Below are 121,896 nucleotides of genomic sequence, written 5' to 3' on the forward strand. Positions count from 1 at the left end.
CCTATTATCCTCAAATTTCTTCTTTTCATGGTGTCCTTAATTTCTTGGATGTTTTGTGTCAGGAGTTTTCCAGATTTGGCATTTTCTTTAATGGTTGCTTCAAGATCTGTGATTGTATCTTCTAGACCTGAGATTCGTTCTTCCATCTCTTGGATTCTGTTAGAAAAACTCACCTCTGTGTTGCTTGCCTTCTTCTCTGAGGTCTCACATTCTCGTTTTTCTTCTGCCTGTGTGTTTATCATTGACTCCATTTTCATTTTCAGATCTTGACATGATTCTTTTATTTATTTCATCTGATTGTTTGTGTATTCCTGAGTTTCTTCCATTGCCTCCTTATAGGTCTTCAAAGCTTGAACCGTTTTATTCATTTCTTTCATCTGGTTGTTTGCATTTTCCTGAAATTTTTCCAGTTCCACTCTATGCGCTTCTTTTATGTCTCTCACCTGTTTGGCTGTGTCTTCCTGCATTTGATTACGAATTTGATTTGTTTCCTCCATTAATATCCTCATTACTAAGGATTTGAGGTCAATTTCTTGTATTTCCGTTGTATTTGAGTTCTCTGGGTTGGTTTCTTTGGGATAGCTGGAAACTGGAGACGCCATGTTGTTTTGGGGGTTTTTTGAGTAAGCTTTTACGCTGTCCTTTAGACATCTTGGTGCCTTTGTTTTTGTTGGGTAGCTTCCAGAGTTGGATGGAGGGAGTCTGATGATAGATTCACTTGTTTTCTCACAATTTCCATATGCTGGAAGCTCTGAGACTTCACTGGTGTGGATGGCAGGAGGTTAGCCCTGTCCTTTTGGTCTCTCACAGCCAGTGATCCTCAGCTCCCCTGTGCTGTGGGTCCTGCAATCGTTCTGGGTCTCTGAATGAGCGCTGGGTCGGGCCAAGGTATCCACAGCCTTCTGGGTTCCCTGCCAAGTCTAGCCAGGGACACTGGGCCCGAACCACACGCCGAGCTCAGTTAGATTCTCAGGTCCTGAACTGTCTGCCAAGCTCAGCTAGGGATTCTGGGCACAAAATGCACACAGGGTCCAGCCAGAATTTTGGGGGCCTGGGACTACGCACCAAGCTCAGCTAGGGGCTTTTGGCCCAAAGTGTGTGCTGTGGTCAGTTATTGACTCAGGGCCTGAACTGTCCACCAAGATCAGCCAGGAATTCTGGATTCAAACTGCACACTGTGTCCAACCAGAGTCTTAGAGCTGGGACTGTGCCTAAAGCTCAGCTAGAGTCACTGGGCCCAATCTGTCTTCCAAGCACAGTTAGGGTCTCTGGTCCCTAACTGCACGCCAAGCTCCACCCAAGTCTCCAGGGGGGAATTGTGGACCAAGCTCAGCCAGGGACTCTGTACTCACACTGCGTGCTGAGTTCAGCCTGGGACTCTGGGTCTAAACTGTGTGGGTAGTCCAGCCAGAGTCTTAGGGCCACCGAGCCTGTGTGCACAGCTCAGCTAGAGTCTCTGGGCCCAATATGTCCGGTAAGTCCAGCTAGGGCCTCTGGGCTGAATCTACATGCTGACCTCAGTCTGTCAGCGCCCCAGAACTGCCCGCCAAGGTGAGCTAGTGTCTTGGGCAGAACTGCTTGCTGAGCCGAGCAAGCACCTCCGGTGGAACCGAGCACTCTGCCCAGCCTGAGTCACAGCAGAAGAATTGCGGCTGCACTGAGCTAGCACCTCTGGTGGAGCTGAGCGCTCCACTCAGCCTGCATCACAGCAGGGGAGCTGTGGCTGCGCTGAGCTAATGCCTCGGTCAGAATTGCTTGCTGAGCTGAGCCAGCATCTCCATGGCACTGTGCACTGAGCTGAACCCTGGGACTCTGGGGCTGAACTGTCCACTGAGTCCAGTCTGGGTCCTAAGGCACCACGTGACCCAAATCCTGCCCAGAGTCCCCTCTCCCGCAGCAACTCCCACTGGCCACCACACCAATTGCCTCTACCAGAAGGCTCTGAGATGCAAACCTTAGCCACCGCCACTGCTGCTGCTGGTGCTGCTGCTGCTGCTGCTGCCTCTGCTGCTGCTGCTCCGATCTGAGAAAATCTGCACTCCTCCTGTGTGCAGGGGCACGCAGGTCCTCCGCACCCTGGTCCCTCCGAACCATGGAGCACTCCTGCTGCCCTGGTGTGGGGACCTCAGTGTTCCTGCCTCATAAATCTGTACAATTCCCTGAATTGTTTACTGGAGCCTCCAAACATGGTCCACACTGCTCGACGCCCTCTTGAATCTCATGATTGTGTTCTTATGCTGGCTATTAGCCACCTGGTTGCCCCTGGCATTGGCTGGTTGCTCCAGGAGCCCACTTGGTTTCTCAGGCATGGGAGAGGGGAGGCCTGGGTTGTGGGCCGAGGACTGGATCTCCTCAAAAAGCCTATATGTCTTCTTTGCTGGTTGTGTCCCAGTTGGACCTATGGGCAGGGAATTAGGGTGTGGGTGTCTAATCTGTGTGATCCTAAAGTCTGGCAGGTCTCCTCAAGATGTCTATAGAGTCATCCTCAGGATGGTGGGAATAGCCAGGAGGTCTGAGGGTGGTACTGTGGGTATCTGGATGCTGGTGTTTAGAATCTGCATCAGAGTTGCTTGTTTGCTCTGCAGTCACTACACTCCTAGTACTCAGACTCAGCTGGGTGCCACCATCTTGGGAAAGCACCATGTGTGCTTCTATTGTCCAGCTCATCTCCACAGGTGGCTTGGTAGAACCCTGGTAGACTGGAGGTTAGGACTGTGTCCCTGGGGTCCTGAGCTGTCCATGAGAAGATGGAAGGAGTCTGGATGCTGGAGCTATGTGTCCCTGGAACTCGGGAGTCATGATCCAGTAGGCAGAAGGTGCCAAATGCCAGGTTCCAGGAGCCTAGGATCCAGAGGCATCCACAGGGGACCTGGAATTATGTGTTCCTAGCTCCCAGGATGCCTCCTCTCCTCCAGGAAACACAGATGTTGGTGTTTTGAAATCCACAGCTAGGTCACTGGCTTCATCCACGGTCTCTAATCTTCTCCTTCTCAGATGCCATGTGAACTGGATGCCATCATCTTGGATCTCCCTGTGCCATTTTTTCTGTCTCTGATGCTTGAAGGTTTTAAGGATTCTAAAACTGGAGACTTAGTACCTCTGTTCAGTGTTTCTTTCAGCTAACATCACATAAAGATTCTCATATGCTCAGTTTTCTGCCTTTATGAGACTCCAGTTATACCTGTTGAACTTGCTTAGCATCCTGTGTGTGTGTGTGTGTGTGTGTGTGTGTGTGTGTGTGTGGTGTGTATTATGTATCAATGTGCTTCACAATAAAAATCTTTACTTTGATAAAATTTTCTATTTCACAATGCTCTCCTATGTCTACTCTTTTGTAAGCCCTTTTGATTAAATTCTTTATTAGCATTACTCTATTTACTGAGGATGACAGAAAGGGAAACACTTCCTACTGTAAGCCAGGCATGTGTTGGAATCATGGACTCTATCATCTGGAGGCCCAGTGTACCCCCAAAGTTCATTGCCATCACCACATGAGGAAGCTAAAATTTTTTATTAAAAAAATTATTCACTTGTTATTGTGTGTATATAGGATATATTAGAAGGCATATTTGTCACTGAGCACGTGCTATGGCATGCTTGTGGGGGTTGGAAGGCAACTTTATGGAGTCTGCTCTGTCCTTCCATCTTTACATCTATTCCAGGGATTAAAGGCAGATCATTAGGCTTCATGGCAAACTTTGTTACCTGATGAACCATTTCTTCATCCTCAAAGTTCTTATTTTTAGTTTCCTTTTTGTTTTAGCCCTAATATTCTACTTGGTTGTTTAAAAACATAGGATATAGGTTTTTAGTGTAAGTTTCCATTTGAAAAATTTAGTTTTGACCAGGCATGGTGGCACATACTTTTAGTCCCAACACTGAGGGAGGCAGAGGCAGGCAGATCACTGTGAGTTTGAAGCCAGTCTGGTCTAAAAACTGAGTCCAGGACAGCCAAGGCTACACAAAAAACCCTGCCTTAAAAAAACAAAACAAAACAAAACCTAATTTCACGTCTATTTTTGTTCATGGCCAATAACTTTCCCTGTAGTCTGCTTTTTCTCTCAATGCTCAGTCACTTGCTTCTGTCCTCTGGCAAGATAGCAATGTTGAGCTGAAAGCATCACAGCAAGTATTCTGAATGGGCTGATTACTTTTATTATCTTCCAGACATTACTGAATTTTCTCCTGGCAAGAAGCTGGCACACAGGCAGATTACCAAACTCCAAGCCTGGACTGGAGAGAATTATTGACAGACTGGCTTGGTGAGTTAGGGTACAGGAGTCCCAGTGTGTCACAGCGAGCATAGCTTATCATGACAACATATAATGCTGACTCTGTTTGCAGACTTGTGCTGCTGGTCATTCCGTATATAATCCTGGAGAGTCACTCTCAGCCATAACTCTCATGGCTATGTTGTTGAGAAAACAGCCACTCTTTATCCCAAAACTCTGGGATTCAAGAGGCATAAAGTAGAAAATGCAGGTGTGACCTTGGAGGCCCCTAATCAGAGTGGCATTTGAGAATTGACTGAACCCTTGCTAGGGGGCCTCTGATGTGGTACCCAAGGATGGACTCACGGTGCTTGGCTTTGGGATAGGACAGAGGGCAGCCTTATCTTTTGAAGTGAGCTCAGGGGCACCTGAGACTTCCACAACCTCCGGGGTGATGAATGAACAAAGAAGAGCCTCATGGGACTAGAGAAGGAGGGAGATCAATAGAGTGGCAAATTTTCCTTGTCTTTAAGTTGCTGGTAATTTTTTCCCCCGAGATGAAGCTTTGATAAAGGAAACAAACAAAAGAAGACGAGAGACTAGGATACAGTAAGGGAAACTGAAGGCATTTGAGGTCAGATTTCCCTATTTTACAGCGTTCTTGGGAAGGCTGAGGAACAGCAGCTGCCTTTGAAAGACTGGAGGTCTCCTGTTGGTAGCCTATGGAGCATTGCTTCTTTGTGACTGCTCAGCAGGGACTCTGGAAAACACCACAGAGCCCATATTGCCCTCTCCGTCATCCATAAAGCAGCATTTTGCTTTGATTTTGACCACGTGTTAATTATGTCAGTATCTCTGAAGAGATCCCACGAACTTCTTTGAATGTCAGTAAGAAGAGGAGGGATGGTTGTTGATTGTAGACCTATTATTGCTTTTTCCTTTGCTAAGAAACTTCATAAGTTGTTTGCAAGCTTCCACCCTGAACAATGAAGAAGGAACGATTTTGCTTCTCAGTGTATGACTAAGGATGCTTACCAAGCCAGTGTCCAACAGAAACTTTGTCACTTAAAAAGCAAACGTTTCCGTAGATGATGTACTAGGAAGTCACATACACAGACTCCGCAGTCAGGAGCGCCACCTACATTTCCTTGCTCTGCAGTCTCCAGCCTTGGGCTGCTTGTCTTTGCTTCCATGCTGAACCATTTACAGAGATTCTGACAGGAAACACTGGCTTCGGTTCCTTCTTCTGTCTTGAGCATTTGAGGTCCAACTGGAAATGCACTTTAGCCTGTCATGGTGTCAGAATGGAGCTAACCTCCCTTTCTGGGCTGGCTGCTTTCTGAGTATTTCAAGGGTGTTAATGAGCACACGGTATTCTCTGTGTCTGGCCAGTGCCAGTGGCATCCGATGAGGCGCTGTGATGGCATCTCTGCTCCCCGAGGTCACCATCCCTGCCAGAGTGACAAGCTGACCCAACCACCTCCTGAATCATTCCTTGGCTGCAAGAGCCTGAATGAACATTTTCACCTGTTGCCTGCTGCGGGAATTTGATCCTAGATGAGGCTGTTAGTGAAGGAAGCGACAGAAAGTTCTGTCCCTGTAAGACCAAGTTAGCAGAGAAGGGCAAGATGTCTTCTAAGTCAGCGTCTAGAAGCTTCGAGGGCTCTAGGATTTTTGCTGTGATTATTTTCAGATACTGAGAGGGAAGTTCAAGGACCTCTGGGCCAACCTTCGACGGAGCGCCATCTGGTGGACCTGCTCTTAAATACAAGTGCTTTGAGGCTGGCTGGGGAGACCTTTGGTGCTTGGACCTCTCCGGCCTCTGACTTTTGGGCAATAAATCAACAAGATGAGTGAGCATTTCCTAAAGCCGAGGATACTGGCCATAGAGAGGATACTGGTCACAGGCTGCAAGACACTGCATGCTAATTGAGCAAGGGTATTTCTAAATTCAGGAACTTAGTGCTCATAATTTTTTTTTTTTTTTTTTTTTTTTTTTTTTTTGCGCATAGGATATTTGAGCAACTTTATTCAAAATAACCCGAAGTTGTTAACAGCTTAGTGGCTCATCACAGGGGCCTGAACAGGCACACCTGCGTTATTAATAGAAGAAGACACAGATCAACAATTGAGAATAGTACCTTATTGATACAGGGGGGAAACAGGCGAATCTCAAATTTATCGGGCTGAGAGACAGTTTTTTCAACAGAAAATGTTGCTGTCACCCGAAATGTTTCTCTTACATTTCTCCTAAGAGGCTAGGTTCTAGGCAACCCCACTCTTGCCCTTCATGCTCCCAGCAGAGGCAGCCAGAGTTCTGACTCCTTTCTCATGGAATCTAGCATGGCTTGTAACAAAACTCCACATAAATGCTCATACTCTTCAAAGAAGGTGCATGGGGAAAGAGGGAGGGCAAGAGAGGGAGGGGGAGAGAGAGAAAGAGAGACAGAGATACAGACAGACACACACAGAGTGAGACTGAAGGTGCAGAGTCTAACCCAGTTACACTGCAGGATCCCACCTTTCCAGGTGTATGGACCTCTGTGAAGGACGGCCACACCAGAGACAAATCACAGTGTCTCACTCTGTTGCTTTGATGGGAGTAGAACCATAGATGTGCATAATTTATTTTTACTTTAAATTACATGTATATGTGCATGCCAGTGTGTGGGAACGTGCACATATGAGTGCAGGTGCCCACTGGGTCCAGAAGAGGGTGTCACGGTCCCTGTAGTTGCAGTTTCAGGGCAGTTGTGAGCTGCCTGACATGACGGCTAGGAACTGAACTCAGAGCAAGAGCAGCATGTTCCTTTAACCACCGAGACACCTCTCCAGTCCCTCAGAAAGATTATGTTTTTCCTCAGAAAGGCTGTCAGGGCCTGTTAGTTGTTTGGAATACCCTTACGTTTATATATGACTAAAGTTTTACCTGTTGTGTTTAGCAGGCATAGAGGTAACAGCTATGACCTGTTTCTCCTGATACAGAGACCACTAGAAATGCGTGTGCTTTCCTCGGACACACACGTATCTGTTCAACAGAGTGCTCAGCAGAAGCCGTTCTAAAGTGTGTACTCTCCCGATCCCTGATGCACTGCGTAGTTCTGTCATCTTGCTGCTGAAGACTTAAGCCTGTGCAGAACAGCAAGAGCTTTCTATGGAGACAATGCACTCCTCCCTGCAAGTAGCAGCGCCGGCGTCTCCTGTTACTTGCTGTATGCATTATTTTGTTTAATCCTTGAAATAAACATTATGTAATCCTTATTCTTATTTTACACAGGACTTGGGTGACATACTCTGTTAGTAACAGAGCTGGGATTTAACTTTTTTTTTTTTCTGAGACAGGGTTTCTCTGTAGCCTTGGCTGTCCTGGACTGTCTTTGTAGATCGGGCTGGCCTTGAACTCACAGCAATCTGCCTGCCTCTGGCTCCCTGAGTGCTGAGAATAAAGGTGTGTGCCACCATGCCCATCTCAGAGCTGGGATTTAAAATCACATATCTAATTATAAAACTCATAAGACGTATCTACTATTTGACTTCCACAGTGACCCTGACCAATTTTGTGAGCTCTCTCTCCCTCCCCCACCCTGTGTGTGTATGCGTGTGTGTGTGTGTGTGTGTGTGTGTGTTGTAGTGTATCGCACATGCATATGTATGCAGTGTATTCTCTTGAAGCCCAGTGTCTCACTGAGCATGTATCTGGGTTTGAGGCAGGCAGGCATAGAAGATAGTTGAGGCTTGGGACCCCATTGCTCTTCTTCTTGTATTAATGCGCTTGACAGCCTGGTTCCTTCACCTACGGGCACTATACAAGCACATACCTTCCAAGTAACACACCTAGCAACCTCAAGACTCCCTCAAACCCCTACCTGAGTCAGGCTACATGTACTCCCATATGTGACTCACCTTGCCCCTGGCAACTGTCTAAGTGTAACGGTTTCTGTATGAGTACATTCCCAGTGTGTGTGGGTGTTAACAATAGAGGACCAGTCCAGCCTGAACTGCCTGTGGGGGTGTGCTCTACTCAACCTCTATTTGCTCTCTTACGCCTATGTATAATTGGGCATGCCTATGATTAAAATCAGAGGCATTCTGGAAAAAGGCATATGCAGTAGGTAAATGAATATATGATCTAATCTATAAATCAAAAACAGAGAACCATCCAATCTATGTCCCTAAGTAACCAAACTCCTCTTGAGCCCTCCAGAAGAAAGCCCTAAACAGAAATAGACCATGGGTACTCTCACTCACGGGGCCCATTATCAGTCTCCTCTCTGTACTATCAATTTGCTCCAAAGAAAACCATCTTGCTTCTTTTGCAAATGTGTGTGAGCTCTTTTTTTTTTTTTTTTTTTTTTTTCCTTCAGTTGGAAAAGCAGCTAAAACCGTAGAAATACCTGGCTTAGGCCCTCACCAGTGTTAACAAGCTGACAACTGGCAAGCCCAACAATTTTCCTGTCTCCAGCCTCTATAAGCCCCGCAACTGCTCTGGAGTTCCTGCTAAACCCAGATGTTTAACTGGGAGCTGGGGATTTGAACTCAGGTCCTCATGCTTGCACAGCAAGCACCTCACCCACCGAGCCAGTTGGAGCTCCCTACGTTTCCCTGCACCCATAAACCTCTGGCCTACAAGGAAAGCACCCCCAAGTTTATGTGCATAAGGACAATGTAATAGTCTTTCTGTTGCTGCAATGGAACACCGAGACTAAAAGCAACCGGGGAGGAAAGAGTTTATTTACTCACAGTTCTGCCAACAGTTCATTTTCAAAAGCAGTTAGAGCAGAAACGCAAACAGGGCAGGAACCTGGAGGCAAGAGCAGCGCAGAGGCCCCGGAGGAGTGATGTTCATGGCCTTGCTCCTCATGATGGTTTCCTTACCCTGCTTTCTTAGAACACCCAGGACCAGCCGCCCAGGAGAGGCCCCGCCTACTATAGTCTGGGGCCTCCCATATCCCTACTGAAGAAAATTCCCCACTGCCAAATCTCACGGAGGCAATTTCTCACTTGAGGTTCCCTCACTTCGGATAAGTATAGCTTGTGTCAAGTTGTGAAATTAGCCAACAGATGATCCAAACCCATTTCAATCGTCCCATGTTTTACTGTTGACCACTAGATGGCGCTAGGCCAATTTTTCTCTCCAAAAGAGCTTGAACCCTTCAAAAATACATTCATGAACTCTTAGTCTCGCTTGGGCCTTCTAAAGTCCAAATAGACCACAGAAATAGAACCTAAGTGAGACCAAGCAAACACAGCTGGATCTGTGCACTACCCCATTCAGCGTTTCTCTAGGATTTATGAACGATAAAACAACTCCATAGAGACTGTAGATGATATTGAACCAGTCATCTGCTGATATACAATAATACAGTCTTGGAGCTGTGCAAATGCATTTTAACTCATAAAGAACCATGCAAACGCTATCATCAGGGCCATCACAAGCTAGTGTGTTACTCACCTTCATCCAGGGGAAGCTATGGTAGCTTTTGTAAGACACTGTCTATCATCTACAGACTTTGTGCCTGTACAGTCAACGTTGTTGGACTTTCAGTGATTCGTTCCTTACCAAACATGCATTACTGGTGGCATGGTGTTAGTCCATGCCTGTCCTGCGTTAGGCCTGGTGTATGTACCAGTGAACCAAAGGTCAAGGTCTCCTGCTGGCACCATGTAAGTATTTCATGAACACGTGATATCAGGGGTGGGTGTGTGTGTGTGTGTGTGTGTGTGTGTGTGTGTGTGTGTGCGCGCGCGCGCGCGCGTGTGTGCACGCGCATGAGCACATGAGTGTGCAACCAGTTTCCCTTACTTGCAAATTCCCTACTAGTGTATTTTTAAAAAATGACGTCATGGTCTCAAAATCGCCACTTGTGGCTCTTCTGTATCATCTGAGCCATCAGAATGGCTCAACTTTGAATCACCCAGCATATCCAATTCTGTGTTCTTAGTCCAGTTTTCCTATCCCAGATGATTTTTCTCTCTACTTAGTACCATCACTTTACAGTTTCTGTGCTGAGTCTGCTGTTTTGGTGCTAAGTGCTGCCTCATCAGTCAAAGTCCAGGATGCTGAGGAGCGTGTCACAAGAAGGTATGTGTGCCAGAGGAGGTTGGCTGGGCAGGAGCTACATAGTGCCGATTGTCCTGGTTCTATGCTAGTGGATTAACAATGGGAATTAAATAAGGAGCCTTTAGATTGAAAATACACACAAAGCAGAGCTGTGCGCTGACTGTGCATGAAGGAAGCATAACCAAAGGATCCTAGAAGTCCAGCCTGTGCTTCCCTGTGGGCAATGATGGGACATTCGCCAATTCTAGTCTTCATGGCGACTTCATGCCCACTGTGAGTAGTGTGTGCGTGAGTGCGCCTGTATGAATCATATCACAGCTGACCCTGAATAGGACGGCCATGGACATATACCCTTGTAGCTTCTGGGTGAGCTTTTGAATGAGTCATATGCACACAGGGAGGAGGAGGCTTGTGGAGTAAAAGGGAATTAGACTTGGAAGAAAGAAGTTACTGGATTTGAAAGGGTATTTCTGACTAGTAGTCCAAAGGCATCTTTCCTCTAAGGCGGGAAGACACAGGGAGGAGTGAAGAGAGGCAAGAAGGTCCTATCTCCCTGCACCACAAGCACCCACAGACCTGGGGGGACACTGTCCAACTCTAGGGTACATGAAAGATGGCAGAGTCAAGTTCATCACAACAGGATTTAGGACTGAACTTTTAGAGATAGCAAAGATCCTAAAAATAATTTCTGCATGATTTTTAAGCCACTGCCTATTTTCCTGCCCTAACCAGAACTACATTGTTTTGATGACTACAAAAAAAATATTTCTCATCATATTTAGAGATGGAGTGGAGAAACTGGCATATCTGGCTGGCTTCTTTTCTGCAGAACCCAATTGGAAGAAAAAAGATTGGAAGAAAGTGGGGTAACCACAAACAGACAGCAGTTAGAGATTTCCTAGAGCTCGCCAAAGAGAAACAGGGGACTCCTTTAGGATCTAGTAATGATCCCCAGATGCACAGTGTTCAGAAAGGGGGACTGGGCCCCTAAGAACCACTGGAGGAAGCCCCCTTCGCCAGGACTGGTGAGAAATGTTGGGAGCAACATAAAAGACTCTATTTTCCCACCGGAGTCAGGAACCAGGAAGTCGTCTCATAGGCTACAGGGAAGTGGCGTGTAAACACCTAACACGCAGCCACTCAGAAGTGCTCAATGGTGCTTTTGTTCTCTATCAGAAAAATGATCTCCTTACTGAGAAAGGTATAATAAGAAGAAGCTTAGAGATGGGAAAGCAGGGAGGAAGCCCTGCAGCTTTAACACTCTGATAAATGCAAATGCGGAGAGAGTGAAAGCCGGCTGCCCTGAGCTCAGTGTGTGCGGGCTGGGAGCCAGCACGGTGGAAGAACCAGGAACTGCAGTGGAAGAACCAGAAACCGGGACAGGACGGAAGAGGAACTTTTCCAAACGGTGCGATGTGTGAAAGTCAGGGTCAGGCAGAACCTGAGGAAGCTACGCAAGCTGGTGTTTGTTCCTGGCTAAATATTGGCGCCTATTGTTAAGCAATTGTACGCATAAACCTTAAGAGCAATTGGTACTCGGTTAAACGCATTTTCTCTTTTTGTGTGACTGCTACTGGAGGGAAGGTTCCAGAACATCGCGTATGTGGTGGGGAAACAGGAATTGGATGACTTCATGTTATAGCCGTGTGTTGGGCAATAGCTGACTTGGATCACAACTGACAGCACTGGGCCTCCCCAGTTTCTAAACACAGGAAAACTGATGCTGTGTCAGTCGTTCCAAACAAGAGGCTGACAACTACAAACATTCTGCTGCTGGGCTTGCTTCACTGGTGGGCATACAAATATATGCCTACAAACGCCAACAAGCGACAGCCAGGAGCTCCAGCCAGTCTGCTCAACGTGGGTGCAGGTGTGTTTACAGTAGCGTTCCTCTCACAGCCACACAAGAGGAGCAGGGGCTGGGCAAAGTGCTTATCACACAAGTGTGAGGACCTCACTTTGGGTCTGCAGAGCCACAGGAAAGGCCATGCACCCCCCCAGGAATGGTAGGGAGAGGGAGGAGACTGGGACAGGCAGATCTCCAGTTGGTGAACTCCAGCTTTAGCGACACTGCCAGTAGGGAAGCAGCTCAGCAGTTAAGATCACTTCCTGCTCTGTCAGAGGACAAGAGTTTGCATTCCGGCACCCATGCTCAGCAGCTCACAAAATCACCTGTCACTCCAGCCCCAATATAAAATCCATCTTCTAACCTCTATGTGTACCTGTACTCACATGTGCACGTACACATGTATACATGCACACACACACACACACACACACACACACAATCTTTTAAAAGAATTTAAAAATATAAGGTAGAGAGCAATAGAAGACCACACTTGGTATTGATCGCCAACCCCCACATGTGTGCACACAAGTAAATATACACCCATGTGTATATGCACTCACACACCATACATGTGCATACACATATCACCCAGACACACACACACAGACACACACACAGAGAAAAGGCTCAAGTGTTCGATGTGTAAATGAGTAAACAAAACGTGGTGTAGTCACATTTTGAAATCAAATATACATTTTACCATATGTAAATGTCACCTAATGAAAAAAATGAAGAGAAATTGTGCTATATCCATATAATGGAATTTAATTGCTTTTGCAATTAAGAAAAGGAAATGCTCTTGTGCTCTAAAACACTGATCGGTTTTCAGAATGGTTTTCACTGAGAGAAGAAAGTCATGGGAGACTGAAAAGTTTGCCATTTCAGTTCTTTATATAAAGCACTCAGAACATACCTACTTAGGGAGAACAGAAGGATTTGCAGTGGCTGAGGTAGGTTGAGGGGGTGGGACATACTCTAGTGGATGCATGCTGCCTTCTTTGGGCGTGATGAGTGGTTCTAGGGTTGAAGGCAACTGATGGTTGTACACCTATGTGAACATATAACCCAGGACTGCATTGCACTTTAAATGTGTGAGTGGTATGGTGTGTAGACTTTGAGGCAGGTGGACCTGTGGAAACGTACTGAACAATTACTCTATGCTGTCTCTGCTCCCATGGAGGAGTTCTGCTAGTGTGTTATGTGTTCTTACCGGCCTGTGACCGGCCCGTGAAGGACAGAACCCTGAGTTATCACCTTTGTCCTTCCAGCCACTGGTGTGGTGCTGAGCCCAGAAGATCAAGAAACAAATCCTAAGTGACTGCCTTTTGTGAAAGATGACATCGGATGCTTCAGTAAAGGTGACTGCTCACACACAAAACCCCACAGCTGGGCTGGCAGGGTGGCTAGTGTGTAAAAGGAACTTTCTGTCAAACTTAACAACCCGTGTCTGATGCCGAGGACCTAAATGCTAAAGGACACACACAAGTTGTTCTCTGAACTCCACACAGCAACCTGAAACATACATGAGCATGTGTGTGCACGCGTACACATAGACAAATAAAATATAATTGTAAAACAATTTTAAGACTCACTCTATAATGTTAAAATGCCAAATTGGATCAAAATTAAACAAAAGAATGGACAGAGTTTCATTTTTCCAACCATTTTTTTCATTGTTGAAATACAAAAAGATTATGCAATCAGTGGACAACCCTTCTGTGTGGGCCAGGAGGGACAGGACTGTTCAAAGTCAACTTGACCAAAGTTAAGATGTCCTTTTTTGATTCATCTTTTGCTCCCAAGCACTGGAGTTTCATGGTTTCATCCTGGGCCTCCGAGTCCAGAATTAGAGTCAGTTTTCCTAAAGAATGTCCGCTGGCTACTTGACGGGTCCTTGCAGCTCCTGGTGCTCAATAAAGCGTGCAGCTTATGGTGGCTCGTTGAAGCATCTTGCTTTGTGGACAGTGGCTATTCCGTTTTCATAAACGCAAACTTCTCAGCTGCTCTAAATGAAGACTTAACCATTCAAGTCCATCTGTAAGGAAAAGAAAAAGTCCCTTGCACAATACGTAGTGTAGCCTGGGAAAGCGTTATCTTCTTTCACAATCCAACTGCAGTACCATCCAAAGGAATCTTTTCTTAGCATATGGCTTACAGTATGTGTGTGTTTGTGTGTGTGTGTGTGTGTGTGTGTGTGTGTGTGTGTGTGTGCGTGTGTGTGTGTAGAGGGGAATTAAATCTTCACTGAAATGCTATTTTTCACTTTTCAGAGAGGCAAAACCCAAAAGTAGAACAACATACTCTTTGCTGGTGGGATGCTATGCAGTGCAAGCCTTAGGGAGTTTGGAAATAGCTAGCAAAATCACATGCATTTCCGTCTGGTTCAGCAGTCTCACTACTAAGAATCACTTTGAAAAATCATACTCTCAAAAATAAGAAAAGCACACACACACTATGACTTTTTCGGTGACGTGGGGAGTACCCAAGGCCAGGGACAGCCCAGAGTCTCCTCAGCAGGGAGCTGGCTGAATGGAGCAGAGCACATTGCACACAAGGTGTGAGCAGCTCGGTGTGCAGCACTCTGAGTGAGCGCCCTTTGGAAGTGCAGCTCAAGTACAGAAAGTGTTGTGTATAATGGGTTATCCTTCCTCTAGAATAAAATGTGTGCACACACATGTCTATTTGCTTTGTAAAAAAAATGAAACATTACTGTAGGGAGAAAATTACAACAAGCTGACAGATCACAGACAGACTTTTCTGAAGTCACCCTGTCTAGCAGTGATCCCTATGTATTGTGTGAGTGTAAGTACTTTAAAACACAATTAAATAAAAGTATTTTTAAAACACACATGCATACATACACACATGTACAAGTGAATATAGACACACAAAAGAAGCAAAAAAATCCATAGTCTTAATTTAACTATAAATATCAATATGAACTCATAAAATATCATTTTAACTATTTCTTAGTTTTCTTTACTAAGAAGATCTGAAAATAATGATTGTGAGTGGCCAACTCATGAAGAATATCCACAGGTCCTAGATGTTTTTTTTGTTTTTTTTTTGTTTTTTTTGTTTTTTTTTTTTTTTGACATTGCTTGTAATTCTTTTTTTTTTTTTTTTTTTTTTTTATTAATTTATTCTTGTTACATCTCAATGTTTATCCCATCCCTTGTATCCTCCCATTCCTCCCCTGCCCCATTTTCCCATTATTCCCCTCCCCTATGACTGTTCCTGAGGGGGATTACGTCCCCCTATATATTCTCATAGGGTATCAAGTCTCTTCTTGGCTACTTGCTGTCCTTCCTCTGAGTGCCACCAGGTCTCCCCCTCCAGGGGACATGGTCAAATGTGAGGCACCAGAGTACGTGAGAAAGTCGTATCACACTCTCCACTCAACTGTGGAGAATATTCTGACCATTGGCTAGATCTGGGAAGGGGTTTAAAGTTTACCTCCTGTATTGTCCTTGGCTGGTGCCTTAGTTTGAGCGGGACCCCTGGGCCCAAATCTGCCTATCATATTGTTCTACTTGTAGATTTCTAGGACCCTCTGGATCCTTTTATTTTGCTGTTCTCCCATGCGTCTCTCATTTAGAGTCCCAATAGGATGCCTTCCCCTCTGTCCCAGTTTCCTGGTAAGTGAAGGCTTTTGTGGGACATGCCTCTTGGGCTAGTATGCAGATATAAGTGAGTATATACCATTTGATTCTTTCTGCTTCTGGGTTAACTCACTCATTATGATCATTTCTAGCTCAATCCATTTATCCACAAATTTCGGGAATTCCTTGTTTTTAATAGCTGAGTAGTATTCCATAGTGTATATGTACCACAGTTTCTTTATCCACTCTTCTACTGAGGGACACTTAGGCTGTTTCCATGTTCTGGCTATTATGAATAAGGCTGCTATGAACATGGTTGAGCAAAGTTTCTTGTTGTGTGCTGGAGCATCTTCTGGGTATATTCCAAGGAGTGGAATAGCTGGGTCTTGAGGAAGCCCTATTCCCATTTTTCTGAGATAGCACCAGATAGATTTCCAAAGTGGCTGTACTAGCTTGCATTCCCACCAGCAATGAAGGAGTGTTCCTCTCTCCCCACATCCTCGCCAGCATGTGGTGTCGCTTGAATTTTTGATCTTAGCCATTCTGATGGGTGTAAGATGGAATCTCAGAGTTGTTTTGATTTGCATTTCCCTGATGACTAAGGAGGTTGAGCATTTCTTTAAGTGTTTCTCAGCCATTTGAAACTCCTCTGTTGAGAATTCTCTGTTTAGTTCCAAGCCCCATTTCTCAATTGAGTTATTTAGGTTGGTGGTGTTTAATTTCTTGAGTTCTTTATATATTTTGGATATTAGACCTTTGTCAGATGTAGGGTTGGTGAAGATTTTTTCCCAGTCTGTAGGCTGTCGCTTTGTTCTGTTGACAGTGTCTCCTGCCTTACAGAAGCTTCTCAGCCTCATGAGGTCCCATTTATTAATGGTTGACATTAAGGCCTGGGCCGTTGGTGTTCTGTTCAGGAAGTTGTCTCCTGTGCCAATATGTTCCAGGCTCTTTCCCACTTTTTCTTCTAAGTGGCTTAGTGTCTCTGGTTTTATGTTGAGGTCTTTAATCCACTTGGATTTGAGTTTTGTGCAAGGTGACAAATATGGGTCCAGTTGCATTTTTTTACACATAGACCTCCAGTTAGACCAGCACCATTTGTTGAAGATGCTATCCTTTTTCCATTGAATGGATTTGGCTTCTTTGTCAAAAATCAAGTGACCATATGCATGTGGATTCATATCTGGGTCTTCGATTAGATTCCACTGATCAACCAGCCTGTTGCTGTGCCAGTACCATGCTGTTTTAAGTACTATTGCTTTATAGTACAGTTTGAGATCAGGTATGGAGATTCCACCGGAGCACCTTTTATTGTACAAGATTGTTTTAGCTATTCTGGGTTTTTTGTTTTTCCATATGAAGTTCAGAATTGAACTTTCAATGTCTTTAAAAAATTGTGTAGTTATTTTGATAGGGATTGCATTGAATCTGTAGATTGCTTTTGGTAGGATGGCCATTTTTACTATGTTAATTCTCCCGATCCATGAGCAAGGAAGATCATGCCATTTTCTCAGGTCATCTTCAATCTCTTTCTTCAGAGTTTTGAAATTTTTTTCATACAAATCCTTCACTTGCTTAGTTAGGGTAACTCCTAGATATTTTATATTGGTTGTGGCTAATGTGAAGGGTGTGGTTTTCCTAATTTCTTCCTCTGCAAGCTTGTCATTTGTGTATAGGAAGGCTACAGACTTTTTTGAGTTAATTTTGTATCCAGCCAATTTGCTGAAGGTATTTATCAGCTTTAGGAGTTCTCTGGTGGAGTTTTGAGGGTCACTTATGTACACTATCATATCATCTGCAAAGAGGGATAATTTGAGTTCCTCCTTTCCCATTTGGATACCCTTGATCTCCTTTTGTTGTCTTATTGCTCTGGCTAGAACTTCGAGTACTATATTGAAGAGATATGGAGAGAGTGGGCAGCCTTGCCTTGTTCCCGATTTTAGAGGAATTTCCTTGAGTATCTCACCATTTACTTTGATTTTGGCTATTGGCTTGCTGTATATAGCCTTTATTATGTTGAGGAAAGTGCCTTGTATCCCCGATCTCTCTAAAACTTTAAATATGAATGGGTGTTGAATTTTATCAAATGCTTTCTCTGCATCCAAGGAGATGATCATGTGGTTTTTTATTTTCAGTTTGTTTATATGGTGGATTACATTGATGGATTTCCATATATTAAACCATCCCTGCATGCCTGGAATGAAGCCTACTTGGTCATGATGAATGATATCTTTGATGTGCTCCTGTATTCACTTTGCAAGTATTTTATTTAGTATTTTTGCATCTATGTTCATAAGAGAAATTGGTCTGAAATTCTTTCTTTGTTGAGTCTTTGTGAGGTTTAGGTATCAATGAGACTATGGCCTCATAGAATGAATTTGGTAATTTTCCATCCATTTCTATCTTTTGGAGTAGCTTGAAGAGTATCGGTATTAGCTCGCCCTTAAAGGTCTGGTAGAATTCTGCACTGAAACCATCTGGCCCTGGGCTTTTTTTGGTTGGGAGACCATCGATGATTGCTTCTATTTCTGTAGGGGAAATGGGACTATTTAGCTTGTTTATCTGTTCTTCATTCAACTTTGGCAAGTGAATTTGTTCAAGAAAATCGTCCATTTCCCTTAGATTTTCAAATTTTGTGGCATATATGCCTTCAAAGTAGGATCTTATGATTCTTTGAATTTCTTCAGTGTCTGTTGTTATGTCTCCCTTTTCATTTCTGATTTTGTTGATTTCAATACTGTCTCTCTGCCTTTTAGTTAGTTTGGCTAATGGTCTGTCTATCTTGTTGATTTTCTCAAAGAACCAGCTCTTGGTTTTGTTGATTCTTTGGACTGTTTTCTTAGTTTCTAATTTGTTAATTTCAGCCCTGAGTTTGATTATTTCCAGGCGTCTACTCCTCTTGGGTGTTTCTGCTTCTTTTTTTCTAGGGCTTCCAGTTGTGTTGTTAAGATGCTTATGTGCGATGTTTCCAATTTCTTTTTAAAGGCACTTAGTGCTATGAATTTTCCTCTTAGCACTGCTTTCAGTGTATCCCACAAATTTGGGTATGCTGTTTCTTCATTTTCATTGAATTTCAGAAACTCCTTAATTTCTTTCTTTATTTCTTCCCTGACCCAGGTGTCATTTAGCAGAGAGTTGTTTAGTTTCCACGTACGTGTAGGCTTTTTGTTATTTCTGTTGTTGTTGAATTGCAGCCTAAGAGCATGGTGATCTGATAGGATACAAGGTATTATTTCAATCCTCTTGTATCTGTTGAGGCTTGCTTTGTGACCTACGATGTGATCAATTTTGGAGAAGGTTCCATGGGGTGCAGAGAAGAAGGTGTATTCTTTCTTGTTTGGGTGAAAGGTTCTATAGATATCTGTTAGATCCATTTGACCCATGGCATTGGTTAATGATGTTATTTCTCGGCTTAGTTTCTGTTTCAATGACTTATCCTTCAGTGAGAGTGGGGTGTTGAAGTCTCCCACTATTATTGTGTGGGGATCGATGTGTGGTTTAAGCTTTTTTAGGAGATCTTTTACATATGTGAGTGCCCTTGTATTGGGAGCATAGATGTTCAGAATTGTGATGTCATCTTGGTTGACTTTACCTTTGATGAGTATGAAGTGTCCTTCCTCATCCCTTTTGATTAATTTTGGTTGAAAGTCTATTTTGTTCGATACTAAAATGGCTACACCTGCTTGCTTCTTGTGACCATTTGCTTGGAATATTTTTTTCCAACCTTTTACCCTAAGGTAATGCCTTTCATTATGGGTGAGATGTGTTTCTTGGATGCAGAAGAATGTTGGATCTTGTTTATGTACCCATTCAGTTAGTCTGTGTCTTTTTATTGGAGAATTGAGGCCATTGATGTTGAGAGATATTAATGACCAGTGACTGTTAAGAGTCTTAATTTTGATATTGTTTCCAGTCGAGCGTTTGTGTAGTTGCGTTTTTGCCATGGGATAGTTATCTATTTCCTGGGTAGTTTTGGTTGTAGCTTGACCCTTTGGGATGGAGTTTTCCTTCTAGTACCTTCTGTAAAGCTGGGTTTGTGGATAGGTACTGTTTGAATTTGTTTTTGTCATGGAATATTTTGTTTTCTCCATCAATGGTTATTGATAATTTTGCTGGGTAAAGTAGTCTGGCCTGGCATCTGTGGTCTCTTAGGGTTTGCAGGATCTCTGTCCAGGCCCTTCTGGCTTTTATGGTCTCTGCTGAGAAGTCAGGTGTAATTCTGATAGGTTTACCATTAAATGTTATTTGGCCCTTTTCCCTTGCAGCTTTTAATATTTTTTCTTTGTTCTGCATGTTTTGTGTTTTGATTATTATGTGATGGGCAGTTTTTCTTTTCTGGTCAATTCTATTTGGTGTTCTATAGGCCTCTTGTATGTTTATAGGCATCTCTTTCTTTAGATTGGGGAAATTTTCTTCTATGATTTTGTTGAGAATAGTTTCTGGGCCCTGGAGTCTGATGTCTTCTCTTTCTTCAATGCCTATTATCCTCAGATTTCTTCTTTTCATGGTGTCCTTAATTTCTTGGATGTTTTGTGTCAGGAGTTTTCCAGATTTGGCATTTTCTTTAATGGTTGATTCAATATCTGTGATTGTATCTTCTAGCCCTGAGATTCGTTCTTCCATCTCTTGGATTCTGTTAGAAAAGCTCACCTCTGTGTTGCTCGCCTTCTTCTCTGAGGTCTCACGTTCTCGTTTTTCTTCTGTCTGTGTGTTTATCATTGAATCCATTTTCATTTTCAGATCTTGAACTGATTTTTTGATTTCTTTCATCTGATTTTTTGTATATTCCTGAGTTTCTTCCATTGCCTCTTTATAAGTCTTCAGAGCTTGAACCGTTTTATTTATTTCTTTCATCTGGTTGTTTGCATTTTCCTGCATTTTTTCCAGTTCCACTCTATGTGCTTCTTTTATGTCTCTCACCTGTTTGTCTGCGTCTTCCTGCATTTGATTACGAATTTTATTTGTTTCCTCCATTATCATCCTCATTACTAAGGATTTGAGGTCATTTTCTTGTATTTCCGTTGTATTTGAGTTCTCTGGGTGGTTTTCTTTGGGATAGCTGGAAACTGGAGACGCCATGTTGTTTTGGGGTTTTTTGCGTATGCTTTTTCATTGTCCTTTAGACATCTTGCCGTCTTTGTTTTTGTTGGGTAGCTTCCAGAGTTGAATGGAGGGTGTCTGACGATAAATTCACTTGTTTTCTTACGATTTCCCTAGGCTGCGAGCTCAAAGCTTCACTGGTGTGGATGTTAGGAGGTTAGCCCTGTTGTTCTGGTCTCTCACAGCCAGTGATCATCAGTTCCCCTCTGCTGTGGATCCTGCAATTGTTCTGGGTCTCTGAATGAGCGTTGGGTCACGCCAAGGTATCCACAGCCTTCTGTGTTCCCTGCCAAGTCCAGCCAGGAGCACTGGGACCGAACCACGGGCTGAACTCAGCTAGATTCTCAGGGCCTGAACCATCTGCCAAGCTCAGCTAGGGATTTGGGGCCCAAAATGCACACAGGGTCCAGCCAGAATTTTTGGGCTGGGACTACGCACCAAGCTCCACTAGGGCCTTTTGGCCCAAAGTGCGTGCTGTGGTCAGTTATTGACTCAGGGCCTGAACTGACCACCAATCTCAGCCAGGAATTCTGGATTCAAACTGCACACTGTGTCCAACCAGAGTCTTAGAGCTGGTGGAACCGAGAGCTCTGTCCAGCCTGTGCCACAGCAGGAGAACTGCGGCTGCTCTGAGTTAGTGCCAGTGGTGGAACAAGTGCTCCGCCCGGACTGTGTCACCGCAGGCGAGCTGCCGCTGAGCTGAGGTGGTGCCTAGGATGGAACTGAGCACGTCACTAAGCCTGTGCCACAGCAGGAGAACTGCGGCTGCTCTGAGTTAGCGCCAGTGGTGGAACAAGTGCTCTGCCCAGACTGTGTCACTGCAGGGGAGCTGCCGCTGAGCTGAGGTGGTGCCTAGGATGGAACTGAGCACGTCACCAAGCCTGCGCCACAGCAGGAGAACTGAGGCTGCTCTGAGTTAGCGCCAGTGGTGGAACAAGTGCTCCGCCCGGACTGTGTCACCACAGGGGAGCTGCCGCTGAGCTGAGGTGGTGCCTAGGATGGAACTGAGCACGTCACCAAGCCTGCGCCACAGCAGGAGAACTGCAGCTGCTCTGAGTTAGCGCCTGTGGTGAAACCAAGTGCTCCGCCCAGACTGTGTCACCGAAGGGGAGCTGCCGCTGAGCTGAGGTGGTGCCTAGTGTGGAGCTGCGTGCTCAACTAAGCCTGTGCCACAGCAGGGGAGCTATGGCCATGCTGAGTTAGTGCCTCAGGCAGAATTGCTTGCTGGGCCGGGCCAATACCCGGGACTCTGGGGCCGAACTGTCCGCCGAGTCCAGTCTGGGTCCGAAGGCTCCACGCGACCCAAATCCTGCCCCGAGTCCCCTCTCCCGCAGCAACTCCCACCAGCCACCACACCAATCGCCTCCACCGGAAGGCTATGAGCTGCAAACCTCAGCCGCCGCTGCTGGTGCCGCTGGTGCTGCTGCCTCTGCCGCTGCCGCTCCGATCAGAGAAAAACCACGCTCCTCCCGTGTGCAGGGGCACGCAGGTCCTCCGCACCCTGGTCCCTCCGAACCGTGGAGCACTCCCGCTGCCGTGATGTTCGGACCTCGGTGTTCCTGGCTCAGAAATCTGTGCAATTCCCTGAATTGTTCACTGGAGCCTCCAAACGCGGTCCACACTGCTCGCCGCCATCTTGGATCTCCGGTCCTAGATGTTTAAACTCTGTTCCACAATGCTTGGAAAGGAATGAAAACTTCTGAGGAACTGATTTCTCTTCAAAGACAGAGATGTACAAAGTGAACCCATGTTCTCAGCCCAATAGGCTAAGAAGAGACTATTTAAATACTGGGAGGAGGAGGAGGAGGAGAGGGAAGAGGCAGGAGTGACAGCAAAGGTGGCTGAACAGTTGGCTTAGTGGTCAAGAGCACTTGCTGCTCTTGCAGAAGACCCAGGTTCAGTTCCCAGCTCCTGCATCAGGTGTAACCCCAGTTCCAGGAGATTTGACAGCCCTTCTGGTTTCTGTTGGCAACTGTATGTATGTGGTACACATACATGCATCCAGACACATATATGTGCATAAAATAAAAATTAAATATTTAAAAAGAAATTTTCATAAAATGTAATGAATTGAAACACAATTTATGTTAAAATCCATGTGTTCATTAAAAAGCTTCGTTATCTTAGGAGGTGGCTAGGCCCAGTACATTTCATTATTCTAAAAACTGGCCAATAAGAGTAAGAGTCAAAGGGTTGGGCATGGTAGCAAATACCTTTAATCCCAGCACTCAGGAGGCAGAGGCAAGTGGATCGCTGTGAGTTCGAAGCCAGCGTGGTCTACAAAGTAAGTCCAGGACAACCAAGGTTACACAGAGAGACTCTGTCTTGTACTCCTCCTCCCCTCACAAAAAAAGAGTAAGAGTCAAATATTTGCCCTACCTTCTCTGTATAAATGGCACCTCAAGGACACAAAATAATTGGGAATGGTTGGTCTTTATAGGAGAATATCTGTTAAGATTTATAGGAGTAACAAGCCTCATAGAAAATAGAAGACCAAGAAATAGGCTCAATGACAATGACTGGTAGTCTCTCTAGACCTGAGGGGAAATGAACCGGACTGAAAGCCTGGAGTCATTATCTATATTTGCTGTTTATGAGTTGTACAAAGTGATGGTTTCCATTATTACGGTCCCATGCATGCATGCATGCAATGATCTTTGATCATATTCACCCTCCTGTGCTCTCATCTCTCTCCATCTTCTTCTCCATTTCTGTTTCCACATTAACAGTCTCCTTTTCCTTTCATGTTGGTTCTGTCTATCCACTCTGTATATGGAAAGAAAAAAAAAGCATGCAGCACTTGTCTTTGTGAGTCTGGCTTACTTCACTGAACATAATCTCCAGTTCCAAACATATAACATGATTTGTTCTTTATGGCTGAATAGAACCCTGTTCTATTTTCTTTATCCATCTATCTGTAGTAGGGCACCTAAAATGATATTCATCATTCATTCATTTATATATTTATTCTCTCTCTCTGTCTCTGTGTGTGTTCTGTGTCTGTGTCTGCGTGTGTGTGCATGCGCACATGTGCATTTCCTTTAAAGTGATCCATTAGTGCTTGGAGAGATGGCTCAGCACTTAGGGGTTTGGATAGCTCTTGTGGAGGACATTAATTTGGTTTTCAGTACCCATAGAGGAGGTGTTTACAACCATCTGTGATTCCAGCTCCAGTGGATCACACGCCCTCTTATGCGCTTCTGCACACCATCACATGTATGCACACACAAGGAAAGTCTTTTTTTTTTTCATAAGGAAAGTCTTAAAATGACACATTAGTCATGAAGAGAAGTGGCTGAAGTACAGAGCAAATGAGGAGTGAACAGCTGAGCTTGGCTGATATCGCCAGAAGGGCTATATGTTATTTTACGCCTTTTGTAAGTCTGAAGGTTTCTGAAGGAAGCAAACACTTGTGATGAGCCCGAGCTTTTCTTCATCATGATTCCCAATAATCTTCCTGGCATATTATTTAATGCTTCTGAGACAATGCTTGCCTCTGAACTGCTATAATAACCAATCAACCTGGGACCAAGCCATCTTTCGTTCCTGATTCTGAACTATTTCATGTCTGTTGAAAACATGTTTCATTTCCTAACCTAGGTACAAAATAATTTGTTCACTGCTATGGGACGCCACTAACTATTGTCTTAGTAGTTAAAGGCGAAACCACAGCTGATCAGAGCAGTTTGAACCTGGAGTCTTCTTCATGCAAACCCATGAGAGACTCTCCTTGCTGTGCAGAAACACAAATCTTGTTAGCTGCTCAAGAAACTTGTCAGCATGGCTCCCGAACATAGTCAGCTGAACCTTGGTCCATTCACTTGGCACTGACATCAGACAGTTCTTGAACCAGACTGTGGGGGCTGGAGTCTAAGGGTGCTGTGTGGGAAGGATTATAATGCTGAGCACTCTACATTACTGAGTGTGCTTGATACAAGGACCCAAATCAAGCTGACCCTTGTCCTAATCTCCTTTCTGTTGTTGTGATAAAACATCCAGACAAAAAGTAGCTTCAGGAGAAAGGGTTTCTGTGTGCTCTCGCTGTGAACAAGTCTCAGCACAGGGAGCATGGCACAGCTGGCAACATGACATTCAAGAGAATTAGAAATAAATGCATTCATGCTCACTTGGTTGCTTGGACTCATATCGGTTTCCCCACTCGTTAAGTCTCCAGAAGCTGTGATATAACCTCCATTTACACAGATCTTGCTGTAGTCAGCTTCCTGTCAGTAACAAATACCTGAAATAATCTGTGTACAAAGAGACAATTTGTTTTGGCTTATAGCTTTAGAGATCTCAGTCCATTGTTGGCAGCCCTGTTACTTTGAGCCTGTGGGGCACACGATGGCTGTGAAAAGACTAACAAACCTAATTCCATCTTAAGCTTGTCCTCCATCTGACACACATAGGCCTTCAGTTCTGGGCGAACAAAGGGACCATCTATTAACCAAGGACAGACAGATGTTCTCAGTCCCAAGATAGATTGCTGTTGCTGAGTCCACACACTGCTGATGCCCTAGTCCTCATCACGACCTGCTGATCAGATTCCTGCCTTGTAGAAAATTATGAGTCCTCTGGTACTGACCAGTCCAGAGAAGACTGCCCTCCCCCTTCCTATGCATGCTTTTCTGATTATAATATTTAGTTTTAAAAAGACTGTAACAACTTTGCTGTTGGTCATGGTTTCACTCCTTTTTGTTCCACTACAGGGTGCCCTTGGTGTTTTGTTTGCATGATTTCAGACCCAACTTTTGGGGGGCTTGTCTGGGATTGCACTTATGACCAGGAGACCCCTACAGAACCCAGTCTTTGCTGGGCCAATCGGTAAGTTTCTCTGTTTTCTTTTCCCAGTGTCTAGACAATCTGCAATCTGGGGCGCACTGGAGATCAAGCAGACGCACTAGTGACTCCAGGACTGGGGATCTCTGGGGGACACCCCAGGGCCTTCTCTGGCTGCTGGGCTGTACAACTAGGACCCTTTGGAAGAACTGGTTTGGACTCATCTCCCTTCTGCTTTTTCTCCTGGATCTTTCAGCTTCTCCCTGCTGTCTTCACAGGTTTCTCACAGTTTTGACTACTGAGTTAGTCTTCGCCATGAGCCAATCTGCTTCTACTCCTCAGCCCACCTCAGTATTTGTTCTCTTTCACTTACTTCAAGGATACAGCTGCCATCTCAGCGGCCCACCTCAAACCTGTACAATTGAATACTTGCTGTTCCTCCGAGTGGCCTTTGTTCCAGGTTGGATGGCCTAAAGCAGGAAGCTTCAACCTAGAACTCATCCTTTCGGTCCAAGATGTGATCTTTAGCCACCCTGAGCACCCTGAGCAGGTTCCATACATTGTTGCCTGCCATTATTTACTCCTTGACTCTCCCACTTGGTTAAAATGTTTTCTTGCAGGGAATGGGGCTGCTATCCTGACTGTTCAGCTACAGGGCCCCAGGAACAACATGAGCTGTCCTGCTGCACCATCTGTCCTACCTCCCTTCAACCCGGACTTGGAGGACCTCCACCTCCCTGCAACCCACGGCCTCATCAGCCAGCAGAGCCCGTCACACATTTTACCCCTCCTACGCCCTCTGCTTCATCTCCCTAGCCTTCTGCTCAGTCTAGAAGGTACTCTCATCCCCATTCCTTGGTATCCCAAGCCCTCCACCCAATCTCCGAGGTATTCTCCTTCTCCCTCCCCCTCCTGCCATTCTCCGCAGGGAACAAGCCTCAAGCCTGCTTCATACTCCGTCAGGGAAGCCAGCAGTTGCTGCCTCTATTGTCCTCCCACTTTGAGCAGTTGGACAACCTGATGAAAGGGGAAACCCTCCCCTTACTTACTTCCCCCTTTCCATCAGTAGTTTGTACAACTGGGAATTACAAAACCCATCTTTTACTGAGAAGGCACAGGTGCTCATTGGTCTGCTCAACACCATCCTGTTCACCCGCCCAGCCAATGGCCAGCAGCGTCTCCAGGTCCTGTTCACTACAGAGGGAAGGGATAGGTTCTGACGGGAATGTCAGAAGCTGGTTCCGGAGATGATGGTTGCCCAACTGACAATGATACGACCACAAATGAGGCATTTCCCTTGCCCCTACCCTTGCAGGATGGGATTTCAACTTCGCAGAAGGTGGGGAGAGACCGAAAGTCTCTCACCAGATTGCTATTGCTGAGGAGGGGGTTCATGCAACCTCCAGAAGCCCCACCTATTTGTCTAATGTAAGCCAGGTAGTACAGTGCCTTTCTAGAGAGCCTGATGGATGCTTACCATACCTACACCCCCTCTGGACCCTGAGGCATTGGAGCATCAATGGCAGTCAATATGGCTTTTGTCAACCAGGTGGCCCCAGACATCAAGGGAAAACACCAATTTTTAGATGGGTTTGGAGGTCAAAATTTATCTGAATTGATAGCCAGAGCCACAAAGGTCTATAACAACCTGGAGACAGACAAAATCGATGTTTAGCTGAAGTGCTACTGGCTGCTGACAGAGGTAAAGGGTCCTCAGAATCCAGGCACTGGCAGCTGACTAAATTGGCTAATGGATGGGAAATAGTGGGCACCCAGAGCACCCCTGCCTCAAAAAAGACCAGTGTGCCTCCTGTAAAGAAATGGGGCATTGGAAAAATGAGTGTCGACAAAAGAGAAGCAAGAGGCCCCTGGGAACAGCCAAAAGGTCCTCAAATTGGCAGCACTAGATGACTGAAGAGCACAGGGCTCAAAACCCCTCCTCAAGCCCTGGGTAACTATGCAAGTGGAGGGGAAACCTGTGGACATCTCGGTAGATACAAGAGCTCACCACTCAGTCCTAAAGTCCCCATTACAGCCTTTGTGAGGGAGGGAGACATGGATTCAGGGGTCCACAGGAGCAGCCCTGTATCCATGGACCACTGGATGGACCTGGGAGTCAAAAAGGTATCACACTCTTTCACAGTAATTCTTGACTTCGTCTACCCACTCCTGGGAAGAGACTTGCTGACAAAAATGAATGCTCAAATTCATTTCATTGGGAGGCGGGTGATGACCTCCCATGGCCCTAACTCTCTGTTCTGATTATGGACATGGAGGAAAAACACTGACTTTAACCTCCCCTCAGGCTCATGGGGAACATCCATCCCAGGGGTCTGGGCAGAGACCAAACCACCTGGACTGGCTTCACTGCAACATCCAGTTGTGGTTACTGTCAAGGCCTCAGCCCTACCAGTCCAGGTGAGGCAACACCCGATGACCCTGGAAGCCTGGATGGCGATCACTCAACACATCAACTAGCTAAGGGAAGATTGGATCCTGGTCCCATGCCAGTCCCCATAGAACACATCCTTATTGCCTGTAAAAAATATCCAGGGACTGGTGGCTATCATCTGGTATAGGACCTCGGGTAGTTAACAAATAGGTTGAAGACATACACCCAACCATCCTCAACCCATACACTCTCCTGAGTTCTCTAGACCAGAATTTGCAAATTTATACTGTCTTGGACCTCAAAGATGCCTTCTTCAGCCTGGCCCTGGAGGCCAAATCCAGCCCATCTTTGCCCTTGAATGGCAAGATCAGAACCAAGGATTTGGTGGCCTACTCACATGGACCAGGTTTCCTCAAGGGTTTAAAGACTGCCCCACCATCTTTGACAAGGCTCTCCATCAGGATCTACAGGACTATCGAGCCTCGCACCCTGAGGTAAGCCTTCTCCAATATGTAAATGGTCACTTGATCACTGCCAAGGATGCTGATTCTTGCTTACAAGCAACCAGGGATTTGCTTCAGACCCTGAACTCCATTGGATACAAGGTTCATGCCTAGAAGGCCCAGGTTTGTGTGCCAGAAGTCACTTATCTGGGATATGCCATTAGAGGAGATAAAAGATGGCTATCTCCAAGCTGGAAATTAACCATCTTAAGTGTACCCACCCCTGAGACTAGGAGACAACTCAAAGAGCTTTTCAGGTCAGCAGGCTTCTGTAGGTTTTGGATACCTGGGTTTGCAGAAATAGCCAAGCCCCTCTATGAGACAATCAGAGAGGGATGGGGAGTCTTTCTCTTGGATTGACCACAAGCTAAGGCCCTCAAATCTATCAAAGAAGTCCTCCTAAAGGCCCTAAAGGCCCTGGCACTGGTACTGCCTAATATTAACAGTTATTCACAGATGAAAAGGCTGGGGTAGTTAAGGGGGTCCTCACTCAACGGTTGGGGCCATGGAAGCACCTGGTAGCTTATTTGTCTAAGCAGCTGGACCCCATAGCCTCTGCATAGCCTGGATGCCTCCACATTATTGGAGCTACAGCCCTCATGGTCAAGGATTCAGACAAATTGGCTTTGGGACAGTCTCTAATTATCACCAGCCCCGACTCAGTGGAAGGGGTGTTTTAAAATCCTCTGATCAATGGATGACAAACACCCAGCTAACCCATTACCAGGCTTTGCTTCTTAACCTCCGTTGCATCATATTCCTTCCTCAATCTGGCCACCCTTTTGCCCAACACAGATCCAGTTTTTCACAACTGCACTGAAATCCTACAACAGGTACATGGGATCCAGCCAGATCTGATGGTCACACTCTGGTCGGAACCTGATGAAGTTTACTTTATTGATGGCAGCAGCTTCATGAGGGAAGGAGTCAGGTATGCAGGCGTGGTGGTGGTCACATCATAGAGATCATCTGTACTTCAGCCTTACCACCTGAGACTTCTGCCCAGAAAGCCAAGCTAGTAGCACCAACAAAGACTCTCCAATTAGGAAAAAGCAAAACTGTTAGCATACACACTTATAGCCTGTATGCTTTTGCAACTGTCCTTATGTATGTGGCTATTTATCAGGAGAGAGGACTCATAGCGGCTGAGGGAAAGACTACTAAAAAATAAACAAGAGACAGGGCTGGAGAGATGGCTCAGCGATTAAGAGCACTGACTGCTCTTCCAGAGGTCATGAGTTCAACTCCCAGCATCCACATGGTGGCTCATAGCCACCTATAATGTGATTTGGTGCCCTCTTCTGGCATGCAGATGTACATGCAGGCATAGCATTGTATACATAATGATAAATAAATAAATCTTTTAACAAAAATAAATAAGAGTCCTAGACTTACCAGTCCTCTGGCTACCAAAGAAACTAGCCATCATCCATTGCCCCAGATACCAGAAGGGGAACTCTTTCTTATGAATTCCAAGGAATTAGAAGGGAAGATCAGACAGTTAAAGAGGTCACCCTAGCCACCATAGACTCATTGATAATGATACCAGTTCCAACCTTACCAGAAGCACCTAGCTATTCTGCCTAAGATGGCAAAGACTTTGCCACTCTACTGAACACCTGGGTTAAGGATGGATGCAGGTACACCACAGATAAGAGACTCATTCTCTCCACAGAGCTGGCCCCGATTCACCAGATCCATACAGGAACCCACCTTGGTCAAAGGAAATTTAAGGAATTTGGGGGACATCCAAACTTTAAAGTCTTCAATGTAAACCAACTAATGGAGGGCTGTGTGGCTCAATGCCTCCTTAGCCAGACTACCAACCCACAAAAATTGGGGCCTTCTCTAAATAAAAGAGAAAGAGGAACTTTGCCCATACTTTACTGAGGTAAAACCTGGACAATATGGATATAAATATGTTTTTGTTTTTGTAGATACTTTTTCAGGAAGTGTAGAGGCTTTTCCCACCAGAAGAGAAATGGCCTCCACAGTGACCAAGAAGATTATCGATGAGCTCATACCCAGTTATGGACATCTTTCCATTACAGGATCAGAGAGCAGAGCAGCTTTTATCTCTAAGGTGACACAGGGCTTAGTTAACATTTTGGGGGCTAATTGGAAACTACATTGTGCTTACCACCTCCGAAGTTCAGGGCAGGTACAAAGATTGAATCAGACCTTAAAGGAGTTCTTGACTAAATTAGTTCTATGAATCAGCGATGTCTGGATAGTTCTACTTTCCTCTGCCTTGTTCTGGGTTCAGAACATCCCCTATTTCTATGGCTCAACTCCCTATGAGATAATGTTTCATATGCTCCTTCCTCTGGTTCCAGAACTCCCCTTGGAGGTTATGGATAAAATGCCTGAATAGAGATTTCTTAAGTCCACTCAGGCTTTCTAGATGGTCCAGGACAACATTTTCCCACTCCTGCCACATGTCTATGAGCAGCCACTAGTCAAACCCATTGCTACAAGCCCAGGAACCTCACTTGGGACAAGAGATATCATAAAGAGACTCTAGGACTGTGCTGAAAAGGACTTCACACCATGATCTTGACCATACTCATGGAGGTCAAAGTCAACAGGATAAAGACAGGGATACATCACACCCATCTCAAGCTAGTTCCTGACGATGAGACAATGACCTGGATGCCAGATGGAGAGACAAAAGACATCCAGAAGATTCCCTAAAGATAAGGCTCAAATGCTCTTAATTTTTTACATTTTTTACTGGGCATGTGTGCCCTCTCTTGTACTCTGTAACCCCCACCAACCCTTGGTTACAACTTGGATCTTAAGTGCCACTGTATCTGGATGGGTGGTAAGCAATGTCTCCCATTAGGGGATGCCTGATACCTGGTTCCCTGATTTTGACTTTGATCTGTGTGACTTAGTGAATGACTTATGGGATCCAGCTTGGGATCCACCCTTGGGGACCCCTGTCCTGATCTATCCTGGGGCTGTAGCCCTCCGCACATGGTCAGTAAGGTATAGATCTTGTGTACAATGCCTACAGGGCAAATTAGCCAACACAAAATTTTATGTGTTGGAGTGAGTCCTCCAACTGTGGGGACCACAGAACTTTTATTATGCAGAATTGGGCTGTGAAACCAGTGACCCCTGGGTTACAGACAAGTCTAAAGACGTGGTTATAGTCTCCAGACTGACAGATGAGAAAGTGCTTGGCCAGCCCATGTAATCCTATGTGTCATCCTAAGCCCAAATGTCATTCTTGTCACTTGGCAAGCAGACTGATTGGAAAGATTCACCTATATGTTACAGGGTATAACAATGGCCTCCTATTCACCATCCAGAGATTCACCCACTACACCACCATAATGATACCAGTTGGGCTCAATGTTTTCATCAATCCACCTCAGGTACTGCCAACTGCAGGACCAGAAATGGTTAACACCTCTACTGGTCACTCAGGATCCCACCTGGGCCTGGTCATGACTGACAATCTAGCCACAGGATCAAGTCCAGCCCTAAAGCTTCGTAAGGCCATCTATACTTTCTTAAAGTCATCCCAACTTAACCTTACGCTGTCATGCTGGCTTGTTTAGACACCCAGCCCCCATATTATGAGGGTATTGCAATAAATTGCCCTTCAATAGTACAGCCAACTCTCAGAGATGTGTCTGGGAAACACTCCCAAACTGACATTGTGGCAGTACAGGGCATCGGGACTTGCACAGGTTCACTGAATGCCACAGTCCCAAGGGAATTCAGTCAGCTGCTGTAACTATACTTACATAATTAACTGCACTAGCTGGCACAAATACCTGGTGTTGCCCAAGGGTGCTTGGTGGGCCTGTTCCACAGTGCTCACCATGCACACATACTGAAGTATTGGGATTTGCAGGGTGATTTTGTGCTATGGTTTAGGTCCTCCCCTGAATTATGTACTTCTCAGATGACTATGTTTAAATAATTGGTGTATTTTTCTACTTCCCTCCTTGAATATCGGGAGATATCTGGGAGAACAATGTTGCTTCTATGCTAATCATTCAGGCATAATTAAAGATTCTCTTGTAAGAAGAAGGCTCCAGGACTAGGAGCAACAATGCCCATAACAGGAAAACTGGTTCTTGTCCGTGTTTTCCTGGTCCCACCAAGCAACAGCTTTGATTACTGGTCACGCAGGGCTCCTCCTATTATTCCTTAGGTCCCTAACCTGTGGGCCCTGCCTTATAAACGCCTTACTCAAATTTGTTCATAGCAAGATGTCTGCTGTTAAACTGGTGGTCTTAAGAACCCAGTACTCTGCACCCCCAGAGAAACAGAATCAAGAATTTGATTCAGGGACAGTTCCCAGGGGAGGAGAATGAAAGGACTAACAAACCAGAATCCATCTTAGATCTGTCCTCCATCTGACCGTACAGGCCTTCGGTTCTGGGAGAACAAAGGGACCATCTATTAACCAAGGACAGACAGATGTTCTCAGTCCCAAGATAGATTGCTGTTGCTGAGTCCACACACTGCTGATGCCCTAGTCCTCATCACGACCTGCTGATCAGATTCCTGCTTTGTGGAAAATAATGAGTCCTCTGGTACTGACCAGTCCTGAGAAGACTGCCCTCCCCCTTCCTATGCATGCTTTTCTGATTATGATATTTAGTTTTAAAAAGACTGTAACAAGTTTGCTCTTGGTCATAGTTTCACTCCTAAGATTGAGACTTCATCCCTGGCTGCCAGTAAGTCTTACCTGGAAAATAAACTTTTTTGCTTCACTTCAGAGTGCTCTTGGTATTTCTTTTTGGCAACTCCGGACCCAACAGGTGGAATGCTTGGTGGAGCAAAACCACTTACATCAAGGTCAGACAGTGAAGGGGAGCCAGGAGAGGCCTGATGTCCCCTTCAAGGGCATACCACTGGTGACCTGAAAACTCCTGACAGGCCCCATGTCATAAAATTTCCGCCATCCCCTTGGGTACAAGTTTTGTAAGACATTGACTTGTAAGACATTTATCCCAATGATAACAGAGCGCCCTCCCTCACCCACACACATGCATGCACATCTCTCTTATGAAGATATTATAGTCCATATCTAGGTTTTACTTTTTAAAATTAAAATTAAAAAATGCATTTTCTCAGTGCCATAGGCCTCATTTCAAATGATAAGTAACCATCTGCAAACTGTAGTGACAAAAGGGGCAACACACACAGCAGTCCTTCCACCTTGGCAAGGTCTGCAGGACAGCTCTGGTCTAGAAGGTTGCTTCTTCGCTTTGCTGGTATTTCTAGTCTTTCACATGTATCCTAGCTGAGTTAACTTCCTGTTTTATCCTAAATAAAAAAAAAGAATTACCTGGCATCACACAAGCCCACTCTGTGCTAATGTCTGAGACTAACGGCAACATTTGCCACATATGATATATACATGAATGACACCAAAAATTCTACCGAGGAATGGCTACAGCTGATAAACACCTTCAGCAAAGTGGCTGGATACAAAATCAACTCAAAAAAGTGAGTAGCCCTTCCTGTATACAAATGGCAAATGGGTTGAGAAAGAAATCAGGGAAAGCACACCCTTCACAATAGTCACAATAATATAAAATATTTCGATCTAACTGTAAGCAAGTGAAAGACTTATACGGAAAAAACTTCAAGTCTCTGAAGAAGGAAATTGAAGTAGATATCAGAAGATGGAAAGATCCCAAATGCTCATGGGTCAGGAGGATCAACATAGTAAAAAGTGGCCATTTATCAAAACCAATCTACAGATTCAATGCAATTCCTATCAAAATACCTACACAATATTTTACAGACCTGGAAAGATCAATTCTCAATTTTGTATGGAAAAACAAAAAACCCAGAATAGCTAAAACGATCCTGTGCAATAAAAGACCTTCTGGAGGAATCTCCATCCCGGATCTCAAGTCATACTACAGAGCAACAGTAATAAAAACGGCATGGTGCTGGCATGGAAATAGGCTGATGGATCAATGGAATCAAATTGAAAGCCCAGAAATAAATCCACACGCTTATGTACACTTCATTTTTGACCAAGAAGCCAAATCTATACAATGGAAAAGATAGCATCTTCAACAAATGATGCTGGTCTAACTGGATGGCTATATGTAGAAAATGCAAATAAACCCTTATTTATCACCCTATACAAAACTAAACTAACGTCCAAATGAATTAAAGATTTCAACATAAAACCAAATACACTAAATCTGTTAAAAGAAAAAATAGGAAAGAGCCTTGAAATAATTGGCACAGGAGACAACTTCCTGAACAGAACACCAACAGCTCAGGCTCTAAAATCAACAAATAATAAATGGGACCTCATGAAATTGAAAAGCTTCTGAAAGGCAAAGGATATTGTCAACAGAACAAAGTGACAGCCTACAGATTGGGAAAAGGTCTTCACCAACCATGATGGTTAATTTCAGTGACCAACTTGACTTGATTTAGAAACATTTAGGGTATTAATGAAGCACAGTTTCGGAAGCGTCTAGGAGGGTATGTGCGAAGAGGTTTAACCCCTGAACAAGGGTGGCACCATCCCCTAGGTTGAGGCCCCAGGCTGCAGAACAAGAAAGGGATCTGAGCACCAGCAGTGCCTCTTTGTTTCTGGGCTGCAGATGCTGTAAGATGCAGTGAGCCTCCTTGGCCACTCCTCCCCCTCCAGGAAGGACTAGCTAAAGCAGACTCTCCTTTCTTATGTTGCCTTTTGTCAGGTCACAGCACTGAGAAAAGTAACTGAAACTCCAACATGATATGGAGCCCAGGCCTTTGTTTCTTGCCGGGTGGCTCCACTTTTCATGAACTTCATATTTTAGGCACTGCTATTTCTTTTTTCCAGTCACAGTGATGAATGAAAATTGTCAACAAACGAAGAAAAATACACCAACACTAAAGCGAGATATTTGAGAAACAGGAGACAGCGGAAATGCAGGTACTGGTGTGGCCAGTTTCTGGCGTCTGGTTATTAGGCAGATGTGGATAGGAACTTGGTTATTAGTGGTGACATAAATTACGATATCAGTAAGATGATGGCAAGAATTCCAGGAAGTTGACATATGCTGGGGTCACTATAGTTAACGCAATTGATTTCATCCTTTTTACAGCTTCACAATGAAGTCAATTGGGAATGAAGGAGACCTTGTCCAGAGTAGGAAAGCTGTAGTTAAAGCATGACGCCATAGTTGCTTGGTGGCAATGGTTGGTTGGTCTGTCTGTATGCCGGTGAAGCGTATCAGAATTTAGGGATTATAGCTTAATTTAGTGCTGCTTCTTTCAGGGGTCCACTGTGGCCTCTGGAGACACTAGTTGCCAACCATGGGGGTGCACACCTGCAATCCTATACTTAGGGAAGCAGAGACAAGAGGGTTTCCATAGACTTGAAGCCAGTCTGTGCAGTCCAGGCCTCCTAGGGGGTACATAAGGAGACTTGTCTCAGAAGACCACAAATCATCACATAATATAAAAGTGTGCTTCTCATATAGAGACACACTTCTTGCCTTGGCAATTCATAGACCACAGAAAAACTCCACCTGATGACATTTCAGAAAGGTTCTTTTTCTTTAAGAAAAACCCTTTTAAAGATGTTTTAAGTTGATAATGATGAGATATGATAGATATTGATTTACATTCAGAATTTTAGGCTCACCAAGATAGGAAAGATATTTTTTCAAGGTTGCAAAATACAAATAGCCAAAACACTATGAATGTAATATATGAATGTAATATATATATATATATATATATATATATATATATATATATATATATATATATGGTTTTGTGGTTCTTCTTGCTGTAGGTAGTTTATTGTATACATGTGTACTAATATAAATGTATATGTAAAATTTTTAATAAAACATTGGAGAAAGAAGAAGAAGAAGAAGAAGAAGAAGAAGAAGAAGAAGAAGAAGAAGAAGAAGTCCTACTCAGTTGGGTGTGGTGGTGTGCTCTGTTAATCCCAGAACCTAGGAGGCAGAGGCAAGCAGATCTCTGAGTTCAAGGCCAGGCTACTCTACAGAGTAATTTCCAGAACAGCCAGGGCTACACAGAGAAACCTGTATCAAAAAAAGTGATTTATATGATCTAAAGAGACTCACAGGCAAACATTAGGCAGAGCTCAGAGAATCCTGCAGAATAGGGGAATGATTTTAGGAGCGAAAAGAGTGGAGGACACCACAAGAAAACCCACAGAAATTATGACCAAGACTCACCGGGGCTCACCGAGACTGAACCAACAATCAGGGAGCCTGCATGGGTCTGACTTGGGCCTGCTGCATGTAAGTTATTGTGTAGAATGGTGTTCTGGTGGGACTCGTAACAGTGGAGCGGGCTGTCTCGGATTCTTTTGCCTGCTGTTGGAACCCTCTTTCCTCCTACTGGGCTGCCTCATTCAGCTTTAATATGAGGGGAGATGCCGAGTCTTATTGTAACTTGTGCTGCCATGTTTGATTGACAGCCTTGGGAGGCCTGCTCTTCTCTAAAGAGAAGTGGAGGAGTGGATCTGGGCGAGAGAGGAGGTGGGGGAAAAGGACTGAGAGGAGAAGAATGAGGCAGAGGAGATCTGCAGACAGAAACTAATAGATGAGATAATTTTTTTTTAAAAAAGAAGAAAAATGTTTTCCTTAAGGAGCTAGAATTTCCCTTGAAAATCACAGAATATTCCTGGCACGCGTTTGACATTCAGGCACACGTTAACCTTGGTAACTAATGGTTAGTATACATCATCTTACACAGGAAGGTGCAGGTGTGCCGTATGATTTTCAATTAATGTTCAGAGATATGACTGGTATGGAAATTAAAATTGGGCAGAAGCAGTTAAGAAAATATACTGAGATGGTTGGAACATCAATTATGAAATTAATTTTCATGCTGACATTTGGAGAATCTCATATGGTCCAACACTCCAAAAGAAAGGGCATCTGTCATTAGATTAAAAGTTCAGAATCAGGGCGAAAATACGGCATGAACTGGGGCAAGAAAGGTCTCAGCAGGTGAGTGTCCTGGTTAACCGTTGGCATTGAGTTACATTCTTCTTTCCTTATAAAGTAGGAAATGGTAAGAGGATGGGGGTCTTGGGAACACAGCCAGCCTGTGAGCTAGGAGGTAATTTGAGGAGGGCTCTGAGGAGCCCGTGGAGAAGAGCTCTGGGGGGTGAGGATGCTGAGAGAAAAGAAAGCAAAAGTCTCAACTATGTATGTTTCTCATTGGCCGGTAAGAGCCAATGAGCTGTTTCTCCGTCCCTCAGCAGGTTAGGCGCAGGCTCCAGAATTGTTCCTTCACAGGCCAAGAGGCCCTTTGCGAGGAGGCTTTGAAGTTTTCCATGTAGGTGGTTTCCAGCAACGGGAAAACCTCACAGATGACTATACAAACATAGCAGAGGAAGCCTGAAGCCAGATGAGAGAAAGAAACACAACATACTCGCTCACGGCTTCATGCCAGGCACTGACTGGATAGCCTTTGCTTTTCAACACAAACCGCTGATTTGGAACTACGTCAGAAGACATATTAATACATTTTCCTGCTGTGGTTGGTAGAAGAATGGTTCCTTGATGTCCACAGCTGTGTCAGTATTGGGCTGCTATAACCAACCACTTGGCACAGTTAACTTATGTGACAAAGGGGTTATTTTGGCTCCATCCCAAGACCTGATACACCCATCGTTCAGGCTTCGACTGGTGGGCCACGTGGCAACACTGGGCCACAGAGGATGGAGTAGACTGTGTGACTAGAAACTGAAATAAAGAGAAAAGAGTTGGGAGTCCCGTAGTATCCTTTGATGGGCAGCCCTGAAAGACCCAAAGATACCCTATTAGGCCCCATCTTTTTAAAAAATATATTTTATTAATTTATTCATATTACATCTCAATTGTTATCCCATCCCTTGTATCCTCCCATTCCTCCCTCCCTCCCATTTCCCCTTACTCCCCTCCCCTATGACTGTGACTGAGGGGGACCTCCTCCCCCCTGTATATGCTCATAGGGTATCATGTCTCTTCTTGGTAGCCTGCTATCCTTCCTCTGAGTGCCACCAGGCCTCTCCATCCAGGGGATGTGGTCAAATATGGGGCACCAGAGTTCATGTGAAAGTCAGACCTCACTCTCCACTCAATTAGATCCCACCTTTAAAGGTTCTGCTACCTCCCAATAATGCTATCAAGGCTAACAAAGATTTTTTTATTTTTCAAGTTTTGTTTTCTTATTTATTTTGTATGCATGTATATATGCATGACACAGTGTGTGTGTGTGTGTGTGTGTGTGTGTGTGTGTGTGTGTGTATAAGAATAACTTGAAAAAGTCAGTTCTCTCACTCTATCATATGAGTCTCCAGGAATGAGGTGAAGTCACCCCCCCTTGATAGCAAGTGTCCTCATCCCCTGAGCCATCTCACTGGCCTCCAATAGTTCTTTGTCCCTAAGATACATGGGTAGAATGGCTGCTAGTCCCTGGAGCCTCTTAATACATTCTCTCAGCTGCTGAAAGGGATTTCAAGAAGATTAAACTAAGGCTCTTAGCTTGGACAGGTGACCCTGACTGAAATGCTAGCCTAGGGCAATTGCTAAAGGGCCTTTGAAGTGAAGGCGGGAATGGGAGAGCTAGAGGAGAAGATGGCAGAAGCAGAGGTCAAAGTGATGTGAGGTTAGCTTGGAAGATGGAGCAAGTGCCAAGCCAATGGTGATAGGCCGCTTCTAGAAGCTCAGAAAGACCTGCCGAAGGAACATGGCCCTTCTGGGTCCTCAGCCTTGAGAGCAAGGACTGCACCTTGATTTTAGCCCAGAGAGATACATTTTAGATTCATAGCCTCTAGAACTGCAAAAATAAATAAATAAATAAATAAATAAATAAATAAATAAACAAACTCATGCTATTTTAAGCCACTAAGTCTGGTTATTTGTTACAGGAGCCAGGGGAAAGGAACAGGCTGGCTATTAGCCCAATGAGACTGTGTTCAAACCCCTGACAGATTCAAAATATTTGGCTGGTGAGCTAACTCAGCAGGGGTGGACATTTGTTGCCAAGCTTGATGTCCATATTGTAGAAGGAGAAAAGTGACTTCTCTGGTTGTCTTCTGGACTCCACAATCAATATGGAAGATCCTAGTGGCCAGTGGAAAGAGGTCTCAAAGAGGTGAAAAATGGAGCCTGCCCAGCTCAGAGAGGTGATACTTCTAACTTACACACCAAATGCAGCACTACTGTAGCAGCTGGGTCCTACTGACTTAACTCTATGCCATGTTCACACACACACACACACATACAAATAAAAACCAATATTAAGCTGTCTCAAGAACTGGCTCAGAAGGAACAGACAGGTCCCACAAAGCACGTATTTTATGGGTAATATATGGGTAATGACTCTCTAAACACTTCTCTCTCCCCCTCTCTCTCTCTCTCTCTCTCTCTCTCTCTCTCTCTCTCTCTCCCCCCCCCCCTCTCTCTCTCTCTCGTGTGTGTGTGTGTGTGTGTGTGTGTGTGTGCACATGTGGATACCAAAGTTTGACATGGGAGTGTCTTCCTCAATCACTTCCCACCTTAGTTTTTGAGACAGAATCTCTTCACAGAAGCTGAAGTTTGCTGTTTTAGCCACAGCTGTCTAAGATGGGTCGGCCTGTCTCTGCCACTGGGAGTGCTGGAATTATGGGTGCCTGCAGCAATGGCTGCTTTTCACACGGGAGCTAAGAGTCAGAACGTAGGTCACTATGCTTACATAGCAAGCACTTGACTCACTGAGCAATCGCCCCAACTCCCTGGAAAGTTCTCAACTAAATGCATACAACTATGTGGAAATGTCCCTGGCCAGCCCAGCGTTTCCAGTTCTATCATGGTTTAGTGACCCTTAAAGAAGGACATCCTTGGTAGTTTCCTTACTGCTCAAGTGAACCGCTCCCTTAGAACCCTTCCTCATTGCCACCGCCCAAGAAAATACCATGTCAAGAATTAATTGTTAATGACCACACAAGGAAGAGCAGACTTAGACTATGGAAATCTCCACCGTGTGGCTAAAGTGCATCAAAGACAGCTAGGGCTAGGCTTAGTAAATCAAAGTATGATGACCAGTTCAGTCCAGATCTCAGATGAATGAAAAATTGTTTTATTCTATAATATCTGCAACATAAAAATACTAACAATGTGGTGATTGTCTGAAAATTCATTGGGGCATCTTGAGTTTTCCTGGGAACTTTAGTGAAGGGAGGCTTTGTTGTAGGGAGCATGCTCAGATGTTTGGGGGGACAACTGTGGAGTGATGGGAAGAGAATAAACTTTGGAGTTAAGTGGATCTGGTAGGACTTTAAGGCTGACACCCTGACTGGAACCATTCTCCCTTTACCTGTCTGACTCTTGATTTCCCTGTCTACAAGCAACTGAGGAACAAGACTTCCTTGGCACTCCTCTATGAGGCTACATTTGAGGAGTCATGGAACAAATTCTACTGCTCAGATCAGCACACAGGGGTTGCTTAAGATAGTGTCAGTTGCACCTCATCGTCCTGGTATTGCTCTTTGTAAAATAGTTAGTGTGTGTGTGCACACGTGCGTGCTTATGATTTGTGTGTGTTTGTGTCAGGGAACATGCATGCCACACACATGTGTGGCGGTCATAGGACAATCTCAGGTGTTGGTCCTTGACTTCAGTTTTGAAGATGTATACTCCAGGATAGCGGCCTTTGAGCCTCTGGGCAATTCTACAGTCTCTGTATCCCATTTCTTGTTAGAGGGGTGCTGGGATTACAGGCACATGGGCTGGATCTGGCTCTTACATAGGTTTTGGGGGTGTGAACGTAGGTTGCCAGCTTACATGGTAGGTACTTTTGCCTGCTGATCATCTTCCTAGGCCTTGTTGTTTTCCATTTGGGGTCAGCCACTGAGGGAATGGGTAGCTCTGCTGGAATCGTGGTGGAGATAGTGAATAGTTTAGCCTTTTGTCAGCTTTCTTCTTCTTCCTCCTCCTTCTCCTCCTCCTCTTCTTCCTCTTCCTCCTCCTCCGTCTCTTCCTTCTCCTCCTCCTCCTCTTCCTTCTTCTTCTGCCTTCAACATGTAGGGATCAGCAGCAGCTCCTGAGGTGACAGATGAACTGTCCTTCCTCCCCCTACACACACACATCTCTTCAGCTCCTGCAGACAGCAAGAGACATGTCTAGAAACCACACTGGGGAGACTAAACCTGAAGGCTTTGCTCAACCTAATAATGCATACAAACATTCCTCTGTTCTACTGTTAGCTGAATTCCTGGCAGAAAGACTGAGGCTTCATCTGTAAAGTGCTGATTTGACAGGTTTGGTTCGCTGGGCCTGTGAACCACTGCTGGGCAGCAGATCAGACGGAGGAAGAGATCTGCCCAGGGCAGCTGGCTTCCTCTGAATCCTTCATTGTCACACTGCTGCCGAATATATTTTTGTTGTATTTTCAATTTCCCAGGCTAATGAAGTGTAAGTGTGGACTGATGCTGTGAAGAGGCCACACTTCAAACTGTAAGCATTAGTTTCAGACTGGTTTATAGGATTATTTTTGTTACCAAGATAATGCTCTAATTATGATACATTTGAGCCAATGCTAATTAGTTAAAAATTACTTTGTACTCTGCGTATATGGACCGAAACACAATTTTGTTTGGGCTTTGAGGAAGCGGGAGGGAAATCTGGGGCCACTCATTGTGCTGAATTGGCCATACCATACGTCATTTTCACAGTAGGTAATGTATTATATACTCAGATAACTTAAAACAAAAACAAGCCATTTCCTAGAAGAGAAATGAGACCAGCCCAAGGTTGCCATTGTTCTAATTATGGCTTTGTTTTTCCCCAGGAATCTTCATTTAGTTTTTTCAAAGCAGCACTAAGGAAGTGGAGCACTTCCTGCTAATGAAAAAACAGCCTCATTTAAATGTTTAAAAATACTTCGGGCCAGTTGCTAACCTATCTACGGCTGGTGACAAGGATATTGGTTGGAAGACTAAGAACACAGTTCCCCGAATTACCCAGAAGAATGCTTTATCTCTTTACTGATGTCTCTAGATTGTTCTGAAGTTTGCTTCTATGCTGCTTCCTCACTTCTAGGAAACAAACAAGGCCAACCTCACCCATCGCTGGCGACTGTGACAACTGTTTTCAGCCATCTGTAGAAATCTCTAATTGTGGAATAATCAGATCTCTCCTGCATGACTGTTGTAAACCTGGCTGGATGCTAGCATTCCCCCCAGATTTCTAGTTGAAACCTCACCCCAGGGTGGCTGATGGTATCAGAAAGTGAGACCTTGGGGAAATGTCTGGATTATGAATGGGATTAGTGCCCTTATGAAGCAAGCCTCATGGGACACCCTGGCTCCTTTCTTTGAGTGAGGAGCATCCCTATCCACCCAACTCCCCAATCTTCCCAGCCACCCCATTCTCCTAGACCCCAAACAACACTACTAGGTAATAAAACAGGTTCATGGCAAAACACACACCGCATTAAATGAAAGGAACCAGACCCAAGCGGCTACACTCCATCCATATAACACATGTGAAGTAAAGGCACAGGGATGGAGAACAGATCACCACTACCAGATATGGAGGTAGAGGAGGCAACTGACCACCAAGGAGCAGGAAGGAGTGTTCTGCTACAGTGAGATGTTCTGTCTCTCCTTAATGGTGACAGGACTCCTGTACTAGTCAGAATACGAAGAAGTGCAGACCTTTAAAAGGGAAATTTCACTATATGTAAATGATACTGACTCAGTAAAAGTGATTTTAGAAAAATGAGTCATTTTGAGACCTCATGGGTATTATTGCGATGCTAAGTAAACTTTCGTTAAAATGCCATATTTAGCCAGATGTGGTAGCACATGCCTTTAATCTCAGCACTCAGGAAACAGAAACAGGCAGATCTTTATAAGCTTGAGGCCAAGCTGGTCTACATAATAGAGTATTAGGCTAGCCAAGGCTACATAATGAGACCTTCCTTATCTCAAAAAATATAATATAATATAATATAATATAATATAATATAATATAATATAATATAATAATGTTTGATATAAACAGGCTTGGGGAAGGCACATCTATGGAGAAGGACAGTCCCTCTTTTGCTTTGCAAGTGACCATCTACTCTATGGTCAGTTTGCCTGTTTGAACAGGAGGTAGTACCTCTGGTTGACAGAGACCCATGGCTAACTATAATGTTCCTGGAGAATGGTGGCCTCCATCCATCCCTCTTGGTAGATGCCCTCCATGCCATAGACAACTGCTCACTGCCCACAGCAGCCATGTATGCCTGGATACAGTGAGGCACTCAGGCAACCCCTAGGCTTGTATTTTCTTTCTTGGTAATAAAAAGCTCTCTTGTGGCTGATCATCGCATGAGACAGCTCTTATATAGTCTACAAGGCCCTACAGCAGATAGCCAGAAACGTGCACCAAGCTACTGTGCATGGGACTAATCCTTCTGCTCACATTGCACATGGATCTACACTTGACCTAGGTGCTGAAAAGAGAGAACTAAGTATCATCTTCTTATGGAGATGAATTTTGGGAGCAATAGTCAGGAGTCCTTGTCTGTAGCTCAAGATTGTTTTGTTGTTGCTGTTGTTTGGTTTGTTTTTTGATGTTGTTGTTGATTTTCTCTTATTTCCTGTATTAGTTAGGGTTTCTACTGCTGTGATGAAAATACCGTGACCAAAGTAACTTGAGTGGAGGGTGTTTTTGACTTATACTTCCATATCACTGTTTATCATTGTAGGAAGTCAGGACAGGAACCTGGAGGCAGGAGCTGAGGCACAGGCCGCAGAGGGATGCTGCTTACTGGCATGGTCCTCATGTCTTGCTCAGTCTGCTTCCATATAGAACTCAGGACCACCAGTCTACCCAAGAGGGCTTGGGCCTCCCCATCAATCACTAATTAAGAAAATGTCTTACACACCTGCCTACAACTAGATTTTTTGGGAGCCATTTCCTTAATTGAGGCTCCCTCCTCTCAGATGACTTTGTTTTGTTTCGAGTTGACACAAAACTATCTAGCACATTTCCTTCCCTTAAAGCAGCTCTGATTCTTGTCTTCCTTCTTGGGCCCTTTGGAGAGCTCTTCATGTACAACTGGTCCATGAACAATATTCTAGAATGATCAAGCTTTTGGTCTTTCTGACTTAAAATGGCTCCATGAGGGAATTCAGATAGGAGCAGCAGTGATGGGGTGCGGTGGGGCTCCTTCAGGTCTCTCAGCTGGTGGCTCGGTTGTTCTTAAAGGATCTCACAATAACCTTGTCTCAGCCTGCCCTGTCAGCTCCTCCACAGGGCTTGTGAAGGGCCCGTCTTGGCCTCACCTGCACAAGACCTCATTAGTTTGGTTTTCATTAGCTTACCTGGTCATTCAACTCTCGAATCTGTCCTTCAAGCAATTGTGGCTTTGAGTAGACTTTTGTCGGTGTGTGAAAGCTCAGCACAAAACCACATGCTGGGGGACATTAGCCAGTCACTGAGGCTGTCACTCTTGTTGGTATGACAAAATACCTGGAATAACTGAGCTCACTGAGACTGCTTTGAACCAGCAGTTTCAGAGCTTTTAGGCTGTAGTTGGTGTTAGTATTCTGCTTCAATTTGCTTACCTGTGCCGTCACTGCTTATCTGCCATGGGGGTGTGGCCCTGCCCAGGGCCATATAAAAGACAGACCCTCCCCATGGGCTCTCCCCCCTACCTTCTCTCTATCTCTCTCTACCTCTCTCTCTCATATCCCATGCCCCCTTTTCCTTCTCCCCCCATGCTCATTTAATAAACTCCATATAACATAATATCTGCTGCTTGGTACCATCTATCATCTGCCTCAATTTTTAAATATAACAGTTGGTTGCCTTCCTTGACTTGGGACTGAAGCAGAGCATGCTATGGTGGTGGTAGGAGAATGCAGTGGGGAAGGATGCTTACGTCATAATCCCTGGAAAGCCAGCACAGAGGAAGGAGTAGGAGCAAGAAGCACACTTTAACACATGTCCTCAGTGATCCATGTCCTCCCAAGAGTCTGTTCAGCTGTGATCTCATAGTGCATTGACCTGCTAATGGAGTAGACCAAGTAATCCTGTCACTTCAATGTCATCACCGTGTGACCATGAAACTTTGAACACATAGGCACTGGGAACACTTCTTACCCACACAGTAGAGAGGTTGGAGGGCATCGATTACGTTTTTGGAATGTCATTTGCATTCAGTATTGGTCATGTTTTGATTGAATCCACCATGTATTGTTTGAATATTGACGTGCATGAGGCACTGTGGGGACTGCTGAGTGTAGTGACAGCTGAGTGTGCTGTGGTGTCTATGGTGTGTGGCCACACAACGCCTACTCAGTTCTAAACTAAGCTGAACATCATAATCTCGAATGTATTTTCTGAGGGGAAAATTCCTGAATCACTTTGCTTCTAGTGGGCCTGACTTCCCCCTGACTCCCCCATCTTCATATCAGGCCCCCAGGCCCACTGTCATCTTGGAGAACTTTGGTGTCCTTCACTGCCTGGGAAGCTCATTTAGAAGGACCATAGTCCTCAAGGGACCCTCTTTTTTTTTTTTTTTTTATTAATTTATTCTTGTTACATCTCAATGTTTATCTCATCCCTTGTATCCTCCCATTCCTCTCCCCCCCCCCCCGCCATTTTCCCATTATTCCCCTCCCCTATGACTGTTCCTGAGGGGGATTACCTCCCCCTGTATATTCTCATAGGGTATCAAGTCTCTTCTTGGCTACCAGCTGTCCTTCCTCTGAGTGCCACCAGGTCTACCCCTCCAGGGGACATGGTCAAATGTGAGGCACCAGGGTACATGAGAAAGTCATATCACACTCTCCACTCAACTGTGGAGAATATTCTGAACATTGGCTAGATCTGGGAAGGGGTTTAAAGTTTACCTCTTGTATTGTCCTTGGCTGGTGCCTTAGTTTGAGCGGGACCCCTGGGCCCAAATCTGCCTATCATATTGTTCAACTTGTAGATTTCTAGGACCCTCTGTATCCTTTTATTTTGCTATTCTCCCATGCGTCTCTCATTTAGAGTCTTCATTGCTGGTGGGAATGCAAACTAGTACAGCCACTTTGGAAATCTATCTGGTGCTATTTCAGAAAAATGGGAATAGGGCTTCCTCAAGACCCAGCTATTCCACTCCTTGGAATATACCCAGAAGATGCTCCAGCACACAACAAGAAAATTTGCTCAACCATGTTCATAGCAGCCTTATTCATAATAGCCAGAACATGGAAACAGCCTAAGTGTCCCTCAGTAGAAGAGTGGATAAAGAAACTGTGGTACATATACACTATGGAATACTACTCAGCTATTAAAAACAAGGAATTCCCGAAATTTGTGGATAAATGGATTGAGCTAGAAATGATCATAATGAGTGAGTTAACCCAGAAGCAGAAAGAATCAAATGGTATATACTCACTTATATCTGCATACTAGCCCAAGGGACATGTCCCACGAAAGAGGGGAGGGACCCTCTTTTTAAATTATTTATTTTTCTCTCATATATTACATTCCAAGTGCAGTTCCCATCCTTCTTCACTTCTCAGCTCTTTTCCTTCCTCCACTCTTTTTCCCTTCAGAAAAGGGCAGGTCTCCCAGGAATATCAACCAAACATGACATAGCAAGTTGCAATAAGACTAGGCACCTCCCCACTGGAGAAGGCAATCCAGTGGGAGGAAAGGGCTCTCGAAAGCAGGCATAAGAGTCAGAGGCAGCCCCCACTCCCACTGTTAGGAGCCATTACATATAAGCAAGGACCTTTCAGGGCCATGCATGCTCCCTGATTGTTGGTTCAGTCTCTGTGAGCACCTACGGGCCCCAGTTGGTTGATTCTGTGAGTTTTCTTGTGGTATCCATTACCCCTCAGGCCCGCATATTCCTTCCTCTTTCTCTTCTGCAGGATTCCCTGAGCTCTGCCTAATGGTTGGCTGTGGGTTTCTGTAGCAGCTCCCTTCTGTTGCTGGATGAAGCTTCTCTGTTGATTATGCCAGGCTCCTGTATAGTAGAATATAGCATTAAGCATAATTTTATTTTTACTTTTTTTTTCAGGTTGTGTTAGATTCTATCCTAGGTGTCTGGCAAGCCTCTGGGCATCCAGTGTCAGGGGTGGGCTCCCTCTCATGCCATGGGTCTAAAGCTGGACCTGTCACTATTAGATACTTCCCCAATTTCTGTGCCACCTTTACCACAGCACTTCTTGCAGGCAGGACAAATTGTATGTGGAATCTTCTATGGCTGTTTTGGTAGAAGTCTTGCTGGCTACAGGAGATGGCTGGTTCAGGTTCCTTATCCACTCTTAGATTCCTGGGTGTTTGCATTGCACTGGGCTTCTACCTTGCCCCTGAAATGCACCCCCAACTCCAGTGGTCTCTCCTAGTATTCTCTTCATGTTTCCCTAACCTGATCCCTCCTCTTTCCATCTTCACCCACCCTAGTCCACCCATGATATTTATTCTACTTCCCCTTCCCAGAGACATTCATGTGCCCTTCCCCAGTTGAACCCTTCTTGTGACTTAGCCTCTCTGGGCCTGTGGATTGTAACATGATTATTCTTTACAGCTACTGTCCACTTATGTGGTCTGGGTTTGGGTTACTGTGGGCCTTTGGTCTATAGGTGGAAGAAACGCCCCCTCCCAGTAAGCTTTGAGCTCAGAAATAGGCAGATTACCCTCCTGCTGGCAACAGTCCACAAGACCCTAGACAAAATGTGTCCAAAGGCTAGTTCCTTGCAGAGACACTTTCAAAGGAAACCCCACAGACTTCAGGCCAAAAGGTGTCAAAAACTGACTCTTTGAAGAAACACATATCAAAGCTGCCCTGGAGGCAAGCCCTGGGAGGTGTCCTGGTATGCCTCCTGCAATTCACATACCCGGGATTAAAATCCAGAGGTCTCTGGGTCAGGGAAGTGTGTATGTGGGGGGGGGGGGGGAAAGCTCCTTTTGTAGCTCTTTGTCTTTCTTTTGTCATTAAGTTTGGATAGAACATTAGTTTAGTGAATTAAAACCTAGCTCTTTGACTTTTGGCTGTCTTTATTTTGACTAAGAGCACTCAGTTACCTGGTTCCCCCATCCCCACACCCCCCACTGGAAGAAATGCAGACTCCAGGTGCATTGTCTTAGCTAACGGCAACTGCTCTGCATGAAGTTCTGCGAGGGGGTCGGGATCAGACCCACTGGAAAGCGTCCTCCCTGCCTTCTGCTTGACCAGTTCTCTGGGCAAAGCCTTCCTCAGTTGGTCTACAAAAGGCTAAGGAAAACTCAGCACAGCCTCCCCGGCAGCAGAACCTATACCATCCTTCATCCTTTGGTGCTCTGAGTGACCGGTTTGCAGGATAAGCCTCAGCGGGTTTCATCCCTGTGGGATAGGACGCACACGTTACCTCATTCAAGATGATTTTTTTTCTAGTTCCATCTACTTGCCTGAAGTTACTTTTTTAACAACTGAATGATACCCCATTGTGTAAATGTGCCACATTTTCTTTAACCATTATTCAGTTGAGGGACAATTTAGGTTGTTTCCAGTTTCTGGCTATTACAAATAAAGCTTCTGTGAACATAGTTGAGCAAGTGTCCTTTGTGATAGGGTGGAGCACCCTTTCAGTATATGCCCAGGAGTGGTATAGCTGGGTATTGGGGTGGGTCAATTCCAAATTTTCTGAGAAGCCATCATATTGATTTCCAAAGTTGCCGTGCAAGTTTGTACTCCTACCAGCAATGGAGGAGTGTGCCATTTGTTCCATATCCTTATCAGCATGAACTGTCACTTGTGGTTTTGATCTTAGCCATTTTTACATCTGTGAGATGGAATCTCAGAGTTGTTTTGATTCACAGTCCACTGCAGGCTAAGGATGCTGAACATTTCTTTAAGTGCGTCTTAGCCATTCAAGATTCCTCTGTCAAGAATTCTTTGTTTAGAACTGTACCCCAGTATTTAATTGGTTATTTGGTTTATTGATGTCTGGTTTCTTGGGTTCTTTATGTATTTTGGATATTACACCTATGTCAGATGTGAAGTTGATGAATATTTTTTTCCATTCTGTAGGCTACTGCTTTGTTCTATTTATAGTGTCCTTTGCCTTAAAGAAGCTTTTCAGTTTCATGAAATCCCATTTATTGATTGTTGATCTTAGAGCCTGAGCTGTTGTGATCTGTTTAGGAAGTTGTCTCCTGTGCCAAGGAGTTCAAGGCTCTTTCCCACTTTGTATTCTATCAGATTCAGAATGGCTTTTTATGTTACAGTCTTTGATCCACTTGGACTTGAGTTTGGGGTAAGGTGATAGATATGGGTCTATTTGCGTTCTTCTACATGCTAACACCCAGTTTGAGCAGCACCATTTGTTGAAGATGCTATCTGTTATTCACTGTATAATTCTGGCTTCTTTATCACACAGATCAGGTGTTCATAGGTGTGTGGATTCACATCTGGGTCTTTGATTCAATTCCATTCATCAACCTGTCTGTTTTTATGCCTATACCATGTAGTTTTTACCTCTATAGCTCTGTAAAGCAGCTTGAAATCAGGGATAGTGATATGCTCTGGAAGTTCTTTAAGGTGCAGGTTTGTATTTAGCCATCCTGTTTTTGTTGTTGTTGTTGTTTGTTTTGTTTTGTTTTCCATATGAAGTTGAGTATTACTCTTTCAAGATCTGTAAAGAATTATGCTGAAATTTGTTGGGAATTGTATTGAATATGCTTGACAGAATCTGAGCCACTCTAATCCTAGTACCTTTAAAACTCACATAAAAGCCCACCACTTGCCAATCTGCTGATCCCTGGGGTGGCTTCTGCTCCATCAGTCTGTCCTTACATCATGTGCTCACTGCCGTCATGCTTTAGGCGACTCCTCCCTCCCTCTCTCTTTTTCTCTCTGTCCCTCCCCTCCTGCTTTGCAGCTTTCTCTCCCTCGAACCCAAGCCCAGGCACCTAAAACTCTGCCTATTCGCTCCTACCCAGTCATAGGCTTCAGCATCTTTATGTAGCCAATCAGGAATAACTGGGGAACATTCCTTATCATCACAAGGTTACAGGAGATAGTTCAACGTTCATAACAATGCCCATGGCAGACCAGTAACCAGATCTCAAGACACTAAAATTAACATTTGGAAACATAGTTAGACCTTCCTCCAACACCTTTTACTTGCTTGGTCAGGGTTACTCCAAGATAGTTTATGTTATTTGTTGCTATTATGAAAAATGTTGTTTTCCTGATATCTTTCTCAGTCCACTTGACATTTGTATATAAGAAGGCTACTGATTTTTTTTTTTTTTTTTTTTTAGTTAAGGTGATTATCAACTGTAGGTGTTCCCTGGTAGAAATTTTGGCATCACTTATGAACACATATCATCTGCAAATAATGATACTTTCATTTCTTCCTTTCCAATGTGAATCCCTTGATCTTCCTTAGTTGTCTTATTGTATTGCTCTAGCGAAAACTTCAAGTACTATGGAGAATAAATAGGATGAGAGTGGACAGCTTTGTGTTGTTCCTGATTTTAGTGGAATTACTTTGACTTTTTCTACATTTAATTTTATGTTGGCTGTAGGTTGTACATAGTTTTTATTGTGTCTAGGTATGTCCCTTGCAATTCTGATCTCTCCAAGGCTTTTATCATGAAGGGGTGTTGAATTTTGTCAAAGGCATTTTCTGCATCTAATGAGAGGATCATGTGATTTTTTATATTTCAGTTTATTTATATGTTGGATTACATTGACAGATTTTTCATATGTTGAACCATCTCTGCGTCTCTGGGATAAAGTCTACTTGATCATGATGGATAATTTTTTTTTGGATGGATAATCTTTTCTATGTGTTCTTGTACTGAATTTGTGAGTATTTTATTGAGTATTTTTGCAACAATGTTGATGAAGGAGATTGGTCTGAAATTCTCTTTCTTTGTTGGATCTTTGTGTGGTTTGAGGATCAGAGTGACTGTGGCCTCATAAAGTGAATTAAGAAAAATTCCTTCTGTATTTCTATATTGTGGGATAGTTTAAGGACAATTGGTATTAGCTTTCTTTGAAGTATGATAGAATCCTGTGCTAAAAGCATTTGGTCCTGGGCTTTTTTAGGTTCGGAAACATTTAATGATCCCTTCCATCTCCTTAGATCTATTAAATAGGCCTATTAAATTGCTTATCTGGTCTTGATTTAACTTTGTAAGTGGTATTTATCAAGAAAATTGTTCATTTATTTTATATTTTACAATTTTATAGAATACATGTTTTTGAAGTATGATCTAGTGATTCTTTGGATTTCCTCAGTGTCTGTTGTTATGTCTCCCTTTTCATTTCTGATTTTGTCAATTTGGATATTCTCTCTTTCCATTTTAGTTAGTTTGGCTAAGGGTTTATCTATTTTGTTGATTTATTTTCAAAGAGCCTGCTCTTCATTTCATTGATTCTTTGTATTGTTCTCTTTGTTTCTTTTTTTATTGATTTTCAGCCCTGAGTTTGATTATGTCCTGCCATCTACTCCTCTTGGGTGCGTTTGTTTCTTTTTGTTCTCTAGAGCAATCATTTGCTAGTGTGAGAACTCTCTAATTTCTTTATGAAGGCTCTTAATGCTGTGAGCTTTCCTCTTAGCACTACTTTCATTGTGTCCCATATGTTTGGTAATATTGTACATTAATTTTCATTGATTTCTAGAAAGTCTTTAATTTCTTTATTTCTGCCTTGACCCAGGGGTCACTCAGTAGAGAGTTGTTCTGTTTCCATGAGTTTGTAGACTTTCTGTTGTTTCTGCTGTCATTGAAATCCAGCTTTAAACTGTGGTGGTTTGATAAGATACAGGGGTTAGTTCCATTATCTTATATTTCTTGAGACTTGCTTTGTGATACAATCTTATACATTAATGACTTTAAGAACTCAACCAGGAAACTTCTACAGATGATAAACATTTTCAGGAAAAAAATATAGAAACTTACAGCACAAAAATCGGTAGCATTTCTATATAAAAAAAACCTAAAATATGTAGCCTTTCTATATACAAATTATAACAGGAAAATAGGGTCTTTTTACAATACTCCCTCTCAAATAATAAAATTTCTTGGGATAACTCTAACCAAACAAATTAAAGACTTGCATATTAAAATATTTAAGGCTTTTAAAACATTGAAGAAAGAATTTGAAAAAGACACCAGACGATGGAAAGATCTCTCATGCTCATGGGTCACTACAAGTAATATTGTGAAAATGGCTATCCTAACAAAAGCAATCTATGGATTTGATACAATCCTCATCAAAATTCCAACAGAATTCTTCACAGAAATTGAAAGGACAATCTTCAACTTCATTTGTAAACACAAAAATTAGGAGAGCTGAAGCAATCTTGAGTAATAAAAGAACGTCTAGAATTATCACCATCCCAGATTTCAAGAGCTATACAAAGCTGTAGTAATAGCAAAATGTTTTCGGCATAATAATAGACACGTTGATCAATCAATGGAATCAACTTGAAGACCCAGACAGAAGTCCACACACCAATGAACACCTGATTTTTGACAAAGAAGGCAGAAGCACACATTGAGAAAAAAGGAGCATTTTCAACAAATGGCACTGATCACATTTGATGGCTGCATGTTGAAGAATGACAATAAATCCATATCTATTGCCTTGTACAAAACTCAACTCCAAATGGATCAATAATCTCAACATAAGACCAGCACCCTGAATCTGATAAAAAAGAAAGTGGGGAACTGACTTGAACTCATTGTCACAGGAAAGGACACTGATAGCATAGGAACTAGAGCAGCAATTAATTAATGAGACTTCCAGAAGCTTTAAAAGCTTCTGTATGGCAAAGAACACTATCATTTGGACAAAGTGGCAGCCTACAGAGTGGGAAAGGAGCTTCACCAATTACACATCTAATAGAGGGTAGTACCTAAAATATATAAAGATCTAAAACAACAACAACAACCAAACCAACTAACCAAACAAAAAAACTGTATATATAGGAAACAACCCAGTTAAAAACCAAGATATAGAATTAAACAGGATTCTTAAATGCTGAAACACAAGTGCTTGAGAACACTTAATTAGCAACCAGGGAATCCTTAACAACCAAGGAGATGCAAATTGAAATTACTTTGAGATTTCATCTTACCCCAGTCAGAGTAGTCAAGATCAATGAAATAAATGACAGGTCATATTGTCGAGGAGTGGGAAAGGGGAAACATTTACTCATTGCTGCTGGGACTGCAAGTTTGTTCAGCCACGGTGGAAAGCAGATGGAGAGCTGGGAATAAATGTACCTCAATCCAATTATACCACTCCTGGCCATATGCCCAAAGGACTCTGTAGGACTCTACACCCCACTACAGAGATACTGCTCATCCACATGCATTGTCGTTCTATTCATAGTAGCCAGAAATTGGAAACAGCCTAGGTGTTCATCAACAGATGAAAGGATTATGAAAACATTGACTAGAATGGGTAATATAAGAGCAAACAAAGGGCTGACAATACAAGTGCTAAGGAGAATGTGGAGCAGCTCAGTCTGTCATCATTGCTGAAGGCAATAAAAAATCCTGTAGACACTTTGGAAAATAGTTTGTGGTTTCTCATAAATAGAATATAATTTACCACATGACCCCACCATCTCACTCCTGATGCTTACCCAAAAGAAATGAAATCCCGTTCTGTGTCCAAAACAGTTTTTAGAGTTAGATAGTTATTGGTAATTGTCTCTAACAGAAAAGAATTTTAAATGCCAGTGAGTAAAACTTCTAGCCATCAGTAAAGAGAAATGGACTACTGATGTGCCCAACACTGGACTGTAGCATCACTACTTTGTAGGAAGCTAGTGGTGCACACCTATAATCCCAGCACTTAGGGAGGCAGAGGCAGGTGGATCTCTGTGAGCTTGAGGACAGCCTGGTCTATGAAGTGAGTCTAGAACAGCCAGAGCTACATAGAGAAACCCTGTTTCAGGGAAGAAAAGAAGAGAAAAGGAAAGAAAAAAGAAAAAAGAGCCTTTTCATGAGATGTGTGTTTTCTTGTGACTTGAATGTTCACAAAGCCTTGGCATCCTGCCTCCTTGCTCTTGGGGTGATCAAGAGTTTGGAGTACAGTGACAGCTGTGCGTGCGTGTGTGTGTGTGTGTGTGTGTCTATGTGTGTGTGCATGTGCGTGTGCGTGTGTGTGTGGTGTGTGTTTATAGGTGAGAGGACACCACTGGGTGTCATTCTTTGGGGGCTATCTTGCTTTTTGAGGCCAGATCTTTCCTTTGAAATCTGGGTGGGCAAGCAGAGCTGTCCAGTGATCCCAGGGTTTAGCTTGTCTCTGTACCCCCAGCTCAACGATAACAAGCGCCCACTCCTGGCTTTTTCCTACATGGCTTCCAGGAATGTAATTCATGCTTTCCAGGTAAGCACTTTGTCTAGAAACCAGTACAAACTGAAAGCTTGTGTTGGCCTCCAATCATCTCCCATGGTGATTTGGTACTGTAGTGTGACCTCTTCTGAGCTGACGGTCAATTTATTATTTTTCTCAAACTAGGAGAGACACCTGAGATGAAAATAACACACAATCTTTCAACCCTCATACATGGTAGTCACTCTCCTTGAAGGTCTTCAGCTATGAAGAAAAGGCCAACTAGGGCCCATTTTAACGGTTAGTTCTCAGTACCAGATGGACGATGGGCAGTTAAGCATTTAGCCTCTATGTACATGTCAGGGAAAGCATTTTGGTCAGGTGTCATAGCTTTGCCTACTGTTTGTGGAAAGATGTGTCTCAGGAGTAGATAGGTGTCTGTGGTGGGTGCCAGAGCTCAACCCAGGCATATGGTCTGACTCAGAAAGGCAGTATATGAGATGGCTTCGGAGTCTAGGAGAGGACAGTCATAGAGAGGGACACCCAAGAGTAAGTGCTGTGGGAACTTGGGTAGAGTGTGGCTGCACTACATCCCAGATTCTCCTCATGCCTGTCAAGTCCGAAGGCAGTCACCCTCTCCCACTGACACAGGTGAGAAGCAAGGCAGAGTGAGGCACCTGCATGAGGTGGACCTTCAACGAGGCCTGACTGGGAATGTCAGCCTCCTCCATCACTTAGGCAAACAGAGTCATATTACCAGCTCTTTGGCCAGAACAAAGTTACAAGTTACCAGACAGGCAATTTTACTGTCTTTTGTGCTAGTGATAATTTTGTTAAGAGTTTTTCCCATTTCTTTTTATTTAAAAAGCATTTCAGTATATTAATTTTACTAAGGGGACTTGAAAGTGTACTGTTGGCCAAGAATGAGCCCAGATAGCTGTTAGGCAAGGAGGAAGAGAGAGACAGTCAAGCTCAGAAAAGCCATAAGTAGCCATGACAGAAGATGTCAGTAGATACAGAGGTCATGTTGGTGACCCTGTTGTTTTAGGGATGTGGAAAGGCAGTTTCTTGGTGTGACTGCCATAGGTTTGTTGTCAAGGATTCCAGTGATTTCTGAGCCCAGCCTTATTGATGCCACTAGACTCTTGCTGGGCTTTCTCTTGGCCATTCCCGTCACACAGTAGCAAGTCCTACCTCTTTTCTGGTAGGGCTCTGGCAGTGTGAGGTGACCTGTTCATCAGCACTAACCTCGGACCCAGGAAGTCCACAGACACCTCTTCCCAGCAGCCTCTTTTGGCACCCGAAGCAAGCATTCCCTCCTCCCTAGGTCCTTGCTTTCCTTTCTCTGGCCTCTCGGGGACCCAAACATTAAAAGCATCCTATTAAAAAGCAGTGCTTTGTTCTAAACTGCAAAGCAAATTACACAACTCATGTTCAGTGTTCCCCACAGCTCCTCCCAGCCAATGGACAATGAGGTGGCAGGTCATATGCTAGCAGACTACCAAGAAGCAAACATTTAAAATCATCACAACTATCCCACTAAAGACAGACCTGTGCTGAAGTTCATCCCTCATGCCTAGCATGTCACAAAGAGCTGGTTTAGAATTGGGGAGACAGCTCAGTTAGTAAAGGTCTTGCCATCCAAGCACCAGAACCTGAGTTCTATTTATAAGATGCATGTGAAAAAGCCAGCCAGAAGTTTATAATCTCTGTGCTGTCGAGTGGGTCTCGGTGCTTGTTGGATCACTAACCCAGCTTAGCTCAGTGAGCCAGTGCCAGGTCAATAAGAGACCTGGTCACAAGAAACAAAGTGGACAGCATCCTGAGGCATGAGCTCTGGGTACCACACTCAGGTTTCTCAGCCCAAGCTACCTCGCCAGTAATTTTTGTTTTGTAAATAGGCATGCTTCCATTTTGTTGTTGTTTGTTTGTTTGCTTGTTTGTTTGTTTGCCATTGGAGTGCCGTAGAGTACAGCAGACCCAGTTCCTAAACCCACTCCATTTGCTTTAGGATTTTGATACCTAAATACAAATTCGAGCATTTCACCATTGTAGGAATCGATCCAGCTGTGGACATCAAAGGATCCAGTCACCAGGAATTCCTTGCTTACTAGGGATTGGAAATATGCATTTTCTCAAATGGCCCCAGACATTCTTCTCATCAGCATTTTATTTTTATCAATGCCTGGATGCTAGAGAGCAAAGGGCATTCCTTTCTTCCCTATTCTTCCCTTTCTTCCCCCCTGGTACACATCCCCAGGTCACTCAGAAACTTCTCCATAACAGAAGTTGGGGCAGGTTCCACTTCTTGAGAATCTGGCCTGGCCTTTTAACTTCTTCTGGTCAGTGGATGTGGCAGAATTCATCTACAAGGCTGAACCAGAGTCAAGATTCACTGGGGTGAGGGTGGGGGGTGGGGATAGGGGGTGGGGGATGGGGGATAGGGGAGTGTTATTGCTCTCCCAGGGACTCCAAACCACAAGGGGATCTGGCTCAGCTTGCATGCTGGAAGGCCAGGGCATCGCAGGGACAGGTGGGGTAGCTCAGGTAGAACAGTCTGGAGAGCCAAAGAGTCTCCTCACTGCCAGTGAGTGAACCCGCTCAGTGGAACACAGGCCTGAGAACCACCTTGGTGGACCCAACTTGTAGAATCATGAGCTAAACAGGTAGTTATTTTAAGCGAATGAATTTAGAGTGTTTTGTGTTTTGTTACATAGTCGGATTCCTTTCCCTGACACCTGAAGACTCCACACATCACATTCAAGCTACTTTACACTTAACAGGTAAAAAGAAATTCTTTCTTTTACTGCCTAGGTCACATGTAGGCAGAAAACACTACACTTCAGTTCCCCTTTAACTTTCTTGCTTGGTAGCCAGACTTTTAGGATTTTGCTTTTAAAGGCTTATTTTTTATTTTCAATTATGTCTGTTTGTATGTATGAGTGTGCAGGTGCCCTCGGAAACCATGGACTTTGGCTCTCCCAGGAGCTGGAGTCACAGGTGGCTGTGAACTGATGGAGGTGCTGGGAGCTGAAAGTCTGGACCTCTGCCATGTATTCTTAACTGCTGAGCCTTTTCTCCGGCTCCTGCCAAATAGTCTGCTAAACAATTACCTTAGGATAGCAGTAGAAGACACATTGCCAGTAGGATGTAATACAACCGACATTTGACACCATAGCACACTATAGGGATCAGAAGTAATTTGAATCACAATTCTGTTTTGTTTTAAGGCAGGGTCTCTTTATGTAGCCCCCGCTGTCCTGTAATCTAAGGTGAAGAACAGGATGGCCTTAACCTCCCATGTCTGCTTCTGCCTCCTTGAGTGTTGAGATTAAAGGAGCATGTCATCATGCTTGGCTGGACCACAACTTTTGTCACGAGTTTTGTTTTAACAAGACATGAAAAATAACATTTTATGTGCAAAGAAAGGTGTGATAATCTCTTTATTATGCCATGAGAATAATTTTTCATTATTCTCTTCACTATATTGTTTATATTTGTCACAGACACTCCGACATGGGTGCAGAGAGAGGATGACAGTCGTAGTGGATGTGAACTTGTAGCTCTGCATCCTACTTTGTGGAGTTTGTTTAATGCATTCCATACCAAAAAGTATAATGATTTTGTTGAATTTAGTAATATCTCTCTTTGGACGGATATTAACAGATTTTCTATCATTCCATCATTCCAGCACCGTGTTTGTTTCCTGCAGTTCTTTATGTTAGTGAAAGGGCCCCATAAGTTACAGAGTCATTCTCTGCAGTAAAAGTCACGACCAGCTGCTACGACCACAGGAGAAATGCTCCCAGAAGGAAGAAACCAGTGGCGGATGGGTCAGCTGGGTATTTGTGGCTGCCCAATGGCCATTGTGAACATGCTCAGGACCTTCCAGGCTACAAAACTGCTTGCAACTTGCTTAGCTGTTGTAGCTTTTTCTCCAGTGTCTGACTGAGAACCAGTGCTCATGATAAACCGACCCCAGCGGCCTCTTTCCATTTTAAGTGGATTTTTTTGCAAAAGGGCCCATGCCAAATGAAAAACACCTATAGGATGGCTAATTTTCTTACATTCACCTCATGGAGATTTGATCTGAAATTTAGAGTGTGTGTGTGTGCAGTTGCCTTGGAGGCCAGAAGAGGACATGGGTTCCCCTGGGGCTGGAGCTAAAGTCACTGTGAGCTGCCCAGAGAGATGCTGGGTGTTGAACTCAAACTCTTAGTTTTCTTAACTTCAAGCCATCTCTTTAGATATCCTGGTTTGTAATGTACACACACACACACACACACACACACACACACGGATGTTTTTTACTTCCATACAGCTACATTACTCGTGAACAAATACTCTGGAAGAAAAGAGGGCCTACTGCCTAAACGCATACTGACATTCTTATATAGAAAGAGAAAATGCAAATTAACATAGCAACTTTATTCATTCTTTCTTGAATTTGCCTGGTATCTTTTTTCTCTTTGGCCCTTTTCTCCATCTTTTCTAGGCAGCTAATCATTTAAAAATAAGAATGCCACACCACAAAAAGTTAGGATTATTTTTTCTTAAGATTTAGTGGCCAGTCCTGCCACTGTGAAAAAACAAAACAGAAAAACTAGGTAGGGACAAGGCCATGTCCTAGCTGTGGGTGCCAAGAATCTATGCGCACTGGAAGCTTTGGTGGTCCTGTGTCTCCTGCCCTTCTTTTGAGAAAAACAGATATAAAATATTTTCAGAAAGCAAAAGTCCTGCTATTCGTTTTTTTTTTTTGCACTTCACCCCTCAGCCTTTTCTTAAAAGTGCCCAGAGGTCACTGGCAAAAACCATCATCAGATCACTGTAGGTGGGAGTACAAAATAACATAAAGGAGACAGTACCTTCAGAATTGTCAGCAAAAACTCTTAAATAATCAAGAAAGAAAGAACAAGAAGCAAGTACAGAAAACACTGCAAAAGCAATGAAATATAAATATGGGGGCGGAGTGGTACAGACCTCAATAATGCAGGACACGAACATTGCAATAAAGGCCAAATTGAATGACACCAGGCATTAGGAGGCAGAGGAGAGAGAAGCACAGGGGGAAGTGAGAGGTGAGCGCCACCACCGAGCCCGCAGTCTGCACCTGTGAGGAGGTGCGCAGTGGCAAGCCACTACACATGTTTTCGGAAAGCCGCTGGTGCCCTGGGCCACGCAGGGCAGGTAGAGAACGCAGGGTCATTCTGTACAATGTCCGGACGCCTGAATATGCGGTGAACCCTGAGCCTCGCCCTGCTCCTGCACCGGTCGCGTCGTCCTGTCCTTCGGTCCCGGCGGCGCGCCCTGCTCCTGCAGCCCAGCCCCGGTGGCGCTCGTGTTGGGAAAGGCAGGCGCAGTGCCCGCGAAAGAGTCTCTGCGTGCCAGCGTCTCCTCCTGCACCGGGCGGCCCACCGGCTCTGGTTCGGGCTCTGCAGGCCCCGGGCCCTCCTGCGAGGTCTGGCTGACATAGACCACGATGATGTCGCCCTTGAAGTTCATCACCTGCCCGCTGGAGATGAACGTGGAATTACTGTTTCCTGTCACATTCCCTGCAGGGGACAAAGCATAGAGAAACTGCATCAGGGACTATGGGACTGGCCATCGGAGCCACAGAATTCCCCCTTGGAAAACTTGAGTCACCTTAGCGAGCACACTGAGGTAGAGAGAGGTGAAGAGACATGAAAGGAGGCAAGCCTAAGGGTCACTCTAGTCCTCCTTTCATACCTCACCTCACGGGAATCGCTTCCGCACTCTAGACAGCATTGAGCTGCAGAGAAGCGAGAAGCGAGGGAGGGGAGGAAGAAAGCTTTTGGAGGTGGGGGATAGAGGAAAAGAGAGGAGGGGGAGAAGACAGAAAGGAGAGAGGAAGGTGGAAGGAAAGAAGTGGGAGGGGAGGACGCCAGTAGGATGGAGCCAGCGGTCCAGCTGTGATGATCTCTGAGCAGCGCTCAGTTCACTGCGCGGAGTGGGGCTGCTGAGGCACAGTCTTCCTACCACCTTCCAAAGCTCCCTGACCTCACAGCGGCGCTCAGAGTTTGGCAAACATTAATACATTTCAATTTCACTCCTCTAAAAAAAAGGGGGGGGTAGGAAGAGGAGGAAGAAATCTAACTCATTCTTTCTTTATGAACCTTAGTTCTAGAATTCCTTAGGGGGTGGGGGGATTGAAAGTAACCAGTCTTTGGCTAACAAAATTTCTGGCAAGCAGATTAGTAGACATCAGGGAACTCGCCCCTTTCCTTTTTTTATTCTTTCATTTAAAGACCTATGTTCCACAAATTTCTCAGGTGAAAAATAACGGCCCAAACCCCCAACACTCAACATCACAGGAGACAGGGACAGCAAAAGTGGTCCCTTGCTGGTTTCCAGTGCTCACCATCCAGGCCTGTCTTCTGCTGTGATCCAGTTCAATTGTAATTTAAACAAATAAGATGAAGTTTGCACCACCCCCTCCAAATGAAGTTTCCTCAAATTCGGAAGGGCTTTTTAAAGACAGTGGCTAATGTGCTATGGGCATTCAGGAAATTCCTTTGAAGGAGAGGAGCCTTCCACCTGCTGGTGGGGCACGCCTAAAAAGCCAGTGTGGTGGCACAGTGAAAAGCCCGTGGGAAGATAAAGATTTTTCAATGTGGGCCACAAATCTAAAGACACAAAAGTCTGTGGTTCCTGCTGTTGGCCCACAGGCCACAGCATGGGTTATGTGGATAGCATCAGGAATCAATGCCACACCCCTAACATCAGAGAGCCTTGCTGTGTTTCCACCCAGTGGCAGCTACCTTAGGAAGGGAGCCCTCCCTGGGGTGCTTCCAGCTTGTTAATTCTCAGCTGGATAAACTCATTAGAGGAAATTCAATGCAAGAAACCAAAGCAACAGGACATGTCATAAATGTTATATTCTAACTGAACACATGCTCTATGTATTTAATTAAATCCGAAATTGTGAGTTGCTTAGAAGTTCGGTTTTCCTCAGTACAGTCACTCTACTATTTTTTAAAAATATATTTATTTATTATGTATACAGTGTTCTGCCTACATATAGACCTGCACACCAGAAAGGGGACCAGATCTCAATATAGATGGTTGTGAGGCACCATGTGTTTGGTGGGAATTGAACTCAGGACCTCTGAAAGAGCAGGTGGAGCTCTTAACTGCTAAGCCATCTCTCCAGCCCCATTCTACTATTTTATTATGACATCATCTGCTGCTTTTGTTCCTCAGTATATTAAAACATGGAAGGCCTCTCTAGCTAGTGCAGGATTGATTTACGATTCTGAATTTAATCTCACTCTTCTTCTCCTTATCACACTTAGATTTATCTGGCGGTGTCCTGGTACATAGGATTTATTCACCCTTTACATTTTTATCATCCCACAAATCACCACAAGGAAGCCACTGTTGTCTCCTTCTCCCTGGTCAAAGTCTCAGTGAATCTGGGCCCAGTGAAAACCCTGAGCTTTTCTGTGTCATCTGACACATAAAGCTTTTGTGTAAACCTTGTACGTTGAGCATTTCATTCCAAGCCATTTCCCTTAGCAGTTTTATACTGACAGCAGTAACTAAAAATCCTGACACGTGTTCGCGTTTGCCATTTGGATTTTCAGTGTGGAACTCAACCACCTCAGCTTACAGGACCTGGTTGACAACTCACAATCCTTTGGTTCACAGAACAGTGAATGTCATTCCTAGAAGGCATGGGCCAGGCAGGAGGAACAAGCAAGGACCTTTTAAATTGCTGCCAGTGAGAATCAGCATAGTAAAAATGCAATTTACAGATTCAATGCAATCCCTATCAAAACACCTACAAAATATTTTGAAGACATTGAAAGATCAATTCTCAACTTCATATGGAAAAACAAAAAGCACAGAATAGCAAAAACAATCCTATACAATAAAAGATCCTCTGGCGGAATCTCCATACCCGATCTCAGGCTGTACTATAGAGCAACAGTAATTAAAACAGCATGGTACTGGCACAGCAATAGGCTGGTTGATCAATGGAATCAAATTGAAGACCCAGAGATGAATCCACACACATGTGGTCACTTGATTTTTGACAAAGAAGCCAAATTTATTCAATGGATAAATGATAGCGTCTTCAACAAATGGTGCTGGTCTAACTGGATGTCTACATGTAGAAAAATGCAATTAGAACCCTATTTGTCACCATGCACAAAACTCAAGTTCAAGTGGATTAAAGACCTCAACATAAAACCAGAGACATTAAATCAGTTAGAGGAAAAAGTGGGGAAGAGCCTGGAACACATAGGCACAGGAGACAACTTCCTGAACAGAACACCAACAGCCCAGGCTTTAAGGTCAACAATCAATAAATGGGACCTCATGAGGCTGAGAAGCTTCTGTAAGGCAGGAGACACTGTCAACAGAACAAAGCGACAGCCTACAGACTGGGAAAAGATCTTCACCAACCCTACATCTGACAAAGGTCTAATATCCAAAATATATAAAGAACTCAAGAAATTAAACACCACCAAGCCGAATAACCCAATTGAGAAATGGGGCTCAGAACTAAACAGATAATTCTCAACAGAGGAATATCAAATGGCTGAGATATACTTAAAGAAATGCTCAACCTCCTTAGTCATCAGAGAAATGCAAATCAAAACAACTCTGAGATTCCATCTTACATGCATCAGAATGGCTAAGATGAAAAATTCAAGTGACACCACATGCTGGCGAGGATGTGGAGAAAGAGGAACACTCCTTCATTGCTGGTGAGAATGCAAACTAGTACAGCCACTTTGGAAATCTGTCTGGTGCTATTTCAGAAAAATGGGAATAGGGCTTCCTCAAGACCCAGCTATTCCACTCCTTGGAATATACCCAGAAAATGCTCCACCGCACAACAGGGAAATACGCTCAACCATGTTCATAGCAGCCTTATTCATAATAGCCAGAACATGGAAACAGGCTAAGTGTCCTTCAGTAGAAGAATGGATAAAGAAACTGTGGAACATTTACACTATGGATTACTTCTCAGCTATTAAAAACAAGGAATTCCCGAAATTTGTGGACAAATGGATAGAACTGGAAATGATCATAATGAGTGAGTTCACCCAGAAGCAAAAAGAGTCAAATGGTATATACTCACTTATATCAAGACACTAGCCCAAGGGGCATGTCCCATGAAAGTTTTCATGTACCAGGAAAGTGGGTCAGAGGAGAGGACATCCTACTGGGACTTTAGATGAGAGAAGCATGGGAGAATGGGGAAATAGAAGGATCTAGAGGGTCCTAGAAACCTACAAGAAGAACATTATGATGCATGGATCTGGGCCCATGGGTCCTGCTCAAACTATGGCACCAGCCAAGGACAATATAGGCAGTAAACTTAGAGCCCCTACCAAGATCTAGCTGATGGACAGGACATTCTCCACCGCTGAGTGGAGAGTGGGGTCTGACTCTCACAGGAACTCTGGTGCCCTATTTTTGACCACGTCCCCTTGATGGGGAGGCCTGGTGGCACTCAGAGAAAGGATAGCAGGTTACCAAGAAGAGACTTGATACCCTATGAACACATACAGGGGGAGGAGGTTCCCCTCAGTCACATACATAGGGGAGGGGAGTAGGGGGAAAGCGGGAGGAAGGGAGGAATGGGAGGATACAAGGGATGGGCTAACAGTTGAGACATAATATGAATAAATTAATAAAATATTAAAAAATAAAATAAATTGCTGCCAGTAAGTAAAGTTACCTAGAAAGAGAATGAGATTATCAACTTTATTTTTCATGTTTTTTTAAAAATCAAAGGTATGACTTATGGGCCAGCTGTTTGGGTAAAAGCACTCTTCAAGCAAGCCTAAGCTCAATCCTCAAATCCTACAAGCGAAAGAGAGTACCAACTCTGAAAATGGTCCTCTGACTTGTACACTTGCACTGTGGCACATGTGTGCACATGTGCACACACACGCACACACACACTCTCTCTCTAAAAATGTAAAGGAATGATTTATGACAAAAAACAATCTTTGGTCAAGTTCACCGAGCTAACATTCATGGAAAAGAGTCAACTGGTACAGACTAAACTTAACTTTAAAAAGCACCCTAGATTTGTCAGTATGTAAGAGGCAGAAGAGTGACCTTCGTGGGTGTGTCACCTGCACACCTGCCTAGGACCACGTGCTCAGAAGGCTTTGCCATTACCATCACCTTCAGGTTCCTGTTACTTTTCCCACAAGGTGGCTTGCACTTTCGTTCTTCAGTAGGCTCTGTAGATTGTGTCAGTAGTCCTGAGGAGCTGCGTGCTAAGTAAGACTGCAGCTCTGGCTTCGTGCCCCCACATGCTTGACTCAGGAGGTAACATCGTCTAAGATGGCCATATTCCAACATTGCTGAAGTGTTAGCAAATCTAATTTTCTCTACCAATGACCTACATATTTAAGAAGACAGAGAGCTGTAGATGTTGTCCATTGATACCCCCCTCATTCACTGTCTGTCTTTCCCTAGGCTAGCCCCAAACTCCTTACACTGCAGAAAATGACCTTGAACTTCTGGTCCTCTTGCCTCGACCTCCTGTGTGCTGGAGTTGCAGGCTTGCTGAGGTCACAGGCATGCACACCATTCCTGATTTATGCAGCACTGGACATTCAATCTGGGGCTTTGTGCATGCCAGGCAGTCACTCTGCCATCTCAACTATGTCTCCAGCCCTAAGGCTCTTTATTTTATTTTATTTTATTTTATTTTTTATTTGTATTAATTTATTCAGATTACAACTAAATTGTTATCGCATTACTTGGATCCTCCTATTCCCCTCCTCCAGGTCTATGATTGAGGGGGACTTCCTCCCCCATTATATGGTCATAGGCTATCAAGTTTCATCTTAGTAGCCTGCTTATTCTTTCTTTGAGTGCCCTCAGGCCTCCCCACCAAGGGGAGGTGGTCAAATATAGAGCACCAGAGTTCATGTCAGAGTCAATCCCCACTCTCCACATAACTATGAAGAATGTCCTGTCCATTGGGTAGATCAGAGTAGGGGTTCGATGAAGACCCTAGCCTATGTTTCCCTCTACTGCTTGCTGAAAAACTCTCAAGAGCATTCTGACCATGGAGAACTGAGTCTACACCTCTGAGACTAGATCTATACCGTGTGTCGGTCAGATCTTCAGTCTTTTGGTCTAGTTTCTTAAAGCAGTGTAGGGATGAAAGCTCATTTCTGAAGGTTCAGTGGGCGCAGGGAGAGTCTGTGCCCCCATTCTCACACAGCTACATCACATTCAATGGCAAGATATTTTTAGTAACTCATTCTTGAAACAGCACCAAATCTTTCAGTAGTTTTTCTAGCAATAAGCCTCTTGTCTATCCAACCTATTTCTTGTAAGCTGATATAACTGTTAGGTTCTGACATACAATGAGATCAGCTCACACCCACAGCCCTGGGAGTGTATATGAGTTCTAGGAAGCGTGTCCACTCCCTGGTGTGAGAAGGTGTGGGGTGGTGTGTGTGTGTGTGTGTGTGTGTGTGTGTGTGTGTGTGTGTGTGTGTGTGTGTGTGTGCATGTGCACTTGAATGCACACTGAATGTACATGTTTACACTGTGATCATATGCAGGTGTACATGCATGGCTGTGAAAGTGTATGTGCGAGGAGGCCAGAGGCTGACGCTGGCTGTTTGGCTCCCTTCGTTTCCACATTATTTTTGAAATGAGATGTCTCTCTGAACACGGAGCTCGTCAGTTTGGCTAGGCTGGCTGACCTATGAGCCCCAGGAATGCTCTTGTTGTCCCTGTGCTGGCCACGCTCCAGCTTTTACGTGTGTGCTGGGGATCTGGACTCAGGTCCTCGTGCTAGTGCAACGCGTGCCTTACTGAGCCCCTAAATTGAGTGTTTTCTCGATGGCGGGAAGACTCATGACACCCCTGGAAATACAAGCAAAGTGGGGCCTGTCCTTCCTGCTTCTCTCTTTCAGGTGCTCCTTGCACGGTCGCTTTAAGCTGGTTGTATTTATAATGGAAGGCAGCTAGAAGCACGTGGGAGAAAGAGGCAATGTCAGGAGAACAGAAACTTCCAGAGACAACGGACAGAAGAGAAATGCCACGGGCCAGGCAGCCATCACTTAGTGCACATCCTACCCCTGCCTGTGGAAACTTCTGGGCTTCGCTTGGCCTGGTCACGGCCTCTTGCTAAGCTAGAGTAGCCAATCACCCTAGGCTTGTGTTCCCTCTTATTCTATGGCAGAATAATCAAATAAACCCACGCCACTGGCACTGGTTTCAGAGGCAATCACATGGTGCCTGAAGACATAAGCATCAACACCACATAGTTAAATTATTGTCCCATTGCTTATTAGCTTCATGTTCCTGGGTGAGGAACTTACTCCATAAGTTTCTGTGGTCAATACAAGTACTTTGTGCATGGTAATGAAAATCTCTCTGTGTGTGTGCGCTGATGTATGCATGAGTAATATGTGGGTGCACATGCATAGGGCAGGAGTCAAGGTCTTCACTCTCTCCTTTATCTTATGACACAGTATCTGTCACTGGTCCTGGAGCTCACTCCCTGGCTGGCTGGCTGGCTGGACAGCGAGCTCCTGGGATCTACCCGCCACACGTGACTTTTGACCTGTCTCCTTCGTCCCTGAGTGGTGGATGAATGTCACTGGTGATTGTAACCTTCATGCATTGGAGGCCACCTGTGCTCCCTGGACACGATGGCACTTGTGGAAGGGCAGAAAGCTACTCAATGTTAGGACTTCAAAGCAAGAGTGATGTGGGAATGTTTATTACATTTAAAATGGGTTAGTAGATGTAACACTAATATTTAATGTGACTTAGCTGAATAAAAGCATGGCAGTGTTAAAAACGGCATCTAAGACAATGGAAATAATGAGCAAATAATCTACGTTAGAATTAGAAAGATGTTTACACTTTAGTAAATGTGGGCTTTCTAGAGAAGGCTCTCTCTGTACTGCCACATACAGAAGACGTTTTCCGCAGGCAGAAAGAACAAGCTTGGTTCTGAGAAGGCACGTCCTGGCAGAATTTACATTCTAAGGCAGAATGGACTCTTTTCTTCTCAAAAGCATATCATGTTAAGACGCACACAATATGAGTATTAAATCACAAGAAGCATGCCACATAAGACCGTCAAACTTCCATGGCGATCTCTCCATGACTGAATCTCAGACATGCCCAAATACATTCAGACATTTTCTATCTTACCTATATGCTTGCTGTACAGCTTTCCTTCTTATGGCAATGCAAGGTCCATTTCAGGCATTTGGGGAAAAAAATTAAGCATGTGACACCAGGGAAGCAAGTAATGTATAAAAGAGTTCCATTCTGAATCATGATCAGAATTATTTAGACACTCCTGTGGAGCAAGCACTTCCCAAACGAGGCCTGTCGGCTCAGGAATAGGGCAGCCCCAAGACAATGCGGGGTGTGAACACAGCTTTCATACTTTTCACTTTCCTGTGTGTGTGTAGTAGCTATGTATATTTTCATGTGTGTGGGCACATATGTGTAGGTGTGTGTGTATGTGTGTGTGTATGTGTGTGTGTGTGCCACACGCGTGCACATGTGCATGCGGAGGCCCAAGGTTGAAGCTGGGTCTCTGAGAAGAGTGACTCTCTTGTTCACTGAGGCAGACGTTCAGTCACCCAGAGCTTCTATGGCTTCTTAGCTAATCTTGCTTGCTTCGGGATCCTCAGGCTCTTCATTCTGGGACTGGAATTACAAGCAGGCCTCCACACGGACCTCGCATGTATGTGGCTTCTGAGGATCAGAGCTCTCTGGTCCTCCTGCTTCTGCCAAAGTGTTTTAACCACTGAGCCATCTCCCCAGACCAACTTTTTCATATATTTTGAAATAATATGTTGCCTTCTAATACTAATGCATGCCAAATATTATTTACAAGTAAATTATAAAGTATCAACTTTAAATTGAAGCCTCAGGGCCCAATAGCTACTTATTATTCATTTTATGATACTTAGATCAAAGAGGAACAAAAGATGGTGCTGGCTTGTATTCTGACAGTGAGGTAAATGAGAAACAAAGGGCTTGTTCTTGCTGGAGGAAGGATGGGAGGGGAGAAAATCTTGGGCAGTAAAACCTTTCCCTCCACCTTTCAGGATGGACACGTTTTTCCTAAGTAGGCAGGCTCAGGAATGAGGATGAGACTAACTCAGGCAGGTGTCTTCCTCCTGTGCACTTGGCTCCCAGGGTTCTGCCAGGGAGAGTCTGTACCACTTGGATAAAGCAGCTTGGTTTGTTCTGTTGTTTCTGTCTCATCAACCTGGTGCAGGTAGACATGTCCAGGACAGTCAGGGCCAGTTCTTCAGTTCCCCTCTTTTCCCCTCTCTTCCATAGGCATGGGTGGCTGAGAACACACTGGTGAGCATAGGGATGCTAATGTCCTGCTCGTCTGTTTACTCTGTTTAAATGAATAATCACATAAAGAGAAGTCCATGGGAGCTGGGTGCAGTGGTGCACGCCTGTAATCCCAGCACTCGTGGAGGCAGAGGCAGGTGGATCTCTATGAGTTCAACGTCAGCATGGTCTACACAAAGTGAGTCCAGGATGGCCAAGGCTACACAGAGAAACCCTGTCTCGAACAAAACAAAATAAGAACAACAAAGAGATGTTCATGGTATATACCGAGACCAAGCCACCTTTGGAGGATACCCAAAAGAGGAGGGATGAGAAGCTCTTGAAAATTCTAGTGACTGTGGCTGCCACCTATGGTTAGCCTTCATTTGGCATTCCTTTTCCTTTGCTTCCAGGTCACATGATGTGAACTGCTCTGCTCTGCCGCACCTTCCCCAACATGCTAGACAGAAGCCAATGTAAACCTTTCCTCCTTTGCGTTGTTTCTGTCAGGTATTGCGGGCTCAAACCAAAAACAGGTTTACATTCACTACAAGGTATTTTTCAACTAATGCATTGCCTGCTGGGTTGCTGGTAAAGGCTGTGATAGCACCTAGGTTTGGTGCGAGAACCCAAAGAGAAAGTGACAAACAGCAGGTCACAGACAAGGCATGGACGGGCTGTAGAGGGGTTTCCCTTCTGAAGTAGGTTTTTCTTACATTCTTTGGCTTCAATCCATTCTTAGAGCCAATGCTCCAGACAGGCCATGGCGGTTTCAGGAAAGCACATGGCCCCAGAATCCACCAAAGACATCAGTGCTGGTGTCCTGAGTAAATAGGTCTCTCCAGCTCAGAAATGGCTGAACCAAACGAATGATTTTAGAAGCTGAATGCAAGTGACTGGCCAGCAGAGGACACATTTAACACAGCAGCAGTTCTTTCTTTAACAACTCTCTAGTGGGACGGTGAAAATTCTCCTAATTCTCTGCAAGAGGGCCCCATAGGGTCGTATGTTTGAATGCTTGGTCCCCAGTTAGTGAACTATCTAGGAAGGACCAGGAGGTGTGGCTTGTTTGGAGAAGGAGTGTCACTACCAGGCCCAGGCTCTCTCTTGCTCTCTTTCTGCTGCCTGCTTACTGAGACTTATTCTCAGTTTCTGTCTCCTGCCATGCCTGCCACCATGCTTCCTGTCACGATGATCATGGGCCAACCCTCTGAAACTTGTGGGTCTTTGTTTACAGGTCAGAGGACACTCTCTCCCAGTAAGCTTGGCTCTGACATAGGTGAGCAGACCCCCTGTTGACAACAGCCCGCCAGACCCAAATGTGTTAAAAAATAGTTCCTTACAGACCCTAACCCACACAAAAGGTGTCAAAAGCTGGCTCTTTGGGAAAAAAAAACATATCAAAGGTGCCCTGGAGACAAGCCCTGGGAAGTGTCCTCAGAGTGTCTCCTGCTATTCAAGTAAGCTTAGTTTAAAAATCCAGGGGCTGGAAGGTTGAGCAACCCACCTCCCCCCAATCCTTTCCCCATAGCTCTCTGCCCTTTTTCCTTTTAAGTTTAGTGAATTAAAATCTAATTGTTTGACTCTTTTGTCTTTGTTTTAATAAAAGTGTAGTCTGGCCTTGCACTTTTGCAAGCCAGAGGTCCCCTTCTCTTCTGGAAGGGACGCAGATTTTTCTTGTCTCAGCCCGGCTGAGCGCTGCTGCCTGGCACTTTCTCCCTTTCCAGAAGGTCTCCTTCACGACGGGTTCTCAGAACAGAACATTCTTCAGCTCACCTCTAGAAGGCTAAGGAAAACTCTGTGACTAGATTCTTAGCCCAGCCTCCTGGAGAAAGGAACCCACAAAACTGTAAGCCAGCCCCAGTGAAATGTCTCCTGATACAAGTTGCCTTGGTCATGGTGTCTCTTCACAGCAATGGAATAGTGAGCACAACCGAAGCTCATACCAGGAATTGGGGTGTTACTGTGACAGGCCTGACTATGCTATTTGGAGGACCAGGACAACTTTGGGACTTTGGGATTGAATGCTGTAGGTGAGGCTTAATGGGCCAGCCTACTAGGAACTTGGAAGAGCAATGTAGGCTACGGAGGCCCAGCCCAAGAGGTTTAAGAGGATAACAATATTGGTGCCTGGGGTAGAGACTGTTCTATAACATTGTGGTGAGAAATGTGGCTGCTCTATGCACCTGTCCTAAAGTTCTGCAGGAGGCAAAATGGAAGACTTTTGGACTAATGGCATTAGCAGTGGAGATTGCAAGACAGCATAGTATTGACTGTTTCACATGGTTATGAATCGCCACTCTGACGCAGATGTATAATGGAAGAGAGTAAGCTGGGCAGAAGGAAACACAAAACACATCGTTTGAGGAGAAAAAGAACACCAGGAAACGTAATGATCGGGCCAAATCTTCTGCTTAAAGAGATGAGAAGTTTAAAAGAAAGGCCTGATGCTAAGTGGAATAAATGGAGCATTGCACTCAGAACAAGACCCCACCCGCTAATCCTGAAGCTTGTGAAAAGAGCAGGCCGGAGAAGCACTTGTCTATTCCTAAAGATGACAACACGGGAACTTCGATGCAAATACAAGGGCCAGTTTCCAGCAGGCGCCTGAGCTGGATTTAAGAGTGCAGGCATAAAGGGCTTCTGGAACCTTCTTTGTGGCAGCGGAGTCCCTGCATGGGGTCCAAAGAGGTCACTGTGTGAAGCTGTAAAGCCTGATTTCACTGGGGTCCCCAAGATGTTGGACATGCCAGACCCATGGGACATCTGCCAAGGAAAGCTGCTTACAGGGTGTTGAGTGAGCCCAAGAATTGCAGTGCACAAAGCTGGAAGGAACGGAAGTGGCATGGAACTATCGAGCTCCTCAGCATCAGCCATGGAGCTGCAGGAGCTGCACTTTGCCCTGCTGGGTCTTGCTTTGGATCAGAATCTCCTCGTTCTGACTACTTTCCTCCCTTTTGGAAAGTAATGTATATCCTGTGCCACAGTATGATAAAAGTTTGTGGCTCATTTTTGCTTTCACAGGGGGCTACAGTTAAGAAGTCTTGAGTGTCAGAAGAGACTTTGGGCTTTTAAACAGGTTTGAGACTGAAAAACTACAGGGACTTTATGCATTTTCATTGTGTTCCAGCTACAAGTCTATGGGGGCCGGGGAGTGGATGTTGTGGTTGAATAATGACGGTCTCCACAAGCTCGTGTGTTTGAATATTTGGTGCCCATTTGGTGGGCTGTTTAGGAAGAATTAGGAGACGGAGCCTTGCTGGAGAAGGAGTGGCCTTGTCTGAAGAAGTATGTGAGTAAGACTCTAACATTGTAAGCAAGGCCCCAACTCAATGCTTCCTTTTATCAATTGCCTTGGTCATAGTGTCTCTTCACAGCAATGTAAGAGTAATTAAGATAGAGGGCTTGTGACCAAGGTAACCAGCGTGAGGCCAGAATTAGGCATCACTTAAGAACTAAGGCTCAGCTGGGTGTGCACTCTGGGAGGCAGAGGCAGGTGGCCAGCCTGGTCTACAAAGTAAGTCCAGGATAGCCAGGGCTATTATACAGAAAAAACTTGTCTTGAACCCTACCCCCCAAAGAATTATAGCTCAGTTGTTTACGACACAACCCAAAGTATGCTTCACCCTTCGTTGGTCTCTGGTGGGAATTCTTATTGTTCATTAAGAGTTAGAACGTCATTAGAATAGACTTAACCTGTTTTACAAAGCAGAGTAGTTTTTCAAAGTATCTCTACTTGTGGAGTTGTAAAACGTCGGCAGCATATGCTGGAGTTACCCTGCAGCCAGAGGCCGAACCCACCGACTCACATGATGGAAGGAGAGAGCAGAATGCCAAAAGCTGGCTTCTACACAAAAGCCATGGTGCATGCATGTGCACACGCATGCACACATGAATGCCATACTAAATACAGATTGCCAAAAGCTGGCTTGCTTCTACACAACAGCCACAGTGCATATATGTGCACACACATGCACACATGAATGCCACACTAGATGCTGATTGCAGAAAGCTGGCTTCTACATAAGAGCCATGGTGTATGTGCACATGAATGCACACATGAACACTTATACTAGATACAAGGCTTGGTACTCTTTCCTCCAGAAGTCCGCAGTTATTGTGATTTCTGAAGAAACCATTTGATTTGGTTATAAGTTTAAGTAAACAAAATGATACATGGCATAAAATCTAAAATCCCAGGAGAGGAGGCCCTGCTTTCAGTCCTGAGAGTGAACTGCTCATAGGAGCCTGGCTAAGGTCTGTCTTTTTCCCCAAGCATCACCCTCTTTCACACACAGTTTAGAGAATGAGTTATGACACTGTTTGAAATGCCAAGAATACATCATTTTGACCATAAGGACTGTTCATGTAGAAGTAATTATGGCGAGAATGGGATGGCCTTAAAAAGCAATCTGGCTGCTGCCTCTCCTCAGGCAAGCATTTAACTTGGCCTACCAGCCAGCTTTCTGCTGATGTTCTGCATGCCTCAGTGTCAATTAACACTGTTGATGACACAGGATCAACTCCTTTGTCTATGCCTAGCTGTTCAGTGCTTGTGGAGTAAACGCTAATGACAGATTCAGCAGGATACTATTTTCAGTCTGATAGAAGGGCAAAGGCTGGCTTTTGCTGTCACGATTCTCTGACTCTCCCTTCCCTGCTCTCTCTCTCTCTCTCTCTCTCTCTCTCTCTCTCTCTCTCTCTCTCTCTCTCTCTCTCTCTCTCTCATGAACATTTTTTTTAAAGTTCTAGGGTCTTAAGGGGGAATATAAGATCAGTTCTCTCAGTACAGTTTACAGCAGACCACACTGCCTGGGAGACAGGAAAGCACACTGTTCTAATCAAGCCAGGAACCAATAGTACCTGTGCCAAAAACAGCCTTTGTGCTTTAGGCTCCGATCTGGCTACTCCGTCGTGTTATAAAACGCAGCTGCTGGCACCACTTGTATCCCCAACCAAGAGCCTGGAAAGAAAGGCACCTCTTGCAAGGCCTACTCCCCAAAGGGCTGCCTGCCTGCCTGCCTGCCTGCCTTCCATCTTCCTTCCTTCCTTCCTTCCTTCCTTCCTTCCTTCCTTCCTTCCTTCCTTCCAATGGCTGGGGGATTCTGCAGAGCCTTTGAACTGGTACAAATCTATCCCTTTTTTTTTCTTCTCGAGAATGTTTATTACTTTAAAGGATTCTCAGTGACGTCTCCACCTCTGAGCATGCTACTAACACCCAGAGTCAAAGGACACTGTCACGGTCAGTCCTCTGTAACTACGTAATTTTCTAGCAAATGATGTTCTACCCTAAGGTGCGTGCAGGCAAGCAAAAGAGAAAGACAGACAGAGAGAGAGAGAGAGAGAGAGAGAGAGAGAGAGAGAGAGAGAGAGAGAGAGAGAGAGAGACTCATAATATTATCATTGGTAGGCTGTTTGTGTTTAAGCAATGTTGCAGCAATAAATCTCTATAATGATGCTAAATTGTAAATTATCATCTGGGTTTTATAAATGTTTTAAATGTGGTGGTTACAAAGGAGGCTTTTATTATAAAGTAACAAGGACATTTTTACTGCATCATTAACTTGCTACTCAAATAAGTAATTAAGAATCAATTAAACAGTTTCTTTTTCCTGGGACTTTTAAGCACAAGTTTATTTAATCCCCACCACCACCTAATATGAGGGAACACCACGATTCAGCCACTCCTAAAATGACTGTTGACTTGGTCTTTCAGAGTTTGGTTCTGTGGTTGGAGGACCAACCGCAAGCCCAGCCACCAGAAGCCTGAAGGCAGAGACCCCAGGCATGCCTGAGAGCTGTGGCAACCTCACCAGTGGAGGATGTCGTGTGAGCACTCGGCACAACCCACAGTGCAATGCACAGAGAGAACCCACAGGCCCTGTAGAGATGCTTACCAATGGGCTGGAAGTGTGCGCAGGTGGTATCATGCTTGACCAGCTCGCATGAAGCCCAGGTAAGCCAGGTGTGATGCCCTAATGTGTAAGCTGGGTGCTGGAGAGATGGAGTCAGGAGGAGGAGGAGGAGGAGGAGGAGGAGGAGGAACTCCAAGTCATCCTAGCTAGGCACAGTGAGTTTGGGGCCAGCTTGAGCTATAAGAGACCCTGTGTATAAAGGCTCTTAGCACAGAAGGGACTTGGGCTGTGTGTTTCTCGTGTGAAACACACTTCTGAACCCTTTACCCAAGACAGGCCCTTCTGCTCAAAAGCAGGAGCCCAGGAAAGTTACTCACCAGATGCAGGTGGCTGGTCATTGGGGGAACTCCCAGACCCCGTTGGTCCCCTCTCCGAGCTTGGAAGCTTTCCATCAGGCCTGTCCTGAGGCTGCTCTCCTGCCTCTTCCACGCTGCCTGCTGCTTCACTGGGAAGACCCATGCTGTAGGCACACTGGGGCAATGGTCCACATTTCAGGGACCCCGTAAGGGGTTCATGGTCCTCTCTGGGAGTGTTCCCACTGCCTGTGTAGCCATCTGTTGAACTGGAGCTGGCCACCCAGGGTAGGCAACTGTCACCCTCTATTTCTTTCTTCAAGTACTTTTCAGGGGACACAGGTACACAGTCAGTCCTGCATGGAGGCTCAGTGAACTCACAGCCTTCAGAATCCACCGTGCTCTCTGTCCCTGAGAAGCACTGGCTTAAACTATCATTCTCCCCCACTTCCAGGGGCTCGTGGAAAGGGGGTGTGGATTTGCTTCCAGGCTGGATCAGGAACAGCGAACCATTAGGGGGCTGTGAGAGCCGGTCTGTGTACTCATCTTCTGTGGGCATCTTCCTTGAGACGTCCCCCTGCGTCTCAACCTCACTGACCAGTGTAAACATCCTGACATCTCCACCTTCTGCACAGGGCCCCCCTGTTGCACACCTAGGCCCACAGACTCCAGCAACACCGTCTTCCGGGTAACAGGTGTCTTCTGGAGCCATCTTCTCCTCCAGCGTCATTAGTAAGATACCTTCACATACTTCTTGCTGACTGGAGCTTGCTGAGTGGGAACCGACACATCGGTCTCCCGAGGCCTCCTGGGGATGTGAGTTCAGAAGGCAAAGGCCTTAATATCCAGAGTTAGTACAACCTCTTCACCTAACCACTGCTGAAAAATGTTGTTACGGCCTGTTTGTACCCTGGCAGGTACCCACTACTGTATGGCTTTATTTATGCTGCTTAAAATGAGAGAATACGGAAGAAGTCTAGAAACATGATACAACCAGAAATGATTGGATCTTTACTGCAAGGAATAGCATCTGTACTCCTCTGCAAGCAAAGAGATAACCCAAGTAACACGTGACTATGACGTGTCTATAACAAAGCAATGACAAGAAATAACCAAGCACTAAACTGCAGGCAGTAGCTGGCTGTGACAAGGATTAGTTGTGCATGTGCTGTAATTCAGCAAATGAGCAAGCTTATTGAGGATGAAAGCAGTCAGGAGTGATGCTGAGAAAGAAAGATTCAGGCAGGAAAAGGAACAGACGAGGCTGGACCTTGTAGTATTGAGTTGAATTATAGAAACCAGTCCAATGTCCGCAGTTGTTATATTTTATACTGCAGAACAGATGCAAAGGGCAAACTTGAATAATCAGCATCCTAACATCAAACGTGGGTTGGGAAATAGTTAAGTCATTGTTCAGTTTTGTTTTAGATATTTTGAAACAGGGTTTTATGTAACCGAGGCTGGCCTTATTATTGAGTAAGTAATGATGCTGAACTTTTTGTCCTTCTGCCTCTACTCCCCTCCCCCCTCCGCCGCCTCGCCCCAGATGCTTGGAGTACTTGCAAGCACCAACAAGGCCAGTTTACTTAATGCAGAATTGAATTCCGTGTTTTGTGCCCGCTAGGCAAGCATTCTTTCAATTAAGCTACATAACCAGTGCTACTACTGAGCAAACGTATGCATTCATTGATTTATGTACTTATTCTTAAGGAGAAGGTGAGAAGAACAGGAACATTCATTCCTTTCTTCTTTAAAACAAGATTTATCTTCATTTTGTGTGTGTGTGTGTGTGTGTGTGTGTGTGTTGCCCCAGGAGGCTAGGAGAGGGCATAGGTTTCCACCTCTCCATGGTTGTGAGCTGTCTAACATAAGAACTGAACCTCGGCGCTCTGGAAGAGCTGCTCAACCACTGAGTCATGTCTCCAGCCACAGTCGCTTTATGTCTGTTTGTTTTGTTTTGTCTCTCCATTTTGGTAATTTTACTGTTAGACAAAGACTGTTTATTCCTAATGTACATTTAAACATTTAAGAACAGAGGAATACACTATCTCAAGTCACTCTATAGTGAGCCCAGACTCACTCTATTCACGCACAGAAAAAAGCAAAGAATAAATCGATGTAATAAAGCGGAAGCTGTCAGTGAATTTGGGCATTATGCATCAAGTCTTTCATTGCAGTAGTCTTAATTTTTTTTGCTTGTTTTTGAAATTATTTTGAAGCAGAAGATTTGTTAAATAACTACAGTGTAAAAGAAAGTCATAAAGGGTTCTTCCAAGGAATCTGTGCTAGGTGATCAAGGTCAGTTCTGAAAATACGTGCACAGAGACAACAGAACTAGAATAAAGACTGCTGTGTGGCTCAGAGGTAGTGTGCTTGCCTAGCATGAGTGGGAGCCAGTCAGTTTCCAGCCTGGGGCTTAGCAGAGCAGCAGGAATGGGGCATAATAAGGACATGGGTACCGACATACTCAACAGGGATTGGTTCTGGGACTGGAGTTTAACTGCCTGGTAAGCAGTGCATGCCATTCTAGAGCCTGTGGCAGCACTTAAAAGGAAGCATTAAACACTTTTACCTTATTTCCACTTAGGCTACTGCAAGCATCATTGACCCAGTTCCACAAATCAGCTGGAAAAAAACAAACAGACAAAAAGCAAAGATGAGAACTTCATGTTATAATTTTTTTTACTTATTCTTAATATAAATTTTATCTTATATATTTAACTTATACAGCATGGAATAAGTATAGGTGGCAAAGTGATTACCATAATGAAATGGGTTAACTCATCCACCATGTCAAATGCTGTGGCAAGAATAGCTAAAATTGACTTAATTAGCAAAAATGTTCATACAGTACAATATTATTCTCTGATGTGTTTATGTGTTACATCTGCTACTGTAGTCTTTGACCTACAAAGAAGGTACAGGTGTGGCAGTATTCTGTGAAGACAGTTTTATCCTACCCCTTATGAAAATTCAATGTTCTCTCACTATTAAGGCTGAAGTAAGGAGTTACAGATGTTTATGGTTTTTGGTTTTGGTTATATATGTTTATGTGATGTGCATGCATGTAGGTATGTATGTTTGCTGTGCATGCATATGCATATCCATGTTCACATGTGTATACCCTTCTGTGTGTGCCTCTGTGTGTGTCTGTGTGTCTGTCTGTCTGTTTGTGGTTGGCACAGGTTATCTACATGAATCATTCTCCACTTTAGACATTGAACAAGTTGTCTCACTTAAGCCACAGGCTCAGTAGTCCAGATAAGCTGGCTAGCCAGACTGCTCAAGGTTCAATAGTCCAGATAACCTGGCTAGCCAGATTGTTCAAGTGTTGGGATTACAGGTGGGAAGTGGAAACGCATCACCTCCCAGAACAGTCTGGAATGATTGCAGCCATCTCACCCTGGACAAGGTGAACACTCATCGTTTTCTTCAGGCTTCCTCCTCTGATTCACTGTCTGAACTTGAGGATTATGAACACTTGGCTTCCACGGACTTCAGCTCTTCTCCCCTCTCCCCTGCCCCTTCTGCTCCTCCTCTCCCCTGCCACACACATACTCTCTCCCGTTCTCTTTCCCCATCCATCTCTTTCTTCTCACTCCCATCACCCAGTGCTCAGGATCAAACTCAAGGCTTTCCATATGTTATGCAAGCACCTTAGGAGTGGGTATAGCCCTAGCCCTTGGACTTTTTTTCTAAAGACGGGCTCTCCCTGTGTTCCCCAGGCTGGCCTTAAACTTTTCCTGTGTCAGCCTGCTGAGGGTCAAGATTGCAAGTGTGTGGCTCAGCGAGATGTGCTTTGCTTCTTAAACACGAGTTTGTCCAGCACACACCCCCGCCACCGAAACCCACTTAAAGACAAAAAGAAAGAACCAACCCCACAAAACTTTCCTTTGACTTCACATGTGGTGATGCATGGCACATGTGGCCATACATATATCACAAACACACAATAAATAAAAAAAAAAACCCTGAGTGATTATGATATATCTGAAAAAAAAAAATAACCTAAAGCCTGACATCCCTTTATTAAAAGCACACCTCTTTTAGCAATGTCATATAAGAGTAAAACATGATGTGATGTTTTAAAACATGATCAAACTTTTTATAGATATCCCCAAGAAATGAAGTAACAATGATTTCTTTATTTTAAAAATAAGCCTCTAAATTCCAAAAATATAGTTATCTGTCATTATAATTTTATATTCACATTTCAAAATAATATCCCAATCAAAATTTCCCCAACTCATCCACTTATATGAGCATTTGCCTGTGTTTAAATAGGTATATCCAAAGGGGATATATTACAGGATTAATTTATTTATTTATTAACTACAGCCCTTGTGTATGGAATGCTGCACAGAGAACCAACTTGGGCTCCCAGCAATGACCCACGAGCAATTTCAGAAAGGCCGAATATTATGTATGTGCACATAGATTGGTCATTATTGTTGCGACTAGAACACAAAAACTCAGACACAAACAGTACTTATCTTAGGGTGCAAATATACTTTACTTGATGAACCTGAGTTTCCCCCCCAAAACTTGGTGGTAAGAAAGAACCAACTTCCCAAAGTTGTCCTCTGACCTCCACATGTGACATTGTGGCACATGCACCCACACATACATCATGAATACATATAAATCATATAAATTTTGTATTTATTTATTCTGTGTGCATTGGTGTTTTGCCTGCATTTATGTCTATGTGAGGGTGTCAGGTCCTCTGGACCTGGAGTTAAGACAGTTGTGAGGTACCAGGTGGGTGCTGGGAATCAAACTAGGGTCCTCTGGAAGAGCAGCCAGTGCTCTTAAACACTGAGTTATATTATTTCAGCCCCATAAGTAAAAAATTTAAAAAGTAGAGTCCGCGACAGTCAGGGACAATCTACTCATCTTCTAAGACACTTCCTTGGAAAGTATCCATATTCTTCAACACAGCTTTTGTTTTCTGTTTTGTTTTGTTTTTGTTTTGTTGTTGTTTGAGACAGGGTTTCTCTGTGTTACAGCTCTGGCTGTCCTGGAACTCGCTGTGTAGAGCAGGCTGGCCTTGAACTCATAGAGATTCACTTGCCTCTGCCTCCCAAGTGCTGGGATTAAACGCATGCAGCACCACCACCACCCAGCCAATGCAACTTTTCAGATGCCGCCATAGACGCAGTACCTGTCAGCGCCTTTCCTCCTTTCCTGTAGTAAACGCCAAAGCCGACGGCAGCTACTAATACCACAGAGATGAAAAGAAGCAGAATGATGAGACTGGGCAAGTACATCTGGGCTTCTGTGGGAGAAGAAAACATGGCATGAAAGGTTACTCATTTTATCAAATTAAAAGATAAAGTCCTATAAATAATCCAACCCAAGAATCAAGGACATGGATGTCGAGGTAAACAGAGGTGGAGAGCTCCCACACTAACTGAAGAGAGTTCCCAGGTGGGCGAGGATGTACTCCACAGCTGAGACCATTGTGCTCAAGGGCGTCCCCTCCAGGGAGGCCAGCCCAGGACCACAGTCCTAGCTCTACCTTAGAGTAAGTAAACTGCCATCCACCAAGCTGTCCAGGTCCCCTGAGTTTGTCATCCGGCACCCTGATTTTCTTGATGACACTCTGTCATTATTGCTGTTCTGTGGCCTGGTTTTCTCACCACATTAGAAAGGTCTTTCCCTCATCTACTCTCCTCTGAGATGCAGGCCCACTCACACTAACCCACTCACCTACAGCAAGCAGACAGAGCTTCAGTTTACCAGAAACTTCCTGCTAAACTTTCAAAACCATATTTAGAATAGCTTGGTCTACACAGAACTTAGAGATGATCCCAGCAGAGTCTAACAAGTCACCCTCTTTGGCTTGATCCAAATCTCCACATAGACACCCTCACTATGACTATCACCTGTACCATGCCTGGGCATTGGCATTGACATTTATGTTTATGGCTTACCCCTAACTCAGTGTAAAAGAAAATGTATTATCAAGTAACCTAGCCTGTGGAAAGCACTGGGTCAAATATACAGCAAACAGAAGAAGAAAGACAAAGAAGAAGAAGAAGAAGAAGAAGAAGAAGAAGAAGAAGAAGAAGAAGAAGAAGAAGAAGGAGGAGGAGGAGGAGGAGGAGGAGGAGAAGAAGAAGAAGAACAAGAACAAGAACAAGAACAAGAAGAACAAGAACAAGAACAAGAACAAAAAGAACAAGAAGAACAACAACAACAACTAGAAGAAGAACAAGAAGAAGAAGAACAATAACAACAACTAGAAGAAGAACAAGAACAAGAAGAAGAAGCAGAACAACAAGAAGAAGAAGAACAACAACAACAAGAACAATAACAACAACAACAGCAAGAAGAACAATAACAACAACAGCAAGAAGAACAATAACAACAACAACAGCAAGAAGAACAATAACAACAACAGCAAGAAGAACAATAACAACAACAACAGCAAGAAGAACAATAACAACAACAACAGCAAGAAGAACAATAACAACAACAACAGCAAGAAGAACAATAACAATAACAACAGCAAGAAGAACAATAACAACAACAACAGCAAGAAGAACAATAACAACAACAACAGCAAGAAGAGCAATAACAAGAACAAGAAGAGAAACAACAACAAGAAGAAAATAAGAACAACAAGAAGGAGAAAAAATAACAACAACAAGAACAAGAAGAGAGGGGAGCAGGGAGAGCATTTGGAATTAAAATATTTGTTAAAAATGATGGGGGAGGGACGCTAGAAAGATGGCTTAGCAGTTTAAAGCCCTGGCTGCTCTTCCAGAGACCCATGTTCAATTCCAGCACCTACATGGTGACTAACGTGAGTGTCTGCAACTATCGTAGGAGATCCAACACCCTCTCTGGCCCCCTCGGGGATCAAGCATGCATGCTTTGCAGAGGCATACATGGAGACAAAACTCTGAAGTTCATAAAATAAATAAACAAGTATTTTTTTTAAAGCTCATACTATTTAAAACAAAACAAAATGATGGTGGGGAGCACTGGCTACTCTTCCAAAGGACCCGGATTGGATTCTCAGCACCCACATCGCAGCTCACAACTGTCTGCAACTCCAGTGCTGGAGGATCCTATGCCCTCTTCCAGCCTCCTTGATCACTGCACGAACATAGATGTAGTCAACATATCCATATACATATACATAAAATAAAGAAGAATAAATGTCTTAAGCAATGAAATAAAATACTGATGAAAAATGAAAATAATACCGAGATGATGGTGGATAGGATGAGGTGAAAAGCACAAATGAATCTCTGTAGATACAGATTATCATCCTAAAGAGGTCACCCTGGGGCTATGTACCACCCACAAGCTCTACTCATCATACCCTTGGGTGGTTTTCTCAGTGTCACAGAAGAGCTGCAGACCACGTCTGATGTCTTCGTCCCTTGGTGTGCTTCTATCATTCCAAGCAGGGTGCAGCTGTGAGGAGAAAGCAGGCGATAGCTGTGGTCTAACACTTTTAATTTTAAAAACCAAACAAAGCTAGAGTGCCAGCTCCCACAGGAAGGGAAGCCATATCTTTCCTGATGTTTGCATCCCCCACCTTGGCACGGGAGCAGAAGCCCTCAGAGGTGCACAGAGAGCTTGGAGAATGCTCTGAGAAGTACTGAAACATAGTGGGCAAGAATGGAGGGACGTCAGGAAAGAGGAGTCCCACTGCTGAGAGAGTCTTGATGAGCACACGTCTGAAGATAAAACAGTCTCAACGTAGAACCCGAATAGGATGCATTGGGAGACAGAGCGTGGTAAGATCTGACTGAGCCACATGTGCTGGGATACACCTGCAACTCTGAGAGCATAGTGAGAACCTGTCTGAAAACAGTGAAAGGTGGGCCAGCGGAGAAGCCGAAGCAACAGGAGTAGCTCCTTACACTTATAACCAGTATTAAACAACAGAATGCAAGGAAGACCCAAGGATTCTATTGCATGGAACTCATGGGACTTGCCATACTACATACATACATACATGTATGTATACATATGTATATGTGTGTATACACATACATACATGTATATATGTATGTATGTCTGTACATATGTGTGTGTGTGTATGTATCTATATATATACTGTAAATCAGTCCCCAACCTCAAATCTAACAGTCAAAATGTGAAACTTTTGGAACACTGACATGAAATCACAACTAGGAAAGTTGACACCATGAACCTTTATTTCACTCATAAAAATAATTTAGAGTGTTGGTATAAAGTGTACATGAGAGACAAAACGATTCTGTGGTTTCATCTGGCATCACTCTCCCCACCTCTCCCCAGAGAGTTATTGCTACACATCCAAAAGTATGCCAGACCCTCAAACAGGTCTGTAGCCTCCTCCAAGCATTTAGGTAAGGGAACTTACTGTGCATATCACACTACCACACAAAACTTATCCCTGCAAAGAACCCAGACCTGCTTACATAGGAGCTTGTAAGGAAGAGCTAGGGTGGGCTGGGGTGGGCTGGAGAGATGGCTCAGTGGTTAAGAGCACCATCTGCTCCTCCAGAGGTCCTGAATTCCTAGCAACCACATGGTAGCTCACAATTATTTATAATATGATCTGATGCCCTCTTCTGGCCTGCAGGTGTATATGCAGGCAGAGCACTGTATACATACTAATAAATATTTAAAAAAAAAAAAAGAAAGAAAGAAAGAAAGAAAGAAAGTGCTGATGCAATTCCACAGTGAGATACATGGCAGCTGTAAGAAGCCACAGAGACTCCCAATTCAGAGTAGAAAAAAAAAATCACCAAGTAACCCAGAATGTACTAGGTCTTGGCTTCATCCTCAGCAACAAAAATCATAAATAAATACACCTGAAATTAAACTATTGATTAAAAACAAAGTATCAAGATGGTCGTACATGGGATGAAACAAAAGGCACAGATGAACCTGTTATTCAGTATATTAAGAGCTTCAGTATTACACAAGAAAGCCCAAGGTATGTTGGGTACCACACTTACATAGACCAGGGCCACCTGTGTGCACACATTTCCAGATGACTAAACCAGCGATGATGGGATGTAGGAGTAGTGATGACGACAGTGGTTTAACTCAAGCTGGGGACATGGCTCAGACATAGAGGGCATGGCTAACATAACTGGAGCCTCTACCCTCCACCCATAGTAGCCCCCCACCCCCCACACACAAAGCTCCAGCACACGCTGGGTCCAGCAGTGGGTCTGCCTGCCTCATCCCCACTGTGGCATGGATGGACATGGGTGGCAACGCCCTCAAACCGCCTTCCACCCAGAGCTGCCGAGGTCGGTGTCAATGCCAACAGCTCCTTGGGCTTCCACATACACAGATGGTCACTTACTTGGTCCAGGGTCTGCACTTGTCTGTGGATGAAATGACATCTGAGAAGAAGCCCAGGGGGCAGGGCACACACACTGTGTCTGTGTTGAGCTGCACTGTCAAAAACAAAAACCAACAGATCAAAAGCAGAGGGACACTTAGAGACCAGCCAGGACAGTGTCCCTGGAGCACTAGCCTCATCTTCCCCACATCTGACTGGCTACCTTTTTCTTCCCACCTTCAGCTCCTCCAGGCTTGGGTGAAGGAAGCACTTACTGAGTTATTGTCAGAAACTGGCTTTTTTCATGTCAGGCCTCTGAGGCTAATGTCTGATGTCCAACTAAGACCAGCTCTGCCTGGTCCGTTCCTACCCAGAGCCACAATCTTAGACTTCAATATATTTCCTCTTTAGTCTTACGTAGCTGGATCTTGCTGTCCAGCTATTTCCAGCCTTCATGGCTGCATCAGCTTTTGTCTTCCATCAAATGTAGTGCATCCTGTTACTGCCCTTAAGGGAAATGTGTTCTTCCAAACGCAAGACACCTTATTACTCTAAAATTGGTGTGTGTGTGTGTGTATGTGTGTGTGTGTGTGTTTGTGTGTGTGTGTGTGTGTGTGTGTGAGAGAGAGAGAGAGAGAGAGAGAGAGAGAGAGAGAGAGAGAGAGAGATTTGAAACATTTCTAATTCCAAGTATTTTGGATATTGGCTATATGATACTATTCACTACAAAGGTTACTATTTTAAAATCCAGGACAATTGAAATGCCTGCCAGCAGTTAACTTAGTAAATAAATGATGGTGCATTGCCACAGTGACACGACCAACTTCCTTTCACAGGGCTGGGGAATGTAATGGTAACTACACTTTTTTTCCCTCCCTCAAAACAAAGACAAAAACAAAACAAAACAAAAAACCCTTGTAAGTCTCTTGCTCCTATACCAAGGATTGGTGTCAAGGTTTTCTGCCAAGGGCTGGCCATAACTACTTTACACCTTTTAGGCCTATGGCACCTGCTGTAATTACTCATAGCACAAAAGAGATCATAGACAATATGCGAAGCAAATGGACTGGGCTGTGTCCCAAGTATATGTTCGATTTCTGTAATTTGGTTCAATAAATAAGATACATTGCCACACTGATCTGGCCATGTGACCAGCTTTCAAGTAATTGTGACAAGACCAGGACTGTTACTATCTAACATGAATTGAAATGGCATTTGAAAAGATGAGCACAGGGGCTAGAGTTTGGTTCCTAGCACCCACAACAGTTAGCTCACAGCTGCCTAGAACACTCAGCTCCAGGAGATCCAAGGCCTCTGGCCTTCACATGCATGTACACACACACACACACACACACACACACACACACACACACACACAATTGCAAATTAAAAATAACAGATTGGTACAATCTAGAAGGTTCTGAGAAGGGTTCAGGAATATTCCCTTCCATCCACTGGACTTCTGTGTGATTCTTGGGTGACTCAGGAGAAGTACCCTGAAGGCCTTGCTTCCCTTCTCCCCTTTACAACCACACTACTCCTCACACTAACAGAAAGAGTTACACTTCTCTCTGCTCCCACCCCTGCTATGCACCCAAATCATAGTGGTGCTAAACTGAGACAGAAGTTCTCTTTCCCTACTGACCCAGAGCAAAAGTGTCATGAGGGAAAATGGTGTTTGGGACCGGGTCACCAGTTTTTGAATTCAAACATACTGCAACTTGTGGCATGAGTGACTTTTGTTGGGGAGTGGGGGACTCTTGAAGCCTAGGCCGGCCTCAAACTCACTGTGCAGCTAAGGATGACCTTGAACTTCTGGCCCTCCTGCCTTTACTGTCAGAGTGCTAGGATTATGAGTGAACACCACCATATTAGATTTTATTTAGTACCAGGGATCAAATCCAAGGCTTCGTACATGCTAGGTAAGCAGTCTACCAACTAACTAAGCATATTCCCACAGCCTCATGAATGAATTCTTACTCATCCACCTCAGATCTACCTACCATCAAAAAGGTATCTTTGCCAAGGGTTAAAAGCAGAGAGAATTGTTAGGTCCCAAGCCCTGGCCAAAGGCTAAATGGGGTGCTTAGTAACATATCAAAGCTGATGCCAGGTTCTCTCGGCTTTTCTTAGTCCTTGCTACAGGGTCTGCCTGGCTGCCGAACTCTCTAGCTCCGGGGCTGGGCTGCCCTTCCCCCAGCTTCTCTTCCCCATATATTCCAGCCATTTTGCCTACACTGGTCCTTTCCTCCTCTCCCCCGCCCCACCCTTACCTTCCTGGCCTCCTTGTCTCCTGGCTCTCATCTTTCCCTGCTCTCCTCACATGGCCCTGCTCAGAGTCATGTTCACTCTGGAGTCTCCCAGACGCCCCTGCCTCTGGCTGAGCTCTCCCTCATATCTGCAAAGAGCCTTCCTCCCCCGCAGTCATATCCTCCTTTTACTCTTTTTTTTTTTCCATTTAAGAACATCCTCCAGACGTATAAGGGTTCCTTGTTTACAAAGGTACTAAATTTGTGGCAAGGCCAAAGGCCTTGTCTATTCTAGAAACAGAATTTGGAGGGAGCTGCTGTGGTAGGGAGGTCTGTCTTTACTAATTAAAAGGTCAAGTTGGCTTTTCCGAGAGAGAGGGCATGTGCAGGTGAGTCAGGGCTCTGACGCAGAGGCCTGCCGTGCTAGCTAGACACATGCTTCCATGTGCGTTCAAATGATTAATATTTTAATTTTCCCAGCCCTGTCCAAGCACATTGGCTTTCAAATCATGCCTTTAAGTGAAAGCCTGGCAAGCATAAGCAACCGCTTGCTGCACCCTGAAAACCTGCTTTGTAGCACTTCCTAGAAGCTGGAAAGGGGATAGGCTCCCAGAAGCACTTTCGTAAGTTGAAATGATTCCTGCTTCTTTGCCTTCAACAAAGCTGAAGGACACAATGGGGTTCTCAGGTGACAGAGCATTAGGAATAGAACCAACTTCATGTCACTAGTGAGCAAGGATGGAGCACTCAGAAGGTGCTGGGGAGCTACATACACAGCCCAGAAAGCAGAACACGGGCTCTGCGTGCTAATGCAAAACTCTGCTGAGACAGACACTCAGCCCCAAATACAAGCACGGGGCAATCCTACACTCAAAGTTCAAAAGGCAAGAGCCTTTATAATTCTAAAATTTAAAGAACATATGCATTTGTGACCAGTTATATAGGAATGAGCAGACAACAGCTCAATCTAGGGGAAACAAATAAATTTTTACCCTGTGAACCCAAGTCAATTTAAGTTTTTTTTTTTTTTTAAAGCAGATTTCAAATTAGTTCTTATGTGAAGGGACTTGAATGGGTGAGTAGGAAAAGACTTCCAGACAAAGACAAGGCGGCCATTCCATGTGGAAGGCAGATGGATGGAAACAGAAGGAAGTGTGTGAACTCTGCGGCAGTTGGGCTAAGCAGTGGTGAGGAGAGAGTGGCTTTTCCTGCTCACTGACAACCTCCCGGCTCTGACTTGAGGCGCTTCCACTGTTTTGTTTAAGGCAAAGTCTGTCACTGGCTTGGAACTTTGCCTGTGCCTGCGCTAGCTGGACAGCCTGTCCCAGGGGTCCGTGTGTCCGTGTGTCCGGCATGCCCTCTTGCTGGAGCTGGGATTCGCTTTTAATGTGGATTCTTGGTGTATGCTTCCTGTGCTCACAAACCGTCCACGCTACAGACAGAAACCTTTCCCTAGCCCTCCATTGCTTGCTTTCAAAGTGTTACTGCGGCTATAATGCCACAACAGCTGAGTCCTTTAGGAACGCTTTAAATCGGAAACATCCGTAGATGTCAATTTACACTGCGTCCAGGGAAGCACATGCTCTTCTGAGAGGCGGCATGCTTTGTAAGCCCTTGCTAGATCCCCGCACGGTACTGTTCATCACTAAGTGGGGACCCTCCGGTTTCACATGCTGACTCATTGCCACAAATGGGAGGGAGGGTGGGGGAATTTAGCATGATTGCACATGTTCTGTTCCAAGATGGACTAAACTGATGACTCATTTGTAGCTCGCGCTTAAGTTTCTGAGGGGCTCCTCGGAGCACCCTAGACACAGCCATGACAAATCACGGGAAGCCCTCTGGACAGGGGTTCACGACAGGGTTCGGTGGGAGAGCGCACACCATAAACAGTGCCGCTGTAGAGAGATGTTGGGCGTCACACACAACAGCACCCGTGCACCCGTGTACCCGTACAGGGATGCTGCGCTCCGAAGCCCGGTGCGCACTCCGTATTGCGGCGGCAGCACTCGCAGTCTGAGTTCCAGTGGTAGCCGGCAGTGCATGCGCAGCGACGTGGGGCCGTGCGGTTGCCAGGGTCCACCGCCACCAGGGCCTTGCCTGCGGGAGACAAGAGACAGTCAGAGACCAGCGAGGGGCAGGAGAGATAAATGCACTGTCCACCTGGTGCTGTGTCCCCAACCCAGTTCCAAACAGTCAGGCAGCTGCTTCTGGCCACCAACAGAGTGACTCACTGGGTTTGAGGAAGTCCGTCCCATACTTCCTTGTTGATAGGAAACTGCCCAACAGACCCCCTTTCTTTGTAATAATTAGGGATTGTGTGGGATATCTAAACAGTTTTGTATTAGTAGGTTTTATTATTTGAGGAAACATCCAGCAGTGCGTTGTTTATTTACTTACCTTTTTAAATTCAGATGTCACACTAACTGTTAAGGGAAGTTTAGCTAGACATAACGGTGTTTCTGGGGATGTTAATTCATCGCGAGGTCCTGAAGGCTGGGGTGCTCAGGCAGGTGGACAAAGCACAGAAGCAGGCAGCAGTCCACACTTGGGCAGTAGTCTATTTGTCTCGTGGTCTGGGGTGTCTCTGTCTCTGTGTCTGTCTGTCTGTCTGTCTGTCTGTCTGTCTGTCTGTCTCTCTCTCTCTAACACACACACACACTGACTCTTGACAATAGAAAGCACTTACCCTCTTACTCCAACCTCCAACCTCTCTCAGTTTTCTGGCAGGGGGCATGTGGTAATTTAAGTATATAGAAAGCAGAGTGCACAACTCACAAACCATTCTTGTTCAGATTCACACGTCTTGGTTCACTAGCGTGCTCGCAGTCATTCGTCACATGGGTGGAACCACATAATTGGGAGTTACTCTACACTCTGAACAGCGGCCTCTGGGTTCGGGTTTCTTCCTCCCTCCCTCTGCCTCCCACCTTCAGGGCAGTGCTGGGAGTTGAACCTGGCAAGCACTACACCACTTAGCTCGGTTCCCAGCCTAAAGGAGCATCCTTGTAGTCTACTTCGTGCTCTTAGGAGCAGTGAGTCGTCCAGGACTCATTAATCTGACAGTTGTGGTGACTTCATAGACTACACACTGCGCTCCATCCCCAGGACCCATGTCCTACGGCTCACTCCTGCCTGTAACTCCATCTCCTGGGGCTCTGACACCTTTTTCTGTCCATCTTGGGCACCTATAAGCACAAGTACATACCAGCCCCTATACACAAAACAGAATTAAAAATAAAATGAATCTTTTTTTAAAAAACTACATATGAGGAAAGATCCCATCTCATCTGGATTATCTACGTTGCCCTTAGACCTCAACTTCCAATCAGAAAAGAGACAGGGAAATCAAAGCCTGTTTCTTCCTTCACTGTCTCAAGTTATAGCCAGCTAAGAAAGAACATTCCTGTTTTTATGCTTTTTTAGACCCAAGCATGAGCCCCGCTTTTGTCCTTGTGCCCACTGCCCAAACCTTGCTGCGCAAAGGGCCACTGTGCAGAAACGCCCATGTAGCACATAAAAACACACAGGAACACGCACAAACACTACCAGGACCCTATGCAAGTGTAAGGGAATGGGGGTGGCAACGTTTTAAGAACAGTCTAATGTGTTTGGTATTCAGCTTTAGTTTTGGCAGTAGACAGAATGAATCCTTATTTCCGAAGGACAGTGGTGAGTCAAGGTCATCAAAGGAAATAGGAAGGGCTGCATCAGATGCCGGTGCCCAGTTTCCACAGCACTTTCTCCAGCCTGAAGCTGGCCGGCCAGCTGCCACAGTCAGAAATGCTTACTTCCTAGTTGTATCCAACAGGGGCACAGTCTGTAAAGACTCAGTCAGTAACAGTGGGTCTCTCTTACTTAGCACAGGACTATATAACTTGTCCCACCAGGGGACAGAGAGATGGCTCAGAGGCTAAGGGCCAAGTCTCAGGGGGACTTGGGCTTTTTTCTGATCAGTGTGTGTGTGTGTGTGTGTGTGTGTGTGTGTGTGTGTGTGTGTATGTGTGTGTGAGAACTGATCGTGACAGACCATAAGGATGCATGTGGTAGTGTTAGAAGACTAGTGTGTGCAACAAGTTGTAGGACCTCAGACACAACACATTCATGACTTCATCACGGCCATGCAAATGTTCAGAAGGAAGTTGAGTGAGCCAGCCAGGATTTTTGAAAGTTGCAAGAACTTAGTGTGCCTTTTCTGTACATGCTATGCTTCTTGCGGGGGTGGGGGGGGGTGGGGTGGGGTTGGGAATTGACAGGGTGAGTTTATATGAAGCATATGGCTAATAAACAAAGAAGACAGAATCAAACACCACCTTCTGGGATTCCTAATGAAGACAGTTCTAGTCGGGGCAGCACAAACTTGCAATCCTAGCACTTGCAAGGCAAAGGCAGGAAGATGGAGGCCAGGCTACACAGGAGCCTCCATTTCTACAAATAAAACTGAGAATTATGGATGTAGCTTAGTGGTAGCATCTTCCTGACATGTGCAGCCTTGGTACTGATGCCCAGCACTGGAGGGAAAGATCCAGGCCATGTTTATCAGTACGAGTGCATGTGCATGCAAACATACGTGGCTGTAGGACTCTTGGTCAAAGTAAACTAGCTGTTAGCTGATGGTGCATACAGAACACAAGGAGCCGATTATCTGTGGTGAAGGCAGAACAGAGTTTGAAAAGGGGAGGGGAAAGACATAGCTAATATCACAAAACTAAAACCCTCAATGTTATTCAAATGAACTGTACTATGGATGAAGGGGCTTTGCTAGACCCTAGCCAAAGTAAAACAGAATTCTATCAGCCTTCTAGATTTAATGTGCAATGTACAAAAAAAAAACCAGGGAAAGAGTATGAAAAATGTCACTTATGGGATGCAACTATTAAATCCACACCAGAAGGCCCGCTAGAGGGACATGGTAGACGCTCTGGTCCTCAGATTAGAAAAAGGGAGAGAGAGAGAGAGAGAAAAGAACCTCTTAGGGATCCATGACACATATTTTGATCCTGATTCCTAAAAACGAGCTGTGTTTTTAAGGAACTGAGCATGGAGATTCACCTCTGTAATATCAGCCTGTCAAGCTGAGGCAGGGGTACTGCTGTGAGTTTGAGAGCAGCCTGGGCTATGTAGTGAGTTCCAGGCCAACCTGAACTACAAAGTAAGAGCCTATCAAAACATGTATTATTATTATTATCATCATCATCATCATCATTATCATCATCATCTTCTTCTTCTTCTTCTTCTTCATCGACATCTAGCTTCCCTCCTCAAATTATTATGATAGCTCGATGAAGCAACAAACTAACATTAAACCATACACTGTGCAATGGAAAGCTCATAGGCCAGAAGGTCAGTCCGAGTCCTGCTTCTCATCTGTTAGTTAATCTTGGAGAAGTCACTGAATCTCAGGCCTCAATTTCTGTATCTTTAAAATGGGACAACTACAGGACTAAAGAAAGATTAAAAGATCCATCGAACACATCGTGTCAATGGAAAGATGTGTTCACAGGTAAAGTCCTGTGCAAACATACTCTGGAACAAAAGGTGAAAAGTTTAACTCGAGGCACTGGGAAAGGGGACATAAAAACAGGAGCAGAACCTCTTCAAAGGAAAAGCAGAGGGCATATGTAACATGCTTCTGTGGACCAGAGTTAAGGAACAAAAGACGGAGAGTCCATCCCTGCACCCCTAGTGTCTCGTGTCGTGTGACAGACGCACCTGCATCACAGACTTTATGCAGCAAGCATTTGTCTTCTTCATTCCAGGAAGCCAAGTATTCATCTGGGCCACAGGGCAGACACACACTGTCAGAGGTAGGAGTGCATTTAGAAGACAGGTACTTCCCTTAAATTGAGAAGACAGCGTAACGATCAAAAACAGAATGACAGTAGATGCGCAAATCAAAACTAAACAACCAGAGCAGGCGCCGAGCATGTGTGACAATCTATATTAAATGCCCAGGAACAAATGAAGAAAGAAACACCAACCTACGGGACTGGTTTACAGGACCGTTCATCCAGGAGGCCTTCTAAGGCAGGGTAAGACATGATGTGAGGGCACAGTACCCGGGGCCCCTGGGGCCTCTGCTGGCTGAAATATCCTGGCCTGGGTTTGTTGTTGTAACTACTGTTGTTCCGTCCTGGGTTTGCTGGTGCTACAGTGGGCTCTTAGTTTGTCAAAATAACCAACCAGCCAAGCATCTTCTGCACGCCCCAACTCCGCTGACTGAGAAGTTAGAACTCTGGAATTAAGGTGATACCTACAGAACTTGGGAGGTTATTTGGAATGGACCAAGAGAAGACAAGGGGCAAGCTGGAGGATTGGTCTTTCCTCTCTGCTTTTCAAATTCTCTTCTGCCTTCACCATGCTAATTGGCTCCCTGTGTTCTATATGCATAATCAGCTAATGGCTAGTTTCCTTTGACCTACAGGCATACACCCATACATAGTTGCATGCACTTGTACTTGGTAAAAATATTGGATCTGTGTCCTGTACATTCAAAAGCTATTTGCAGCCAAAGCATCCAAAAGACTTTAGCTATACAGTAGCCCAGCCTCCTCTGCCTCTTCAAGAACAAGAGAGAGTAAGGATCTAGCAGGCTGGGTCCATAGGAGCATACAAACTTTGTACTCTCTGGCTGGTATATGGGAGAAAGTTTGAAAAGGGTTAAGCAACTCCAATTTGCTTATTCCAAAATAAGACTTCTGTGCACACAGTTTCAAGTATCAATTAGACTTCATGTTTTTTTCTAAGATGTGATTTTAGGAAACCTTGCCTTCTCTGGACAAAGCAAACTGCCTTTTTTCTCAAACTGCCTTTGATTAGTAGGTGATGATGCCTACTGAGGGAGAGCATTCTGTTTTCTGAGTGGCAAATATCATTACCTCCCACTATCATCAAAGGTCTATTGATTTCTTCATTTCTTAGGGGGTAAAATCTAGAAAGCCCTGAGGTTCAGGAGTACCTGGCTCACACCTGCTGCAACACCGTCCAAGATGTTCATATTGCCTCTCCCGGGTGCATGGAGGAGTGACCTGGAGAGTCACCTGAAAAGAAACGTGGCATCAGGAAGACATTATACACAGATTATTTCTAGACAGCACAAACAGTGAGTGGCTGGGCTGGAGGGATGGGTCAGTGGCTAGGGCTTTGCTGCCAAGGCTGGAAACATATGGTAAAAGGAAAGGACCAACTCCCAATGGCCTCCATACGAACTCAGAAACACACGAAGCTAGCAGACATAGAGGGAAATAAATTGTCAAATTGTACTCCCACAAAGCACTGAAAACACCACAAACTGCTCATACTACCCCTTCAGATTTTTCACTTTCCTAGGCTAGCCCATATCCTCTGCAGATATATAAACCCAACACTTTAGCACAGCACATGACCTGTTTAGACCCTTTAAAACACGTCAGTGACAGGGTGATAGGGTAAATTAAAGGAAATTCTTGTGTGTACAGAGAAGGTTGGAAACTTCTTCATGATGAGAAAGACACTTAAGATGTTCGCCCCACTTCTCCTGTGTCTGTGGGAACCACACTTTTCCCATGTCAGTGGGGATCTCCTCCATGAACTCATACAGGAATGTAACGAGCCAGTCGTGTGACTAAACCAGGAGATTCACTGTTATAAGCTCCCTACGTCGGTTAGAGGCTATTTAACACTGCTTAAAACTGTTAAAAGGTGGCAACCGCAAAGCCTTGTGGGCACTTTGAGGGGTAAGGACAGCAGCATGTTGTCTGTGGCATCCAGCCAAGCTGTTGGCATGCTCAGAACTTCTGTCACCAGGCTTCATGGCTTGAGATTGAATGTTCCCTCCATGTGCCTGGATTGACCTCATCCTCCAGATGGTGGCACTGTTTGGGGACTTTGTAGGAGGCCTCTGAAGGGTCTCGCCCTCTGCTTCCCAGTCTGCTGTGATGTGAACATCCGGTCTCACACCTCTGTCTCCATGAATTGCCCCCTGCCTGCCACCATTACGGAGTGATCCCTCTGAAGTCATGAGCCACAATGACCCCTTCTTCCTTTGGGTTTCTGTGAGGCTGTGTGCTCATAGCAGAGTGAATGTAACTGATAGATGCTCCAAAATAGTACGATTCTAATACACAATACAAAATGGCCATGTCCCCTCTCATCTCCTTCAACTTCTTCGGTGTGAGAAGAAGAAGGCAACAGCAAACACAGGGACAAGTAGTTGTGTTAGAAGGAACATAGGAAACTGAATAGTCAGAGCCTCCCATTGCATGCACAGCACATGTCACACTCCCTAGCTGCTCCAGATAACAAGGCACAGGACCCTCCTTCATGGAATTTAGAGTTAAATGGTAAATATGTACTTGGGCAGGTGCTACGGAGGCAGATGAGCCTGACCTTAGCCAAAGGAGCCCACGGAAGTTCTCAGCACCTGGTGGGTGAGCTCAGCTCTGTAGGACATGAACAACAGCCCCACGAGGACATAGAAACAGGCAACTGGAGGGAGACGGGGCAGCAACAACTATGTAAACAAAGCCATCAGTTCAAATAGACATGGGGAGGTCTAAGAAGGCATGAGGAGGGGGCGGGGCAATATGAGGTCAGTCTATGGATGGAGCTCAGTGCTAGCGGAGAAGCGGGAGACAAGCCTGCCAATGCAATAGTGGCATAACTGCTCTGAAACTGACAATCACTATCTGGTTGCATTCGAAGCTTGCTGAATACAGGGGATGTTCATGCCTTATTCTGTAAACTTGGTCAAGAGCTAGTAACTAGATAGATTATAGGCTTTAGAGGAGAACCCGTAACTTTTGTTCTGTTAAATGGACATGTGGTCAAACTGCCCTTCTAAACACTCACCTTTACACCCAGAGATTAGCACTGCTCTCAGCCTCTGTCAGAGAAGCTTCTTACGGCATCAGGCAACAGCTAATGAAGAGGCTCATCACTGCTCCCATACCAAGACTAAGGGACAGTGGAGAGCTCAGCTCTAAGTGGGACATCTATATCACCCCTTCCAAGGGGGACAGGGACATGCAAGAGCCAGAGAATGAGGAGGTGTGCTACAAAAGATGTCTTCTTTCATGACATGGCTATTCCATTCATGAACTCACTGTAGTGGTGTTACCACACAAGACCTGCACAAGACTGGGCCTGGCAAAGGTTCATTGAGGAAAGCGGAAGGGTTCATGAGGCCCCTCCCCTTCCCATTACGTGGCTAGGGAAGGAGTCGCTTTCTTGAACGGTGTAGCCACTGATAAGCTGCCCATGGTCCAGTATGTTACTTCCCACCTATGCCCAAACAAGCAAATGTAAGTAAACTTGGTGGGTCACATACACAAAAAGCACATGAAAGTAGGCTGGGCCCTTGTTAAAGAAAGGAAGTGTTCCGTGTGGAAGGGAGCAGGATAATTTAAGGGTAAAAATGACTGAAATCCATTATATACATGCTGGCAAAGAATATTTAAGAAGAAAAATGGGAGATGACAGCAAAAATAGTTATCCTTGGTCAATGCCAAAATCAAAGAGTTTCTTTGCCCATTGGTTAGCTTGGATGAAAAACATAGAGGTAACAGGACTTGGGAGAGTCCACTTATATTTTTGTTTTGTTTTGTTTTTCTCAAGACAGGGTTTCTCTGTGTAGCTTTGGCTGTCATAGACTTGCTTTGTAGACCAGGAAGCCCTTAAACTTACAGAGATTCCCCTGCCTCTACCTCCTTAAGTGCTAGGATTACAGGTATGTGCCACCATGCTTTGTGAAGCCACTTATCTTAATGCCTCAATTATGAAAAGGGTTTATAAGGAAAACATCAAGGGTTGAAGAGATGGCTCAGCACTTAAGAGCACTGACTGATCTTCCAGAGGTTCTGAGTTCAATTCCCAGCACCCACATGGTGACTCACAACCATCTATAATGGGATCTAATGACATCTTCTGGTATGCAGGTGTACATGAAGGTAGAACATTTGTATACATAAAATCAAAAAATCTTAAAAAGAAAAGAAGGAAAACATCAGCCCAGAGACCAACTGAGTGGAATGTGGGAGGTGTCTCTCTGACTTCACTCTGGCCTGACAAGTAGGATCAGAGAAGACAGTAACTAAGGGCCTGGAAGGACTGGAGTGGGAGGGTTGTGCTTGAACTTGCTTCTTGGATCTGGCTAACACTCTCCTAGATGGAAGGTTACATGAACTGGGCATTTCCTGTACAGTCACCTGGTGATGGGGCCTTCAGACATCACAGCTCAGTAGAGCTTCGTAAGAACAGCTGAGAAGAGGCCATATTCTCGCCCTTGGCCCCTCTTCTCTTACAGGATTCCATTTCCCTGCAGGGAGCTGGGACTCTTTTCTTGGTCTCAGTGGCTCTCATCAGAGGAACACATAGAGGCAAATGGCAAAACTGGATGTGGTTGATGCAGACTTCATCTGACAGGATCTGTCTGAGCCTAAGGATGTGAACACTCGTGCACACTGATGACAAGGATAGATGTGTGGGCAGGCTGCACTTCAGATGACAAATGTTATCAATTGCGTCTGACCCATTAAGAAAACAGCAATGGTGTGTGTCAGATAAGGACACACTTTGCCTGGGTGACACTCACAGGAAGGTGCTTTTTAGGGGAATTTGACAGAAAAGCTGAAGCAAACAGCTCAAGAGCATTGTTGATGGTCTTGCCTGTGGCTGGACTCCACGCCCAGTCTACTGAGCATCATCAAAGTGAGTACGTGGAGCATGTGCTCTCACATCTAAGCTGTGACTCTGATTCCCTCAGCATCCAGGTCCATGTCTAGCTCAGGATTTACACACACACACACACACACACACACACACACACACACACACACGGGAGGGGGGGGCTTTCCAAAGCTTCAAACTCATTTCCCTCTCCCAAGCATTTGCCTTTCTATAGCTCTATACCCACATGCATTTTCTCTCAAAAATGAGATATTATAAAATTTACACATCATACATATAAACTTCTAAAGATGTCAGACATGATTTTAGTATATCCCACAGGCATATAGGCATCACTGTTGTCTAATCTTAGAACATGTTTTTCCTATGTAGCCCTAGGTGGCCTGGAACTTGCTATATCAATCAGGCTGGCCTTTCATTCACAGGGATCTTCCTGCCTCTTCCTCCTGAGTATTAGGATTAAAGGCATACACTACTTCACCAAGCTAACCCTGACACAGTTTTGCTTTTTTATTAGTGTGTATGTGTGTGTGTGTGTGTGTGTGTGTGTGTGTAGGAATATGTGTCTTCCAGCTAAACACTTGAGTCACTAATCTCCTCCCCTGACGCCATCATCTTACCACTGGCTGCACTGCCCACCGGCAGTGGGCCCTCAGGACCCCTCCCAGCAGCAGCCCTATGCTTCCCTCCACATGTGCAGAACTGGGACAGCACACAAGCACTCCTGGTAGTATTATGATTGGTTGTGATGCTACTGAGGTCATAGCTTGATAAGATCAGTTTCCTGCTGAAGTGTGACTTGAAGAGGCCCCTACGGAATGACAGGCAACTGACTGCTGATGTTAACAGCTCAACACATAAGGAAGGTGCAATGATGGGCCTTGGGAAGTAAATTTTTCTGGATGACTGGGTTGAGAAGCCCACATTCTGGTTCCCAGGGGCTCCTCTGTTCACTTTTAGTATGTTCTGTTTCCTTCTAAAAACCCTAGAGTTGGAGCTTTACGAGCACAGTTGCCTTCATGAAAAAGATCAAGTCCAGCTCTATTTTAAAAGCCTGTTTCTTGAGGAGGGCTGCAGTTCTGTGTGAGATGCAAGTGAAGAGACACCTCACACACTTTGGTAGAAATCACCTCCTCCCATTTCTGCCTGGGACTCACTTTCTCCTTCCCACTCACAGCCAGTGTTACCTTTGTTTGTTTGTCTTGAGCACATCCTTCTGAAACTCACAAACTGTGACCCATGTGAGAACCTGAGACACTCAGGATCAGTGCCTTAGGGTCCACATCTGTTTGCAGTGAGTTGTACTAGGGGTAGTTGGGGGAATACAAATTTTCTAAGAACTTGTTATTCTTAGAAAACAAAAACACCCACCCACCAGGCAGTGTATTGTGAGGGCCCTAGTACAATTTAATCAATAAGCTAGAAAGTTCTCTTCGCTTGAGACAATAAATATCTACTAACTACCTTAAAAATACTTCTGGAATGAGGAAATACAAGGATCCAGAGGGTCCTGGAAACCTACAAGAGGAACTTTATGACAGGCAGATCTGGGTCCTGGGGCCCTCCTCAAACTATGGCACCAGCCAAGGAAAATACAGGCAGTAAACTTCGAACCCCTACTCAGACTAGCCGATGGACAGGACATTCTCCACCGTTGAGTGGAGAAGGAGATCTGACTCTCACACAAACCCTGGTGCCCCATCTCTGACCACCTCCCCTGGATGGGGAGGCATAGTGGCACTCAGAGGAAGGATAGCAAGTTACCAAGAAGAGACTTGATACCCTAAGAGCATATATGGGGGGAGGTCCCCCTCAGTCACAGACATAGGGGAGGGGAGTAAGGGGGAAACAGGAGGGAGGGAGGAATGGGAGGATACAAGGGATGGGCTAACAATTGAGGTGTAATATGAATAAATTAAAAAAAAAGAAGCACCCCCCCAAAAAAATACTTCTCCTGACTTCACAAGGTATATCAGAGTGTGAATGCAGCCAACTGCTCTGCACAGGCGCCTCAGCCGCAGGCTAGTGTACTGCTCCTCGCCTTTCCTAGCTCACGCCTAGGCGTCTTTTCTTGCTTTGTGTGTTTTTGTTTCATAGCAGACAGGCTGGTGTTTGGCTTAACAACTGACAGAATTTTTGAGAAGAAATATTTCCCAGCCTTTGCAAGGCTTGGGAAGAGATAATTAATTATAATTAAGTTAAAGTTTCTGGAGGCCACAGGTGGCTCGGTTTGTTGCCAAGCCTGACCATCTGAGTTTGATTCCCAGGAAACTCCTGCAAGTTGTTCTCTGATCTACACACACACACACACACACACACACACACACACACACACACACACACACGGAAGCATATAAACACGTTTTATAAATCAGTATAGATTTAGGGCCCTCTGCAATAAAGCCATAGTTGAAGAAATGTGCTTCTGCCACAGAGCAGGAGACCTGTGTGTAGCTCTGCAGGAGGGCTGTCTTAAACGTCTATTTTTTTCAGGCTATTAACCAGCCCAACTGTAGGGAATGTCGTTATGGGTATTAAAGTTGCTTTCCTGCTCCAGTGAAAATTCACACTGGCATAGAACACTGCAGAAGGAGGCTTGGCCCTCTCTGTCAGGTCAGCAGTAAAGAATTTCACCAAGGAAAAATGGGGGCGGGGGTGGGCATAGATTGTACTTTATAAAAGCCATCCATCTATGACTGTATTCGAGAATTTGGCCATAATTTCAGAAAGCATGGCATCAGGTTTCAAAGTGGTATGGTAGAACTAAACCATGTGGAATGTTTTGTTTTAAAAAAGAAACTCTTAAGTGAGAAAGTAGCACTTTGCATCACAATCCTGACTTCTGAGGGAAAATCCTTCCAGAGGCTAGTAGGCTTCTGTGCCTAGATCCAACCCAAAGGTGGAAGAAGAAAACTGCCACAAAATTATACTCTGACCTCTATGGCTAAGCAATATACCCTCCACATAAGCACACAAAAATAGTAAATAAAAGTTTTAAAAAATCCTCCTTAGGCACTATTGGGACTGATCCTACCCAGAATAGAAGGCAAGCCAGTCTCTAGTGACTATTCCCAAACAACTGGAGGATCTCTTTTACTAGAAATGGCTCATTCTGAGAAAGTACCTTCTCTGAACTACCTGTCTCTGCAAGTAAACAAAGCTACCTGAGTCAGCATTGAAGAGCCAACAACACACAGACAAATGCTTTCATTTCTACTTTCTCCTTTGTTGTGTCTTTGTTTAGCCCTGACTGCTAGATCCCAAACCCGGGGCAAAAGGCTATCTGAAGTGGCCATTAACACAGCAAAGCAGACCTTCTCCCGGGAGCCCTCAGTGCCTGCTGGTTACAGGATTTGGCTGGCAATGCACACTGCCTACCCTAAACTTCTCCAGCCCAGGGCTGCACTGACCTTCTCCCAGCTGCCCTTTCCTGTATAATCCAGTCATTTCGGTTACTTGGTTCTTTTCATCTATTCGTGGCTTGGCTGTCCCCTCCCCACGCTCCTCACATGGCCCCCTCAGGCTCATGTCCACTCTGGACTCTCCCAGATGTCCCTGCCTCTGGCCATGCTCTCCCTTCTACCTACAACAAACCTCCCCCTCCTCCGCCATACCTAGGAGCAGTCATGTCTTTTCTTTTGCATTTCTTTCTGCCCTTTCCTTTACTTCTTTTTTTCAGTCATAGACCAGGCTGGCCTAGCACTCACGGAGCTGTGCCTGCCTCTGCTTCCCAAGTGATGAGATTAAAAATGAACTGGCTAGTCTCAGTCCTCAGCTCTATTTTTTTTTTCCTTCATCAGCTAAGGAGACAGCCAGGGAGTTCTATTGATGAGTTAGCACACAGCCCCTCCACCTGAGACCAGGTGGCCTTCTTAGTAGCTTCCTCCAGCAGTTTCCACTGCCCGCCTCTATTTCATGGAGATTTTGGGTTTGCTGTTGCTGTGCTCTTTGCACTGGTAGGGATGGAGCCCAGCCTCTGGAAGGCCAGACAGGTGTTCCTCAATGGGCCACACCCAGCCTTGCCTCGCTCTTCTCCATCAGGGGGTCACATGTCTGTGAGTGGAAGGGTTACATCCCACCGTCATATTTCCTGGTTAAATGTTCTTAAAAGGAAATGGAAATGACTCTGGGGCCTTTGTAGCCAGAAGTCAGATAGGGTCATTTTTTCCTAGGGAAAAAAAAAATAAACACTAATGGACATCAAATCTGACAGGGTGAACTGTAGAAACTGTGACTGGAGAACACAAATGGAGCCAGGGGTATGGTAACAGAGGCTTGCCTTGTCACTTGGAACGGGCTTCCAATTCGGTCTGGACAGAACGGCCGGTGTTACATTTCTATAATTTGAGAATCAAAAAGCCAAAACGTAAGACACTCTGAATGTGCAGTGCACTGCTGATTACTCTGTCCGTCTTGCTGCCCTGAGAGTTAGGTGCAGCACCGTGACAAGGACTCTGTGCAAGCAAGTGGCAGCAGCCCAGACCCAGCCCTTTCTGGGAGACACTGGGAGCAGGATTGCTCAACAGCCATCCTTTTGAGCCTGATTGCCAAAGAAGGACGCTTCCTTGCACACCTGAGCACAATTAGTCGGTATAAATTCCCTCCACCCACTCATTCCCTCAGAGGACAAAGGGAAAGGCATGTCACCAGATGGGGAAGAACTGTCCCGAAGGCTGGAGAGTGTCCCTGCGTGCACTCTACCATGGTTCCAGAAGACAAGGGCCATAGAACACAGGGTTTCAGAAGCACAACCTGCTTTACAAAGTGTGATTACAGGTCAAGAGGTGCTACTTCATGGGGCTGGGCTGGGACGTGCCTCCCGAGGTCCTCGAGAGAGGCCTGAGTCACTTCTGCAGTTCTGTGTCTGGGATTCGGTTGTGTGAAAGGACTTGGGTGACAAGAGTTTACCCAGTGCAGCTGCTGACAGAGCTGCTGCTAGATTCTATCTGCTCTTACTTTTGGTAAATAGGACATTGATCAAGTTGTGACCCGATGCCTGTCTAGACAGTCTCACTTTTTTTTTTTTCTGAGACAGGGTTTCTCTATGTTATCTTGACTGTCCTGGACTCATTTTATAGACCAGGCTGGCCTCAAACTCACAGCAATCCGCCTGCCTCTGCCTCCTGAGTGCTGGGATTAAAGGCATGTGTCACCACACCCAGCAACATTCTCACTTTTAAAAACCTTTTAAGTCCATTTTTCAGTCTTACAGATATGGACAAAACAGAAGACTCACTTTTCTTTTGTAAAAACAAAAACTGCACTTCACATTTCTAAGTAACACTGAAGAGGCACCCAATGGAAACTATACCATGAACCCAGGACACAGTGAGAACAGTGAAGCATTTGGAGAGCACTGATGTACCCCAATGTGTCACTCTGTAGGTGTTCATACACACCCCCAACCCCAGAGACCACCAAGTCACAGAACCTTTTGGAAACTTGGAGCCTCAAGTTGTACCAACCTGGTACAAGAGCGAAACCACAAAAGAAGTGGATTCAGAAAGAGAGAGTGTGAGGGCTGGAGACGTGGCACTGTGGTGGCAGGGCAGTAGGCCAGCACAGCAAAGCTCTGGCTTCCATCTACAGTACTACAAACCCCCAAAATATATAGAATTCAACCGCTCCCTGAGTGTTCAAAAATATGACCCATTTTAAATAGATACATTTTTATATACAGTTCTTGAATGAAAATCTCCTGCCCAAGTGTGACTCACATATTTCTGCTAAATACAGCATAAAAAGATAAGTTTAGTTTGTTTGAGAAGATAATAAAGAGAATCATGACCCCCCCCCCTCACAAACCCTGTAATTACCCTGATCCTAAAATTTTTAGGCATTCCAAAATGCGTTTGATGAATGTGTGTGCAGGACTGACCTTCAAGACTTGAGCTTGGAGGCCTTCGTGCCAGCTGGGCAGCTCCTACTGGTGGCATTGCCAATTACAAGGATGAACTGATTTCCCCCTATATACACACTATTCTGGTAGAGGGTTTGGGTAATTGTTTATATATTATCTCCACAAGTAATAGAAAAAAGGCCATTTTGCTGTTGTTGCTTTGATTTTTGTTTTGTTTTGTCCGTTTGTTTGTTTTTAGTGTTTGAGTTTGGGCTAGTATCGGTTTAACAAGACATCACCCTCTCTTGTAAAAATCTGTTACCATCACACATCACAACTGTGTTGAGCTCCTAGTGCTGACTAGACGCGTGACTAAGTGGCAGGTCTGTCTATGATCTCTTGAAGTTTTTAGTAACAGGGAGACATTGACACAGGGAGGAAAGAAAACTAGTGCAGAGTCCCCCACAGCAGCCAAGCACTGGCAAGACTCACTAAGCTCAATGTCCAAGTTCAGTTCCCACCAAGAGTGCAAGGAAAGGAGGGGAGGCTTGGTCCAGGCACCCTGGAGTCCAAACCCTCCCTGGGTATGTATTGCTAGAGCAGGAGGGGGGGGGCTGATGGAGAAGGACTCACAGAAGGACCCACACTTGGGAAGGGAAGGACGAAGGGCTGGGTCAGAGGGAAGAAGTGGAAAGAAAGGCAGAGCGTGACGTGGCTCATGAAGACAAACGCAAGGCTTGGCCTGGACCTAGCGAGAGCTCTCATGCTGGGAGGAGAAGGCACAGGATTCTCGGCCTTTCAGGCAAGGGCAGCAAAGGCGATACAACAGAGAGGAAGAGTCTTTTCTTTTGAGTAACTACATGAATCGCATTATAAAGACTGCTGAGACACTAAAGGCAACAAGAAGGTGGCGGCCCTTCTGGACAAGTGGAGAACTAGGATGCTGAGCTCCAGCAGAGAGGACTGGAGTGCAAAGGCTGGCAGAGCAAATATCTCAACAGTGATGGTCGTAACGTCCCATAATGCCCCATCATGACGCGCAGGAGTCGACCCTTTATGCTTGTCCTTCCTTTGGCATTTTAACAGCTCGTGTGTAATTTACAGTGTGAGCAGAGTACAGTGTGTATTATGAAGTATTCTGAGCTGCCCTGTGAAGACAGTTCACTACTCTCGTGACCCAAGAATCCCTACAAAATCATGCAAACTGAGAGTCTCGAATCTTCTCATTCCATTCACTTTACAAACATCCATGAAACTGCCCAGACCACCAAGGACATAGATACTGGAAAAGCCACCAACTGTCTGCAAGACGTGGCTTCAAAAAAGCAAGCCCTTTGGGGGAAATATGGTATACACAGCAGGTGTGCTCAGGCCAAACAGCGGGGTTAGGCACAGGGTCAGTGGCCCAAAGAGAGTGCTGAATTTTTGCTGCACATGCTTAAGAACACAGAGAATTATGCTGAAAAGGTTTAAATGTAGACTCTCCAGTCATTGAGTATAGGTGATCAAGGCATCTGAGATGTACCAAGGAACTTACAGAGCTCATGGCTGGACTAAGCTGTGCATGAGCCCCCGCGGAAACACTGAGGTGATCCTCACTGAAAAGGAACAAATGTTCCACAGCCATTAGAGGAGGTTTCACACAACAAACAAATACCCCAGAGGAACGGCAACAACAAAAACTTATGGCATAGGAATAAAGTAAGCATAACGTAAATGCAAATAAAGGTTTTCAAAAGTGTTTTAAAGAACAAAGGTGGGGGCTGGAGAGATGGCTCAATGGTTAAGAGCACTGCCTGCTCTTCTAAAGGTCCTGAGTTCAATTCCCAGCAACCATCTATAATGTAACCTGGTGCCCTCTTCTGGCCTGCAGGTAAACAAGCAGACAACACTGTATACATAATAATAAATCTTAAAAAAAAAAGAACAAAGGCACACAAGCATAGTTCAGTGTGTTTTAAATCTTTTGGGAGTATAGCTGGAAATCATATGATAATTCTAGGTTTAGGTTTCTGAAGAGTTCCCATGGGAACTGTGCCACTTCACATCACACCAGCAAAGGGTTCCAGTTTCTCGATATCTTCACTGACTTGTTTTGTTATTTTCATATATTGTTTTATAAGAGCCATATGGGTATTATTCTAGTTGCTTTCTGTTGCTGTGATAAATGCCATGACCAAAATCAATGTGTGTGTGTGGGGGGATGTGGTCAAGAGGGTTAATTTCAGCTTATAACTCCTAACATCTGTGTGAGTCCGCCATCAAGAGAAGTCAAAGTAGGAACTCAAAGCAGAAACATGCAGGCAGACGCCACGGACGAATGCTGCTTACTGCCTTGTTCTCTGGCTCACTGTGAAGCGTAGGCACAGCTAACTGTCATATGTAGCCCAAGATCATCTGCTTGGAGATGGTGCCACCCGCAGTGGCATTAATCACCAATCAAGACACAGCCACAGGTTCTCCTTCCCAGGTAACTCCAGGTTACATAACATTGAAAATAAAACTAACCAGCGCCATGCACCCTTGCCAGCTTCACACACATACACGTCACTGTGAAACCATACCCTTTCCTTTTGTGGCCCCAAGACCTCATGTTGATATCATAATACAAAATGCAGTACAACTTTAAAAGTCCCACTGTCTCTAAAAAAAAAAAAAATCCACATTTTAAAAACTCTAAAGTCTCTTTGAGAATTTAAAGTCTTTCAGTTTAACAACAATAACAAAAAATAATTGCATACTTTCATATTCCAAAATGGAAAAGACAAGTCATAAAAACAATCAGTTTTAAACAAAACCACCATGTAAATCAAAATTTGAACATCTTGAACTCACTTGTGATCTTCTGTGCTCCAAAGGACAGATGCCTCAGTTCTCTAGCTCTTCCGGCTGCTGCGTTCATAGCTTGACTCGTAGTCTCAGCTCAGCTCTACTCCTTCTACCATCCTTGGCAGAAACCCATGGTCTTGGCATCTCCAATATCCTAGGGTCTCTGTGGTAAGAGCTGCACCTTCTCCAAGGGCCTCTACTCACCTCTCTTGAGGGACTCTCCATCAGTAATGTGTGTTATTGCTTTCAGACCACAGTAGCTGTTACCATCACCCTGCATATCACAGGCATGTCATGATGGTTTCTTTACCAGGCAGGAATCAGAGCATTCATATTCTGGTTCGGAGGTGATTGGTTCCTGTCGAAACTCATTTGTGGCTTAATTCTACAATATAACTCCCTTGTGGGAAGAGGGTGAGGGTGAGTCATGACAGCCACTATGAAGACGTTAATGCCGGTTCCCTAAGTGGTTTGGGAGCAGATTAGCTCTCAAGAGATGGTTACTACAAAAGCAAAGTCTGACCTCTTGTGGGTCTCTCGCTTCCTTTCTTGCTGTAGGGCCTCCTCTGAACTCACTTGATACTGTTTTTGAGCACTCCCTGGCTACGGGATGCCATCTGTCTACATTGCTGGCATACAGATGGGTGGCAGGTGGGGCACTTGTCCTGCTAGCTAGACTTTCTAGCTTCCAAAACCATGAACCAAGTGCATCTTTTCCCATATAAGGTTCCCAGCCTCAATCATTTGCTTGGAGCAACATAAAATAGACTAAGACAATTTGCCATGGAATTTTAAAATATCACTGCTAACCATGACAAAACACACATACCACACAATCTTTTCTCTCTCCTATGTTGCCAAAATGTTTTCATGAAATACATATCATTCACAAAAAAAAAAAATTTGATAAAGGTCACATCTTAATTTAAAAAGTAAATCCTTACAAAGAGTTACTATAGTCTATCAAAGGTCTTAACATAGTGTGGTGGCTTGAATGAGGCTCATATGTTTAAATGCTTGGTTCCCAGTGGGAGGAACTGTTTGGGGAGGATTAGGAGGTGTGGCTTTATTGAGGAGGTGTCAGTAGGGGCGGGCTTTGGGATTCAATTGGCTCTTTCTCTCAATGCCTCCTGGTGGTTGTCTCATGGTGTGAGCTCTCAGCTACTTCACCAACACCATGCCTGTCTGCCTGCTGCCGTGCACCCTGCCATGACGGTCATGGACCCACAGTCTAGAACTGTAAACAAGCCCTTAATTAAATGTTTTCCTATTTAAGTTGTCTTGGTCATGGCGCATGAGGAGAACAGTGACTATGACACACAGTCACCATTTTGCTATCCCATTGACTTCATAAATTACTTCGAAAGCTGTTTTTTATGGACCCATGGGCATCTTTACCCTGGACCACTCTGACTCCAGATGTGCATCTTTAAAGATAAAGAGTAGCAGGGCCTTATCAAAGGCTGTTAATTTTGCTCCACCTTCTTCTTCTTCTTTTAAAAATATTTTTATTTAATTTTTAATTTATGTGCATTGGTGTGAAGGTGTCAGATCTTGGAATTACAGACAGTTGTGAGCTGCCATGTGGGTGCTGGGAATTGAACCCAGGACCTTTGGAAGAGCAGACAGTGCTCTTACCCACTGAGCCAACTCTCTAGCCCCACACCTCCTTTCTTATACTCTTCACAGTGCTTTTATTATCTCTGCTCCTTGAAAATAAAGTAAGTGACCCAAGGGACAGATGAAGGAATCCTTGTAGGTCAAAACTCTCATGCAAGTTTTTCTGTCTTCCAGAGAGACAAAGAGTGAAAAGTTTGCAGCTGTGGGATACTTGAAAAGACAGTTCAAGGAAGGCCTGTTTTCTCAGTGGTGATCAGGAGTCTGGACTTGTGTTTCACTCCACTTGATTCTCACAGCTCCATGAATGCTCCTTTATCCTCTCAGTGTGGCAGACTGCCTTTTCTTTCCTTTGCCATTCTTTTCTTTCCTTTCTTTACTATTTTATATTAAATGGAGCCTTTTTTTCCTGTGTTGTAAAAATCTATGACTTCTATGCTTGGCTTCCAGGAGCTTACTGACCCACTGACGCCCAGGACGCTTCTAGGCTTTGCTCCCATTCTAGAGATGCCTCAAGTTGTTCTGGTCTTGGACACTCAAAGGGGCCCAGGCAGGGACTGCCACTGCTGCTGCTGTACCTGCTGGCCTTAGGGTGAGATTCAGATCTCCTCCAGTGTGTGGGAGGGTCACATGAAAAGCATGAAGCTGAAGATTCTGACCCGGCAGCTTTGGAGGAGAACCGAGACAGCATTTCTACACTGAGGGTCTGTCTGAATGGCCAGTCAGGGTGACTGCAGAGACCAGGCTGGAGGCCAGCCTCTCCAGACTGCCAGCCTTGCCTACCTGCTCAGCCCTGCTTCTAGGCACTCCTTGCAGTTCCTCTCAGCAGCCTGGCCCAGGATCTTTGATCTAGAACACAGCCTGGCCTCTCGCAACTGTATGGCCTTTCTCAAACTTTGTTCATGCCAGCTTCTAAACTGAGGTGTGGGATTGCTCAACTCGATCATTTTGTTTAACTCAGCTCTCGCTGAACCTAGCTGGTTATATGTCAGGGCTGGGTGGTCTTCCCACTGGGGTTTCTCCTGCTCTAGCTCCTTTGATATTCTACCATTGCTTTTCATTAGTTTACCTGGTGAACTGTAAGCATGGACTATGCCCTCTATACTCCATTTCCACTGAAGCCAGTAAGATAACCACGAAGTATTTTCACTGGGTCACTCCTTCCCACCACAAGACCCTGAAACATGTGTATGGACATGTCTGTTGATAGAAAGGACCAAACAAATGTGACACAATGGTTCTCAGCCTTCCTAATGCTGTGACCCTTTAATACAGTTCCTCATGCAGTAGTGGCTCCAACCATAAAATGATTTCCATTGCTACTTCAGAACTGTGACTTTCCTGCTGTTATGAATCGTAATATAAATATATGATATGTGAGCCCCCTGAAAGGGTCATTCAGCACCCCAAAGGTATCTCACAGGTTGAGAACCACAAAGGTAATAGATGCTGAGACTCTTCTACCATACTTGGATGCAGCCATTCTTTATTTTGAACAGAACTAAGAACAAATTGGCCCTTATTAAAGACCTACTGTGTGTCAGGCACTATATTAAAGACAAATTTCCTTATTCTTTTGCATCTTCACAATCAAGATGCAACAACCTGCTTAAATGGTTTGTAATTCCTGCATTAGATGGCATTCAACTCCCCAATTCATGAACTCCTCAAAGGCTCACGGTGAGCTCATGCCTTTCCATTACAGAAAACCCTAACCACGTCCTACCTGCTCTGAATCTAGTTTACATTCCAAGCATGAACCTGGAAAGACTCATCAATTTGGGGCATAGGTACCCTGGGGGAAAGAAGCTACAAAATTCAGTTTAGCAATCTCTTCCAGGGCCTGAGCCTCTTCTGTAACAGGGACAGCACACAGAGCTGGCTGATACAGTACACATCTTCTGAGCCCTTTTGTGCTTGTCAGATGGGCCAGGAAACAGAAAACTGGCCTCTGGCTCAGCTTATAACCTGTTCCATACACACTTACTCTTAGCACAGAGGATCTGGGTCTCCCTCCGCCAAGAGGCCAGGTCTGTACATCTAGGTTCACTGGCTATGTGTTGCAGGGCTTTGGCTATTTGTAATTTTTACACATAGATTAGACCCCAATATCTTGGTCATCAGGATTCTCATGGGTAAAATCTGGCTGTTAAGAAGTGGGAAACAGTTTTATAGTGCTGTTTTCTCAATTTTAAATCATGAGACCAACAGAAATTGCCATGTTGCAGTAAGGGGTTAAAGCAGATGCTGAGATTCACAGGGAAACTTCGGGGTGTTGGGGGATAGAGGGACCTGGAAGGGACAGGAGCTCCACAAGGAGAGCAACGGAGGTGGGGTGCGCAGGTGCTGCAGAGACTGATGCACCAACCAAGGGCCATGCATGGTGAGGACCTTGACCCTCTGCTCAGATGTAGTAGACAGGCAGCACCGTTTCCTTATGGGTCCCATATATGGGGAGTAGGGGCTGCCTCTGACATGGGCTCTGGTGCCCACACATTGAGTACTTCCCCTAGTGGGGCGGTCTTGCCAGGCCACAAAGGAAGAGGATACAGGCAGCTCAGATGAGACTTAACAGGCTGAGGTCAGATGATGGGGTAGGACCACTCCCCCTATAGAAAGCCAAGAGGAGAGGAAGGGGGTAAGGAAGGGAGGGTAGGAGTGAAAGGTGACGAGGGAGGGGGCCACAATTGGGCTGTAAAGTGAACAAATTGAAAATAAAAATAAAAATAAAAATAAATTACTGGGTTGAGTTTTGAGGCACAGCTATGTTCAAGTCTAGATATGTCCACAGTGAAGTTGATTGCTCTGCCTACATCCCGCCCTCTGTGGTCAGAGGTCTGCTTTTAGATTTCCAGTCACTGTGTAACACCCCATCGTCATCCTCATGGGCATCACCCACCACCCAGAGAACTGAGACCCAGAGGGTGACCCAAAGGATTCCCTGCTATGTGTGTTCTCCCTCCCTCCCTCTCTGCCTGTCTCCCTCCCTCCCTCCTTCCCTCACTCCCTCCTCCCCTCTGCACCACCCCCTTACACACACACACACACACACACACACACACACACACGCTACCAGTGGAATGCCTTTCAAGTAACTAAAACAAAATGTCTGTGATGGAAGACAGCATACACAGACATCAACACAGCCCAGAGGCAAAGGACATATATTATTAGTTAACTTTAAATCACTGTGCTGAACAAAACACCTGACAGGACAACTCAAGGGGGAAAAGAATCATTTTCCTTCACAGTTCAGAGGTCCTCTGAGGCTAGGGAAGCATGGTGGAACACAACAGTCTGTCCATCTGATGGGGTGAGAGGCAGAACCGGGGACTGCGGCCTCCCACATCCAGGGGGTGCCTTTCCTCTGTTGCTCTCTGTAGGACTTCTCTAATGCAAGTGCCCAGCTACAAGCCTAGAAATTCCAAATTCAATCAAGTCAATGACAAGTAATGATCCCAGGAGTCGACTCAAGTTCATTATAATTGTAAGACTAAGGCAGAAAGAATCTTCAAAATGTAATTTAACTTCCTCCAGAAGCTCATGGGCCCAGACACTTAGCCTCTGACAGAAGGCTCTGTGAGGTGTCACATCCAACCCCAACTCTAGCAGGCAGTGGCAGTGGACACATTTTATGTTAATGGGGGTGGGGGACAGCAGGGCTGATACACAGGGTCACCACAGGTGTCTCTGTCTGTGAGTGTAGAGGGAACGTGGCCTATGCTGGGGGTGGCAGCAGGGCAGCATCATGGTTTACCACAGTTTGCGCCTGGTGTTGGAGGGCGGGCAGAGAGCTGTCGGGGTGCCTGTGCTTGAGGAAGTTGCAGGGAGGATTCAGTGAGTCACACTTCTTTTCCTTGTGAGTCAGGGATCGACTGGCACGCAGAGCCTGGGTTGAAGGCACCCTGCGTACCTTTTATCTCTTGTAGACAAAAGGGAGCATTTTCATTTCTACTCGTTAACACCTCCAGAAATCCTTCAACAAACACATCCTCTACTAGAGAACACAGACGCCACAAATGAATTTTCCAGAGCATACAAGCTTGTTTCTGTCTAGGCATTCTAAAAAGTATTTGTGTGTGTGTGTGTGTGTGTGTGTGTGTGTGTGTGTGTACGTATGTGTGAGTGTGTATGTATGTGTGTGTGCGCGCGTGTGTGTACGTGTGTGTGTGTACGTATGTGTGAGTGTGTATGTATGTGTGTGTGCGCACGTGTGTGTATGTGTGTGTGTGTGTGTGTGTGAGAGAGAGAGAGAGAGAGAGAGTATTTGTAAGTACACCACATGGAAGCAGAGGTCAACCCTGAATGTCTTCTCTTTCTATCTATTTTCAATTTTATTAAGATTTATCTGTTTATATGTGTATGAGTGTGCGTGTGGGTACACATATCTGTGTGCATGCACAGAAGGCAGAAGACAGTGTCAGGCGAGCTCTTCTATCACTCTCCACCTATTCCTTTGAGGTAGATCTTTCCCTGAACTCAAGACTCATTCTCTCAGCCAGACTAGAAGGCAGCAAGTCCCAGCAGTGGATACACTGTGGTTGAGGTCAGAGGTGGGCATGTGACACCGGGTTTGTTATGTGGGGTTCTGGAGCTGTACTCCAGCCCTCCTTGTATGGTCTGAGGATATGAAAGATTAAGTTATGAGGAACTAAGAAAGTGCTTGAGGGTCTAAGAAAGTGTTTTAAGGTTGGTAAATGAAAGTTATGAAGTTTGGAGGACATAAAAACTTAAATGGTGATTTTAAAAAGTGATTTAAGTTATGTAAAAGAAATAAGGACCCAGTAAGCACAGTCAATCAGATTTATTCTCTTCACTATGCTACTGTTGTATTAAGACTTAAAAGTTCAGATCTTAACATTAATCAGCGGAGCTCTGAGTTATTAGCCTAACTCTGGAAAAGCATTCCACTATAGATTCACTTTAAATGTCCCTTAGTAGAATCCCAAAAGAGACTCACATTGTGGTAGGGAAAAAATGTATATACAACCAGTCTTCTGGATATAGGATAGAGTGTTAAGGCTTTTAACCAAAATCACTTTACCGCATCTTTTACTAAGACTCAAAGGCAGAGGGCTACTGCTCTTTCTACAATGTGGATTTCAGTACAGATTATAGACAGTGCTAATACTAATATATCTAAAATGTATCTCTTTTGTGAAAAAAAAAAAAGAAGATTCTTGTAAGCTTCAGGGAATCTACTGGAATCCATGTCTCACAGGTCAAATGAACTCCAGATAAATACAGTCACTCAACAGCCTGTTTCTTGCTCCAGTCCAGCCTCCAAAACTGCTTCAACTGGGCCTTCACAGCTCTAGCCCCAGATGGTCCTGCAGGGCTTGGACAGCAGCCTGCTCTTCCAGACCTGGCCAATATTCCAGCTTTTGGATCCCCAATAATGATGCCCCAATGTCATCAGGGAAGTGGTCACATTATCCCCTTATTCACTTATTTTCAAAAAAACAATGTTGGGTTTCAGACTTGGGACAAGTGGTTGAATCGCTCGTTTCACATACCAAAATGGACCTCAGCCCCTAGCTGTTAGACGGCATGGCTAGAATACCCAGCCCTCTACCCTGAATTCCCCCAGAGGCTCTTCACTATATAATTGAGGCATTTTGGTACCCTCCCTTCCCTTCTCCCTTTTATTCTCCCTCTTCCCTACACCCTCTCTTGCTTTCTCTTTCTGCTTTTCTCCCCTCTGCATCCCTCCCCCTCTTTTCTGTCTCCCTGGCTGCATCTCCTCCTATAAGATCAGTGAACCCAAGCAAGAGCTGCCCCCAATAAACCTGCCTTTATATACGTTCAATTCGGCTTGAATTGGCTTATTTCATTGGCAGAGAAAGCCTATCACTCATGATTGCTCAGGAAGCATTTTTAACCACAGAGTCATCTCTGCAGTTCTCACCATAAGTTTTTGAGACAGGGTCCCTCCCTGATCCTGAAGCTCACTGGTTGGCTAGGCTAGCTGCCTAGCCAGCACCTGGGACCCTTCTATCTCTGCCTCTGAGTAGCTGGATTAGAGCGTATACCACCACACCTTGCTCTGTATATGGGTACAGGGGATTAGAATTTAGGTCCTCTGAGAGTTTACTTCTGTCCCACACTCCAGAAGGCCTCTCTCTGTACCCTCTGTCTTATCACAGAGGGCCAAACAAGGTGTTCACCTGAGGGGTTAAGCTCATGGCCACCAAAACACATGCCTGAAATGAGTTTCACCTTTGCTCCTTTCCAGTTGTATGATAGAAGGCAAGTTTCTTAACTTATGTATGTCTCAGTTTTCTTATCTTCCAGGCCAGTGGAGTGGGTGAGACAGATAAAGCTAGCACAAGTATGGCACACAGAAGGGGTCTACAAGTGGCAAATGCTTTCAATTAGCTCAGCAATCCTATCCTATTGATAACGCCACTTAGCACAAGCCTTTTCATAAAATCCATGTTCTGCCACTGAAGCTCCCTACCTTGGTCAGGAATGCTGGGAGGTGAGGAGCTGTGACCGACCCTGGAGCTTCTGATTCAAGTGGAGGTTCCCAGGTAGAATTGGTGCTGGGATCAAAGACACAGTTGGAGATTTCTGTGGCATGATGTGTACAGCCTGCTGGGTCTCGGGCCCACATCTCTTGCTCCACGGTCCAGATCCTACCAAATCCAGTTCCTCTCTCTGGCTGGGCAGTCAGACACCAGCCTAGACAAGGTTTTTCTCAAGCAGGCTCTACTGCCTCTGCCTCCATCTCTTCCACCCATCTTCCCTCTCCCCTCAGAATCCTGAGCACTGGGTCAATGTGCTGTTTAGTTTTTGTCAACTTGAGACAAACTAACATCACCCTAGAAGAGGATACCTCAGTGAAGATTTGCCTCATCCACTGGCCTGTAAACATGTCTGTGGGGACATTTTCTTGATTGATGGTTACTATGAAAGGATGGTGCCAACCCTCTGCAGGTGGCCCTGGCTTGTGTGTGAAAGCAGTCTGAGCAAGCCATGGCTAGTAAGCCAGTAAACAGCATATCTCCATGGTTCCTGCCTTGACTTCTTCCCTCAGTGATTGTCTGTGGCTGCGACCAGTAAGCCAAATGAACCCTTTCTTGACCAAGATGCTTTTGGTCAAATTTTCTATTACAGCAACAGGAATCAAACTAGGGTAGTCAAACAGCAAACTCCCAGACCTTCTCCATGTTCTCAGACGGGGAAGCATTGGGAGTGGGGGCCGGGAGGTCAGAGACTGCTAAGTCCAAAGTCCCGTACTCTCTGCAGTACCCTGGGGAGCTTTAGTTTTGCCAATAAGTATTAAATGAGTGTCAACTGCCTTGAAAGGGAGAATGCCGACTAAGAGGTCTGGGGAACCAGCATGGCTAACCTGGGGGTAGGGAAGTTGTGGATGAACAATCTTGAACAATGAAAGGATTGAAATACAAGTCCTCAATAGTTCCTGCCCTACGAGCAAGTCTGGCAGAGATACTAGGCCAGAGAGCTGAAGATGAGGCTCCAGCGTTATAAAGTGTATTGGGTGATGGGTCAGGCAGTAAACTCTCTTAAGTCAGTTTGTACATTTTGGAAGCTGCTAACCAACACTGCTAATTCACTCAGGAATTTAAGTTTTATTCCTTCTCAAATCTCTGAGGGGCATTGAAGATAAGATAGTATAGTTTTATAACCAACTTTAGCTGGTTAGGGGACAAGATCGTTTTAGATCAAGATAAAGAAGTTAAGCTACTAGAGTTGAGATAAGATAGATATTGAATCTCATTCGGAAATCTAGACCCAACAAGACAGGAAAAACACTTACTTCAAATGAGATGAATGCAGATGGCCAAGTCACTATGAATGTAACATATATACAACTCAGTATTTTCATGATTGTCACATGGTCCTCCCTGCTGTATGTAGTTTGTTTTATAGATGTGTAATAAAATAAAAGTATTAAAAAGATAAAAAGTAAATAAAAAAAGAAAGTATTAAAATAAAGAAGATATTGACCCACCAAAGAACACATTTGGGGGACATGTTGGAGCTAGATGTGCTTTCTGGATGTTCCCGGGACTTGGTAACAGGTAAGCAATGACACAGGTTGGTGAGGGCAGATGTGAGGGACTCCCCCAAGCCTCAAAAGCAACATGTGCACTGTAGCTGTGACTTGGCTTGTCTAACTGAGTCACAGAAGAGAAGCAAAGGGGCCTGGACACGGGGTTGGCACCTGCTGCTTTGTAAGCCAGACATTTTCAAACTGGGTGCTAACTGCATTAGAAGGAGTAAAAGAGGCTCTGGGGAGATGGCTCGGTAGCTCAGCACTTGCTGCACGAGCCCAGGGACCTAGGTTCAGAAACCAGCACCAAGTGATAATGTATGGTAGGGTTTCACATGTCTGTGCCTCCAGCATCGTGTCAGCTGAAAACAAAGGATTGGCTGGGCCAACATCACTCCAGGCTAAGTGAGAAACTGTTTCAAAAGTATAAAGTAGCACTGATAGAATAAGACACTCAACGCCCACCTCTCGCCTGCATGTGTATCTACATGTGTGCATATACTCCATACACAAACATCACACACAGAAGGAAAAACTAAAAAAATAAAAAGAAAAATAATAAAAAATAATAAAAGGAAAAAATAAAGTAAAATAACAAATGCAGTTATGAAGACTTTAGGGAAGTGGTCGACTCCCCACTTGGGGGACAGGAACTCTGGCCTGGTCAAGCCTGCCCGTGCTTGCACACTGTAGGCAATGCCACACCCCATTTCCCTGTTTGTTCAGTTTAGGCGGCACATTCACCCAAAGCTAGAGTTTTTCTTCCTCATTTTTAATAGAAAGCCTTAAGATTTCTGCCAGGCACAAGGATGTGGCCCTTGGGCTCCTGGCTTTCTGAGCAGGAAATGCAATAAGCTTCATTTCTCTGGTGAGCCAAAAGGGTGGTTTCTGTCGTCAGTTCTTCCTGAGTCACCTGCCGGCTTAGGAATGTTTTCCTGGTGGAAGCCAGGAGGGGCTAAGCAGAGAGGAAAGCAACAGCAACCTGCCAGGAAAAACGATCACACACGTTTTGGTCCAACATAAACATCCTTGCCTAAGGATGTGTAGGAGGCGGGGATCTCTCTGTGCTGGGTCTGGGAGACCTTAGGTCAGGTCACACCTGTTCTGATGTCCTGATGCTGTGCCCTCGGGAGATCACATGCCGCTTTATCTCTGTGTCTTCAGTGAGTTTCAGAGTGGAGCTTGCATCCTGATTGTCACATCCCAAAACACCTCTAGGGCAGGAAATGGGTTCTGTCAATTCCAGAACACACACATACCCAGGCGAGGTCTTGGGCCTTTGGAATGTTCACCGCCAGCTGGAGAAACTCTAAGCTACAATTCAGCACATTAAACTTCACCCCCCCTTCCTTTTTTAAAGGAAAAATCTGTTTTCACACAAACCTGAAAAAAGCTTTGATTTGAACCAAACACTTATAAGTTGTGAAACACATAATCCGAGTAGCAAAGTATTTGCCCTGGCCTCTGCCAGGCTGCTGATGCCATTTCACTGTGTCTGCAAGCAGCACCTTCTGCCACCTGCACCACAGGCATAGGCAGCAGCTCTGAAACTGCCCCTTCCTTCCACTCCTCTCTCGCTATTGCCCTGACCTGATTTGAGCCCTTTCTAGCGCCTCCTTGAACCAAGGCAGAGACCTCTTTGCCGGCCCACACCAGCCCTGGCTACTCCTCCCCTTGACACCCAAATCTGGCCCAGGTCTCTCTCCAGATCACGTGCAGCAAGATTATATCTGAGCGGCTGGTTCTGCTTGCACTTAAAGTCTTGATGCCGGCTCATGCCTTCTCTCTCTGCCTCACACCCTTGACTCCAGGAAGGCTGCCCTCTCTAGTTGCAGAAAACACTCCACTCAGCCTCCTGCGGTTCCTGGCCACTCCGGAGGACAGGCTCAACTGCTGCCTCTCTTCCCTGGCACCACAGGCAATACCCTTGGACAGTTTGGGTTGGGATGTTCCCACTGAAAATGCTCCATCTTCACGTGACTAGACCTCTGCTCTCCCAAGGAGGCTTTGTCTGTTGGTCTGTTTCTTTTAGCCTGGTACAGTGTCAAAGCAGTAGGGGGTGTTAATCTCACTATAACAAACACATGCACTTAACATATGTTTCCCCTCACTGCTCAAGCTGAATGCCCCTTGCATAGAACAGGCCCTGGTAACCAAAGGCTGAAGGCTGATGGCAGCCAACAGAACGACAGCAGATATAAAGTTGTCATCACGCACTATAAAGAATGTTTTTCCACTCGCTGACTGCGGGTTCTTTGGGCTGCTTGTCAGAGAGAAAGAGAATGTGCTGCTGTGAGAAGAGATATGTCAGCAGCTCCATGGTGACAGAGGCAGACTGGGGGCATTGGGAGTGGGGGGTGGGGAGGGGTGGAGGTAAAGAATAGGGGTGGTGGGGGGCATGGCCTGGAAAGGAGCAAGAGCAGGAAACACACCTCGTTCATGTCTACAATCAGGACAGAAAACACCCACAGGACTTCCAACTTCAAAGCACCTGACCAACTTCGGAGGGACCAAGCCGGTTGGCAGAAGCCCACAGCTCCTTCCTGGTTCCTCTGGCCTCAGTGTTTGTGGGCAGATTGTATGAGCTGAACTTAAACTGTCTTTTTAGCAGTGGACTCTCAAGCACCCAGAGGGATGCCTACAGCAAACTTGGACAAGGATGCAACTGCAGGAGGAAAACCTGCCAATGTCGGAAGCCTCTCATGTAGTCAGGGAGACACAGTGGTAGAGCTAGCGACTTGCAGGCATCCGGGTGCCCTTGTAGGTGAAGAACTGGAAGCTGCAGGAAGCAGGAGAGAAGCCGCTAGCTCTTGGGGGTGGGGGATTGGGAGGAGATGTCAGTCCTGAAATAGCTGGACAGCGAGGCCTATCAGAGGAGGCACATACTCACACCCAGAGAAAAAGCACAGACATCCCTAGCATCCATCAAACACCTGAGGAGGGAAAGCTGCTCACCCGAACCACCCCCCCCCCATGCACTCCAAAAATAAGAAAATTCAACAAGGGACTTTTTTTTTTTTCTGATACTTCCATGGCTGATAAAGTTCACTCTACACTTTCTCAAAACAGTAATCTACGTGAGGTCTGAGCCTGGAACTCCCCTTTCCAGAGCCTCATAAAACAGTGATTTATCGACCTTTAGAGACACAACTTTATTGTTATCGTTTTCCTGGTGTAGGAACAACTGCTGAGCAGATAATGAAAAAGCCAGTTCATGGTCCCCAGTGGAAGCAGTGACTGTTCCTATCACAGACAATCCAGGAGGCCAAGAGGAAGTAAGAGAGAGGCATCTTAAATCCTGCCAACTCCATATATGAAAGTTCATAAGTGTATGTCCATGTTCTCAAACAAAAAGCTAATCCATACCCAAGTCCCTGGGAGAAGGTGTGGCACAGAGCACAAAGGTAGCCACACCCTAGGGGATTTCCTTGGAAGGGTCCCCATAGGCTTTTCCAGAGCCAACTTGTTTATAGTCTGCCTTACCACCTCAACAAGGGCCATGCATGCGTTATCTCAAAACTATAAAGCTTTTCTGCCTCATCTGTGCAGCGTGTTTCCTGAACACAGGGTCTTATGCTAATCTGTAAGGTCATAAGCACTGGCGGTTTCTCACGGGCAAGATCCCTTTATGTCTAAACCACACACACCATCCCCTTGACCCAGAAAGCGTTCTTCCTGACCCACCTCTTGGACCATGTCTTCTCTGAAACTTGATCCCCCATCCTTCAAAGGCTACTTGAGAAACCTCTTCCTCCCAAAGCATGCCATCTCCCTCCTCCTCCCCTCCTTCCTCTTCCTCTTCTCCCTCCTCCTCCTCCTCCTTTCCCTCCTCCCCTCCCCCTTCAATGTGGTTTTCTTATCACCCAGTTCTTTATTACCATTACAGCTTCTCACATTGTCTTTGCCATTAGACTATAACCTGGGCAGATCCAATTATGCATTTGTCCTGTTTCTTAACAGCATGTTTTACACTCTGTAAACAGCCTTTGATGGAATCAGCCCTGAGGCCATAGGTAACCTGGTGTATGTATGCACAGTTATCTCAGTGACAACTGTGCAACTGAAAGAGTAGCCAAACTACCAACATTAGCCTTAAAAATGTTTAAAGGCATATTTTCACTAGCTCTGAAAACAAATTCAGTTGCAGATACAGGCAGACAGATCTAAGAGAGAATGGGCTTCCACTGGGGAGGCAGAACACAAACAAGACACCCAAGAGCACCAGGGGTCAGTCACCTTCTGCACACGGTTCAAATGCATGTCACTAATGCTCGGTGTGAATCTTCATTGCCGTAGTGTGATCTGAATGGTAATTTGCATTTTAGTAGCACATATTCCCAGTAGGCTCATTGGAAATAATAAAACACCCTCTTGGGTGGTTAGATGGCCCATCAGGCAAACATGCCTGCCACTAAGCTTGCTGAGCTGAGCTTCATCCTCAGCCCCACGAGGTGCAAGGACAGAGGTGACTTCCAGGTGGGTTATCCTCTGACCCAGTGGTTCTCAACCCTCCTAATACTGTCAACCCGCATTACAGGTCCTCGTACTGTGGTGACCACAAGCATAAAATCACTGTGATGTGCTACTGTTATCAATTGTAATATCTGATACACAGGATATCTGATTTGGACCCCCATGAAAGGTCATTTGACCTCCAAGGGGGTGACAACTTACAGGTTAAGAACTGATGGGAGTCTGACCTCTAGCCCACCCCTCACAAATAGTTTTTCTTGTTACAAATAAAAAATGTGTATAATTAAAATGGTTAAAGGGAGAAGCAGAAGGGAAATAGAAGTTAGAGACAGGGTGATCGGAGAGACCAACTTATGCCACATGTGGTCAGTCCATTGTGCCCACGAATGCTGCACACAATTTAATCAACTGCTGGTCAAAGATACAGTTTAAAATGTGACTATGGTGAACATGTAACAACTGTTTTGGGGTTTCTGTTCTCTAAATAAGACAGCATAGCAAGTCCCACACAGCATGCACACTTGTTATCCTGAGATTAGAAAAGCCTATGAGGAGGTTGGGGATGTAGCTCAGTGGAATGCTGGCTTTTCATGCACCAGGCTCCAGTCAAGAACACATCCAGCACACACATGCATACAAACAGACGTACAAACACACATAAGAAATAGGGGAGATGCCGACTAGTTCCAAATGCTATGCCGTTTTGTTGCTGGAATCAAATGTGTGTACTTTTTTATCTCTTTCCTTTTTGCTGTGTGGTCAGGCAGGTTTTTCTGAGGCAGTTAGCTATTCGCTGGAGACATGGTTTTTTGTTGTTGTTGTTGGTTTGTTTGTTTGTTTGTTAGCTTTTAAAAAAAGGTAGCTCTTAGTCCATTCTTCTACTGAGGGACACTTAGGCTGTTTCCATGTTCTGGCTATTATGTATAAAGCAGCTATGAACATGGTTGAGCATATGTCCCTGTTGTGTGGTAGAACATTTTCTGGGTATATTCCAAGGACTGGGATAGCTCAAGGAGAATATAGGCAGTAAGCTTCAAACCCCTACCAAGACCTAGCCGACGAACCATTGAGTGGAGAGTGAGATCTGACTCTCACACGAACCCTGGTGCCCCTTTTCTGACCTCGTCCCCTGGATGGGGAGGCCTGGCGGCACTCAGAGGAAGGATAGCAAGTTACCAAGAAGAGACTCATATATAGGGGGAGGAGGTCTCCCTCAATCACAGACATAGGGGAGGGGAGAAGGGGGGGAGTGGGAGGGAGGGAAGAATGGGAGGAAACAGGGGAAGGGCTAACAATCGAGATGTAATATGAATAAATTAATAAAAAATGTAAAAAAAAAAAAAAGGTAGCTCCCTGTCCCACCTATTAAATACTTCATTAAGCACCATTTGAAGTGCTCAAAGTAATCAGTTGTGCTAGGTTCTTGCACCTTCTCTCTCTCAACCACTGGACAAGGCTCATTCTGCTGGGAATGAGGCAGAACGATTTTTTACTAGAATACTGGTCAGCTCCAACTTTGAAAACCTTTGTCGCACCATTACATGTTCGCACCATTTCTGTCCTGATGTCAGCTAAGCTGGCTTTCTCCTCTCTCCTCACCCC

The 121,896-nt window shown here is 44.9% G+C and overlaps 1 protein-coding gene across 1 annotated transcript; it reads right to left on the reverse strand.

Moving 5' to 3' along the window:
* Positions 1-59,811: 59,811 nt before the first annotated feature.
* Tnfrsf11a (TNF receptor superfamily member 11a) lies at positions 59,812-101,044 on the reverse strand. Its single transcript, XM_051148183.1, has 10 exons — positions 100,895-101,044; positions 93,810-93,891; positions 92,564-92,689; positions 88,808-88,951; positions 84,624-84,717; positions 82,635-82,729; positions 80,463-80,576; positions 77,871-77,923; positions 75,323-76,106; positions 59,812-60,314 (listed from the first exon to the last, which is right to left on the reverse strand). Exons 1-10 carry the CDS (start codon positions 101,042-101,044, stop codon positions 59,965-59,967), a joined length of 1,992 nt encoding a protein of 663 aa, XP_051004140.1. The 3' UTR covers positions 59,812-59,964.
* Between the last annotated feature and the right edge of the window lie 20,852 nt (positions 101,045-121,896).

The sequence above is a fragment of the Acomys russatus genome, chromosome 6 (genome assembly GCF_903995435.1).
Source record: "Acomys russatus chromosome 6, mAcoRus1.1, whole genome shotgun sequence".
Lineage (NCBI taxonomy): Eukaryota > Metazoa > Chordata > Mammalia > Rodentia > Muridae > Acomys > Acomys russatus.

Bases quoted from the DNA above. Each gene is read 5' to 3' on its own strand.
- Tnfrsf11a (XM_051148183.1), bottom strand. From the start codon at position 101,044: ATGAGCCTGAGGGGGCCATGTGAGGAGCGTGGGGAGGGGACAGCCAAG. The intron at 82,730-84,623 runs GTAAGTGACCAT...TTCTCCTCACAG, and splicing joins AAGTGCAGACCCTGGACCAA to CTGCACCCTGCTTGGAATGA. The intron at 80,577-82,634 runs GTATGATGAGTA...CTTCTCCCACAG, and splicing joins ACTGAGAAAACCACCCAAGG to AAGCCCAGATGTACTTGCCC.